The sequence below is a fragment of the Taudactylus pleione genome, unplaced genomic scaffold (genome assembly GCF_031769625.1).
Source record: "Taudactylus pleione unplaced genomic scaffold, aTauple2 ptg000203l, whole genome shotgun sequence".
NCBI classification, from domain to species: Eukaryota; Metazoa; Chordata; class Amphibia; order Anura; family Myobatrachidae; genus Taudactylus; species Taudactylus pleione.
In genome coordinates this window covers 1623416-1767594 of record NW_028284605.1, presented here as the reverse complement: position 1 = coordinate 1767594, position 144179 = coordinate 1623416, and the positions used below count along the sequence as shown (strand labels likewise).

The 144179-nt window shown below is 43.6% G+C and overlaps 1 protein-coding gene across 2 annotated transcripts; it reads right to left on the bottom strand.

The window, feature by feature from the left end:
* Positions 1–33796: 33796 nt before the first annotated feature.
* Positions 33797–119080, bottom strand: PIPOX (pipecolic acid and sarcosine oxidase). Of its 2 annotated transcripts, none has more exons than XM_088477793.1 (8): positions 119055–119080; positions 113642–113790; positions 90722–90935; positions 86960–87142; positions 38378–38530; positions 37160–37318; positions 34424–34499; positions 33797–34112 (listed from the first exon to the last, which is right to left on the bottom strand). In XM_088477793.1, the coding sequence occupies exons 2-8, from the start codon at positions 113704–113706 to the stop codon at positions 33982–33984; spliced, it is 981 nt and encodes a 326-aa protein (XP_088333919.1). In that variant the 5' UTR covers positions 113707–113790; positions 119055–119080; the 3' UTR covers positions 33797–33981. The 2 variants fall into 2 exon arrangements, with proteins under 2 accessions (XP_088333919.1, XP_088333918.1); XM_088477792.1 differs by lacking the exon at positions 119055–119080 and adding an exon at positions 118900–119040.
* Between the last annotated feature and the right edge of the window lie 25099 nt (positions 119081–144179).

Here is a 144179-nt window from a genome sequence, read left to right as displayed (position 1 = left end):
TGGTGGAGATTGCATGTGCTGGTCCAAACTGCTGGTAGCTGATACTGGACTGCTTGTTATTAATTTATAAATTATTATAATTTTGTTATACAAATGGCATGAACTCGCTGCAAATGACGTAACAGGGAGGAGGTGCCTAGATGGTTAACATCTCTTCCACTGCTAACTTTAGCTTTACAAATGGAACAGATGCCTTCACAACTGTTGTCAGAATTGAAATTAAAATAATTCCACACCCAAGATGCGGCTTTTCTGGTCCTCTTTTTATCATGAGCAAGAACTGCTGCCACTGGTGCTGATTTATGCATACATCCTCATCATCAACATCCTCATTAGCGTCAGATAGGACACAAATTTCCCCCTCATCCTCCTTTTGCACTTCCTCCACACTATCATCCTCATTTTCTATTATTTCACCATCTAATACTAGTACAGCCGTCATGGTGTCAGTGATCCGTTGTGAAACTTGGTGACAGTTGTTATACTTACTTCCTCTATCAAAGGACTGTTTAATAGTCAATTGTTTTTGAAATTACTACTAGTAGTAGACTTCTTGGTCCTTTTCTGGGATGAAGATCCACCCCCAGCAGCAGCAACAGACGTAGCACTCAAGGATCCTTCTAAGGAATCACAGATAGGAGAGGAGTCAGTCATGCTTTTGAAATTGGATGCAGGACTACTTCCGATCACGATTGAGGATGTTGATGAAGATGCAGGTGTTGGTGGTGGAGATTGCAGGCACTTGGATCCAGATAGAAGGGAGCAGCTAGGTGACACTGGACTGATTGTTGTTAGGTTTTTTGTCCCCAAAATTTTAGAATTTGAAATAACCTTTTCAATTTGATGAATGCGCTGCAAGTGACATAACAGGGAGGAGGTTCCTAGATGGTTAAGGTCATTACCTCTACTCACTGTTACTTGGCAACGGTTACAAATGGCTTGGAAAAGGTTGTCTGGATTTAGGTGGAAATATTTCTACACATGAGAAGTGGATTTTTTGGTCCTTTGCCCAGGTATGGTAACAATGGGCTTTTTCCCACCATGGGCAACAACTGTTTCCCGATTTACTGTTTTTACACAAACATCCTCGGCATCAACATCCTCATCATCATCAACATCCTCATCATCTTTGTTGTTCTCGCCAACTACATAAATATCCTCCTCATCCTCCTTGTGCAATTCCACAGAAGCATCCTTGATTTCTACGTCAGAAGAAGGCACACAAATGGTGGAAGGAGGATCCTCTTTAAGTACAGTATTACTAGAAAGGTCAGGCTCACACATGGCAACAGCAGACACACTTGGACTCTCCTCGGGGATTTGTGATTTTTCAGAGCACACAGTTGGTGTATTACTCGTCTTAATAATTTTTATTTTTTTTGTACCTCTCCTACAAGCAGAGGAGCTTAAATTATCATCACTAGAACCACCAGTCATAAATAATAAAGCCCAAGGCCTTATCCTTTCCTTGCCACTTTGTGTAGTGAATGGCATATTGCTAATTTTTTGTTTCTCTAAAGCTGACTTAGCTTTAATTTTTTTTTGCTTTAACAGGGTAAAAGTTGATTTTTTTAGCCTGACTTTTTGGCCCTGTTACAGTGGCCTTCATAGATGACGCTGACGGCCTCTACAAGACTGGTATGTGGATCTTGCTCTCTAGTCATGTGACTGTCCCCCACCTCCATACTCACTACACACACAACCACACACAAAAAAAATATATTTTTTTTTGAGCAGCAGCCCTTGACAGACAGCAGCACAGCACCCCTGCGCAGCTATGCCGATGACAGTGACAGGTGTGGCTAACACACACACAAAAAAAATTGTTGGTTTTTGTTTTTGGGCAGCAGTCCCAGCACAGCACCCCTGCGCACCTACACCAATGACAGTGACAGGTGTGGCTATCGTGCACACACAAAAATTGTTGGTTTTTACTTTATTTTATTTTTGGGGGGGCAGCAGCCCTTGACAGACAGCAGCACAACGCTCCTTTGCAGCTACGCCGCTGACAGTGACAGGTGTGGCTAACACGCACACAAATTTTTTTTTTTTTTTTGTGGGCAGCAGCCCCAGCACAGCACCCCTGCACACCTATGCCGATGACAGTGACAGGTGTGGCTAACATGCACACAAAAAAATTGTTGGTTTTTACTTTTTTATTTTTTGGGGGGCAGTAGCCCTTGACAGACAGCAGCACAGCACTCCTGCACACCTATGCCGATGACAGTGACAGGTGTGGCTAACATGCACAGAATTTTTTTTTATATTTTTGAAAAAAAATTTTGGGCAGCAGACCTTGACAGACAGCAGCACAGCACTCCTGCACAGCTACGCCGATGACAGTGACAGGTGTGGCTAACACGCACACAAAAATATTGTTGGTCTTATTATATTTTGGGCAACAGCCCCAGCACAGCACCCCTGCACACCTATGCCGATGACAGTGACAGGTGTGGCTAACATGCACACAAATTTTTTATATATTTTTGAAAAAAAATTTGGCCAGCAGCCCTTGACAGACAGCAGCACAGCATCTCTGCGCAGCTATACCAATGACAGTGACAGGTGTGGCTAACACGCACACCAAAAAAATTGTTGGTTTTATTTTTGGGGGGGCAGCAGTCCCAGCACAGCACCCCTGCACACCTACGCTGACGACATTGACAGGTGTGGCTAACATGCACACAAAAAAATTGTTTGTTTTATTTTTATTTTTTGGGCAGCAGCCCTTGACAAACAGCAGCACAGCACCCCTGCGCAGCTACGCCGATGACAGAAGTGGCTAACACACATACAAAAAAGATTGTTGGTTTTATTTTTATTTTTTGGGCAGCAGCCCTTGACAGACAGCAGCACAGCACCCCTGCGCAGCTATGCCGATGACAGGTGTGGCTAACACGCACACAGAAAAAAAATATATATTTTTTTTCACACTGGGGGTGGGTGAAGACTCAGAGCACCCCTGGACAACACAGCACTACAGCCAGCCAGCCCCTCTATAGACAACAACCCTTATGGACAGGATACCAGCCAGCCCAGCCAGCTCCTATATGGATGGACAACAGTAGCCAGCCCCTATGTGGACAACAGTAGCCAGCCCCTATGGTCAGTGTCAGCATCAGCAACAGCTCCCAGCTCCCTCCCTCTGCACGCTCCACAGCCGGAATGAAAATGGCGGCGATTGCGGGACCTTTTATAGAATCCAAAACCCGCGAGAATCCAACAGCTGGATGATGACGTTTTACCTCGTTTTCAGATCCGAGCCAGGCGGGAAAACCTGCGTCAACTGGGATCTGCCTCAGATTCCCTAAGTTCGGGTGGGTTTGGATCTCTGAGATCCGAACCCACTCATCCCTAGCGCTGAACCCCATATTTTGGTTTCGCAAAACCACCCTTAAGTGTTTTGGTTTTGCATTTAAAAAAAAAATAGACAAAAAGTTTTTAAAAACCACTAAAATCATGTAATTTATGCAATCCAAAATTCGGATTTAAAATCCTAATTACGAACCACAAAAACATCAGAACTGCTACTCGGATTTACCCGGATTCACAAAATTTGTGGAGAACTGAAGCGCACATCTAATTTATATTCATCTAATGCTTGTGTATCCTACAGTACATACACCCTGGTAGGCCTGAAGTATTACTCTATTTGAACTGTTCAGAGCATATAGTTACTTGTATCCAATTTTACATATGGATGATTTTTATTTTGCATGTCTCTTCCTTCCAGTGTTGGACTGAAGCATGAAGGGTCCACCGGGGGAATGCAGTGGTAGAGGCCCATACTTTGGGATGTGGTCAGTTACCACAGGGATGAGGCAAGCCCCCACAAAGGCTTGCACAGACATTAGAGACCATGTAGCTGACCTTCTAATAGAGTAACAATATATAATTCAAGTGCACAGTCTGAAGCCTTACATTAGAGCAAGTGGTGGGGCCCTCAGGCAGTGGGGCCCCCCGGGGATTCTCCCCTGTACCCCTATGGGCCAGTCCAACCCTGCTTCCTTCCTACGTATGTTCGGGCACAATTACGTCCAACAAGGGAGCCCCTGGTGGTTTGTTAATCTTGTTTTTTTATGGTTATTTTTATTTGTTATTGTTTTTTGCTGTTAATACAGAGATTTTTATGCTCCAGTTTCTTTTGATATTGTTGATTTGACAACATTTAAATGGATCAAACCCAAAACTTCCTAGTTATTGCTCATTGTTGGTCTGATTCTGATTTGCACGCTATGTTGATGTCAGATGCAGTTGAGCAATTAATTTTTACTGCGCATGCATCTAAGTCACATCGTGTATGTGTTCTAATTGTGTTCGTACAGAGTCGCCGTAGTTATTTTAGACGCACACATATCCAGAAGTGTATTTAAAATGTTCCTGTGAGATGACAGGGAGGTGACTATTCAGATGCATGGAGGTGTACCGTCTTATGGGCGTGTCAGTGGAGTGTTACTGAACTTGTTTCAGACACAGACGCTTAATTACTCAAATTGGAGGCCATATTCTGATGGAGAATCTGCACCTACCATGGGGTTCGTGCAGGTTTTGATGGTGTAACCGATGGTGGCATCTAAAGTCACACCAAGCAATATAACAGCGGCTTAAGACACTCAAAGTGGGTGCCTCAGTCCATGCACAGTCAGACTCTCATCAGGTGAAGGGCTGATACTACGTTTAGCAAATAGCGGCACCACAACTACGGCAAAAAATGCTTAAGCGGTCACAGCAGCGCGTGACTCAGAATCCGTCCCTGTATTTCTGAAATCAAATCATCACTTTAGAGAAATTTATTATGGGTTTTAAAGGGTTCAAGTTTTCTTCAGGCAAACTCGTTTCAATTACTGAATCCTGACAAGGTACATATGGCTTGTGAGACCAATTCACACAGGACAAAAATGGAGGAAGTCCCTGTACTATCTACATTATGAAATATATTATATATGTGAGTATGTGAGCCACCCTACTATTTGACAGAGGAACTGCACTCAAAAAAATCATAACATCATTTATGTATTTAGTTGCTCTTGTGGAAAGTTGAAAGGCTGCAATAAAGTGACCTTTTAAAAAAAGGAAATAAATACTAGTTTAGTCAAATGGCCGGACCCATCGTCCTTTCGTTTTTCACTGTGACATTTACCTGCACGCCACTTTTCTAATTGCTTGGTGTGACACACTCTAATACCCGTAAGGCATTGCAATGCAATTTCCTCCAAGTGCCTTCATTCCAATCACTTACTGTTACTGTGGCAGTGGATGTGTCTATAGCTCATGGGAAACCTTCATCTGTGACAGCCCAAATTGTAGGGCTTAGTAGTTGGCAGCTTGCCGATACAGGAAATGTACATTGAGTTATTGAGATTTTCTTTCTTTATTTTTCCCTACTGTTAATTGTTACTTACTAAAACAAATATTCAGATGTTCCAACCTTGAATGCATACTAAAAATAATACTAAATAGCGGAAAGTCATATTAACTTTAAAGTACACAGTAAAGCTGGTTACACACTGAGTCGATGTTGGCACTATATGCCGTGGGTACAAACTGAGACGATGTCGGAATGTTATGTCGTTTCTGGGCTAATCGGAATGACATATCAGCCACATCGCTCAGTGTGTATGGCCAATATGCGCGCTCCCGTGTTCACATGCGGTGTCGTCCAGTTGGCTGTGCTGCATGCCCAACCAAACGATATCGCATGCGGCTCCGTTGCAGGTAATGAAGGATGGAAGGATGGATCGTTCCAGCATTCATTACCTTGTTCTAATGTGTACCGGTACACATCGCTCAGTGTGTACCCGACAATTCTGAAATAGTTACATTGTTGTTTCTTACCTTACAGTAGTTCAGTTGTGTCGCGGGGATGCAGTCATAATGTTGACATTCATAATGTTGGCACCACAATCTCAACAGTTATGAAGTTGATATTGTTGAAATGTTCACATTTAACACATCAGATGTGTTAAATTTCGTCAAGTTTACGTCGCATGAAATGTTGTAATTCTGCTGGGAGTGGAGGGTTAGCATTTGACTGTGGAGGGTAAGGATTAGGCTAAGTGATGGGAGAGTGAGGGCACTGGGGAAGGGTAAGTGTTAGGCTATGGCAAGGGAGAGGAAGGTAGGAGCATTAGTGTTAGGCTCTGGCAGGGGAGGTTAGGGTTAGTCACTAGGGCAGAGCTTCTCAAACACGGTCCTCAAGGCTCCCCAACAGTTCAGGTTTTAGAGATATCCATGGTTGAGCACAGGTGGATAAATTTAAACTGACTGAAGTACTAATTAAGTCACCTGTGCTCAACCATGGATATCTATAAAACCTGATCTGTTAGAAGCCTTGTGGACTGCATTTGGGAACCTCTGCACTAGGGGGAGGGCTAGTGTTAGGCTTTAAGGAGGGTTAGTGTTATACTATTTCAGGGGAGGTTAGGGTTAGTCAATCAAGGGAGGGTTAGTGTTAGGCTATGGCAGGGGAGGTTAGGGTTAGTCACTAGGGGAGATGTAGTGTTAGGCTAAGTATGGGAAGTTAGGGTTGTCACTATGGGGGTGTGGGCTAGTGTTAGGCAAAGGTAGGGGAGGTTAGGGTTAGTCACTTTGGGAAGGATTAGTGTTAGGCTATGCCAGAGGAGGTTGGGGTAAGTCACTTGCAGTGTGTTAGCACCCTGTGCAGGTCCATATGAGGGCAGCAATTTGGTCTGTGCTGCACCGCCACCCCTTCCCTCCACCTCTCCCTCCCCCTGACCTCAAAATATCACTGCCAGGGGCAGGGTAGAGGGCAGGGATATAATGCAGCTCATCTTCACCATCTCCAGAGCCAGCCAAGTTGATGCCGCCTGTGCAGCCGCACTGCACAAAAATCCCTCGAGCTGGCCCTGGTAATTAGGGAGGGTTAGTGTTAGGCTAGAGCAGGAGAGGTTAGGGTTTGGTTAGTGTTAGGCTGCTTCTGAGGAGTCCTTTCCAGGACTCCTCAGGAGAGTAATTGAGCGCTAGGCCTGCTGCTGCTGGGGTGGATCTTCATCCCAGAAATGGACCAAGAAGACTACTAGTAATAGTTTAACAAAACAATTGACTGTTAAACAATCCTTTGCATGGGGTAGTAAGTATGACAGCTCTCACCCAGTCACACAGCAGATCACTGACGCCATGGTGGCTATGCTAGTATTAGATCTGCATCCAATATCCGAAATTAATGTAGTGGGTTTTATACAGTTAATTGAGGCCCTGTGTCCCCGGTACCAATTCCATCTCGGTTTCATTTTACCTGAAAAGCCATTCCTCGGCTGTACCAGGATGTAAAAAAACCCTACTTATTGGCCTACAAAATTACATTGTACCCATTATCCACTTAACTACAGATATGTGGAAAGCAGTAGTGGGCAAACTAAAGAGATGAGCGGTAGTGGGCAACTAAAGAGATGAGAGGTTCGGATTCTGTGGACTCTTGACAGCTCCGAACATCGGGAATCCGAGTCCACCCGAGCCATGGCTCAGATGTTCCCGCCTGATTTGGATCCCACTTTGAGGCCGAACGTCATCTTCTCGAAGTTGGATTCTCATGATAGTTGGCTTCTATATAAGGTGCCGCGACTGGGAGTCGGCGCCATTTCACTCGCACTCTGCTGAATGCTGCACACTGCTCTGCTGTGTTGGTTGTGCAGCTGCTATGTCCAGACTCACAACAAGTGGCTGGCTGTGCTGTTAAGTGACTCTGTATGGGGCATGCTGCTGTATGCTGCACTATACTCTGCTGTATTGGCTGGCTGTGCTGTGCCCAGAGTCACAAGTGGCTGGCTGTGCTGTTAAAGTGACTGTGTATAGGGGGCACACTACACACTGATGTAGTCTGCTGATTACAGTTACTTTTTCCAGACTCACAAGTGGCTGTGTGTACAAGGCATGCTGATGTATGCTGTGCTGTACTCCTGCTGTGCTGTACTCATCTGCTCCAGTGTAAAAAAAAAGTTAAATATTTTTTTAAAAAGTTTATAAAAGTAAAAAAAACTTTCAAGAAAGTCAAAAGTTTAAAAAGTAAAAAAACCCTGTTTTTTGGTGTTGTACCCCACTGTGTATACAAGCACCATGACTCATTGGGCAGTAGCCCACTGTGTATACAAGCACTGTAACTCATTGGGCCATACCCCACTAGGTAAACAAGTACTGTGACTCCTTGGGCTGTAGCCCACTGTGTATACAGGTACTGTCACTCCTTGGGCCATAGCCCACTGTGTATACAAGTACTGTGATTCTGCTGGCCGTAAACCACTGTGGGTCCATAACACACAAGTACTGTGACTCTACAGTGAGTGGTAATTAGTAAATACATAATTCTAGTAAGGAGCTTTTGTACAACTTGAGTGTATTCATCAATATGGATCATGACAACCAACCGAGAGGAGAGCAGAAGCAGCAAGCAAATGCTAGCACTGCAGCTGCTGCAACCAGTCATGATGACGATACTAGTCCTTCACTATCATCTAAAGCTGATGCTCACGGGCATAAAGGCTTTAAAAAATCAGGGTATCTGAAATAAAAAAAAATAGATTTTACAGGGGTAAAGACAAAAACACCTCTAAAGGTTAGTGCAGAAAAACAGAAAAATGGAAACATACCATTCACCACCCACAGTGGCAAAGCAAGGCTCAGGCCTTGGCCTTTATTTCTGAGTGGTGGTTCTGCAACTGTCAGTGAGGCATCTTCTGCCTCTCATGACAATGAAACGCCTTTTCACTCAGACTTTAGAAGAAGTGTAAAAAAACTGAAAACCACTAAGGTAGTAGATCAAACGGTGCATTCAGAAACACAAATGTCACATATCCCTGAGGAGAGTCTAAGTGTGTCCATGAGTGCTATCCGTGAGCTTGACCTTTCAGAATAGTTGTCTCCCACAGTTTCTGCTCCCTCTGTATTTGTGGGGATGAGCAGCATAAGTATTGCTGATGACATAGAAATTGAGGATGCCACCGTGGAATTGCAAGAGGATGAGGGGGGTATTTGTGTATTTGACACTGGCACTAATGAGGATGTTGAGGATGAGGATGTTGTTTGTGTAAGTCAGGCACCAGTGGAAGCAGCTCTTGGCTAGGATAAGAAGAAGGCCATTGTCATTCCTGGGCATAGGAGCAACAAATCCACCTCTTATGTGTGGAATAATTTTTACCCAAATCCTGACAACATTTGTCAAGCCATCATTGTGGACCACAGTAAGTAGAGGTAGGGACATTAAGCATCTAGGAACCTCCACGCTATTACATTGTCTGCAGCAAGCTCATGACAAGTATTTGATAACATCAGAAACTGGTGCTAAAAAATAACAAGCAGTCCAGCATCAACTAGCTCCCTTCTCTCTACTAGATCCCAGCACCTGCAATCTCCACCGCCAACACCTTCATCATCACTACACTCAGTAATAATCAGAGGATGTCTGACATCCGATTTGTTATTGCTAGGTGACTCATCCCCTTTCCAGGACTCCTCAGAAGAATCCTTGAGTGCTAGGCCTGCTGTTGTTGGGGGTGGATTTTCATCCCAGAAGTGGACCAAGAAGACTACTAGTAGTAGTTTAACAAAACAATTGACTGTTAAACAATCCTTTGCAAGGGGAAGCAAGTATGATAGCTCTCACCCAGTCGCACAGCGGATCACTGAAGCCATGATGGCTATGCTAGTATTAGATCTGTGTCCAAAATCCACAATTAATGCAGTGGGATTTAGACAGTTAATTGAGGTCCTGTGTCCCTGGTACCAAATTCCATCTCGGTTTCATTTTACCCAAAAAGCCATTGCTCGGCTGTACCAGGACATAAAAAAAAACTAATTATTAGCCTACAAAATGACATTGTACCAACTGTCCACTTAACTACAGATATGTGGACACGTGGTAGTGTGCAAACTAAAGATTACATGACTGTAACAGCCCACTGGGTGGGTGTGTCACCTTCAGCAGCAGCAAAAGCAGTATCTATCAAACAATGCCAGCTCATTCAGAAGAAAGCTACACTGTGTATCACCAGATTCAATAAAAGGCATACCGCTGACTACCTCTTAGAAAAAGTAAGAGATGTCATCCAAACATGGCTTACCCCACTTGGACTCTCCTCAGGAGTTGTGATTTCTGATCACGCCACAAATATTGTGAAAGCATTTCAGCTAGGTGAATTTCAGTACATCCCCTGTTTTGCTCACACGATCAAGTTAGTGGTGCAGGGTTTTTTAAAAAATGACAAGGGCGTGCAGGAGATGCTGTCTGTGGCCCAAAAATGTTGGGACATTTTTGGCATTCAGCAACAGCATTCAGGAGATTGCAGCACCTGCAAGAACAGTTTAAGTTGCCCTGCCATCAGCAGAAGCAAGAGGTGGTAACAAGGTGGAACTCCACCCTTTATATGCTTCAGGGGATGAAGGAACAGCAAAAAGCCATCCATAGCTATACAACAAGCCATAACATTGGGAGAGAAGGGGGAATGTACCTTAGCCCAGCACACTGGAGAGCACTTTCTGTCTTGTGCAAGGTGCTCAAACGATTTGAAGTAGTCACATGTGAAGTGAGTGCTGACACTGCCAACTTGAGTAAGAAATTCGCCCTAATTAAGCTTTTGGAAAATCAGCTGGAGAAATTGAAGGAGTAGATTAAACAAAGCTAATCTGCAAAGTATGCTGGACTTGTAGATCAAGTCCTTTATTCACTTTGCCACGATCCATGGGTGGCCAATATCTTGAAATCTGATCCCTACATTTTAGCAACCATGCTTGATCCTAGGTTTAAGTCATATGCTTTGTCTTTCTTTCCAACTCATTGAGCTCCTGGTGAGCAAGTTGGCAGCTCAACTGACACATGTCACTACAACGTTTCTTCAGCAGCAGCCAGAAAAAAAATTCAGCTTTCCCAAAAGACCCAATGTTGATGTAGATAAGTAAACCCAACATTTTGACATCTGGTCGGGTCTAAAAGGATTACCCAACATTAGTGACACCTCTACCATAATGCCATCTGATACGATCACCATCCAAAGAATGGTAGATGATTATTTTCATGACACCATACAAATAGACATGTCACAGAGTCCCTTCGGTTCTTGAAGGAAAAAAGGCAATTTCGAGGCCCTTGTACAAACTGGCTTTGCATTACTTAAGCTGCCCACCCTCCCTGTGTGTACTCGGAGAGAGTTTTCAGCACAGCCAGGAACCTTGTGAGCGAACGACGTAGGAGGCTACTTCCTCAAAATGTGGAAAAGATGATGTTTATCAAAATGAACTGGAAATTCCACAAGGAAGACCTTTCCTGGCAATTATGTTACAGTACAGAGACTTTTGTAATATTTCCAGTGGGGATGAATGAATATTCTGTGAGGATGATGTACACACTGATGAAGGTGAGGATGGCAATGACAGTGACATCTTGTCACTGTAGAGCCGTTTCAAGCCAATTGGTAGCTTGTTTTGTGGGGGGCTTAAACAAACCAAGCACTACAGCCACAAAAGTGGCAGTTCCTGTTGCTGAAGTGCTTGGTTTGTTAAAGTGTGCATATCCTTTTTAATATCCAACATAAGGGTGGATGGGAGGGCACAAGGACAATTCCATCTTGCTCTACCTTTAATTTCTGCCACTGCTAGGTGGCAGTGTTTCATAGATGTGCTTTACACTTTGAGGTCTGTGCTGCTGCTCTGTCGCTTAGTAACCAGTCAGCTCACTGCAGCCTTTAGCCAATAATGGTGAAAACAATATTGTAAGCTGTAAGGTGTTCTAAATTGACTGTAAATGACTGGAAATGAATGTTATTGAGGTTAATGATACTCTAGCAACAAAAAAATCCCAAATTATGTGATTTTAGCTTTTTTTGTTAATTTGTGTAAAAAAATCCAGATCCAAATCCAAAACCAGTCATGGCGGTTTGACAAATCCAAAGCCAGATGACAAATCAGATCCAAATCCAAATCCAGCAAAAATGGTCTGGCGCACATCTCTGGTTAAGGTTAGTCACTAGTGGGAAGTTTAGTATTTAGCAATAATCATCCCCAAAAGTGCCACAGGATAAGATGGAAGTCATCATGATGTCACCTCCAGACCTGAAAGACACCTCTGGAGCCCTGTATCCAGCCGTAGCAGGTCTATTCACAGCTAGTCCACAAATTTTTTTTTGTCAACATTATAATCATATCAACATTTCATCAGTGTCAAACTGGTCAATGTTGACATACAGATGGGTCCACATACATCTAGCTTCCTGGCGCGTTAAACAGCCCTTCTAGTTGCGCCATGCTGTGGCGTGTCTCTGAAGCGCCAAGCGTCTTTTCTTGCATCTTGTTACCTTCAAATACGTTTTATTCACATAATAATACAAATCGATAGCACAAGCAGTTTCTGCTGATTAAAATGATATTCCTGGCCTTGTTCCTCCCAGAAAACAGGACGACATGCCCCCATTTTGGGAATGCTGGCCAGCCACTCTCCCGCTCTGCCTCCCAAACACCACAGCATGTCAATCATGCTGCAGCCTTAGGGATCTGCAAGTGAGATCACTGGACCCATTCTGCACATCTTGCACATGCGCAGACCCCAAAATATCTGAGATGTACACACATTCCTGAATCAGGCCCTATACCTTACTCCTCTTATACTTACTGTCCTGTACAGTGAATGTGGCTTATTACTGATTATTCTAATGCCTTAGTCCTATTATACTTACTGCTGTCCTGTAATACTGAATGTGGCTTATTATAATGGCTATTTCGGTGCCTTACTTCTATTATACTTACTGCTGACCTGTATACTGAATGTGGCTTATTATAATGGCTATTTTGGTGCCTCACTTCTATTATACTTACTGCTGACCTGTATACTGAATGTGGCTTATTAATGATTATTCTAATGCCTTAGTCCTATTATACTTACTGCTGTCCTGTAATACTGAATGTGGCTTATTATAATGGCTATTTCGGTGCCTTACTTCTATTATACTTATTGCCAGGGGTGGATTGGCCATTACCTTAGTCTGGAAGATTCCCGGTGGGCCGATTGGTCTGTGGAGCCGCTTGTCATCTGTGGCACGTCCCCTGAATCGTGTCGCCTGTCACTGTTTTCTTGCTTGACAGGCAGCCTGCCAGCTGCCTGTCACAACTAGTAGAGCTGCCCATGGCCCGCCTCTATCGTGAGTAGAGGCTGGCTGCTGCATACACATGCAGTCATTGTACTATTATTGTGGTCTCAAATATGGTCCAAGTTTGTCTATTTTGTCATTTATGCTATAGCTATTGTATTATAATATTTTAATATATTAAATATATCATTGTTATATTCCATTGCGCTTTCTCCCATTTTTTGATTTTTTTGGTTTATTCCACTAGAGTGGTTAGTCACCACTCAGAGAGCAGCAGACGGATTATTTATCTATTACTGCTATAATCACAGCGCCCTTTATTGTTGTGTGTTTTTCCTGCTGCATACACATGCCTGGTAGCCGGGAGACGGAGGATGCTCACTGGCTGCTCCTTTTGTGTTACACAAACATAAATGGAGCAGCCAATCAGCAACTTCTGCCATTCTCCCAGCTGCAGCAGGCATGTTCATGCAGGTTCTACAGCCATCCTGCTTGCCTTGCGCTGCTAGTCTGCCTGCTACCGCAGTAGATTTAGGGGCGGGAGGGAGCAGTTATGTCATTTCCACAACTAGGTTTGAAAGGGGCGTTTTCAGCCACCAGTGCAAAACCTGGCAAAAATACCTGTGGTGAGAGCTGGCTGCCGTGCAGCTCTGCCTTCCAGACGATAAGCCCCGCCTCCCACCTAGAAGCTCCACCTCCTTCTCCAGTTCAGAAGCAATGGTGGCTTTGCAAATGTCATCATTTTGCCTCCTGCCTTCAGTGAAGAAGCTCAGATGCTGTCCCCCACAGAACCTGATTATCACAAAGAGGAGATGTGAATGGAGCATTGTGAATCCAAGCAGAGCCCACAGGAAAGCCTGTAAGTGCTGCTACAGACAGAGAATGAGAGGAAATGAGCTGGCTAGCACAACCCTCACTGTGCCCTGCCCACTATGTACATAATATGCCCTCATAGCTATCTAATATCCTCACTGTCCCCTGCCCACTATGTACATTATATGCATTCATAGATAGCTAATACCCCCACTGTCCCCTGCCCACTATGTACATTATATGCCTTCATAGCTAGCTAATACCCCCACTGTCCCCTGCCCACTATCTATATTCTGTGCTACTGTCCCATGACCACTAAGTACATTGTACACCCTCATAGCTATCTAATACCCTCACTGTTCTATGCCTGCAATACACATCCTGTGCCCTCTTAGCTAACTAATAATCTCACTGTCCCATGCCCACTATGTACATTATATGCCTTCATAGTAGGGGTGAGCGGGTTCGGATTTCTGAAATCCGAACCCCCCCGAGCCCCCCCGATCCGAGTCAGATCCGAGTCAGGCTCGACTTTTCCCGCCTGACTCGGATCTGAAATCGAGGCAAAACGTCATCATCCCGCCTTCCGGGTCTCGCGGGTTTTGGATCCTATATAAGGTACCCGCGTCGGCGCCATTTTCTCACTCGGCTGTGGACAGTGAAGAGGGAGGGTGGGAGTTAGGGCTGGCTGGGCTGTGTAGTGTAGTGTAGTGTAGTGCAGAGTAGTATTGTGCTGTGCTGTGCTGCTGTTGTCCACTACTTCAAAGTCCATAGGGGCTGGCTGTGTTGTTCTGTGCTGCTGTTGTTAATAGGGGCTGTGTCCACTACTTCAAAGTCCATAGGGGCTGGCTGGACTGTGTTGTGCAGTCAGTTCTCCATAGGGGCTGTGTCCACTCCAAAGTCCTGTGCAGTGTCCCAGTCCTAAAGGGGTGCTGTAGTGTTGTCCAGTGGTTGCTCTGTCCATCAGGGGTGCTCCCCCCAAGTGCTAAAAAAATAATATTTTTTATGTGTTTGTGAATTGTGTGCGCAGTAGCCGCACGTGCATCAACAAAGTAGTGCCAAGCGTGCGCCTGTGTCATAAGTAAAGGGCCAGCTGGCTTGACCGTTAAAGGGTGCTGTAACCCCCAAAGTACACTCCAGTCCAAACCAAAAAAAAAATTATTTTCTGTGTTTGTGAATTGTGTGCGCAGTAGCCGCACGTGCATCAACAAAGTAGTGCCAAGCGTGCGCCTGTGTCATAAGTAAAGGGCCAGCTGGCTTGACCGTTAAAGGGTGCTGTAACCCCCAAAGTACACTCCAGTCCAAACCAAAAAAAATTTTTTTTCTGTGTTTGTGAATTGTGTGCGCAGTAGCCACACGTGCATCAACAAAGTAGTGCCAAGCATGCGCCTGTGTCATAAGTAAAGGGCCGGCTGGCTTGACCGTTAAAGGGTGCTGTAACCCCCAAAGTACACTCCAGTCCAAACCAAAAAAAACAATATTTTCTGTGTTTGTGAATTGTGTGTGCAGTAGCCGCACGTGCATCAACTAAGTAGTGCCAAGCGTGCGCCTGTGTCATAAGTAAAGGGCCGGCTGGCTTGACCGTTAAAGGGTGCTGTAACCCCCAAAGTACACTCCAGTCCAAACCAAAAAAAAATTATTTTCTGTGTTTGTGAATTGTGTGCGCAGTAGCCGCACGTGCATCAACAAAGTAGTGCCAAGCGTGCGCCTGTGTCATAAGTAAAGGGACGGCTGGCTTGACTGTTAAAGGGTGCTGTAACCCCCAAAGTACACTCCAGTCCAAACCAAAAAAAATATATATTTTCTGTGTTTGTGAATTGTGTGCGCAGTAGCCACACGTGCATCAACAAAGTAGTGCCAAGCGTGCGCCTGTGTCATAAGTAAAGGGCCAGCTGGCTTGACCGTTAAAGGGTGCTGTAACCCCCAAAGTACACTCCAAACCAAATAACAAAATATTTTTTCTGTGTTTGTGAATTGTGTGCGCAGTAGCTGCACGTGCATCAACAAAGTAGTGCCAAGCGTGCGCCTGTGTCATAAGTAAAGGGCCGGCTGGCTTGACCGTTAATGGGTGCTGTAACCCCCAAAGTACACTCCAAACCAAATAACAAAATATTTTTTCTGTGTTTGTGAATTGTGTGCGCAGTAGCCGCACGTGCATCAACAAAGTAGTGCCAAGCGTGCGCCTGTGTCATAAGTAAAGGGCCGGCTGGCTTGACAATTAAAGGGTGCTGTAACCCCCAAAGTACACTCCAAACCAAATAAAAAAATATTTTCTGTGTTTGTGAATTGTGTGCGCAGTAGCCGCACGTGCATCAACAAAGGAGCAGCGCCAAGCGTGCGCCTGTGTCCCATAAGTAAAGAGCCGGCTGGCTCATTTCTTAAAGGGTGGTGTAACCCACAAAGTGCACTACTCTCCAGCAAAAATAAAAAAATATTTTCTGTGTTTGTGTGCGCCTTAGCCGCACGTACATATATCAAATCGATATAACATAAATGGAGGACCAAACTTTCTCCGATAAAAATAAAATAGAGAAAGATCAAGAACCACTTCCTCTTAGTGCTGAAGCTGCTGCCACTAGTCATGACATAGACGATAACATGCCATCAACGTCGTCTGCCAAGGCCGATGCCCAATGTCATAGTAGAAGCCACATACAATCCCAAATGACAAAGTTCAGGAAAATGACCTTAAAAAAAACATTTAAATCATCTGAAGAGAAACGTAAACTTGCCAATATGCCATTTATGACACGGAGTGGCAAGGAACGGCTAAGGTCTTTCCCTATGTTCATGACTAGTGGTTCAGCTTCACATGACGATGGAAGCCCTCCTCCCACTAAAAAAATCAAACGAGTTAAGCTGGCAAAAGCACAGCGAAGAACTGTGCGTTCTAAGAAGATATCACAAATCCCCAAGGAGAGTCCAAGTGTGGTGGCGGTTGCGATGCCTGACCTTCCCAGCACTGGACGGGAAGAGGTGGCTCTTTCCACCATTTGCACGCCCCCTGCAAGTGCTGAAAGGAGCACCCACAGTCCACTTGCTGATATGCAAATTGAAGATGTCACTGTTGAAGTACAACAGGATGAGGATACGGGTGTAGCTGGCGCTGAGGAGGAAGTTGGCGAGGAGGATTCTGATGGTGATGTGGTTTGTTTAACTCAGGCTCTGGGGGAGACAGTTGTTGTCCGTGGGATGAAAAAGCCCATCACAGTCATGCCTGGGCAGAAGACCAAACATTCCACCTCTTTGGTCTGGCAATATTTCTATCCAAATCCGGACAACAACTGTCTTGCCATATGTACCTTATGTAAAGGTGGAATAAGTAGGGGTAGGGACGTTAACCACCTAGGAACATCCTCCCTTATATGGCACCTGCAGCGCGTTCATAATAAGTTACTGTCAAGTTCAGAAACTTTGGCTAAGACCGTAAGCAGTCCAGGGACACCTAAATCCCGTTGTCCTGTTGTATCCAAGCGCCTGCAAACCACACCGTCAACTCCCTCCTCGTCAATTTCCTCCTTAGTCAGGATCGGAAGTAGTCCTGCAGGCCATGTCACTGGCATGACTGACTCTCCTATCCGGGATTCCTTCGGAGGATCCTGCATTGCTACGCCTCCTGCTGCCGCTGCTGCTGTTACTGCTGCTGGGAGTCGTTCATCATCCCAGAGAGGAAGTAGGAACACCACTACTTTTACTAAACAATTGACCCTCCAACAGTCCTTAGCGAGGAGGATGAAGTACGACAGCAGTCATCCTGAAGCAAAACGTATAACTGAGGCCTTGACTGCTATGTTGGTGTTAGACGTGCGTCCGGTATCCGCCATTAGTGCAGTGGGATTTAGACAATTGATGGAGGTAGTGTGTCCCCGGTTCCAAATCCCGTCTAGATTCCACTTCACTAGGCAGGCGATAACGAGACTGTACAGAAACGTCAGAAAAAGTGTCCTCAGTGTCCTGAAAAATGCCGTTGTACCCAATGTCCACTTAACCACGGACATGTGGACAAGTGGAACAGGGCAGACTAAGGACTATATGACTGTGACAGCCCACTGGGTAGATGTATCACCTTACGCAGCAACAGCAGCAGCGTCACCAGTCGCAGCATCTCAGAAACGCCAGCTCGTTCCAAGGCAGGCTACGCTGTGTATCACCGGTTTCAGTAAGAGGCACACCGCCGACAACCTCTTAGAGAAACTGAGGGAAATCATCGCCCAGTGGCTTACCCCACTTAGACTCTCCTGGGGATTTGTGATATCTGACAACACCACCAATATTGTGCGGGCATTACATCTGGGCAAATTCCAGCACGTCCCATGTTTTGCTCACACAATAAACTTGGTGGTGCAGAATTTTCTGAAAAGCGACAGGGGCGTGCAGGAGACGCTTTGGGTGGCCCGAAAAATTTCTGGCCACTTTTGCCATTCAGCGACTGTGTGCCGAAGACTGGAGCACCAGCAAACACTCTTGAACCTGCCCCGCCATCACCTGAAGCAAGAGGTTGTGACGCGGTGGAACTCAACCCTCTATATGCTTCAGAGGATGGAGGAGCAGCAAAAGGCCATTCAAGCCTATACATCCACCTATGACATAGGCAAAGGAGGGGGTATGCACCTGACTCAAGCGCAGTGGAGAATGATTTCCGTGTTGTGCAAGGTTCTCCAGCCCTTCGAACTTGCCACACGTGAAGTCAGTTCAGACACTGCCAGCTTCAGTCAGGTCATTCCCCACATCAGGCTTTTGCAGAAGCAGCTGGAGAAAGTGAAGGAGGAGCTAAGATGGAGCGATTCCGCTCGGCATGTGGGACTTGTGGATGAAGCCCTTCATTCGCTTTGCCAGGATTCCAGGGTGGTCAATCTGTTGAAATCAGACCACTACATTTTGGCCACCGTGCTCGATCCTAGGTTTAAAGCCTATGTGGTGTCTCTCTTTCCAGCCGACACAAGCATGCAGAGGTGCAAAGACCTGCTGGTGAACACACTGTCAGCTGAAGCGGAACGTGACACGTCAACAGCTCCTTCTTCATTTTCTCCCGCAACTGGGGCTGCCAGGAAGAAACTTAGGTATCCTAAGCAACCCGCTGGCGGTGATGCAGGGCAGGCAGGACCAAGTTTGGACATCTGGTCCGGACTGAAGGACCTGGCAACAATTTCTGACATGTCTACTGTCACTGCATATGATACTGTCACCATTGACAGAATGGTGGAGGATTACATCGGTGACAGCATCCAAATAGGCATGTCAGACAGTCCATACCTGTACTGGCAGGAAAAAGAGGCAATTTGGAGGCCCCTGTACAAACTGGCTCTATTTTACCTGAGTTGCCCCCCCTCCAGTGTGTACTCCGAAAGAGTGTTTAGTGCAGCCGAGAACCTTGTCAGCGAAAGGCGTAGGAGGTTGCTTCCACAGAATGTGGAGAAGATGATGTTGATCAAAATGAATTATCAGCTCTTCCAGGGAGACCAGCCTCCAGAACGTACAGAGGGACCTGTGGTGGTGGATTCAAGTGGGGACGAGTTAATACTTTGTGAGGATGAGGATGTACACACTGAAGAGGGTGAGGAATCGGTGGATGAGGATGACATCTTGCCTCCGTAGAGCCAGTTTGTGCAGGGACAGATTAATTGCCAGCTTGTTTTGTGGGGGCCCAAACGAACCAATCATTTCAGCCACAGTTGTGTGGCAGACCCTGGCGCTGAAATGATTGGTTTGTTAAAGTGTTCATGTCCTGTTTATACAACATAAGGGTGGGTGGGAGGGCCCAAGGACAATTCCATCTTGCACCTCTTTTTTTTCTTTGCATTATGTACAGTTTGGGGCCTAGTTTTTCAAACTGCCATCCTGTCTGCCACTGCAGTATCACGCCTAGATGGGTCACGTGTTTGTGCCGCCCACTCGTGTCGCTTAGCATAGTCATCCAGCTACCACGGTGCAACCTTTTGGACATAAAAACACTATTGTGAGGTGTGAGGTGTTCAGAATAGACTGGAAATGAGTGGAAATTAAGGTTATTGAGGTTAATAATAGCATAGGAGCAGAAAAACCTACAAATTCTGTGATTTTAGCTGTTTTTATGCTTTTTTTCAAAAAAATACAGATCCAAAACACAAAACCCAGACCCCAAAACACGGAAGGGTGGTTTTGGCAAAACCAATCCAGATCCAAAACACGAAGAAATATCCAGATCCAAAACCAAAACACAAAAAGTGGCCGGTGCACACCCCTACTTCATAGCTATCTAATACCCTCACTGTCCCCTGCCCACTATCTACTATCTGTGCCACTTTCCCATGACCACTAAGTACATTGTACACCCTCATAGCTATCTAATACCCTCACTGTTCTATGCCCGTTATACACATCCTGTGCCCTCTTAGCTAACTAATAATCTCACTGTCCAAACATCCTGTGCCCACTATCAGGGATGGCGCAGATGGGAAAATGCTGGAGAGATACATAAGGGGGGGGGGATGCGCTGGAGACACAACAAGGTGATGGTGCTGGAGACGTACATAGAGGATGGTAAGACCACTGGTGCTATTAGAGGAAAAGACTGGGGGACAGTAATCTAAAGTAAGACACCAATTCTAATGAAACCATATTACTGATGCAAATGGCACCAAATTAGTAAATATATTTTATTAATATAAGTTGCTTGATAAGGGAAACTCACATTTTGTCTTGCCCCAAAACTTCTGTCACTATGTATTATCTGTTTGAACCTCTGTTGCATGATGATACCATTGGCTTTCTTGCTACGCAAACAGGCGGCTTCCAGACCATGTGATTTCCTTCATGAATACCGACTCGGGACACTGCCTGTCCAGGAAGATCAAATTCTTCAGAGGTTCCCAGTTGCAGAGAGATTTTATAGGTAAGCAAATACTCATTCACATGCTTTCTGTGTTTATTCACTGGAGAGGGCGACTGTGGGCATGCCTAATTGGCTCCTTGAGTGGTGGGCATGCCCCCAGCATGACGAAAATGGGGAGAATGGCTTGTGGGCATGGCATGTCACGTGAAGCCACACCCCTTGTTACACCCACTTTTTCAGATGCGCGCCTTTGGCCCGCGCTCATAGGGCCAGTTTCATATTTTTTTTTTAATATGGGTGCATGGTGTGTGGTGCGGGCCCCCCCTGGACCCCATGTGCACCACACACCCTGCACCCATTATAAATACAACTCTGCATCTGCCATACTCCTAATATTTGTAGCTCACCTGGATACCAAACCCAGATTGTTTACTGACCACTCTTATTCCTCCATCTATATGATGCTGTTTTAGTCACAGGACTTCTGGAGGCCCATTTATTAATGATCGCGATATTAGCACCCATGAGCGCATTGCAGAATGTGATTATAATGCCTGAATGTACTAAAAGGCACCAGCAGGGAAACAACATTTGCATAATTCCACGTGATCCTTGTGCATTAAAATGATATGGCATTCTACTTCAAGGTTGCAGCATAAAAGATATGTTGTACCACGTTTCTCATTTCAAATCAGAGACAAATTAAAATAAAATTTTAAGGAACTAGAAGAATTAATTTCCAATTATGTATAAAAAGTATATTATATTTTATCTTCATATCTGATAATGGGAATTCTGTTCCTTTTAGTGTGGAACTGACCCTCTCCGGTCATAAGTGTAGATGCGACCACTGTGAATGATTCATGGCACGGTGGGGCACAGACTTGGCAGTGCCCTCCACTTTTGCTAGCTCTGCAAATCAGGTCCTCCTTAAGACAGGCCCAATCTCCAGCACAAGGGAAAGGGATTCCAAAGGAGTAAACCAACACTACATAGGAATACGGTATGACAAATTAATTTCCAAATTAATTATTTCCAAAAGAAGCAAGGTATTACGTGTATAATTAAATCCAGATTTTGTTCTGGAACAAACCCAAAACTTGCAGTATCCAGCGAAACACCATAATGAGGTGCAACAGCATAATAATAATAAGGCAAGAATGAAATAATTGACCATGACTTGTGTTTGTCCCAACAGACTAATTATAGTGAATATGCTATGCTGCTCCACACCTAATAAAACAGCATTTCCTCTTCTCTTCACACTGCACCCATATCCTTTGTATACTGTACATCCCATTTAACACGCACAACCTCCTTATGAAAGTGCTCTTTGCAATTGCATGCCAGTATTGTGATAGCATGTGTTATCCCCATCACTTGGGTGTTATGAGAAACTCTTTGTGGTTGTTTTATGGTAGACAATAAATTTAGCCTACCTTGTGGGTATCCTCTCCTTAGGTGTAATGTTGAATGGCGATTACGGATGCAGATTGAGCGATTGTTTTGCCATCGTGTATGCGTATAAGCCGGAGCGATCACATTGTGATTATGGACGCACAGTGGAATCCATTGCAAAGAGAGTGACAAGCAGTGAGCGTTGGGGGGTCATAAAAATGCAGTTGAAAGACATTTAATGGGCGTGCATAAATTAGCTACTGCAATTGCATACGCAGCATGAGAGCTCTCTGCATCACAGCTCAATGTACGTCGATGGTACTGATGTTTATGCAGTAGAGCGACATTGGACGGGTATGAGAAGGAAGCAGTGGGCGTCTTTTTGTCGGCTGTGCTTTGGCAAGCATAAGCATATTTTAGCAACTGCAATTTGCAGGCGATAGCAGTTGTGATTACATTTGCGTACGCTGCTGAATCAGGCCCATTGTAGGGAGTATCCTTGTTTTGGTGTGTACACAGCTCTTGTGGAGAATGCCTAAAGCAACTAACAAATTTTGTATCCAGCCCCTTAGCAGTTTATATCTTGTGTTTTATTTATAGCTTTTATTCTGATTTTGTTTTAGCCAGTCTATGCCTGTAGCTCTTTTGTGATAATAGCTCTTTATATTGTTGAGGTAACCCTCTAGTTGATAGGCTCTAATGCAGTGTATAGCGCTTTTCTTTTGTATATAGCAGGGGTGGCCAATGCACAGCTCTCGAGCCACATACTTAGTTGTGCTGCGGCTCTTAACAGCAGACCCCACGGTGGCAACTGTGAATGCTAGCCTCTGAAGCGATCAGGGGCTAAAGAAGCCTCTGATTGCTTCAGAGGCCAGTGTTCCCACTGATGAAGTGCGCGGATAATGTCACCCGTGATTGGCCTGTCCTGCACGTCTGCTGGATCCAGTTAGATCCAGCCAGAGGCAGCAGCAGCCAGCGTGGTCAGTTAAGTAGTGGGCTGGGGGCACTGCATAAGGGGCACTACTTTAGGGGGCACTGCATATGGGACAAACTACAGGGAGCACTGCATATGGGGCACAAATACAGGGGGCATTGCATATGGGGCACAACTAGAAGGGGCACTGTATGTGGGGCACAAATACAGGTGGCACTGCATAAGGGGCACAACTACAGGCAGGGCCGGATTAACAATGGGGCGGGTGGAGCTGCAGCTCCTGGCCACCCCATGAAAATAGGCCCACAGGACCTACTGCAGTGCTTGCTGTTTTGACAGGAGAAAAAACTTTTCCTGTCACCAGTCCACTACAGCGTTCCAAAGCCCCGTCCATTCTGCAGGATTATCTCCCATTCCTTCCACCCCCGGCCCCATTGCCCGAATCCCCGGTTATCCTCGGGCCTGCTCATAGCTCCGCCCCCAGACTGTCCGAAACTCCGCCTCCGGGAAGGCCGACAGTGCAATCTGAGTTGTGCTAAGCTCCGCCCCCGAATCTCGCTAAGCCCCGCCCCCAAATCGTGTTAAGCGCCGCCCCTTCATCTGTATATAGGGATGCTAAAAACTGTGCCCCGGGGTTTTCTAAAGCCCAGCCATTGACCCCTCACCCCTCCTTGGCAACTGAGCTGTTACACTGCAGCCGGACACTAAGTGAGAAAACTCAGAAAAGTGTACATAACCAGAGGTGGGTGTAATGTCTGTGTCTGTCTATCTATCTATCTATCTATCTATCTATCTATCTATCTATCTATCTATCTATCTATCTATCGATGTATATATATATATATATATATATACTGTGTATATATATATATATATATATATATAAGATAGATATATTGTAATGTGTATATAATATATATGTATGTAAATGTGTATATATGTAAGTGTAAATATGTGTTTATAGTATATATATATATATATATATATATATATGTGTGTGTATATATATGCATGTAGGTACAGTGTGTGTATATATATATATATATATATATATATATACACACACACACACACAGACACACATATATATATATACACATACATACACACACAGGACCTGTATGATATACCGCTGGACACAGGGGCGTATCTATAATGGGTGCAGTGTGTGCGGGGCACACGGGCCCCGTGTCCAGGGGGGCCCCGCACCGCACACACTGCACCCATATTTTTTTTAAACTTACCTGTCCGAGGTCTCGCGTCGGGTGTCACTGCTGCTCAGAACACCGGAAAAATGGCCGCCGCTGCCATTTTCCAGTGTTCTGCGCATGAGCAGTAGTTTCCGGGCACACTCTAGTGCCCAGAGTCTACTAAGGCTCCGGTGGCTGGCTAGCCGCGTCAGTCGGCTGCCAGCCACCAGGGAGAGAGGAGGGGCCCCCTCCTCTCTTACAACGCTCCTGGCTGGACAGGATGCCGCCGGTCAGAAGACCGACAGCAGCATCCCAATATAAGTACCGTACCCCTCCCCCTTTCTTCCTCTAACCCTACCCTGGCGGTGCCTAACCTCCCCCCGGTGGTGCCTAACCCTAACCCCCCTTCCCACACCCTAAACCAAACCCTCCCGGGTTGGTGCCTAACCGTAACCTCCCCCTGGTGGTACCTAACCCTAAACCCCCCTCCCCGCAGCCTAATCCTCCCTGGGAGGTCCCTATCCCCCCCAACACTGGGCTAACCCTTACCCGTATACTTACCTCCGGGATGCCGGTGTTCGGTATGCTGACGTTGGTATCTTGATCCCTTTGGGATCACAGCATCGGCTTCCTGACGGGAGTCAGGATTCCAGCTTTGGTATACATCCCGTCCACTGGCATCTTAACCGCAAGTGGTAAATTAAGAGGGTACAGGAGCTTGAGGTGCCCGATTCTTGACTTGGACCCAGAGCTGGGAGTGCAAGGAGCGGCGAGCGATTTGGAAGACTTCAGAAGCCCTCCTTGCGTTGTATAGAGTACCACCTCTGCACATGTGTGATGTCACACCCACCCCATCGTTCCCAAAGGGACAGTGTCAGCACAAACAGGAAGAGCGACAGGCCCTGGATTAAGGTGTATAGGGGCCCCAGAAAGTTGGTTAAGATTCCCCCCCCCCCCCTTGTGCTCACCATCCCATCCCCTCTGCTGGTCCGTCCAGTTTGCACTGTGCTGAGCAGTTCTGTCTCACAGCTCCTTCGACTCCCAGCTATACTGCACAGTCACTCTGTATATGTAGTGTTCACTCTAGCTCCGGCGCGAGGCAGGGCGCCGGAGCTAGAGAGGGCACGTTCGTGTCCGAGCAGGGGGCGTGGTCATCGACAAGGGGGCGTGTCTATAAGACGCGTCCCCTTTACGTCACTCTTGGGGGCGTGCCCGGCACTTACAGGGCACTTACTTACTGCAGAAAGGGAGAATAGATGCCGGGCGCATGCGCCCGGCGTCTATTCTCTGGCGGTGACCGGGTCACCGCACATTTCTTCACCTGCGGGACGCTGCGACCCGCGGGTGAAGACAGTTCCCGCAGGCTGTTAGGGCAGGGCGCTTTTTGCCCTCCTTCTGGAGGGCAGGGCGCTTTTTGCCTTCCAGAAAGAGGGCAGGGGGCCACGCCCCGCTAAAACAGCCTAGTGGGAACGCTAATATGTGTGCATCCGATCGGATCCCTCCCAAGGGGGAGCGTACCGATAAGAAGCCGATAGGCTTCTATTGGGTAACTCCACCTGAAGATGGCATTACCCATTGGTGCTTTGTACATATGGGGAATGCGGTAAAACCCCCAAAAACTGCATTTTCAGGGTTTTACCGCATTTTCCCCTTTAGTACATTCCGTCCTCGTCCTACCTGTTCTATTAGCACTATCTCAGGATGGCAATAACAGATTACATTTTAAAAAACAAACAAACAAAAAAGATATATTTTTTATATGTAAAGACTTCTGAGTTTTTTTTATCATTTTAAATATTTTTTTTTATTTTAAACTTTATTTTTTTTTAATTAACAAAAAAAACTTAATGCCCAAACAAACTCATGCATACACAGCTGTACAGTAAGGTAGCCCTTACTGCCCTAGTCCAGTATTACCATTGAAGATATTTATTTTTTAAAAAGGAACAGCTAAAGAAGGCCGTTCATTTATTAATTTACAGCAGTGACTAGGGATGTGGGATGAACACTTACAGAAATATGACAATGATCAGTGAACAATTTAGATTTTTTTTTTCTTTTATTTAAACTATTCTAGCACTTAATGAAAGACAGACAATAGAGGTCATACCATTTCACACAGAGCGCAACTTTTTCTTGTAATTGCTCCACTATAGCCACACCCATGGCACTGGCCACACCCCCTGTGCAGACCACACCTCGCAGCTCACGCCCTCACATCTCTAGTTACACCATCGCAGCGACTGTCACACCCCCTGCAGCGGCACACAATAGGCCAGTGGTTCCCAAACTGTGTGCTGTGGCACCCTGGGGTGCCTCGGGACACTTGCAGGGGTGCCTCAGGTTGGTGGTTCACACCAAATCAAATTATTTATGGTCAATGTAATGTAAATATGTGGACAAACAAAAGCTCAAACCTGTTCACAACCACATAACTGTGCCTAAGGACCGGTCAGCACAATTTACTTCACTTCACTACTTCACTACATTTTTCAGGATTTCTCAATAACAAATGTTTGGTTTAGGGGTGCCGTGAAAACAATGCTGATACTCTAGGGCGTCGTGATTCAAAAAAAGTTTGGGAACCTCTGCAATAGGCCCTTCATAAATATCAGCTCCAGGCCCATGTGGACATTAATCTGGCACTGACTACAGGGGGCACTGCATAAGGGGCACAACTACAGGGGACACTGCATATGGGCATAACTACAGGGGGCATTGAATAAGGGGCACTACTACAGGGAAGCACTGCATAAGGGGCACGACTACAGGAGGCACTGCATAATGGGCATTACTACAAGGGGCATTGAATAAGGGGCACTACTACAGGGAAGCACTGCATAATGGGCACTACTACAGGGGGCATTGCATAAGGGGTATTAAAAAATGATTGAAAACAAGGATTGTCAAAAGTCCCACTAATAAAAAATTATAGCAAAGTAAAAAGGTAAAAAGAAAAATTACTTTAGGAAAATTATGTAAATTGTGTATTTTCAATGTGCTGAGCTCGCCCCCAGTGTGACTACAAACGGGGGTGTCATGTTCCTGCAAATGTTATACCAAAGGTGTGTACGAAAATGGGGCATGGCCTTGGGCGTGGCACGGCTCTTTAACTTGGCTACAGATATTTTTTTGGCTCTTTGCCTCTGACTATTTGGCCACCCCTGGTCTATGATTCTAATGTTCTTTATTTAGTGCTTGAGAAATGTGTATATAGGGCCTGATTCAGAGATGTACGCTAATGCGACCGCAACTGCGTCTCCGTATGCAACGCTGTTGCAAAAATATGCTAATGTTAGCAAAGATCACCCGTGCATACAGACGCCCACTACTGCCTTCACACCTGCGTACAACTACGCATACCTACTTAAACATCGGTACCATCAAAGTTTATCGGCAGCCATTTTACCCTTGCGGAAGGTCTGACCTGACGGAGCTCTTCTGCCACGCAGAGCTGCGTATGCAATTGTATTGGCTAATTTATGCACGCCCACGTAACGGCGTTCATACGGCCAGGCACGCCTGCATTTCTCTAACCACCCCCTGTCAACATCCCAAAATGGTCACTTCCTGTCAATCAATCTGCAATGGGCCTCCGTGGTCTGCGTGAACGTACAGCGAACACACAGCTGCCTACGTGCACTGTGATGCATACGCATGCGCAATGGTAAATAATCGTTCGATCTGCGTGCGATTTGCAGTTGCGTTCATCTCTGAATCAGGCCCATAGTTACTGTTATGTAGCTTTTGATGAAATCAATGTTGTGAAATTAATTGGATTCCTCTGTAGTTAGGTGACACCTTGGGGTGAGGGTATATTTATTTGGGATGTGATAAGCTAGAGTAGTAGTGAAGGTGAAAATCAGTGTTGCAATTAATACTAGAGCTATTTAGAGGAGTGTTGGGAAAGTGTGTACTTGTATGTCCTAGGTTGCTGTTGTATGGAATAGTTATGTTGTGCGTGCTGGTGGTAGTGAATATGCTGAAATAAGCTCTATACAGAAGGTTTCTATGGGTAGTGCCATTGGAGGCCGATGTGCACTTATAAGAAAAGGCTTTTTTCATATTGCACCCCGCTGTCTTTCAGGTTGAGTGTGTGTTCTGGTGCCCAATGTACTTTGTCTGTCCAGTCACGTTGGGCGTTTCACATGTACATCCCCATGTCTCTCTCACATGAGAAAGACATGGGGATGATTTTCTTTGATGATTGGGAAGTCCATATGAATGGTATTGCTCATGGCTGGCCACGTAGGGCAACACCAAGCTCATAACAGTCCTGTTCTCTCTCTCTCTCTCTCTCTCCCGGTCTCTTTGTGCTTACTTTATAGATCATCGTCTGTTATTTATTTTTCCTGATAAATTTGGCAATGACTCTTTTTTTGTCTCCTGGATCTGACCAGATTCATAGTTGTGTGCTGTGCTGGTGTTTTCATAGTCAAGCCCTTATCAGCCATCTGTGCACGCGTCTGAGTCACACTTTGCATGCGCCAAGGTACATTACCGTAGTCGCTTGCAGAGAGTATTTATTCGCAGTGTGATTGACAGTTAGGGAGCATTTGGGAATGGTTAATGGGTGTGTCGGCTAAAAACACAGGCGTGTCGCGACTGTTTCGGGAGTGTATCACATCCTGCGTCTGCGATCCCGTACACAGTAAACATGGCTCCGGCGTCTCATTTCCCGCGCCCATTAAGTGCCACCATAGAGTTACTCAGGACTGAGGTGGCAATGGCGTACAACTCAGGCCCCATACCGATTGTCTTTCCTACTATTAATATGCATGCCAGCAATATTCCACTTATTTAGGATGAAATCATATAATGTAATATCTTTTTAGATTATTTCGTGACAGGATTAAGGTTTTATATACAATATCCTTGAGCCATCACTTACAAGCTTTACTTTTTAGTACGTGTGTAATTTTACATGATATGCCGTTTTGTCTGTTTCCAGACATTAGTCGCAGCAAATAACCTTCACAGGATAGCGAGGGGCCATACAAGAGAGTTTCCATTAGGAATTAGCTTCTTTTCATTTTGCTACAATGCGTGAAATCAGGATATTTTCAGTGTGACTAGGCCGTGAAATCTACCAGTGAAAGTCATGGTGTAGAGTGGGGCCATTAATGTGATCAATTCCCGATGCAGGATCCCTCCAGGAAAACACTAATAAGGAATTCAGGTTGGAATCAAATAAAGGATGGAAGGGAGGAGAGAAGATGAATCATGAAAGAGAGAAAGTTATAATGAAGAAACTGAGAGGAAAAAATGCCTGAATCAGGAATATAACCTCTCCTCGTAAACATGTATTTTGCTTTCATCGTTCCTACACAGCTGCTATGTATAATTAAAATGCTGCAAAGGGAATTCTTTACATGTAGTTTAAACACTATCTATTTTGCTAAGCTGAGAGATATAGGTTTATCCTCGTAGCTTTCTCTATGTCTTATAAATAAAATGCATGACTATGAGCTAGAAGATGTGGATTTAATATCCGCATTTGCTCTCAGTGGTACAAACAGTACGCACCGGGGAAACACTACAGAAAAGAACGCTCACTTACGGAAATCATCTAAGCGGCTTTATGCTAATGATGGAATCAATTGCTGGACTTATTCATTATCTGGGATTATAAATGACCAGAGCCCAGGACTGTAATTCTTAACTTCAGTCCTAATTACCCCCTAAACTGGTCAAGTGTGCAGGATACTCTTAATAAATCACAAGTAAATATATAAAATGACATGGAGTTGTCATTCCAGAGATTAATTAAAATTTTTACTGTGCTGCATACTGTATGTCCAATTACATGGACCATGTTGACACTGGGAAATGGATTCACATGGTCTATTACTGGTTATAAAGGAAACGTCAGCACTGTGGACAGGGACTAAGGGGCATATTTTTGTTGTTTATTTCTTTGTTATTCAAACCGCAGCTTTCCCTGGCAGGGAGGGTTAGGTTTGGGCACCCCCGGGGGACTTAGGGTTAGGCTGCGGGAGGGGGGAGGTCAGGGTTAGGCTCCAGACAGGGGGTTAGGTTCAGGCACCACCAGGGGGAGGTTAGAGTTAGGCACTAAGGAGAAGGGTTAGAGTTAGGCACTAAGGGGGAAGGGTTAGGTGTAGGCAGTTACTGGGTTAGGGTGCGAGGTAGGGAGGGTTAGTGTGAGGGTACGAAAAAGTAGGATTAGAGGGTAAATAGGACAGGGGAACAGTACTCACCGGACCTCTGTCGGGATTTGAACCATCGGGATGCCGCTGTCAGTGTCAACATGGTCCATTAGGGTTAGGCACTAAGGGGGGAGGGTTAGGTTTAGGCAGTTACTGGGTTAGGGTGCAAGGTAGGGAGGGTTAGTATGAGGGTACAAAAAAGGAGGATTAGAGGGTAAATAGGACAGGGGAACAGTACTCACCGGACCTCTGTCGGGATTCGAACCATCGGGATGCCGCTGTCAGTGTACTGACAGCTTGCATCTCCTCCGTCTGTATTTCATACCAATTCCGTTTGAACCATATCGGCATGACGAAGCTCCTGCTAAAGTGACATCTGCCCAGCCTGTCAAGCCAGGTTCAATATATTAGCAGAGTATAGGGGTGAGAGTAGGCTGGTTATGACCTGATGGCAGAGTGGACTGTTACTATAATGCGCAGGGCACTGAGGAGGAGTAGGCACTACTTACCTGGGGCCGTCAGTCAGAGGGGCCCGTGTCAGCAACCGATACCACTGCTCTGCCACTACCACTACTACTGGCTGCGCCTGTATAGTAGAGCAGCGGCACATCGGGCAGTGAGAAAGGGCAGTCTCTTTTCACTGCCCGATGTGCGGCTGCATTGCTATAGAGGTGTGGCCAGCGGTAGTGGGCAGAGCAGTTGGAGGTGTTACAGGTGGGGGAGATCGCACTGATTGGAGCCGACCCCCAGTGCTGAGCGCATAGTAGTTTGTTAAGGGTGGTTTGTTGATAGATCTTGGTGATTATAAACAGGAAGCTTTTATTTTCTATTTTATTTATCATGAATATTAAAGTTCACATGAAAAGAAATTTAATTCTAAAAGTCGCAGAATATATTTTTCATGATTTAGTTTCACAGACCGTTATAGGACATATGAAAAGACATATTTGATTAACCATATAATTGTCAAAAATGTAAATTAATAATCTCTAAAAGAATAACATTATATAACTAAAGAGATAGTAGGATAAATTATACTAAAACAGATTTTCATCATTGGATTGCTTTTTCTCACAGTAGGCAACCTCCAGCTGCCTCCATAGAACTACAAGTACCAGCAAGGCTGTCAAGACATCTACTTTAATACTTTTCCTACAAGGAAAGTGACACGGTGCTTAATGGCTTAAAATCATACTTGCTGACTTTCTGGATGCGGGAGGGGGCAGCCAGATTGGCACAGCAAAGGGCATGGTGCAGCATAGGTGGGTGGCGCAGATATTACCAACATTGTAAAGTGAGGGGCAAGCAGGGCAATCGCACGGGAAGCTGCGGCCTGAGGGCACGGACGCAGTCACCACTCCAGCGCTGTCTAACCTGACGGCACAACCCACTCTTTCCTGTCGGCAACAATATAGTTATATATTCAACGGCTCCAAATTTCCACACTGTGCCGTCCACGGTTGTTCTCTCCCACCTGAAGTCACAGTCTCCCAGAATACCTATGCCAGGCACATGGCATTCTGGGAGCGGCTGTGGTGAGAAGAGGACGGCCTTGGAGCAGCAGCAAGGCAAACTGCCTCCCCCCTAGAAAATGGCACCCCCCAAGGCAGTGCATGGAGCCGCTTTGAGGTCCCACAACTAATGTTTTCATTCTTTTTTTTGTGTGTGTCCATGGCCTCGCCCCCAATCAGGCCATGCCCCTCAGCTCAGGGTGCCAAAGGATACTTTTTTTTTTGTCTCCCGGTTTACATTAAACAATTATGGGTCTTAGGCTGGCCACACATCTAAAGATTTTCTGTCCAACCAGCCAACTAGTTGATTGGTTGGAAGGAAAATGTGGTAAGGTATGAAAGCAAATGACAATCAGCAATTTCCCAAATGCTGGAAAATGGACAAAAACTGTTGTTTGAACAAATTGTTTAGATCAAACATTTAAACTTGTCTGACGACCATTTTCATCTGTTTTCTGGCATTACCAGATTTTCATTCCAACCAATCAACTAGTTGGATGGTTTGACAGATAATCTTTAGATGTGTGGCCAGCTTAAGAATGATCTGAAGACAATACAACGAAGATAAGCTATTCCATATGCTATTCCTTTTTTTTTGTTTTATTTGTTTTTATTGTATTTATGCGTTTATGCATTTGTCACTTTAAAAAGCACTTTTTAAGTGCTGGTCTCTTTCAATTTTTTACAAACGCAGGCTAGTCTCTTGAACCACTGGATGGATTATGATGGGGTTTTCACTATTCTATACAGCATTGGTCAAGGAAGGTTTATGTGTATGAACCAATCATCTGTGACAAAAGGGAGTGAAGCAGTAACAATTTTAGTGAAGCAAGTGACAGAAAAAAATCTTGCACCAAGCTGCTGTCTAGGAGCTGGCCAGGGTGCTGAAACAGGAAGACATCATCTGACACTAAGGGGTCTATTTACTAAGCTGTGTTAGGAGATAAAGTGAACAGTGATAAGGTACCAGGCAATCAGCACCTAACTGCCATGTGACAGGCTGTGTTTGAAAAATGGCAGTTAGGAACTGATTGGCTGGTACCTTATCACCGTTCACTTTATCTCCTAACACAGCTTAGTAAATAGACCCCTAAGGCTTGGAATGAAGCAATTCACAGAAAACAGGAACTACAGGGTATATTGTGCAAAGAAGACATTGCTAATTGCCATGTTTGGCAGCTGGGGAAGGGTGCACATAGGGGTTGCAGAAATATGTACAGGTGCTCCAGCTCTGGAGACATGCTGCAGATAATGCTTACTGTAGCTGCAATACAAATATCTCATCCATGATCCTTCTGCCTTTCCCAGCGCATCCCAGTGGCTGGGCCCCAGCAAGCTGCAGGGCAGCAGCAGTATGGGGTTATGGGACTCTGGTGAGATGCAGGGGGCAGGAGTGAGAAGCAGGGTGTTGTGGTGAGATGCAGGGGACTGTGGTGACATGGTGTAGATTGTTATGAGATGCAGGGGCTGTGGCGAGATTAAATTGCTCCTGTGTGAAGCAAGGGTGGGTCGTTGAGAGTATATTTGAACCACTGGATGGATTTTTATGGGGTTTTCACTATTCTATACAGTGTTGGTCGAATAAGGTTTATGCATATTCTCCATTTATCTGTGACAAAAGGGAGCCGAGCAGTGATGACTTTAGTGAAGCAAATCAATGAAAAAATGGTCCCTGGTAGGCGTCTGTGTTTGTTCAGGCTAATCAGGAGAACCACTGGACGGATTTTGATGCAGTTTTCACTGCTCCATAGAGTGCTGTGGGTATATGAATCTGTGACTCTAAGGAAATGTGGATCCTTTTATTACAACAGTCACAATCAGACATGCTGTATGCAACCTATTTGTATTGATCATCCCTGGATCAGCACACATTACTAAAGATACTTATCTTATTGAAGTACATGTTTTATTTATCTATTGGTATACTGTAACCCAAACTTACTTTTAAAATGTAGGTGAACAGCCCATTTAAAACAGAGACTCCAAAAACTATAATGTATCATACATTCAATAACTGAAGATCATGATTTAACAAATACAGTATGTGCTCTTTTTCTGTTAATACTGTATCACAATGATGATTTCATTGGGGTTTTGAATCGAGTGATTTGGAAAGGCCTAAGATCATATGATGGCTGCTTCCCGATGGCGAGCTCACTCAAAATCTTCCCTACTAGTGGTGAGAGTTTGAAACCGTGACCTGTTACAAAAGAGCAAATGTTAGAGAGTGAAACAATTCTATTGTCAAATGAGTAGTTTGTCTAGGTCAGTGGTAGCCAACCCGGGTCCTCTAGAGCTACCAACGGTGCATGTTTTGTAGGTCTCCTCACAGAATCACAAGTGATATAATTAGCTCCAGCTGTGGATCTTTTCAAATGTGTTAGTTAGTAATGAATACACCTGTGCACCTGCTAGGTGGTCTGGAAAACGTGAACTGTTGGTAGCTCACGAGGACCGAGGTTGGCTACCCCTGGTCTAGGTTATATGAATGATTGCACATCTCCAACTCACCTGAAAATCCAGAACCTATGATGATGTTTTTGTGAAGTGGGTGATGGTCCAAAATAAAATTATGATCTGGAGTATTCTGCAGTGGAAATAAAAAGTACATTTAATTGACACATTATATACTTTGTATTACGTTGATAAAAATTCTCTATATCTCATTATATCATTTTTTTGATCATTATTGGCTTTGAATCAGTATTGCAAGGAATGGGATGTTTCCAGCAATGGAAAGGGAAAATAAAACAATAGAAAGAGAAAATAAGCAGTAAAGGACATTCTGTGTGTGAGTTCATCCTATGTTTGGTAGGAGCCATAACATGCCAATGTTTCTTTGGAATCGATGGCTATGGTTATGTTGGTATGAGGAGCAAGCATCAACATGTACATAACAGAGGGCCTGATTCAGACCCGCTCGCGAGCGCTCGCAAGCGGGTCGATGTTGGCCCAGTGCGTATCACGGAGCCGGCTCCGTTGTGTGCATGCACGAGACCCGGATAGCGACGGGCAAGCCGTCGCTCCGAGTCTCTTACCAAAGGGGGCATGCTGTCGATGGTGAGTGACAGCACGCCCCCTTTGGTGGGTGTGCCGGGGGCGTGGCTGACCAGATGGAGGCGTTCCCATGGGAACGCCTACCGTCTGGAGCCAGCCCCACTGACATCACAAGTGATGTCAGTGGGAGTGCTTTCTGCTCTCGGCCCACAAGGGTCTCGTCGCAAGCCCGATGGTCGCGATGGTCTTGACCATCGCGACCATCTTCCTTGCCGCTCGCTATAGCTGTGGGTGGTCACCCACAGATATACGAGCGGCCAAGAGGCCGCTCTAAAAATTAAGAAGGACGGTCCTGATTCAGAGCGAGCGCTCTGTCAGAGCGTCCGGCTCTGAATCAGGGCCAGAGTTCATTATTTCCCCCTCCTAGCATATAATAAGCCGAGATCTTGTCTTCCATCTGGCATTACTCCTACCAAGGAATTTATTACTGGTGCACTGTATTAACAACCACTGCTGCTCTATCAATGTTCAAGGGATAGATCAAAGGATTCTTAATATATTTTGGATACACATCGACTACTGTGATGCAAAGTGATTATAGAACATTGCAATGTGTACATTATTTTGTCTTTTTGAACCTGGTTGCAACAATGACTTTTAATGTCATGTTGTGTTTTTTTTTCTGTATTGTTTTGAATGTTTGTAACTGCACACTCTGGGCCTGATTCGGACACGGTCACAAGTGCTGAGCGCTCGGAACCGGGTTGATGGTGGCCCAGAGCGCATGCGCACGACGGAGCCGGCACCGTCGTGTGCATGCGCGAGACCCGGATAGCGACGGGAAAGCCGTCGCTCCTGGTCTCACACCAAAGGGGGCGTTCTGTAGATGTTGAGTGACAGCACGCCCCCTTTGGTGGGCGGGCCGGGGGGGTGGCTGCCCAGACGGAGGCGTTCCCTTGAGAACACCTACCGTCTGGGGGCGGCCCCACTGACATCACAAGTGATGTCAGTGGGAGAGCTTTCGGCTCTGTTTGAGCCGAAAGCTCTCTGGGGCTTGGTGCAACGAGACCCTACCAAAATGGTCTCGACGCTAGCCCGATGGTCGCGATGGTCTTGACCATCGCGACCATCTTCCTGGACGCTCGCACAGCTATACGAGCGGCCAGGAGGCCGTTCTAAAAAAAAAAAAGACCGTCCCTGATTCAGAGCGAGCGCTCTGTCAGAGCGACCGGCTCTGAATCAGGGCCTCAGTGTATTTATTAGCATGTACAGTGTGTTTGTTCTTTAAGTTCTGCCTTTTTGCCTTTTTTTTGTGTGTACCAGTTTGGAGGACACAGCCTCCTGGTGGCAGCATTTAGAATCAATACTCAAATTTATTAAAATAATTTTCACATCTGCTTAGTCCACTCAGTGCCATGGTACTAAATACCCTTGTTTGTTTTTAATAATGCAGCTGACCACTTTATCTCCCCATCACCTGCACCAGGCATTTGATACCTAACAGTGGGCCTTATTCACTATGGAACGCAATATTGCGTACGCACGCAGTTGAACTGCGATAGTATACTAATCCATTGCGATCACAATGCAAACTCAGCACTACATTAGGACACCCACTTTACATTGCACACATCTGTAATACTTAGCAGAATAGCATAGCCATCGGTACAATCGACTATCATCGTAGCCTCACGCACTCTTGCACAAGCTCTGACCTTCCTCAGGATTTGCTAACAACCACGCATGCTAAGAGATCTCAGACTGCGTATGGCATTGCAGTGGCTAATTTATGTACGCCCCTGCAACGGCGTCCAAACGCACTGGCACGCCTGCGTTCGGACGACCACCCCTCCCCGTCACCACCCACAAATGGAACTTCCTGTCAATCACTCTATGATGGGTCTGCATAGTCACTTCAATCGCAGCCCCCATTGAACCAGCAGATTCACGCACTGCAATGCGTACATATGCGATGTGCGAAACAATCGGTAGATTGCATGCGTATTCGCAATTGTGTATGGTAGTGAATCAAACCCAGTATGTATATGTATCCCTGCCCCACCTCCTTGCAGTAAGGTAAATCTACTTATATACTGTACTGTACTGTACTGTGGTGCTGTAGTCTCTGCTCTTTTGTGGTATTATAAGATGTCTTGTATTTTTTCAATATCAAATTGCACTTTTTGGCATTTTATCTCAAACTGATTTCTGCATAAACCTAGAAGAGCAAACAGAAAAGTTTATACACACCGTATACATGCACTGTTCTATCACAGCAGGCTCAGGGTGCAATCCAGGAAGGTATTCAGTGATGAATTTGCAAAGTATTTGTATATCTTGGATTTGGGTGTGTTTGGCTGGAAGCTCCCGTTGTTCAGGGTCTGCCTCATTTCCACCATGATAACAAATCTGTGTGTTAAGAAGACAAAATGAAGTGATATAAGACAGAAAGATACAATCTAGGGTCATATACTTGGCAAATCGCTACACAAAAGGAGCAATTATGATCTAACATGAACCTACTGTAGCTGATATGGATATATGAAGTCCCCTTGGATTTCTGTAGCCTATATTAAAGCACTCCTGTGTACTTTGCAAACTTTAGCCTGCTCTACAAGCACTTTGCATGAGTAACACAATGTGATGGTGCAAACAGTAACCTATGAGGAACTAGAGAGCACTATGTGATAAATGGGAGTAGGTGACAGTTTCTCTATAAAGGAAATATGAAACATAGGACATGGTTACAGCATTTATGAACACAAAGAGGGTTTTTTACCATTAAAAACAAGGTTCCAGGAAAATGTTATTCTAGAACACACAGACACTGTCTCAGCTTGATGGGTAGAAAGACCACAAGCGAAGTTAGATAATATCTTATTGAAAGAGTGGCAGATCTGGCTGGGGTAAATTAAAATGAGATGTTATACTGTTTGCATTAAAATATGATACAAATGTAAGTATTTGTGGTACACATTAGGGTTGCAATAAAGGGTTTTATTGTGACCCACCTTAAAGGGTATAAGGTCCCAATGGGTAGTCTAAGAAACCCAATTCCAGAAGCATAGTTAACAACTCTTAGCAGATGTAGAAAACCCCATTATATTAAACAGGAAAGGAAAGGTGTCTAATTGAACCATTTTAAACCATGGTAAACATTATAGCATCTGGCTGAGCATGTGCTGATTACAAGTACTTTATAGGCAGACTTAGGGCTGAATTCAATTAGCCTCAAAGGACTAATAGCCCAGGACTATTCTATTACAGCCCGTGGCAGCCACTTAACGCAGGATTCTGTTTACCTTATTGCGGCCGCTACGAATGTGTTAACCTATAGCTCCAGGTACTTATCCCGGAATCTATTGGATAACGCAAGTTAGCTGCAGATTTTCCGCGCGAGGAAAATGGCTTTTAATTTAATCTGCTTCTATGGTGACAATTGCACTTGGGTTTGCAATAATTCCCCACCTTAAAGAGCCCTGGATATTCCTGGGAGGGCAGCCCATAGACCTCATGCTCCTCTCCATTCAGATTTACTCCTAGGAATGCAGGGAAGTTCTGCAAGAGTCCAGATCTCCCAGGAATCTTCTCTTTCCAGTAGCACACATTAATTCTCAGAGTCTGGGAGACAAATACACTTATTGTGAAATACAGAAAACTAAACATCAGTATGCAATAACTGTACTGTCATGAAATATTATAACTAATACACAGTAAACATGATTTAATAAATAGAACTAAAAAACTGCATTATAACTATCAAATATACACTGTTGTCATGTAACTACATTACACTTTGCTCAATTGCTGCTTATTACAGAAAGATTACCATGCAACTAACACAAACAATTGTCATATGGTAATAAAAGAAGCTGGTACTTAATACCGTGTTTTATTATTGTCATTGTTAGTTGACTATACAAACATAAGAGAGCTATAAGACCATGATAATTCATCCGCAAATAGCCTAAATCATTGTTAGCTCTCTGTTCAACAGATATTACTACACAATGCAAATTAAACAAATACAGGTTTCAATATTTGCGAGTAATTATTGCCATTAGCAAGAACTACCTACTGTGTACTTAAAGTTAGCTTTGAATGAAGAGACAGTTTTTTTAGGCAACCATTGAGAAAGCCCCGAGAGGTGAAGCTTACGTCTGGCAGTCGGAGGGCTTGTGGGCGTCGCCATTACCCTCCACGGCAACCACCCGTCATACAGAAGCAGATAGGTATCTTTTTCTACTATTTGGGACACTGTACTAATACTGTACAGAATAGCCTGTACTGCATTTGTGCAACAGGCAACCTGGGGATCAGGAGTTCATACAAGTGCACCTTACTTTACCTCCTTCTGGATATAGGGGTTCTGACTGAGGTCACTTACACAACCCGGTGAATGCAAACCAGGTGAAAAATGCTGTCGGAATTGGGGAAATCAGCCGGACACCCCCTAAAAGATGCACTTATAGTGGGGATCAATGTACATGCCCCTGATTAGCCATAATAAAGCTATTTGGGGTACTTAAGGTGTGTCAATTTTTTCTAATTAGCGTATTTACACAAGTGGTGAAGAATAGCATTAAGGAGTTTTTTGGAGTGAAAATAAATAGTCCTGTCAAATTTGGGGTACTTGAAAATGGGTGCAAGCATGGTTTAAAGTCGCTAAATTAAAGTTTTTAATAACGTAAAAAAACACACCTGAAGCAAGCACCTGCAATAAAAAAAAAAAACAGCTCACCCCTACTTACAGAACCCCCAAAATTCTATTTCGCTAGTTTTAAGTTTGCACTATTTCTAAGTAATTTTTTGGGGTGTTCCTCTTTTTTTAAAATTTTTTTACGGTTATCCTTTGGGGGGCTGTCCCAAGGGTTTCCCCACCTTTGCACCCCTAAATAGTGATTTTGCACTTATTTTCTCCACCCATTCATAGGCGAATCTTTATCGCCTATTACATTGCATTGCGTTTTCGCGTATGCAAAGAGCTAATGCAATTGAATATGGCGATACTTTTCTGACAGTCGGTAATTCGCAATCAGTGATACTTTTTTGCGGATCTCGGCTTTTTGCTTCTAATTGAATATGGGCCAAAGTCTGATGTCTGTGGTGGTTGCCACCAATTTCAAATCAGGATTTACCTGTTTAATTTTGATTAATCATCACCTTATTTTCGCCTGGGGACAGTCAAAAATGTATTTTCTATTCCCCATTTTGTGGTTTTGTTATATATTTGTTGAATATCTATTTACTGTTCATTATTGTCACAATGTACATTTATATAAGCTTTGATTGTCTGCTTATTGTTCCTAAACATTGCAAGATTATTATTCTATGGATATAGGACACTGCAGATTCATTTTGTGTCATAATCCCATATTTTGGGGACATGTGCCCTGGGCCTAGGTAATTGTGTATTATTTCAGCTCCACTATGACCCAGAACAATGATCACTGAGATTTCAACATAAAGGTAATATCATACATGTAGTCATGTACCTGTATTTTAGTTGCATGTTGCCTTTTGTTCTATGTCTGAGACCTTCCTCAATTTTATACTGTTTTTATTAATAAATTAATAAATACTTTAAATATATATTTTCACTTGGTGGATAAGTGTCCCAACCAGGAGAGTAATGTTTCTTCTTCTACTACGTCACCTGCTTGTTTTTACTCTCATGGGAGCACCTCTGTGACTGGACTCAGGGTATCATGGAGTATATCCACCATACATACTGTACTTTCTGTTTGATTTCTTTTGAGTTTTGGTACCAGTGCTCAAGTCTCTTCCCACTTTCCCCTTTTCCCAAACATATCCAAGTTTTTTAAAGGGGTTAGAGGTGAATTCCCTGGGTATTTTCCTTGTAGGCCAGATGCTTTATGACATCATGGGGCTTCTTTTCTGTTTTTTCATTTAATAAAGGGACTTGGGGGCAAACTTGTCTGGGCTTAACAGGTCTGGCTCCGGCCCATAGAAAGCTGACTACGGCCTTGGAGAGCTTCCTTGTAATGGGCCTCTCTGTGTTCCCCTTTGTACACTTGAACAACGCTAGGCCTAGACCTCTGGTGCACAGGATGTTGCTTCCCAGTTCCCTGTCAGATAAGCATAGGCAGCCTCAACCCCTACCTAAAGTGTCTCTTTCCCACATCTTAGCCAGCTCCCATGGAAGAGAAAGCCTCTTTTGAAATACAAAATGGCAGGTGTGAAACTGCTGTATCGGAGTCAAATCACATCGGCCATCTTGGATTGAAAATCAGTCTGCCTCTTCCTTGGGAGTCGGCAACAGCAGGGAGGAGACAGCAGTGAGTGCCACCCAGGCAAGTGAGTAGAGCTACTGTATAGGCCCCCATACATCAGCAATCTGAAAACTACAATCAATCAATTTGAAGATTTATTGCCCGATTTTAGGATTTCCCAATCTAGCAATCTGCGCCCATACATTACAGATCTTTTTCAGTGATTTGCAGATCGATTGCAGCAAACACAGATCTGCCAATCTTGAAAGGTCCTTCATTTTACTGGTAACGGTCTGCAGATCTGCTGATCATGCCCATACACTAGCAATTTACAGCACCAATTGATATGTGAAATCTAACATGTTGGACAATCTAATTTAACTATTCCAATCACTTTTTGGTTGCAATCTGCGATCTGTGAAGCCCATATATTGCAGATTTTTACAAACAATCGATTGCAAATTGCTGAATTGCCACAATCAATTGCTGATGTATGGGGGCCTTTAGTAGGAGATGCACAGTTTAGTGGCATAAGCAGCACTGGGCAAGAAAATAAGATGGTACAAGCCAGGACTGCTTTGGTACCTTCCAATGGTCATGGTTTAGTTGGGACAGTAATGCAATGATAAGACCACCCATAGCTCAACAATTGGCATGTTTCTCACAACTGGCAAGTTGTGAGTGCACACAGCAATTACAGTGCGTTTTGAGTGGAAGGGAGCAGGTATAACATGACCTAATTGCTTTGCTAGACATTATTACAGTACATAGTAATAGAGAGGAGTCTCTGTGTTAAATGTTTGGCTAATAATGTAATGTGATAATGTAATGTCAGTGATGGTTAAGGGAAATACAGTAGGTCTATTTAATAAATGTGAATGATATGAATTTAAGAAGTATACCTAGCATTATTGCTTTACAGCATTGACAGTGTGTTTTATGAAGTCTTGTTGTCAAGCAAGAAACCTGAGAGGCTGTGTCAGGGTTGGACTGGCCCACAGGGGTACAGGGGAAATCCCCGGTGGGCCCCACTGCCAGTGGGCCCACCCCATCCTCTAGGTGTCAGGTTTCAGACCCCAAATTATAAATTGTTACACTATTAGACAGTCAGTTACCTGGTGGAGCAGGACCACCTGATTAACAAGGGGGCTTGGTTCACTTCTATAAATCTACACCAAGATTTGCCTATTGGTTAGCCAACTGTCTGTGGTGGCAGGCCACACCCCCTCTGGTGGATGACCACTCCCCTTAAGCATGGGGCCTTACCACTAATTATCCGGGTGGGCCCCTTATGCTCCAGTCCGACACTGGGCTGTGTCAGCTATTGTGTAAGAAACAAAGGGACATGATAACGATGACACAGAAGAGATCTAGATCTTAATAAAACCGTTGCACATAATTTATAAAAACACAAGAAAAGTATACAAAAGAAAGAAGGAGGAAAGTGGTTTATTTTATTCTTTAATATAAGGTGGTGGTTTACATCTCATTGATCAAATCAATTTTCCAAGATTATTAGTTTCTACTAGGGGTGTGCACCGGCCACTTTTCGTGTTTTGTGTTTTGGTTTTGGATCTGGATCTTTCTTCGTGTTTTGGATCTGGATTGGTTTTGCCAAAATCACCCTTCCGTGTTTTGGGTTCTGGGTTCTGGATCTGGATTTTTTCTTAAAAAATAAAAAAAACCGCTAAAATCACATAAAATGGGCCTTTTTTTGTTCCTACGCTATTAATAACCCCAATAACATTAATTTCCACTAATTTCCACTCTATTCTGAACACCTCACACCTCACAATATTGTTTTTAGGCCAAAAGGTTGCACCGAGGTAGCTGGATGACTATGCTAAGCAACAAAAGTGGGCGGCACAAACACGTGGCCCATCTAGGAGTGGCACTGCAGTGGCAGACAGGAAGCCAATCAGCGTTATGGTGCCCATTTGCATGTAGCACGAACCCGGGAGATCCGTGCTACATGCATCTGTGTGATTGGCACAGAGCAATGACAGGTCCGTGAGACCCGTCTGTGCTGCTGTGGTAAAAAAAAAAAAACCTGTGTAAAAAAAGAAAAAAATGGCGTGCACCCCCCCAAAAAAGAGCAACCAGCCCCGGGCATTAGTAACCCAGTGCTGGGTGTGCTTAAGTACAGGGGACAAACGACGTAGGGGTCCCCTGTACTTAAGCACAACCAGCACCGGGCTAGTCAGAACCAGCGCTGGTTGCCAAAATACGGGGGACAAACGACGTAGGGGTCCCCCGTATTCTGCGCAACCAGCTCTGGGCTCTGATCCGGTCCTGGTTCTGGAAATACAGGGGAAAAAAATTAGTAGGGTTCCCCTGTATGTTCCAGAACCAGCACTGGACTTTTTCTAGCGGGGGGCTGATGCCACAGCCAGGGGAGCCCTTTCACCGGGCCCCCCAGCCGCAGCATCAGCCCTGACCGCTAGTCAGCCCAGGCCGGGGATCCCTGGAGAGCTGGGGACCCCCCCAATAAAGGGGTCACCCTCTCCAGGGCACCCCAGGCCCAGGCTGATAGCCCGGGGCTATCCCCGCCACCCCTGGTGGCGGTGGGTGGCGGGTTGATTGTGTGGTGTGGTGTAAATAAAGAATATTAAACATTGTCTTTACAAGTAGAACTGCAAGTCCCAGCTAGCCTGCCCCGCATGCTGGTACTTGGAGAACCACAAGTACCAGCATGCAGGGCATTAAGGGCCCACTAGTACCTGTAGTTCACCTGTAAAAAAAATGTTTAAAAAAACACAGGACACACACACCGTGACAGTATAAGTTTATTAAACATACATACACACACACACACACGTACACATACTCACCTATGTAACCTGTAGCATCGGTCCACTTGTCCGGTAAAGTATCCATAGGGGACCTGTGAAAAAAAACATACTCACCATCTCCTATGCGAGGTTCTGTCCTCTTCGTTCCAAAGTAGGCATCCCCGGACTTGGCAAAAAAAAAAAAACGAAAACGCGATCCACGAACTTAGTACCGTTCTATAGAACGGTATTTCCCGAATGAGAGCTTAGCGGCGGGGTATCACCATGGAAACCCCGCTGCTAAGCGTTCATTGGCTGAGAGAGGTCATCTCCCGTCTCTCAGCCAATGAACGGCTCCCTCCATTGTAGTCAATGGTGGGAGCCGCAGGGTAAACTTTAATAACCTTGCGGCTCCCACCATTGACTACAATGGAGGGAGCCATTCATTGGCTGAGAGACGGGAGATGACCTCTCTCAGCCAATGAACGCTTAGCAGCAGGGTTTCCATGGTGATACCCCGCCGCTAAGCTCTCATTCGGGAAGTACCGTTCTATAGAACGGTACTAAGTTCGTGGATCGCGTTTTCGTTTTTTTTTTTGCCAAGTCCGGGGATGCCTACTTTGGAACGAAGAGGACAGAACCTCGCATAGGAGATGGTGAGTATGTTTTTTTTCACAGGTCCCCTATGGATACTTTACCGGACAAGTGGACCGATGCTACAGGTTACATAGGTGAGTATGTGTACATGTGTGTGTGTGTGTGTATGTATGTTTAATAAACTTATACTGTCACGGTGTGTGTGTCCTGTGTTTTTTTAAACATTTTTTTTACAGGTGAACTACAGGTACTAGTGGGCCCTTAATGCCCTGTCCCCCGTATTTTGGCAACCAGCGCTGGTTCTGACTAGCCCGGTGCTGGTTGTGCTTAAGTACAGGGGACCCCTACGTCATTTGTCCCCTGTATTTAAGCACACCCAGCACTGGGTCACTAATGCCCGGAGCTGGTTGCTCTTTTTGGGGGGGGGGGGCACGCCATTTTTTTCTTTTTTTACACAGGTTTTTTTTTTTTTTTTTACCACAGCAGCACAGACGGGTCTCACGGACCCGTCAGTGCTCTGTGTCAATGACACAGATGCAAGTAGCACGGATCTCCTGGTCCGTGCGTGCATCTGTGTCATTGAAATACACAGCAGCACAGACGGGTCTCACTGACCCATCTGTGCTCTGTGTCACTGTCAGTCACACAGATGCATGTAGCACGGATCTCACGAGTCCGTGCTACATGCAAATGAGCACCATAATGCTGATTGGCTGAGAGCCGTGACAGACGGCTCTGTCAGCCAATCAGAACTTTGCCCATTAAAGGCAAAGGCATTTTTTTTAAAATGGCCGCTCGAGGCAAAACCTCGAGATCCGACAGCAGATCTCGAGGTTTTGCCTCGGGAGAGGGATCCGGGGCAGACAGGGAGATCCGAGCTTGGGCTCGGATCGCCCCGGATCCCCGAAGTTCGGGTGGGTTCGGTTCTCAGGGAACCGAACCCGCTCATCCCTAGTTTCTACAGTAATAAATTGCACATTTACTGGGGCGACATTCACTGGAACTTTAGGACTGACAACCTGACAGTTAATAAAAATGTTAACTTCGCATTGCAATCGCAGCCTGACAGAAGGACGCCCACTTCCCCTTCTGTATACTTGGCCAACATAGAGCAACAATCGGTAACATCAAGTAACATCTGAGCCATACGCACAGTTAACGCAGGTCAGACCTCACTCAGGGATTGCTTACTTCAGTGCACGCTATGAGGCCTCAGGCTGCGTATGGTATTGCAGTGGCTAATTTATGCATGCGAATTCAATGTCGTTGAAACGTACTGGCATGCCTGTGTTCGCCCGACCACCCCCCATCACCACTCACAAAAAGCACTTTCTGTCAATCACTCTGCCATGGGTCTGCGTAGCCTCTGCAATCGTAGCCTTGGTCGCAGTATCTGATTTGCGCACGCACACTGCGATGCATACGCATGCGCAGTGTGAATTAATCGGCCATTTGCGTGCATATAAGCAACTGCGTTCCTTGCTGAATCAGGCCCTGAAACTGTATAATGTGTACGGCGTAGGCCTGCAATGTATGTCTGTATTAAACACTACAGAGCAAGGTGAAATGTCTATAATAGATATTAACCCCTTCACCAAAGCAATGTTTTGTGTAGTGTTAGGTGTCATTGTCTAGTGACAATATCTGACCACCAGACAATAACTAGTAAGTGGACACATAGGGGGAGATGTAAGAAATGGCGTTACCTGTATTTTCTGTAACTGCGCACGTTATGTTATATGTAGTTACCGCTGTACTGCATGTAATAATGCAGAGAAGTGATCAGAATAACAGGGCTGCTATGTACCTCTGTCATTATCAGCACCGCTATACTTAGATAGGGTGACGATCTGGTGTGGCAATGTAAGACCGCTCAGTGGAGAAAATGACTGGTGCACGCACAGAATGACAAGCAAGTTCACACAACCGAAAGAGGAGAGTGTGATTCGCTGGGCGGGGGAATTTACACTTATGGGTAATGGATAAAGCAGGTCCAGACAATTACCAATCGATACCATAGTGTTGAAGAGAGGACTCCATCCATTCTTTCAAATAAGGGTGCTCCCATATGTGCAGGTACCAGCATGGGGGAGATATAGCACATTATGACACATTTAGTGCCCTCACCCCCTACTATGGAAAACAATGTTTTCCATAATGCAGGGTAATGTTGTGTGGTGATCTCAGGTAATCACCAGACAATGACTACTACTACTGTACTGCTAAAAGGCCACATCCTTTGAAAAAGGGACTCCCCTTTTTCAAATATGGCTGCCCCTAAATTAATGGAAACTAGGATGAGAAAGATCTTCCCCTATCCCGGCACTTACTTAGTTTTCTGCAGTGTAGGCACTTAGGGGGTCATTCAGACCCGGTCGTTAGCGCCGATGCGCTCAGTCCGGGTCGATGGACCCCCACAGAGCATGTGCACGACGGCGCTGGCGTTCACATGCGTGAGACCCGCTACGACCGACAGCGCCGGTCGTAGCGGGTCTCGATCCAAAGGGGGCGAGCTGTCGATGTTGATTGACAGCTTGCCCTGTTTGGAAGGCGGGCCGGGGGGGGTGGCAGCCCAAATGAGGGCGTTCCAATGGGAACGCCTACCGTTTGGGGGCGGCCCCACTGACATCACTAGTGATGTCAGTGGAGAGCTTCCAGCTCAGACAGAGCCCAAAGCTCTCCGGGGCTTACGACAAGGGAGACCCTACCCTAGGGTCTCGTCGTAAGCTCCGATGGTCGCGATGGTCTTGACCATCGCGACCATCACCTTAGGCGGTCATAAGGCTGTGGGTGTTAACCCACAGCCTTACCACCGCAAAGGAGGACGTCTTGAAAATTCAAGACGTCCTCCCCTCATTCAGACCGACCGCACGCTCTGTGCGACCGGCTCTGAATGAGGTCCTTAGTGTCTGGTAATCGCACTGAATATACAAAAAGACCTGGCGCTGATAGTATAATAATTCACAATTATAATAATTTTAAATATTATCAATCAAGCAGCAAAGAGCCAATGTGCTTCTGGTTGCACATATAGATACAACTAGATACCAGGTGTTGACTGGTCAATGAATTATATTATATGTGTGATAAAAAATATGTTTAGAATTTTTTATTTGTGACTTCCTCTGTACCAATTTTCATCTATAGTACCAGGGCGAGGGTGTTTTAATGTTTTTCAGGCACACTGAATACAAAACATTTATGAGGATATAAAGGTGCCCTCATGTTTCTAGCATACAGTAGTTACCAATAATCTAGCTGCACTGTGGTGATGACAATCCCATAACCATGGCCAGGGGCGGATTGGGATGGAAAACCAGCCCGGGAAAATTCTGGAAGCAGCCCAAATGAAGGCGTGGTCTGTTGAGGGGGTGGAGTCTGTTGAGGAGGGCGGCATTACTCCTCATCGAACCTAATTCTGAGTTGGACACAGTTGCGGACTTCCTTCCGTCTTTTGTTTCAGCTGCGTCTGCAACCTTTTTGCTAATGCTGCTACAAAGCCCTTCCCTCATGCGTAAGAATGTGCAAGGACTGAGACGCCCACTGTCAGTGTCTACAGATGCTGCAATCAAGCTTTGTGCGTCCTTAGACGTCACCATAGGTTGCATCATTGAAACTTTTACCAGCCCTACGCTAGGTGCAGAACATTCGTCTGAGTAAGGCCTCCAATGTGAGCAATCTAGCATCTCTGTACATAACTACTTTCAGCAACACTCTGCTGTCACTCCAATAACACACCCATACTACATTACATCTACGTCTGATTAGCCAACCACCTGTAACTACCCAGGAACGCCCAACACTTTTCTAATACACTTCTTCACTGAGACTCTGTAAGAACACCATCGGGATGTATGCGCAGTATAAATCAGATGAAAAACATCGCTCCACCACATCCACCGCCATAACTAGGGTTGTGTGACCAGTGCCATGGCACAGGGTACCGCAGGGCAGGGGGCGCTGTTGGGAATGTCAACTTTCCTGTTCATTATTATTCTCACTTGTAGCTTCCTCTTCTTTTATCCCCAGCATTCCTGGTCTCCCCTATCTCTTCCCTGGCCCTTCCCCATGAGGCCATGGCCCTTTTTACAGGTGCGCTATCTTATGTTCCTAGTTAAAAAATGGGGGGGGGGGCGCCAATGCTCTCTCTGGCACAGGGCACCAAAATGTCTAGTTACGGCTCTGCTCTGTAAAGTGCTGCGGAATATGTCTGCGCTATGTAATTAACTGGTAATAATAAATAATAAATGTGGCACCCCAGCTGTGACTATATATTTATATAAGAAAGTGCATAATAATGCACCCATGATGTTTAAATTAACACTGCACATAATAAAAATAGTAGTGATAATAGTAATAACTAGGGGTGAGCGGGTTCGGATTTCTGAAATCCGAACCCCCCCGAGCCCCCCCGATCCGAGTCCGATCCGAATCAGGCTCGACTTTTCCCGCCTGACTCGGATCTGAAATCGAGGCAAAACGTCATCATCCCGCCTTCCGAGTCTCGCGGGTTTTGGATCCTATATAAGGTACCCGCGTCGGCGCCATTTTCTCACTCGGCTGTGGACAGTGAAGAGGGAGGGTGGGAGTTAGGGCTGTGTAGTGTAGTGTAGTGTAGTGCTGCTGTTGTCCACTACTTCAAAGTCCATAGGGGCTGGCTGTGTTGTGCTGTGCTGCTGTTGTTAATAGGGGCTGTGTCCACTACTTCAAAGTCCATAGGGGCTGGCTGGACTGTGTTGTGCAGTCAGTTCTCCATAGGGGCTGTGTCCACTCCAAAGTCCTGTGCAGTGTCCCAGTCCTAAAGGGGTGCTGTACTGTTGTCCAGGGGGTGCTCTGTCCATCAGGGGTGCTCCCCCCAAGTGCTAAAAAAATAATATATTTTCTGTGTTTGTGAATTGTGTGCGCAGTAGCCGCACGTGCATCAACAAAGTAGTGCCAAGCGTGCGCCTGTGTCATAAGTAAAGGGCCGGCTGGCTTGACCGTTAAAGGGTGCTGTAACCCCCAAAGTACACTCCAGTCCAAACCAAAAAAAAAATTATTTTCTGTGTTTGTGAATTGTGTGCGCAGTAGCCGCACGTGCATCACCAAAGTAGTGCCAAGCGTGCGCCTGTGTCATAAGTAAAGGGCCGGCTGGCTTGACCGTTAAAGGGTGCTGTAACCCCCAAAGTACACTCCAGTCCAAACCAAAAAAAAAGTTATTTTCTGTGTTTGTGAATTGTGTGCGCAGTAGCCGCACGTGCATCAACAAAGTAGTGCCAAGCGTGCGCCTGTGTCATAAGTAAAGGGCCGGCTGGCTTGACCGTTAATGGGTGCTGTAACCCCCGAAAGTACACTCCAGTCCAAACCAAAAAAAAATTATTTTCTGTGTTTGTGAATTGTGTGCGCAGTAGCCGCACGTGCATCAACAAAGTAGTGCCAAGCGTGCGCCTGTGTCATAAGTAAAGGGCCGGTTGGCTAGATCGTTAAAGGGTGCTGTAACCCCCGAAAGTACACTCCAGTCCAAACCAAAAAAAAAATTATTTTCTGTGTTTGTGAATTGTGTGCGCAGTAGCCGCACGTGCATCAACAAAGTAGTGCCAAGCGTGCGCCTGTGTCATAAGTAAAGGGCCGGCTGGCTTGACCGTTAAAGGGTTCTGTAACCCCCAAAGTACACTCCAAACCAAAAAAATATATATTTTCTGTGTTTGTGACTTGTGTGCACTGTGGCTGCACGTGCATCAACAAAGGAGCAGCGCCAAGCGTGCGCCTGTGTCCCATAAGTAAAGAGCCGGCTGGCTCATTTCTTAAAGGGTGGTGTAACCCACAAAGGGCCTGATTCAGACCCACTCGCGAGCGGCTGTCCGCTCGCAAGTGGGTCGATGGTCTGCACTGAGCATGCGCACGACGGAGGGAGCTCCGTCGTGCGCATGCGCCAGACACGACGAGCGAAGGATTTTCCTTCGCTCGTTGTGTCCGATCAAAGGGGGCGTGCTGTCAATGTTGATTGACAGCACGCCCCCTTTGGTGGGCGTGCCGGGGGCGTGCCTCCCTGACGGGGGCGTTCCCACGGGAACGCCTCCCGTCAGAAGCCGGCCCACTGACATCACTAGTGATGTCAGTGGGAGTGATTTTGGCTCTGATAGAGCCAAAATCACTCCGGAGCTTGCGGTTGAAAACCTCAACCGCAGGCTCCGGCTCGCAATTTCGATGGTCGCGATGGTCACGACCATCGCGGCCATCAAAATGCACGCTCGTATAGCCTGTGGGTGGTGACCCACAGCTATACGAGCGTCCAGGAGGACGCTCCATGAAAATGGAGCCCGGCCCTCATGCAGAGCGTGCGCTCTGCTCAGAGCGTACGGCTCTGAATGAGGGCCAAAGTGCACTACTCTCCAGCAAAAATAAAAAAATATTTTCTGTGTTTGTGTGCGCTTTAGCCGCACGTATATATATCAATATAACATAAATGGAGGACCAAACTTTCTCCAATAAAAATAAAATAGGGAAAGATCAAGAACCACTTCCTCCTAGTGCTGTTGCTGCTGCTGGGAGTTGTTCATCATCCCAGAGAGGAAGTAGGAACATCACTACTTTTACTAAACAATTGACCCTCCAACAGTCCCTAGCGATGAGGATGAAGTACGACAGCAGTCATCCTGAAGCAAAACGTATAACTGAGGCCTTGACTGCTATGTTGGTGTTAGACGTGCGTCCGGTATCCGACATTAGTGCAGTGGGATTTAGACAATTGATGGAGGTAGTGTGTCCTCGGTTCCAAATCCCATCTAGATTCCACCTGCATCCTCAAAGCAGCAGCGACAAGCGTGCGTCTGTCTGTTAAAGGGTGGTGACACCCTCAAAGTGTGCTACACAAACAATTAAAATATTGTTCTTTTTTTTTCTGTCTTTGTGAATTGTGTGGGCTGTAGCCGCACCTGCATCCTTAAAGCAGCAGCGACAAGTGTGCGTCTGTCTGTTAAAGGGTGGTGACACCCTCACAGTGTGCTACACAAACAATTAAAATATTGTTCTTTTTTTTTCGGTCTTTGTGAAATGTGTGGGCTGTAGCCGCACCTGCATCCTTAAAGCAGCAGCGACAAGCGTGCGTCTGTCTGTTAAAGGGTGGTGACACCCTCAAAGTGTGCTACACAAACAATAAAAATATTCTTCTTCTTTTTTCTGTCTATGTGAATTGTGTGGGCTGTAGCCGCACCTGCATCCTTAAAGCAGCAGCGACTAGCGTGCGTCTGTCTGTTAAAGGGTGGTGACACCCTCAAAGTGTTCTACACAAACAATTAAAATATTGTTCTTTTTTTTTCGGTCTTTGTGAAATGTGTGGGCTGTAGCCGCACCTGCATCCTTAAAGCAGCAGCGACAAGCGTGCGTCTGTCTGTTAAAGGGTGGTGTAACTCTCAAAGTGCTCCAAAAAATAAAAAACTATTTTTTTAATGTGTTTGTGACTTGTGTGCGATGTAGCCGCACTTGCATCCTCAAAGCAGCAGCGACAAGCGTGCGTCTGTCTGTTAAAGGGTGGTGACACCCTCAAAGTGTGCTACACAAACAATAAAAATATTCTTCTTCTTTTTTCTGTCTTTGTGAATTGTGTAGGCTGTAGCCGCACCTGCATCCTTAAAGCAGCAGCGACAAGCGTGCGTCTGTCTGTTAAAGGGTGGTGACACCCTCAAAGTGTGCTACACAAACAATTAAAATATTGTTCTTTTTTCTGTCTTTGTGAATTGTGTGGGCTGTAGCCGCACCTGCATCCTTAAAGCAGCAGCGACAAGCGTGCGTCTGTCTGTTAAAGGGTGGTGACACCCTCAAAGTGTGCTACACAAACAATTAAAATATTGTTCTTTTTTTTTCGGTCTTTGTGAAATGTGTGGGCTGTAGCCGCACCTGCATCCTTAAAGCAGCAGCGACAAGCATGCGTCTGTCTGTTAAAGGGTGGTGACACCCTCAAAGTGTGCTACACAAACAATAAAAATATTCTTCTTCTTTTTTCTGTCTATGTGAATTGTGTGGGCTGTAGCCGCACCTGCATCCTTAAAGCAGCAGCGACAAGCGTGCGTCTGTCTGTTAAAGGGTGGTGACACCCTCAAAGTGTTCTACACAAACAATTAAAATATTGTTCTTTTTTTTTCGGTCTTTGTGAAATGTGTGGGCTGTAGCCGCACCTGCATCCTTAAAGCAGCAGCGACAAGCGTGCGTCTGTCTGTTAAAGGGTGGTGTAACCCTCAAAGTGTGCTCCACAAACAATAAAAATATTCTTTTTTTTTCTGTCTTTGTGAATTGTGTGGGCTGTAGCCGCACTTGAATCCTCAAAGCAGCAGCGACAAGCGTGCGTCTGTCTGTTAAAGGATTACATCGGTGACAGCATCCAAGTAGGCATGTCAGACAGTCCGTACCTGTACTGGCAGGAAAAAGAAGCAATTTGGAGGTCCCTGTACAAACTGGCTCTATTTTACCTGAGTTGCCCCCCCTCCAGTGTGTACTCCGAAAGAGTGTTTAGTGCAGCCGGGAACCTTGTCAGCGAAAGGCGTAGGAGGTTGCTTCCACAAAATGTGGAGAAGATGATGTTCATAAAATGAATTATCAACTCTTCCACGGAGATCAGCCTCCAGAACATACAGAGGGACCTGTGGTTCCAGCAGGGACGAATTAATACTCTGTGAGGATGAGGATGTACACACTGAAGAGGGTGAGGAATCGGTGGATGAGGAGGATGAGGATGACATCTTGCCTCCGTAGAGCCAGTTTGTGCAGGGACAGATAAATTGCCAGCTTGTTTTGTGGGGGCCCAAACGAACCAATCATTTCAGCCACAGTTGTGTGGCAGACCCTGGCGCTGAAATGATTGGTTTGTTAAAGTGTGCATGTCCTGTTTATACAACATAAGGGTGGGTGGGAGGGCTCAAGGACAATTCCATCTTGCACCTCTTTTTTTTCTTTGCATTATGTACAGTTTGGGGCCTAGTTTTTCAATGCCATCCTGTCTGCCACTGCAGTTTCACGCCTAGATGGGTCACGTGTTTGTGCCGCCCACTCGTGTCGCTTAGCATAGTCATCCAGCTACCTCGGTGCAACCTTTTGGACATAAAAATACTATTGTGAGGTGTGAGGTATTCAGAATAGACTGGAAATGAGTGGAAATTAAGGTTATTGAGGTTAATAATAGCATAGGAGCAGAAAAACCTACAAATTCTGTGATTTTAGCTGTTTTTATGCTTTTTTTCAAAAAAATACAGATCCAAAACACAAAACCCACAACCCAAAACACGGAAGGGTGGTTTTGGCAAAACCAATCCAGATCCAAAACACGAAGAAAGATCCAGATCCAAAACCAAAACACAAAACACGAAAAGTGGCCGGTGCACACCCCTAGTAATAACCTCTTCACTGCCAAAAGGCATGAGAGTAAATAGCAGTCCACACTATACAGGAAGCAGCCAGACCACATTAGCATCATTACACTGGTCTTCATAGCCAGGAGCCCTGTAAATATACATTATGTCAGACTCCTACACCAGGCAATACACAGTTAAGCACACAGGCACCAGACATTAAACCGGATGCGCAAAAGCTTATTGCTGCTGCCTGATTGGAGCTAAACTCTGATTGCGAAAGCAACTGTCAAGTCTAGCAAGCAGTGTGAGCCGGCCTGGCAGAGGGGAGCATGAGACTGACCCAGCAGGAACTTTCTCGCTTTTTCGATGGTTCAATCCGCCCCTGCATATATTTAATAAAATTTTTATTTCAAATATTCAATTAAATATTGAAACCAAGCTCAGATTTCTTTTGCATCTTTTGCAGTCTCTTGTGGGATTACAACTCTCAGCATGGCAGGGCTTGTAGTACATAGTAAGCTAGAATTTTTTTTTTAATGTATACTGTATTATTTTTTTCATCTTATACACACTTCCCCAGCTGATTCAGAGATAGATGCTAATACGAGGGATACCCTGATGACGGGCATGTGCCCGAAACGGTCGTTGGAGTAAAGCCTGTTTATATCTGACAAAGACATAGAGTGCCGCCATTTGTGATACTATATATGTTCAATGGGATGTGATTGTGTATATATATAATATATATATATATATATATTAGTCTTACGTGGAAAGCAGCACTCCTGGCACATATGAGACTTGAGTCAGCGTTTAGAAGGTCAACGTTTCAAAGCTCTTTAATATCGCTTTTTCATCAGGAAAAAACGATATTAAAGAACTTTGAAACGTTGACCTTCTAAACGCTGACTCAAGTCTCATATGTGCCAGGAGTGCTGCTTTCCACGTAAGACTGTTCACATATATTTGCGGGCACCCGGCCAAGTTCTCTCTATTGCAGGGAGTGCCAGACCTTGCTGTGTTCTATATATAATATATATATATATATATATAATGTATATATATATATACACACACACACACACATCTATAAGTGCATATATATATATATATATATACATAGATGTTTCTAGATGTGTGTGTATATATATATATAATATGACACATAGGAATATATATATATATATATAGTGTGATTGTATAATATATATATATATATATATATATATATATACACACACATCACACTATATATATATATATATATATATTCCTATGTGTCATATTATATATATATATATATATATATATATATATTTAAAGGAGTCCTATGTAGTTACGTTTATTTTTTTTAAATTAAGTCATTGCTATCATGGACCCATACCCCCTGCATTATATAATACACACACTGTATTACATAAGTTACGATAGCACAGCAAGTTAAATTTGAACAAGTGGTGCACCTCACTTGTGAATTAAGTGCCAGCCAGTCAGCCGCGGATGCTGCCACTCTGCTACCACCATTCCTGGCTCCTGCCTTCACATGTGACTGCAGGAGGCGGAGCCATGAGCTGTCACTCACTAGCTCCGCAATGGCTGATGGGAGGAGCTGCTGCTGCTGGGCATGCGCAGCAGCCCTCCCGCAGCCATTTTACAAGTATCTTCTAGGTGAGCGTCTGAGCGTCTGCGCATACGCGCAAAAGCTTATTGCCGCTGCCCGATCAGGAGCTCAGCTCCGATCGCGGTAGTGGCCGTCAGTCAGTGTGAAGCAGCCCTTCAGAGGGGAGAGGGGACCGGCCCAGCGGGAAATCTACCAACTTCCCGGCGGCCCAATCCGCCCCTGACCATGGCCTTTGTAAAGTTGGGAACAAGGCAAAGGATGACATGATTTACTGCATCTGGTAGGCTGGCCTACTCTCCCCAGAGTCCGGGAGAACCACTTGAAATTCAGGAGTCTCCCAGACATTTCTGGAAAGTAGGTAGAAAATGTTATCCTGTATAGCAGGATAACCAGGGAAACTCCTTTGTGGGGGCACTCTTATCTGTTAAACTGTATCTGTATACATAAAATATAGTTTTAATTAAATATGCACCTAAAACAAAGGGGAATTTTTAAACTTTTTTTTTAAATATACATATTCAATACATGCATTGTGGTATTCCTGAGCAAATAATTCTACCACAAAGAAAATTGTAGGTAATTGGGATTTGGCCTAATCAGACCACTTTGTAATTTATAATAATTATCCCATTACGGTTGCTCCCTTAGCAATTAGATGGGAAAGAAAAGGCGAGATATAGGATATGCTTGTTACACAAAATATCATTCATTGATATTCTACAACACCTTGGCTATATTTTTGTAATTTTACAAGCATTATCTGATAATGCTTGTAAAATTACAAAAATATAGCCAAGGTGTTGGCTATAGGTGCATATTTAATAAAAGCTATATTTTATGAATTCAAATAAAGTTTAACAGATAAGAGTGCCCCCACAAAGGAGTGTCCCTGGTTATCCTGCTATACAGGATAACATTTTCTATATACTTTGTTATTACTCCTGGGGAGCACCACCAACCAGGCAACAGTAAAGGAGTCTCTTCGTCTCCATAATATGTAAAATGTTGTTTTTTCTTGAATTTGGGTTAGTTCTCTTATCCTGTGCAGAGTCTCTCTTAGTTTATGTGCATATTTCTGGAAAGTAGGTAAGTATGGTTTCTAGGTGCCAAGATTGGAAGGATAGAGGGCTTTCAGTGTCACTCCCCAATTTTATTTTGTCTCTTCTGTAGTGAAGAGCATGCCCCACCTTTCAAGATTCCCCCACAGTGATCTGTAGTATCCCCCCAGATTCTCATCAGTACTGATTACTGATAGAGGTAAGGTATGGATTTTTTTATCTGCTGTATTGCAATGCTTGAGTGCAGATTACGTGCAGGACTCGGTCTCTGCATTTTTATTGTACAATGTATGAGCCAAAAGTCCACACTCAAGGGGTTAAATATCCTGGAATATGATATTGTAGAAACAGGCCTTAATATATATCTGCATGTAATGGATTTCTACATAGAACATTGCAGAAACATTCAATATACTGTATTTCCTGCAGAAGAGTGTTGAATCAATACTAAGTGGCCTAGTTATCAAAATTGGGTGTTGAGAAGGATTCTTCTATAGGTGATAATCACATTTATATAATATATTTTTCAAATTTGCCAATACAAGTTTAATGGTGCAGATGAGCGATGCCCAGCTCACCAGGGATACTGGCTGCCAGTGGTAACTAGTAATGTGGGTGGACCTCAGTGTTTTGGTTTTGGATTTTTTTTAAATTGATAAAAACAGCTAAAATCATGTTTTTTGGGCCTGTTTTTGCTACAATATTATTAACCTCAATAACATAAATTTTCAGTCATTTCCAGACAATTTTGACCACCTCACAACTAACAATATTGTTCACCAATATTGGCCAAAGGCTGCAGTGAGCTGGCTTGCTAAACTAAGTGGCAGAGCAGCTGCACAACACATTGCAGGTTAAAATTGGCACAACTATGGAACATTGCGACACAGCAGTGGAAGACAGGATATCAGTTTAATAAACGATACAACCCTATAGAATGTTTTCATTAATCAAAAAATAGATCAGAGGCTGGATGGCAGCACAGGGAACAGAAGTGGAATATGTATGACCATGCAGTGGAAGAGAGGTTATCAATTGATTTTTTTTTCCTCACACCCCATTTCATTATTTTTTTATTTATTTTTGTGTGTGCTCGGTCATCTTTGCTTTTGGTTCTTTCCGCTGTTTTTAAGTTCATTATTTTCCTAAATCCAAACTATTGTATGGCATATGGGGCCCCAATGCTCTTGGCTACTGGTGGATGCTAAGGGGTACTAGACCCTGTGTGGTTGAACATAGCAGTCTAGCTTTTTGTTTTTTTTTCCCACTTTTTTTTCTGGAATGGAAAAATGGACAGTTTTCACCGTTAAAGTGTACAAGTTACTTTGTTGCAATAAAACTAAATGTGTACACAAAAAAACTATAAAGTACTATATGGTCTTGCAAGCTACAGAACAACAACACCCCAGTAAAGTACTAGTGTATAATATGCTGCCTGTCAAACACACACAATCTCGGCAAAGCCCATAATGAAATGTGGTGCACAACGGAATGGCCCTTGGGTCCACCCACTCACCCTTATGCGTTGTATAGTAAAAAGGACATACACAGTTTAACAAACCAATCACTTCAGCAACAGGGACTGCCAATTTCGTGCCTGAAGTGCTTGGTTTATTTGGGACACCAAAAACAAGTTACCAATAGGCTTAAGGTGGCTAACAGCATTGTTAATCATCTCTATACTGGGAAGTCATTATCGTGTTCATCTTCCTCACCCTCATCACTGTTAGCATCATCATCATACAATATTAGCTCATCTCCACTGGAATCCACCATTACAGAAGTGTCTGTACTTTGTTGCATTTGGCGGCAAAGGTCTTCCTCGTAGAATTTGTAGTTCATTTTTATGAACATGAGTTTTAAGGAAGTACCTTCACAAGGTTCCCGGCTATGCTAAATACTCTTCAAAGTATACACTGGAAGGTGGGCAGCTTAAGTACACTAAAGCTAGTTTGTACTCCAAATTGCCTTTTTCTTCCTCTCAGTAATCAAAAGGACTGTGTGGCATGCTAATTTGTACATTATCATTAAAATAATCCTCTGTCACTCTATTCATGCTTAGTGTTTCAGATTGAGTCACAATATAGAGGTGTCAATGTTAGCAATTTTACCTTTTTGTGCAGTAAATTTTCCCTTTATTATTAAAGGTGATTTTTTTTAACATTGTGAAATATTGTTTCGATTTCAGGTGCCCTTTCTTAAACTTTATTTCCCCATGACCACCTTTAATAGATGTTGAAGTACTACCATGACTACTGTCAGCTCTAGTACTGTGTTGCTGCTCCTGCTCTTCTACTGACTGATCCATATCGACTCACAGAGCTCCCAGTATAAGGGTGGCACCCTACTGATGTTACATTTTTGAACACACAAGTTTTCTATTCAAATATGTAACAGTGCCTGAAGGCCCTAAACACAACATACTGCGACCACCCCTATTATAAACTGGGTGGCACCCTAATAATGATGTTATATTTTTTAACACACAAGTTTTCTATTACATTTTTTTAACTGTGCCTGAACACAAAATAAACTGCCTCACAGCACTCCTAGTATAAAGGTGGCACCCCAATGATGTTATAATAATTTTTTGTTTTATAAAAAAAGTGCCCCAGTAGGCTTTTTTATTTTAGCAACAAACACAGTGCTGCCGCCCACTATGGCGATTGTTGTGCATCAACAATCGCTCGGATCGCCCCGGCTCCCAGAAATTCGGGTGGGTTCGGATCTCTGAGATCCGAACCTGCTCATCTCTAGTTTAGATGAAGAGTGACGTGAGGCCACACCCTGATATGCATGGCAAACCCCCCTTTTTAGCAACGTGCATGGACAAAATGCAAGGGCCTATTTTAAGCCCCAGTCCATCGCTGCTGCTACAATACTCTGTTATAAAGAGGATCTCATGCGTGGAGTACAGTTCATCCACTCCCTCCACTATGGAGCTTGGCAGCTGGTACGAGGTTCTTGTGCTGATGGACTGTGTTTAGTTTTCAGCAAACATGAGTTGTGCATTAATACCAAACAACTTCACTTACATCTCCTGTGTAGAGGACATTGGGCGGGTTGCATGAATGCTAAAAATGCAGTCAAACCTCTGAAAATGCAGTTTTTGTGGGTTTGACCTCACTTTCCATATGCCCCAAGCTCCAGAAATATAGTCAAAGCCATCTATCGATGACGTTGTATAACAAAATCCTATGGGCTTCTTTTTGGGAGACTTCCCTGACAGGGATCCAATAGGATGCAAAGAGGGACTCCCAGGTCATAAACCCTGGAAGTCCCCACACCACCAAGGACAGTTATTATCGGGAGAGGTATCCTTTGCTTAAATTATCATGTATATGGTGTTACTTAACGCCAGTATGCATGCGATGATTGGTGGGATGCTTGATGCTTCCCATCCATTGTATAAAAGTTAAGTGTTTCATTCAGATGCAACTTTGTTAACCCAAACCATACTGCAGTGATTTATTTGAAGAGACGGGGGGGTTTCTCCTGCCTATGCTTCTTTACATGCCATATTTGTTCAGGCTTTTTCTGGTGGTGCTTAGCAACTGTCTTCAACGTTCTCCGATTGTAAATAACCTTTCTCACTGTAGAATGACGATGTACTTCAAATTGTTTGGAAATTGCTTTATAAACCTTTCCAGACTGATGAGCAGCAACAATTGCTTCTATGAGATCATTGCAAATTTATTTTCTCCTTGGCAAGATATTAACAAAAGCATGAATTCTTCATGCACAACTAGCAAAGGCTCTGCTTTTACATAAAGGAGATATCACTTATTGATCATCAAATAATGAAGTACACATGATTATCGACAGCTGTCAAATAATAATATATATTTTTTTTTAATAATGTAGAGGCAACATGGGCGTAGTTTCTTTTTCACACATGGCTACTTCAAATGAGATTATTACCTGCTGAATAAATAATTATAAAGTAAGATCTATTACCAGTTATTTGTCACATGAGCTTAACTGTATCATTTTTTGAGACTTGGACAAATTTAATGCTATCCTATTATGTTTGGACCAGACATTGAGTCGAGATTCTGTCAACTTTCCAATCACAGTCGCCACATGTAATAGAAGGCAATTTTAAGGCAAATCATGAAAATCGACAGCGAGTTTCAGCGATTTTTGGCAGGTAAGAAACGACCAGATCACCAGAGACTTGCTGAAGACGCGCCAGTAACTCACCAGAAAATGGCGCTGGCCAGAGAGATTGATCAAAATACTGTACATGCATCTTGTGCTATCTGTCTGGACAGAACATAATGAAGAACTACATTAAACACATGTATTAAATACATGCCTCAAATAACAAAGATATTGTCTGCATAATTTAAACATTATTGCCCTAATAATAAATAAATGAAATAATTATGGCCCATCAATATATTTAGGGCCTGATTCTGAGTAGGACGCATTCGCGGCAATCCTTTGGTCTATTGCTGCAGTTGTGGCTGCAACTGTATCCCAATGTTGTTACAAACCCTTCCCTGGTGTACATCCGTGTATCCAATTGTGCAAGGACTGAGATGACTACTGTCAGCGTCTATAGATCCTCCATTATTTCTGCTTTAGATATACCATTGGTCACATCTCAGTGCATTTTTTTTTTAAACATCCCCGTTACCTTCCAGTCACCATCCAGGAATGCCCCTATTATTTCTTCTACTGTGCATCTAAGTTTGTCTCTGTATGTACAAAATCGGGACATATACGCAGTGCGACTCAAGACACATGCACAGATGAAAAACATTGCTCCTCTGCGTCCAACTCAGAACCAGGCCCCTATTCTTTTTTGGATCACCTTAATGGGTGTTAAGTAGTGGCTAAGTAGGACATTAATTGTGGCTCTTTGTTATATTCTGCGCAGACAGATAGCATCAAATTTATGTAATTAGAGCAATCTCACCGTCCAGAGACACCATTTTTATCCTGCCGACTTTCCTCCGAGTTTAAAAGTTGCATGCTATTACATCTGGCAATTTGTATATTTCACATTTTAAAAATGAAAGCGGTGACTTGTATGCAGTGGAGAGTGAGTCTGGCAGACTTCTGGAGAGTTGCAGCGACTTGAACCTTACTGGAAACTTGCCATAAAATCACTAGTTTTTAAACATCGAAGGCTATTACATTCCTTCCCTTTGTGAGGATTAGATTATTATTAATTATGTTTTGATATGTATTCATGGTGATCCGAGGCTTGTCTGCAGCTGCTTGACCATGGACACTAGTTCATGAAGCTCCCGATGAACAGTTATGTGCTGAGGTTGCTTTCAGAGTCAATTGGAACTTGGTAGTGAGTGCTGCAACTAAGAACAGGTGATTTTTATGTGATGCGTGTTTCAGCATTCTGCTGTCCCAGTCTGTGAGCTTGTGTGGTCTTCTGCATCACAGCTAATCTGTTGCTGCTCCTAGACATTTCCACTTCACAATAACAGGTTGCACCCTATGACACTGCCATTTTGAAGGTTACTAAGGTGTTAAGTATGACTCATTCTACAGCTAATGTTAAACTATGCAGATTCCATTGCTGTATGCTTCATTTTATGCACCGGTCAGCAATATGTGTCGCTGATAGGTTCAAACACAGTAATTAGGAGGGGTATCACAGGTTTGCGAGCTCCTGAAGTGACCAGTCTGGTTTGATGCTGCTTAGCCCAAGGACAGAGTCTAACAGGGGTCAGGTATTCACCAGGGATCTCCGCAAGGAGTTAAAGTCTTCGCTGCTGACACCCCATAGGTCACGGCCCCTGGGTAAGTACCAGACATGCATGGCTGAAATGAGCAACACTGGTAAGAGTGCATAAGATGATGAACAGTTTAACTAGGGTCATGCTAAGGCAAAATGTGTGGCCAATAAAGTAGTCAGGGAAGACAGCAAACAGACTAATCATCTACAGTCCAAGTTTGGGCCAAGTGGCAGACATGGGCAATCCAGGAAACAGGCTGATGTCAGGGAAACAGGCAATCCTGGTAGGCAACAATAATAACTTACCTTCCTGTCTTATATATCCACAGCCTACAGGAAGTTGTCTGTTACCAGAAAGTGGAAGGGGAGTAGGGATAGCTTAGAAGGTTCAAGTAAATCAAAACAGAATCCTGAACAATCTGCCACTGCTGTGGCTCAAGCAGCAAGAACACAGCTTTCAGTGCCCCGGATTCAAATTCTGCCAAACACTAGTGTTTTTTTTTTGCAGAACCTGTGACACCATGGGGTTTATTTACTAAAGGTCGATTTTAATCGATTTCAAATTGATCAAAATCGATTAACATTGATGTTGTTTCTGGGGCTAAATCATACATGTACTAATACTTAAAAAACAAACTGAAAAATGTCTGTTAGTAATTGTGTGATTTAGGCCCAGAAACACAACATCGATTTGGATCAATTTTCCTCAAATTTAAAATCAATCAAAATTGATTAAAATTGACCTTTAGTAATTCCACCTCATGATTCTAACAGGATGTAGTTAGTGCGGCTGCCGGTCTAAATGCCGACGCTGATATCCTGATAAGGGAGTTAGGCGTTGAAATACCGATGCCCATCTTAATCCTGACGCCGGAAAGCAGACGGACGGATGCCCGAACGAGGTAAGTCCGGGGCGCCCGTCCTCTTAGCCAGGGCCGTAGAGAGCCTGGCTGGGCCTGGGTAAACGAGGAAACGTGGCCACGCCCCCTTGAAAAAAAAAAGAAAAAAATATCACTTGCAGTAAACCCCCCAGCCCGGCGCTAAGCAGGGGGGGGAGGCGTTAGGAGGGTTAGGGATAGGCTACCAGAAGGGAAAGTTAAGGTTAGGGGGGGAGGGTAAGTATACTTACCAGACCCCTGTCGGGATACCAACCATCGGGATGCTGCTGTCTGTATTCTGAAGTCGGTAGCCGGCACATCATACCGATTCCGATTCTAACATCTACATGTTTTTGGCAATGTAGTGTATTAATTACATACTGACTTGGGCTTGCAGTTCCATTTGTTAAAAATCTAAAATAAAGAAATTATTTGTTGCCATTTTAATTAGTAACAATACTTTAAATATTTAAGTTTTTATATGCTACTGCCATCCTGAGATGGTGATACTGAAAGGAGTACTTCAGCAATTCTTATAAAGTCACAGTACTGTACTTGCTAAATAACAAGAATAGCAAGCATGGGAACCTTTCACCAGAAGAACCTAGCCAAAATTGTCTCCAGTGGGGGTCTTCTACCACAATAGCTGGTGATAACACTTTGATAAATTGGGAGTAACCTTTAGTAAACAGACACACTATCGAGAAAGTGCTTGAAGTCCTGCTGTGCTCTACTAATGTGGATAACACTTTCTGCTAGATAGTGCAAAATAAATCAGTATTAAGCAACATGCGGCTCTCCAGTTAGCGTGTAACAACAAGTCTCAGCAAGCCTCTATAGTTCAGTAACAGCAGGTGAGCCACAAGATGCCAGCACCTAATATACAGTAATAACATATTGCTGTCTCTCATGGTGTAATGAAAAATGTTACCTCCAATACCAGACATTTTGCTTCTGGAACAGTAAACAGTGCCAGTCTCTTACAAACCATTCAATATTTTATTCTTAACGCACATCACAATTTGTAGGGTTTGATTTAGAAAAAAGAAGAAGAAAGAACGTTTTTTAATCTTCCTACAGTAAATGATTTCATCCCTTACTACACTGCCAATAGTTCTCTGTTAAAGTACCCTCCTGTCCTTTTGTCGTGGTTTAAAATGAACTAAATCAATATAATATTTTAGTATTCTCCAATCACCACACATCATTCTGTGTGCTGTAATTGTTTTATTATCATAGAACAATTGAATCCTATGGATATTCTGTGATGTTCTCAGTAATAATCAGACAATTTGTTCACATTAATATGAAGAAAAGGGACAGGAGAAGATGAGAAAAATTACGGAACCTTTCAAATATATTCCTGATTCATGTAAATTATAATGTAAAGTCATGAAAGTGCAGTACAATGAAACAGTTATTGTCAAACTCTATTGCAATATGATGCATAATTATACCATTACCTCTCGGATTTCTCTACCTGAGGCATTGTAGCCAACATGAATGTCATATGTATAGCTTGGAGGACAAGAAGAGGAATATGAAAGGAATTAAAAGCAAATAAAAAAAGACTAAAAAGCAGAAGATGGGGACTTATTTCATATTTCCAGTAGTTGGCAAGCAAGGTTGTGTGCATTCAGTGTCTCTAGGAAAAGAGAAACATTATTGTATAGCTGAGAGATTCTAGCAAAATACATGCTCAGCCCACATTAAATTATCAGTCCAAAAAAACTTTGTTTCTTTCGAGTTAGAAATATATTTGGGGCGCATCACAGTCTGCTTTTAGCACAATAAACCTTACAAATAAAAAATTTCAAGAGTCATATAATGAATCTAATGTGTAAACTCCCCAAATAAATCTGCCCTATTTATATACCATCCTCCCTACATCAGTTCCCACACTTGAATATGTAAACATGGAATATATAAAAGTCACTCCCCCCAATGTACACAAGCTCCTGCCATGATCTGCCAAAAAAATGCCCACATTTATCAGAAGACATGCCCCTCAAACTGCTTGCCCACAACATTTTATATGGTACATTACAGCTGAGACCTTCTTCTGTTACAACTCCACAAGCTTATCCACCTCAGGCTGTAGCAGAGAGGCTAGTCCCATACACAGAGTAAAATGACATATTGTGACAGCCTTGATACATAGAATAATCAAGTACATCTATTAGGGGGGGGAGAGGACATGAGTTTAGGACAGGTCACTGCATGATGAAAGTAATATATATCTTCTATATATCTAGTGAACCCAGTGCTAGACCATCATGTGTATTAAGGGGTGTGAATACATAATTACAAGGATGGAAAAGCACTAACCAAAATAATTTAGTGGGCTCATTTATTTCACCTTATACACTGTAAATGTGATTCTGACAGCAATGATGGGATGAAAGAAGGCCCTGTAGCCTAGCATCTAAAATAAGGCTTTTATTTATTGGTTAAAATTATATCAGGATTCCCTAATAGTTACACGAATAGTTAATGTGCACTATGGGTAGAATCAATCAATTCAGTCAATTAGACTGAATACAGATTATTGCAATGTAATGGAAAAAGCATGCCCCGGTGCATGATAACCGAGAGCTTGCACGGCGAGGATGTGGTAAGTGCCGACGGGTCACACGGCTCCATACAGTGCTGTTAGCGTGGGGAGTGGCAGCATTGTATTTATTTGGCTTCCTGCATTTGTGTGAAAGAGGTGTGTGTGTGTCTGTGTAGGCTCTGTCAGTGTGTATGTGTCATTGTGTGTGTGTGTCTATCTGTCAGTGTGTATCTGCATCAGTGAATGTCTGTGTCCATCAAATACACATGTGGAAATTTTACAAGCCCATAAAAATGTAAAAATTCAGTCACAGATTCCGTTATTAGCGTGATACATATATGGAATTACATTTTCTCTTTGTACTATGCCCAGAAGCCTACATGCATTAACAATTCTCCCAATTAGTGAACTGAACTGTAAAAAAGAATAAAAGAATTAAAATTGTGGGGCTCTTTTTGCAAGAACAGGGTTGCATATTCAATGGTCAAATAGAATGTAAGCAAAGATACTTAGCTATTAACGACTGGAGCTACTGGTGTTGGTGCTAGAATTTGGCTGTATAGTACTTTTGGTTTAAAAGGTGCTCTAACCAATATATCTGTGTATTATAAATCTTAAGGCATGAAGGTATAAAAATAATCTTGATATACTGTAGGACCTAGATTCTATGATGAATGATGGTTTATTTATATAGTGCTATTATATTACACAGCGCAGTACAGATAATATTTCATCAGTCATATTATATTTGCTGACTTTTAATTGCTTCTTCTCTGGGAGAATCCTGGAGAGGAGATGGCGATGACCACTCTGGGGGCGGGGCAAAGCTCTGCATCATATTGGCCCCGGCCCCTCGCTACGGACTCACAATTCCCAGTATTAATCTCACCATCCTGGGACCTGCAATTCCCCATATTATCTCCCAATCCAATCGGGAGTTACCTGGACCTTCTGGGAGAGTAGGTACGTATGAGGCAGATCAGTCCCTGTCCCACAGGAGCTTACAGTTTAAATTATCTACCACTCACAAAGTACACACTGGGGGTGGGGGGGCTATGTAATAGGGTCTGGGTTTTCAAAAGCAGCCACTTTAAATCTGCAGCTGAGATCGCTGGAATAATGTGGCTTCTGAAAACTTGGGCCCTATTACATGACTCCCTAGATTCCAATTAACCTATCTGTATGGCAGAAAACCATGAAAGCATGGATAGAACATATAAACCTATGACTACAACATTGTACGAGAGCTGATTGAAAAGTAATGAAACTGCCTCTGTTTTTCTGTCCCATAGGTAGACGTGGCATCGCTATGCTGGTTGTGAAGCTCATACATCGATGTGTCTAAACCTGCGGTTGGACTGCCATAGTCTTCTTTATTTGATCACAGTGAGTGGAAGATCTTCGTACGTTCCGTCATGGTGGATTAGGAAGACATCTCTGTGAGATTACATCAGAGATATGCGATTGAATTTTGTGATAAACTTGGAAAAAGCGGAAATGAAACTCATGAAATGTTACGGCAAACATATGGTGGAGAAACAATTAGCAGTACTGCAGTATTTCGGTAGTGGAAGCACTTTGAAGAGGATACTACGCGAGTGAATGATGAAACGCGTTCTGGGACACCATCCACTGTGGTTACAGATGTCAACATTGCCAGAGCTGCTGAGATGTTGCAAAATGACAGAAGGTTAACTTTACGCAAGCTTTCGGCTTCACTTGGCATCTCATTTGAATGGGTTCAGCATATTGTGACAAAGAAACTGAAAATGCATCGCATGTGTGCCAGGTGGGTACCCACAAATCTCAAAGAAGAGCAGATGTGGCGACGAGTTGAATCATGCAAGGACACTGTTTGCATGTCGGCGAGGATACCAGATTTCCTGACATATATTGTGACGTGTGACGAATAGTGGATTTGTCATTATAATCCGGAATCCACAGCCAGTGTATTGGAAACACGCAAATTTGCCTCTGCCAAAAAACTTCAGTGTGATTCCTTCAGCGGGTAAAGTCATGCTTCTGCTGTTCTTTGACTTACACTGTATGATCCTACAGCACTGGGTTCTCAGTGGACAGACAATTAATGGTTGCTACTATGCAAATGTCCTGAAAACTCATTTGCATGGAGCCATGAGGAAGAAAAGACCACATTTGCTGAAGAAACAGTGGTTTTTGCTCCTAGACAATGCCCGACCACATGTTGCTGTTGTTGCATTGGCAGCTCTGACAGAAATTAATGGGATATAACTGGAACACCCTTCATATAACCCGGACTTAGCGCCCTGTGATTTCTGGGCATTCCCAACCCTGAAAAAACAACTGCATGGAAAGAAGTTCTTAACAGATGATGAAGTGAAAAATGCCACAGCTGACAACACTAAGGGCTCTATTTATTATCATTATTTTTACTAAAATAAAGTGAAAAAGAGTGTTTTCACACCCTTTTCACATTATATTAGTATCACCTAAAGTTACTAAAGGGCAATTGGAGTAGAATTCGTAAAATTCTACTCCAAGCCCTAATTATCACATATTTTTAGTAATCAGATTGCATTTCCCATAATTGTAATGAGAAATGCGATCTGTCTGGTAGTTACTAAAAAAAATGGTGAAAAAATACCGGGGGAAGCCCTGAGATAATGCCACAGGCAGAGCAGAGCCCGGAGCCAGCCCCAGTGATCAGCTGTGTGGTCTAAACAGACCACACGCTGATCACTGCTAAAAAAAATAAAAATATAGTGAATTCCCCCCGCCGACAAAAAAACAAACAAAACTTACCCGAGTCCATGGACCGATGATCGGGGCTCCAGTGATGTCCTCCCTCCGTTCAGCTGGTCTCCCATCCTGCACTGGGACCCGGTCAGCTGACCGAGTCCCAGTGCAGGATGGGAGATCAGCTGACCAGAGCCACGGAGGACATCACCGGAGCCCCAATCACCGGAGGGAAGTGTAATTAAGGGAGGGGGGGTCATGTTGCGATCACGGCCAGTGGGGCTTAGCAGTGGGGGGTGGGGCTTAGCTACGGCCAGTCGGTGCATGCTCGGGCATTTGTCCTGGTATTTTTTGTGAAACTACCATGATAAGTGTGCGGAGGGGATTCGCAGGGACAGAGCTTTATTGCAAGCTGTCTCTGCAAGGGATTTTTAGTAAATCCCTGTGATATTGGCTGAATTCACAATGCAAATTCAGTATGTAATATCACACTACAATCTGCATTCCAAATGCGGATTGTAGTAAATAGAGCCCTAAAAGTGATGTAAAAAAACAGTCTACTGCACATCTTTGAATCGTTGTTAAAACGCTGTAAAAATGTATTGAGTGTGAAGGACGCTACTTTGAAAAATAAAAATGTTCAGATCCTGTGGAGTCATCTGATTCTGAATAAAAAAATCAGTGTCGTTACTTTTCAATCAGTCCTCGTAAGTCTGCTTGCAGAGCTTACCATTCATTAGAGTTATTGTTATTTGGCAAGATAATGTATACGAGTCCTTTGAAATGACCTGGATTTCAGCATAAATTAGTCATAAAATGTAATATGATCTTCGTTTAAATAAAAAAAAATACACAAAGCACAGCCTGTTCAAATTAATAACACACAATACTACATTTTGATGTCTTTATTGAATGCACAGATTAAAAACACTAACAGTGTAGGGTGGAAAAGTATGTGAACCATTGGATTTAATAATAGGTTGACCCTCCTTTGGCAGCAATAACCGCAAATGTTTCCTGTAGCTGCGGTCTGGAGAAATTTGGCAGCATTTATCCTTACAAAACTGGTTCAGATCAGCAATATTCTTAGGATATCTAGTGTGAACCAGTTGGGTTCAGTTCAGGACTCTGGGTCACGCTTTGCGAGTAGCACTGTGGAATAATCAGATGATCTTCAGTGAACTTCAGACGTGGAACAATATTTATTTTGGATAGCAGTGGCTTCAGCCCTGGTGTCCTACTATGAAAACCATTCTTTTTCAGTGTTTTACATACAGTATGGTAGACTCGTGAACAGATATGTTTGAAAGTTCTAGAGATTTCTATTATTTTGACCTGACACTCTAGGATTATTTTCAACCTCTTTGAGGATGCTCTTGTAATCATCTTTGATGGTCACTCCTACAGAGGCAACAGTGCTGAACCTTCTCATTTATAAATCATTAAGACTCTTAGAGTTATCTTTATAACCCTTTCAGGCTTTATGCAAGACAACAATTCTTAATATTAAATCTGTTGAGATCTCATTTGTTTGAGACATAATTCAGATTAGTCAATGCTGTCTGTGAAAAGCAAAATTTTAAAATTGGTTTTACAGAGGAGAGAAACTGTAACCAACACTTGCCAGTTAAATCCAAAGGGTTCACATACTTTTTCTTCTTGGTACATAGTGGCCCTTACAAACTTTTGCTATGGGGCCTGCAAATTCCTAGTTACACCCCTGCTGTAGGGGGTTGATAACACTTCCCCTTACAGTACCACACACACTTTTCCCCCCAGCATCCACAATTGTTATCCCACTACCTTATGTCAGTTTTGTACCACACCTCTAGACTGTCAGGCTGTTTGGGCCAGGTCACCTTAACCTTTTGTTTAATTTAGTTATATGTTATTTATTTGGATCATGACCTCAGTTATAGGAGAATTCCCCAAAAATGTCTCCTGTCAACTTCCCCCTCTAGCTCTCCCCTCTCTTTTCTCTGTAATAAGTACATCATCATAATCCACCTTCTTTGATCAGATGTACATACACACACTAAAATGGTGACATATACATAATATACATATGTCAGGTTATCTGTTAAGAACAGGTAACTGTCATAAGGGGGACTTGTTATAGGAGAATTCCCCAAAGATGTCTCCTGTCTTGCAAGTTCCCCCTCTATCTCTCCCCCCTCATTTATCTGCTCTGCCAACTGCAGACCCAGTAAAGACCAGTTCTCTCACACACACATGCAGAGCTTACAACCCCCGTTTCCTGTGTCAGGTTACACTATATATATGTGAATGGACTGAGGCTGGACACATGTGTTGAAGACTGCTGAATGGAGAGGTTCAAGCCAGGCCTGTAATCTCAAGGACAATAAGTATCATTATTATTACATTGAACCATTAGGATATATATATGTAAACTGTATTTTATATGTGTAATTGTGTAGTTATTTGTATTTCGTACTGTGTAAATGGTATTTTCATAAACTAATATTATACAAAGAACTCTGTGGGTGTTTTATGTTACTCATGTGGTGAAAGCACTAAATGGGGAAAGATTTATAGAACAAAGAACAGTATAAGGAAATAAAGGGGATATATACAATCCTTTATTATTGGCAAGCCAAGGCCCTACTGTTTTAATTGTAATTTTATACTAGGATACAGTGGTGAATCAGGGTTAATCTGTAGGCCAAAGATTTGGTAGAAAAGCTAGGGACAGGTAACAAGTACACAAAAGGAAGTGTTACTAGTGTGTTACTACTGCAAGTCTTTCCTAGAAATTTGGACAGATAACAAGCTTTCGCCTGAATACCAGACAAAAAAATACAACTAATTACAGCGAACCTAGAAAAAATGTAAAGTTCCTTGGATACTTGTTTCTTTGTCTTCCCACATTTGAAGAGATATCAATGAGCAGATTGTCGCATGCTAAGGACTGGAACGCAGTTTCGCTTTGTGAAGTTATGCTGCATTGAAGTTAGGGATGTGCAGGCTCGGATAGGTTCGAGTTTGCACGTGGAGTTCGGATTTTTCCCTCCAAAAAAACGGAACTCAGAAAGAGGCAAAACGTCATCTTGCATGGACGAACATCATCATTCCTGGACAAAAGTCCAGGAATGATGATGTTCGTCCGTGCAAGATGACGTTTTGCCTCTTTCTGAGTTCCGTTTTTTTGGTGGGAAAAATCCGAACTCCACGTGCAAACTCGAACCTATCCGAGCCTGCACATCCCTAATTGATGTAGAGTCTTGCTGGATGGAGATAAATTAAAGAGGATTTCTGGATATCTTGGTGACTTAAGGGGGTCAGATTTACCACGGTGAGAAATAACACAGACAATTAGTACTACAAAGGAACAGGTGAGTATGAAGTTTTTCACTATTGGGAAATTGTGCAAAAACAGTACATTTAACCCTGTCATTCCCAACAAATACACCTCAGCTGAGATATTATGGGCCTTCTACTAGATCAGGCTTTTACACATTATACTTTATGTATAAATAAGCGCTGTGTATTAAATAAAAAACACAAACTTCTTCAAATGTTAACTAAACTGCTACATGCATTTGAGGATACAATTTGGAGACCAGAACATGCTGAGATGTTGGCTAATAACAAAAAGATAAATTATGCAAATTCTCATTGCCAGTGCTGTGTTGAAAAAGTGAAAAAGGTGTGTACCCTAGAATCACAATTAGAAGAGAGAGATTTGAGCAATATTCATAGAGAGACAAATTTGTATGCTCGAGTCTCAATTGTTAGAAAAAGAGTGATATTATGCAGATGTTGATAAAGAGTTAGCAGTATTATATACAGAGATTAATGAATTCAAGGATAAAGCAGCATCCAATGAAGCTTTAATTGCATTGTTAAAGAATAATTTAACCAACAAACCCCAAATGATAACAAATATGCACAAAACTATAAATGATTTATCTAACATGGTGTCTTGAAAATAAGTCTGTGTAACTGAATATAGAGGTGGTGAGATGGGAAGCATGGGATATACTATGCCCATACTTACCCCTGAGGGTGTAACACTCCCAGTGGGTGACCTCAGTTACCCTGTAGCACGTACATTAAATTCCCCATCACCCATTGGAAGTAGATCTAATGTTCATGCCCATGTTGATGACCCTGTTTTTGGATTTAGCAATGGATGGGAAACAGTACAATCTGCTCTGCCACAGTAATGGAACTGGATTACACACTCCCTATAGAAATTATAGCCTGGAGAAGATGCAATTCCTGTTAAAATTGTCGTAAGGAAATCTCAAAGTATGACCTTTTGTGATATTTTTGAGGGACATTGCGAAATATTTAATGTTGCCCCAGAATATCACATGTAGTTGTTTAAATGATGGTTACCCACTCACCTTAACCAGAGGTATGCCACAACTGGGAAGATTACTCCCAAAAATTTAAGATTTCATGATAAAGAAGAGAGACTTTCTGCTCTCATGAAATTGGTAACAAGTCATTGGAAAGTAACCCCAGATATTCTATCTAACTTTAAACCCACCATACATGATGATCCTTTGTCTCTATGTGGTAGGTTTGAAGCCATGTATAGGAGGGTGACAAAAGATCACAGTACGGAAGTCCCACAAGGCATGATACGCATGTTTGTGGAAAGATTTATGCACATTGACACAGCAATTCGCTTAAGTGCGGCAAAAGAATTAATGTTTGCAGATGCAGCGATAGTTATAGAAGAATACAGGCAAGATTTATTGAAAAACAAAAGATCACTGAAAATCAGGGACCATGTTGTGGTAAATGGCAGATCACAAAATGGCCGATACACAACTTATGGTAACACATACAGGGAAACACTTCTTACTCCTACAGCTCCACAGGAGAAATGTGGTAAGGTTCGTTGCCATGCATGTTTAAAGTATGGAGATATACAACATAATTGTCCACAAGGGACACATAGAGAGTATGTAAACAACCTGGGCTATAATAATGGATTCAAAAAGAAGCCTTATTATAACAGACAGGTAGAAAAGCCAACTTATGTTAACTCACATATTCAAACACAGATGCCACCCATAGACCAGATGCAAAAATGCATTGCACTGGTGGGTACACACACAGGACAAGGAGAAGAACCGACCCATGTGCAGCAACATACATCAGGACCTCTACAAAAACACAGAAATGCCTAGAGCATGTGAACAACTGCACAGTACAAAAGGCAGTGATTGCAGTTCGCACAACAGATGTCCCTACTGGAAGTCTTTATGCAACTAGATTGATGGTTAGGGGTCCCTAAGGATCTGACTCCAATATGTGATCTCATATTGGATTCCTCTGGGAGACCCCATATAATGGCCAGAATAAAAAACAAATTATTGAAATTCATGCTTGACACTGGAGCAGAAATTTCAATCACCAATGTTGAACATGATTTACAGCCAGACAGACCTCAATGTGTGGTGATTGGATTTGATCACCAAGGGAGGGTGAGAGCCCACAGAACTCACAAAATACCTTTACAAATCAGCAATGACTTCACATTAAAAATCCCAATGTGGTATTACTCTGGTTCTAATAACATCATTGGAACTGATGTAATGACACAGAATGGGTGGATCTTAGATTTAGTATATTGCATGTTGTGGAGAGGCCCAAGAAACTCAAAAGTCTAGGATGAACCAAAAATGCAATTGATGGTAGTACGCAAATGGCCAGAGATCTCTCACAATAGAGACCTTGAACCAATTGTGTACCAATACCCAGAACTATGGGCCCAAGGAAAAAATTACTGTGGAAAGATCCATCACCTCAACATCAATATTGTTTTCCCCCTGAAGCCATGGAATCAGTTATAGAAGCTGTGACTGATTTAGAGTCAAGGGGAGTGGTCATAAAGGGGAATTCCAAGTGCAATAATCCTCTATGGCCTGTTAAAAAGAAAGAGACAAATACCTGGAGACTTACCATTGATCTCAGTGTTTTGAATATGTACACCTCAATGTCGGCACAAGTGGTTGCAGAAACACCAGACATAATGACAATAATAAATTGCAAAAGTCATTTATTCTCTACCATTGATGTGGCCAATGGTTTCCTCTCAAAATCATTGACAGAAACCTGCCGTTACAAATTTGCATTCACTGTGCAAGATAGACAATACATGTTTTTTGCATTCCTCAAGGATTACACAGCAGCCCCACATATTTTCATCAGGCACTAGCAAAAGTGTTGACTATGTTTTCATGGCCAGATTGCCTGTTGCAATATGTGGATGATTTACTCCTCCATATAGAAACTGGAGGAGCACTTAACTCTTCTACAGGAATTGTTATAGGCCTGCTTTTTAATGCAGGGCTCAAATTGAGTCCTCATAAGGCAAACATGGCTATTGAAGCAATGGTCAAGTTTCCCAGGCCTGGCACTCTACAAGACTTACGTAAGTTCTTCATGAGGGAGTTCATGGATGATTTTGCAACAAAAGCGAAGCCCCTTTATGAAATGCTAAGAGGTGAGGAACCTTCATTAAAAGCATGGGCAGAAGCACAGGAAGTGGCATTTTCTACCCTGAAAAGAAATCTTTCCTTTGTCCCAGTGCTAGCCACTCCACACCCAGAAGGTAAAATGGCCATTCAGGCCCATGCTTGCCCAGAGTCTATATCAGTGGTCCTGCTACAACAAGTAGGATCTGTGAGTAGACCATCAGGGTGTTTATCAAGGCTTCTTTCTCCAGTAGAAAGAGGTTTTTATGAATGTGCTAAACAACTGGCTGCAATCCATTACGCTGTCAAAGTGACGGAACGTATTGTAGGTTTCAGACCACTGGTGGTGCAGACTCCTCACTCTCCATTGGCCCTTCTACTTCGGGGCATGCTCCCTGGAGTCTCCCAGCAGAGGTTTTAGATATGGATAATGGAACTGAGTGGACTTAACCTCAACGTAAGCCACAAAGCCAGATATGTTTTGTCTCAACTGCTAAACAGCAGGAACAGAACATGACTGTGGACAAATTCCATTCACTGAACCTACCCACTTTTTCAGACATACCACACATCCAGATGTTAGAGTCATCTATGTTGATGGATCCCGGTCACACACTGATGGGTCATATGTGACAGGTTATGCAGTCTTGAATGAGACTACAGGATTTCAGAGTCTTGTTAGACTACTAGGCCACCTGTCAGCACAAAGGGCTGAATTGGAGGCAGTAAAGGAAGCACTACTTCTTCAACCTCCAGGACCACGTACTATATATAGCGACAGTGCATATATAATTCAGGTCCCTTACTCTGCACCTGGAGACACAGCAGAGGCATGGATTGTAGACAGCCAGGATAAACCTCTGGCACATGTTTCAGTTCTAAAAAAACTTTGGGAATGGGGTAAGATACATCCTGATGATGCAGCAATTATCAAAGTGCCTGCACACCAAAAAGGGAGCAATCCCCTGATCTAGGGTAACAATGCAGCAGATGAAGGGGCAAGAATTGGCAGCAATATCTGGGATCTTTTGGGATCCAGATGCTGAAAATTTGCCCTCAGTCCAGGTGGCAGTACGTAGAAAAATTCTTGAAGAAGGGCTGGTGTCATTTACTCCTTGGACATCCTGGCCGGAATAAACTTCTGGTCAGGTATGTTCAAAACAGTAGAAAATGTCACCCAGTAGTGTATGGTGTATTCCCAAATCAACCCTCAGGCACCAGCTCTTAAGCCAGTGTTACAGAATGTGCTTCCTGTAGAGGGGCCCTGGTCAACCTTACAAATAGACTTCATAAGACCACTACCAACTGGTAGCCAAAATTGTCGCTATGCCTTGGTAGTAGTTAACATGTTCTCGAAGTGGATAGAAGCCATTCCTACAGTGAATGACTCAGTGGGCACTTTAGCACGGCTTCTATGGGAACAGATTTTGTCACACTGGGGTAGCCCTAGGATCATAGAATCTGATCGAGAGACCCATTTCACTGGCAAGGTCATGATAGCCCTTTGTGAACTTCTTCCATGTTCCTTATCATCCCCAATCAGCAGGGATTGTGGAACGAATGAATCGGACCATCAAGGCACAGTTAACCAAGGCACTGTTACAGAAGGGTTCTTCTTGGGTAGCAGCCTTACCCACAATAATCATTGGTATTACGGCTACGGAAGCATCCACCACAGGGATCACTACATTTGAGCTCATGATAGGTCGCAAAATACCACTTTGTATCCCTGAGACACAATTGTCAAATCTCATTAAAGATGCTGTCACGAGAGATATGTTCCTGCAACAGGTGCAAGATAATCTCAAGGGACTGTTACCTTATGCGGCTGCATAAACCCCATCTACAGGGGAAGACCCTCTGGTATGCCCTCTGTAGGTGATTTAGTGATGGTTAAAGTTTTCCATAAAGTAGGTCCTTGGGATGCAAACAAACATCCTTTGGTGGCACTGTGGGGATTCCAGCCCAGATGGAGGATACTTTATCTGCAAAGAATTTTGCAAATTCATTGCATCTGGACTGGGAGAGGGTTTCATCAAGCTGCAGGCATACTGGTTTGCAAGCATCTCCACTGTATGGAAAAGCTGAGCTGGCCTATTGTTTGCTGCCTTGATCTCATTTGAAAGGAACTCTGTTTTCTTACGGGTGATTGTTGATTGATATTCTCTAATATGTTTGATTAGTGTTAACTTATCTTTTACCAGGTTAGTCTTCCTCCATCATCTTTCAAGTCTATGCCCCCTTTTCTTGAGTTTACTAACACTATTGTCAAACCAAGGGGCTTGACGGTGTGGTATGCAGGGTCGTATACGCACAGGGGCGATAATATCCATTGCAGCTGTCACATCTCTGTTATAGTAATGGACTAGAGAACAAGGATCTTCACAGGCCCCCATTACCGCAGAAAGATCCAGGTTTGCTGCAAGAGCCTGGGGGGTCATGCCCCTCCTTGGACAATACCTTGTCAACTCCATGGGTAAAGTTCTATTTTGAGGGGTTGCAACTGAGAAGCGAATGGAGTATAAATATATATATAGATAGATAGACAGACAGATGTTACATTGCACACAGAGATTATTATGAATTTGTAACTATTGAGACAGTTCAGAAATAATGTTTGATATTTTTGTGGTGGGTTTATATAAGCTTTGTATATTCCTGCAAACAGTAATTTGCACAAACAATTTAGTATCAGTGTTGTTCATATAGTGATTATCTAATTACCATGACAAGCATTATGTCTATGCCTTATGCCTCCTATTTAGAAAGCAAACACTGACCTCTGTTCAAGGATGTTAAATGTCAAGCAACTTGATGATCAATGGTAATTGTTCGTAATTTTACGCAATGTGATTATGATACAACCCACACACTGTAGCTGAGCAGGTTAGATATATTACACTAGAGTCAATGGGGTTGTTTATGACAGAGTACATTGGTAATGCGGGCTTAAAATAATTTTTTGCTTCATATAACTGCATGGTTCTTTTATGCTTGGTGCTATGAAGATTTCTGTAGCTGTGCTAAATAAGATGATGCCTTTTTCAAAAGGGGCAAAATTGGGTGACTTACTCCATATATAACCATATATTTGCATATGAGGTCTGGCCTGACATGTCATAATCTCAAACATTATACTTTATTTTGTTAATTGCACTAGGAGTTACAGGGATTTTTGTTTACTGTATAGAAAGGATGTTTACACTCTGATTTAGAGACCCGCAAGCCTGGGATCTATCCATCATAACATGAAACAACATACTATCGAAATGGAAAGCACAGGGTACAAATCCCTAGGAGATTTGAGCCCACAAGAAAGTGCAGACCATTGTTTAGAATAAACAAGCCTTATAATGTATAGTACTTGGGCTCTTCCTAGCAACACTTGGCCAGTAGGTTCCAGGAAAATAAAGTAAAAAGTTTGGTTTTGGAACAAGTTACAGCAAGTGATGGCAGCCATTAATTGCTTGTCAAGTTGCACTTGGCAGCCAGGAAGCTGAGAGACATGCATTTCCACAAAATTGTCTAATGATAAAAAAATACTGAATGTTTTAATATTTTACTTTAAATAAATATTCCCCAAAGTCTGTTTGTCACACTGTCTCCTATATCTATAATATCATCTTACCCTACAATGTGATCGCTCAAATCTATTCCCTCCCAGCTGTATGTCAACTTCTACTGTAGGTCAGCTCCCCAATAGCACATTCCCATTCTCCTTTATACATGTGCTCATCTCACCAATCCTAAACAAATCATCTCTCAACAAAGCCTCTCTCTACAAATGCCACAAATACCATGCTATTTCACACCTCACCTTTGCTACCAAACTACTTGAGAGATGTGATACAACAACCTGTCTCAGTTTCTCTAAGGGGTTTATTTACTAATGTGCAGGTTTTTAGAAGTGGAGATGTTGCCCATAGCAACCAATCAGATTCTAGCTGTCATCTTCTAGACGGTGCTAGATCAATGTTAACTAGAATCTGATTGGTTGTTATAGGCAACATCTCCACTTCTAAAAACCCACACTTTAGTAAATATACACACACATACATACAACACATATATATATATATATATATATATCCACCAAATACACCTTTATCCTGCACCACTAAGTCCTAATGAGCTGCTCCTCTCTATGAGACTCCTGTTAGTGGGGGCCTAGCCAAGACATATCAACAAATCCATAAGCTAAAACTGGTAAACCTTGTTATTTTGTAAATTTATTAAAATATTGAAAATATTCCTGATTATTAATAAACGATTGATATTACCAAAGGGCAACCAGTGCTAGGTTGTAACACACCTATACCCTGACATGCAGTAAAGTCAACAGTGCTACACTCATATTTCCAATGTGTGTATATATATATATATATATATATATATATATATACACACACACACATACATATATATATATAGCAATAAGAATGCACTCACCAGGACTTCTCTTCAGGTTTCAAAAAAAGTTTTAAAAACCTACTTTAATATTCACAACATGGTTAAAATGTTTCAGTCTATCTGGATGGTGGCTAGTGGCCAATAAAGTCTTCTGTACAAAGTGTAAGCCAAACAACCCTGTTTCTTAAAAATCAAAACATCAAGGAAGCTCAGCATCAATGGCACCTGTGAAGCATACTGGACTGTCAATTGAATTTAAAGTCTCCAACATGTCATTAAAGGACTCAGTGCTCCCTCGCCATAGCACAAACACATCATCGATGTAACGTCGATAGTAAATAATATTATCTTTATAGTTGGAAAGAATATGGCAATGCTCATATTGATCCATGTAAACATTTGCGTATGCTATGGCCATATTCGAGCCCATGGCTGTCCCAGACTTTTGTATAAAGAAAGTATCATTATACATAAAATGATTACATTCCAAAACCGTCCTCAATAATGTGAGTAAAAACTCAATTGCCGGTCCTATATAGGGACCTTCTACCAAATGCTGACGAACCGCCTCTGCACCACCATCATGTGGGATGATGGTGTAGAGGGAGCATACGTCCATGGTAACTAAATGACAATTGTCCGGTAAATCAGACAGTTCACTAATTCCCTTCAAAAAATGGCCCGTATCCCTGGTACAAGTCTCAGATCTAACCACACATTGCTGTAAATAATGATCTAGCAATTCTGCCAGGGGCTGCAGCACTGAACCACGGGCGGTGATAATTGGCCTGCCAGGCAGGCTGGAACGCACAACTTCTGGCATCAGTGAAACGCATCCTGGAAGTGTGTGCATGAGACTGCAATTGTAGCTGTTCGCGGCTTCTGACAAGGTGCGCTGGCACTAATAGGAGTCTTATTACACTAAGCATTAGCCCAGTGTTGTTTAAAGAGATGTTGTTAGTCTTTACATGCTAAATTTATCCCATGAGTATCACTTCCGGTCCCGGAGGGATGTTGGGGGTGGAGTTATGGCTAGTGTTAATTGATATGGGTATAGTGTGGCTATGGTGAAGGGTGTTTGTATGTCCTGTGTCTCACTTGTGATATACTGAAGAAGACAGCATTTATGCTGTCGAAACGTTGACTTCGTGACATTTTAACCATGTTGTGAATATTAAAGTAGGTTTTTAAAACTTTTTTTGAAACCTGAAGAGAAGTCCTGGTGAGTGCATTCTTTTTGCTTTATATTGTATTGTGGTACCTCCCATGTACCATTGGATGGCCACCCCATGCAGTACTAATTTGAAGACTAAAAGAGAGTTCTGACTGCTTTGGATATATATATATATATATATATACACTTCTAAATACCACAGCAGCAGCACTCCAAGGGACTTTTCAACCCATGCAATAAGCCATAAGTTTATTCCTCCAATGTTTCAGATAATTACATCTTTCTTCAAGGATAAACATTGATGCAAGCTTACATACCTTATATACGTCTATCACCATGTGTGCAATCTGTCCCACGGCCACCCGATTTCCGGAGACCTGCATGATGATGTCACGCTATGTCCAGACATCAGGTGGTTCAGCTAAGGGATCAATCACTAATGTGCATTCCCATCACCATAGTGTTGATACAAAAAGCTTTATAAAAAATTCCCAAAAACTGTAAGCTCCCTAAGCAGGATAAGTACAGAAAGAAGCTGCATGCATCGGTGGCCAGACAACTACAAGGCACAGTTATGGGGTCTAATCTGGCCCCTAGCTATGCTAATTTGTACATGTACGACTATGAATGTGCTCACATTTTGCACAATAGATCATTATCTCAATTTATTGCTCTATACACCAGATTCATTGACAATGATTTTTTGTCTAGGCGGGCAGTCTGGAGGCCCTGAATGATTTTGTTGTATGGTTGAATATCATCACCAGCACCATACAGTTTACATGCTCCAGCAGCCCTTATAATTTACATTTCTTAGATGTGATGATCTCTATAGTGGACAATAACTTTGAAACAAACATTTTCAAAAAACCTACAGACTTGAATACTGTTTTGATGGCTGAAAGTTTTCCTCCCAAACTCTTGAAAAGGGGCCTATCATTTTCTCAGTTGATCAGAGTGGTGAGAATTACATCAGACTCTGACAAATTACCAGTGGCACTTAAGAAAATGGGAGCGGATTTTGTCCAGCATGGATATAACAGCAAATAAATCAATGATTCTATTCAATGCTGTTTGACCTTGGACAGGGAATCATTACTTAGACCAAAGTCTGCAGAATCTAAGCTTAGTCGTGTAGTGTTCCCCACTGCTTATTCAATATCCTCACATAAAATGAGGGAGTCTATTCTTGGACACTGGCAGATTATAAGGACAGACAGTATTCTCAAGGAATTTTGTTAAAATAATCCATTATTTGCATATAAGAGAAGTAGCAACTTGATAGACCTGGAGACAAATGCAGATGCGAGTCCAAGAGTGTCTAATGAGAACTGTCTCGCACCAAAAAATGGTGCCTTTCGTTGTAGTGGCTGCGTCAACTGCTGATATCTTTTGACAAGAGACACATTTGTACATCCAACTAATGGACTTCAACATCGTTTACAACATCGAATGACCTGCGAGAGCAGATTGTGGTCTATCTTATTATTTGTCCCTGCCAAATGTTGTACATTGGGAAGATTACACGAATGATAAAAGAGCGTATTGCTATGCATCACTCATTGATGAATAAAATATCTACTAAAGTTGGTCAAAATACACCACCAGTTGCACAACATTTCCATGAGTTGGGACATACTATAAAGGACTTTTGCTTCATGCCATTGGACCAGATTAAGAAGGGGTGGAGATAAAGGGAAACAATTACTTCAGAGGGAATGTGAATTGATTTATGTTTGAATCATTATGTCCTAGGGGTTTGAATGAAGAGATTTCCTTGGTGTGATCCAATATTGGATCCACGATGATATTGATGATATAAGGGCTGCTTGAGCAAATTCATTTATGGTTGCTGATATATGCTGATTTATATTAATAGTAGTTCAATTGGGTTGCTGCAGATTATTTTTGCATTTTTGGTGATAGTAGATATAAAGAGTGTTTTTTCTTTTGGGTAATTCTTATTCATATTTTTTATGTTGATTTTTTTTTGCATTACACAGGTGTTTTTTCTTTTTCTTATTTTTGCCATTGTGTATTTTTTGTGCATTGAATTGGTGGGCACCGACCAGACGTTTTAGCTATGGTGTATTTACACCTTATAAAACACCAGTATGATCAAAAATATATGGGAATACAAACAGTGCACCACTTGATTAGTATTTACTACAATTCAACCTATTCTACTAGTGGGCATTGGATTGTGACAGTTACTAGTTGTTAATAATTCTGACGATTTAAGTACATCTTTATGTTTATACTGGTTGCCCTGGTTATTGTGACGTCATCTAATGCGCCCGATAACCTCAGCCAGTGCTGGTCCCAGCGCCGCAACGGTCTCAGGGGCATCATGCCTGTCCTCATTTGGCGTCAAGTGAGACGCTTCCGGGACGTGGCATGATGCGCATGAATTGTCTGTTACAGGTGAGTACTATTGCTCTAATTCAGTATGGCACCCACATCTACTTAAATATGGCTCATTGGTATGCTTTGTCTGTGCCCATGATGAAGGAGTGGGAACACCACAACAGCCATTGGGCAATTGAACTTTAGTGCATAATTGTCACCAGGCTGTTGCTAAGTATACACGATGCCATTTCTACACTTACTGTATGTGATGCATATTCGCCTATTTTTGCAAATGTTTAATTGGTTGTTTAAGTATACATATGCCTCAATATGTTTGTGACATGCATTTCCTGATGGACTTTTATATGGCTGTATTTCTAATACAACGATTTGACTAGTTTTTTGCAGTAAGGTGGTGTGCTGGTCTTTTATTTTTTCATTTCTCTGGAACTGAAAATTGATATATTGTTCTATTATGGGATTACAGCACCCGTATTTTGAAATACCTACAAAGTGTATGCAGTTCCCCATTGGATATTATATTTTTATTATATATATGAAGAGGTGTAAGAAGCCAAAAGGTAAGAGGGGGCTGGAGAGAACCAAGGGGATAAGGTTAGAAAGATACTGGGGAGTGGTGTTAGAGAGCCAAAGGGGCAATGACTGGAGAAACACAAGGGGGCATGAACTGGAAAAACATTTTGTGACCATATACTCTATAGTTATTTGAGATGTAGTTTTTCAATACACAAATTATATATAGGTATTCTTTGCCACTACATTGGTTGGAGAAACAATATAGAAAACAAAATAGTTAAGAAGATGAATAATACATTACTACAGGTGCTTAGATTCAATCAATAGTAGATTGTTGTTTAATGGTGCAGATGCCAATCTAAAAGACAGTGTGCCCACTTTCACCAAGGTTGCTGAATAAAAAATGTTGGCTGAGGTTGCAGAAGAAAAAATATTGGCTGCACACACTCCTTCCAAATAATTACCAGAAGACTGAGAGACACTGATAGTTTGCAAATCACCACCAAATATCTGCAGCTATAACTCCATCTGCAGCAGGCAGGCGACTGATGCACCATCTCCCCACATGGATCCTACTTGGTAGAGTTGTCCAGAGCGCTCCCTGATCGCCAACAGATAAGATCTGCAGATATTGAAGCAACAAGCTGCCTTACAGAGCTCCTCTACTTTTACATCTCCCAATATGGATCCAGGAGGTGCAGTGGTGAGTATATTAGGTGCCAGCTTTCACATAAACTATTTAACACCATTAAGTGATCTTTCCAGCAGATACTACATATACCGAAACTTATGCTGTTGCCAGTCCACAGAGATTTACAAATATATGGAGCGGCTAGCTAACTCTCTCCATGGTTGACGCTAATCTTTGGGTGGCATAAATGACAGTATTTTAAGCTTCACATGGAATTGATAAAAACATAAGTACAGTACTGAGAAAAACCCTGTATTTTAATGCTAAACTAAATTTTTTAGTCATCTTTTTGTTTATATTTATGCAGAGCCGGCCCTAGGCATAGACAAACTAAGCAAATGTCTAGGGCATTTGGAAAGTCTAGGGGCATCCAAGCCCACCTAGGGCCGGCGGAGGTTTGGATCAGGCACGGTTGGGGCCCCTGCTGAAGGCTGGGCAGAGAATCTGGCAGCTGCCACTGCCATGGTGTAGTATCCATGATCGGAGCTTAGCTGACAGCTCTGATCAAGCCTGGCAGCAGCAAAAGGTGAGCAGGCAGCAAAGAAACAGCAGGCGGCAATTTGCAGGGGCGGGGCACCTGGATGTTGGCTAGTGGTTAGTGCCAGGCCTGCTCTGGGCCGGCACACACCAGGACGGTGGCCGCTACAATGATCAGATGATCAGAATAAGCTGCACATAGGAAGACTCATTCGGCTGCACCCGCAACAGCTCTTACCATGGGCCTTTGCGGAATTTGGAGTAGCAAATCGCACCTCAAGTGCTGTTCTGGAATAGGGTGTGCTGTGCTGGGTAAGAACTGGGGTTCTGGGTGAGGGGTGTTGTGCTGCGCAGGAGAGGGGTGCTGACACCGTGTTGTGCTGGGAGAGGGGGTGCTGTGCTGGGTGAGGGCTGGGGTGATGGGTGCTGTGATCTGTGCTGGGCTGGGAGAGGGGTGATGGGTAGTGTACTATGTTGGGTGATAAGTGCTGTGACCTGTGCATTGCTGGGAGAGGGGTGAAGGCTGCTGTGCCGGGTTAAGGAAACTGTGCTGGGAAAGGGGTGATGGGTGATCTATGCTGTGCTGGGAAAGATGTGCTAGGTGATGGGTGTTGTGATCTGTGCTGTGCTGGGTGAGGGGTGCTGTGATCTGTGTTGGAAGAGGGGTGAGGGGAGCTGTACTGGGTCTGATCTGTGCTGGGAGTACAGTGAGACCACACCCCTTCCGTGAGGCCACACCCCTTTTCAGGACTCCACGGAGGGGGCACCTACCAAAATCTTGCCTAGGGCACTAATTTGGCTAGGGCCGGCTCTGTATTTATGTAATTATTTCTATATATAATTTCCCTTTGTATGGGATTATTGTTCATATGGTTTTAAATATTATATAACTTATATATAAAATTATTTGGTCTAGTTGTTGGTCTGTCCAGTTATGCATTTGGTACATCCCTGCACCAATTGGAATGAAATCAACGCGAGGTGGTCCAGTTGGATTCTGGCCAGGTTTTAGGGGGGGATAGGGTTCTGGTTGGACCTCTCGTTGGTGTACGCTGGGCAGAACTTTGACCTGGGAAGCCTGTTCTGGATGGACTTTGATGTAAACTTTACAGAGGGGTGGCATTTGATCTGGGGTGCCTAATGGAGTAGTTGGAGCCTTGGTCGGACCGCACGATAGAATGCATTGGGCAGAACTTTCCTTATGGGTGTGTTGGAGGAGTAGCTAAGCTGCTAATTATTTTTAAAATGTTGACAGTTACATCCAACTCATTGATAACTTAATATCTTCAAGATTTAAACCCAGGCAACGCCGGGTACTTCAGCTAATAGTCTATATATTCTAAGATATTCGCCATTAAATTTATGGGTGGGATGCATGACGCATTCTGCTGGTCTTCGCATGCATGTCGGTGTTGGTAACGATCCCCACAAAGGACCGCTTTGTTGTAAGAGCCGCCCTTTGCGATTGAGGGACTTCCGGGTCTGTGACCCAGAAGCCCCTCTGGCATCCTTCTGCGCCTGCGCAGTAGGACGCACACGCCGTGGGGGCTGCTGGGAGGGATTTGATTGGATCCATCTATCAGCACTCAGCGGAGAGAAGCCCATAGGCTTCTATGGGTAAAGTCATCAGGAAGATGGCGTTACCCACCGCAACCAAGCCCTGCAGTGAATCGCATATGAGAAATGCAGTCAAACTTGCATTTTCAGGGTTTGACTGCATTTTTCCCCTTGATGCATCCCGCCCTATACTGTATATAAAAAAGCCTTGAGAGATAGCGTTTTTTTTTTTCTCTTTGGGCTTATTTGTTGTGCAGCCAACATTTTTCCTTCTATAAATCAAAATAACCATAAGAAATATAGCTTATTTTAAAGGAAATTAAGGTAATCAAGCCCATCTTCTTTTGTTATTATTCAGACTATTTACCAAATCTCTGTAGCACAGTCAGAATAAATCATGTATTCCAATGCAGTTATCTGCCTACATGGCACAAATGCTGAAAATGCATTTAAAGTGCTGTTAGACCGATCTGTAATAATGAACCTCTGCAGCAGCTTCATAGATTTGGAGCACAACTACATCTCACTCTTTTAGCGTCGGCCAGCACTGCTTAAGATAAATGACCCTGTTATTTCTCTATCTAGAACGTTCATATAAAAGGAAAAGTAATCCCTAAAGGTAGGAGGAAATTGACAGGCGCACAACACATGGGCTCTGTGCTGTTAGTTAGAGAGAATCTCAAGGCTGTTGAAAAATAAGCTGGCTGGCCATAAGCGCGGTGTGCTGGTAGAGGAGTTGATAACACTTTGCAATGATATATATTGCCCCAGGGAGAATGACAGTCCCAGAAACCTTTTAGCTGCAGTTCTGTTACAAAGAATCATACTGTAAATCATATGGAAAGGTATGAATTAATGTTGCTACTTTCTTATTTGCAGATAGTGGTTTTATGATAGATACCAGAATGTTTTAATTGTACAGTTTTCTGGAAATGGAAATGTTTACCTTTAGGGGTAGTTCAAGGCCGAGAGGGCTAAGTACCCTTTTGGCCCACGGGCCTGCTGTGATCACCAATTTGTTGGCCTCATAGGCACTGAAGGTGGTTGTCACGGTAACTACCGGTCCTGGCTGTATATGCTTTACCTTTTGCCCATCTTTGATGATTCCACCCATTCGTTGGAATTGTTCCTGTAAGACATAGCAGAGACATTCATAGTAGATATATTTCATGTGACAATACATCAAATGCATTCTTGCTATGACAAGCTATAGAGATACACAGAATGAAGTTGCCTAATCAATTTAATGGCCCATATTAGGTGCGTGTGAGGGAGAGGTTCTTCTAGACAAGAAAAACAATACACAAATTCCCCCAGCACACTGCAATATGTCAGCAAAAGACACCTGCATCCTATCTGATTCAGCAAGGATCGCTATTCTGCTAATACTCATGCAATGCAGTTGCTAATATCAGAGGTGATATGTAAATGTTTGCATTCACATTGCAATCGCAGCCTAACATAAGTTCGCCCACTTCCCCTGACTCACATCCGTATACTTTGGCAACATAGCAAAATGATTGGTAACATCGACTAACATCGGAGCCATACGCACAGTTAAGGCAGGTCAGACCTCACTCAGGAACTGCTAACTTCAGCGCACGCTGTGAGGCCTCAGGCTGCATATGGTATCGCAGTGGCTAATTTATGCACGCCCCTGCAACGCAGTTGAAACGCACTGGCACACCTGCGTTTGGTCGACCACCCCCCCGTTACCACCCACAAGCGGCAATTCCTGTTAATCACTCTGTGATGGGTCTGCGTCGCCACTGCGATCGCATTTCCGATCGGCCGATTGTGTGCGTATTAGGAACTGCGATCCTTGCTGAATCAGGCCCTCAGTTACATACCTTTGCAAATACATGATAAGCCACTAGCCATGTCAAGGCTCCTCTGCTCTGGTGGTTCTACACTACATAATAATAGCCCCACTTTTGTTTCTAAACTGAGCCAACTCACCTGGAGGCAGCCCAGGATCCACCAGGTGAGTTGGTACTCAATTTAGAAACGCATGAATGAATATATGACCCACTAATTGATCAAATAATTGCCCTAGATTCCCGTTCTAGGGAAATCATTTGTATCTGCATACACTGTTTGCGCATGCTCAGTCCGACAGCCTTGTGTGGCGCGCACGCCAATCAGCGGCGGTTTCAGTAAGTGTAGTGCGGACCACAGTGAGTTCGATCCGCACTACACAGTAACAACACACTGCCGCTGGCAGAGACAGACTCCTATTGGCTGCTGCATCCAGGGAGGGAGTCGGGCTGGAGCTCACTCAGTGGGTGATGTTAGAGACACGTCATGACATCTCTCCCAGAGTGCAGAGTGGGCCAGGAGGTGTTTTTATTTTTTTTGTGTGTGTGTCTTTGTCCTATTTATGTAAAGGGCACTGCATAGGGGGCATTTCTGGGGGCACTGCATATGGGGGACTAATACTATGGGCACTATTTAAGTGACACTTCTGGGGGCACTGTATAGGGGGGACTACTACTGGGGGCACTGCATAGGCAGATCACTACTGGGGCACTGTATAAGCGGCACTGCTTAAGAGGCACTACTGGGGGTACTGCATAGTGGGAGCACTGCTGGGGGCACTATATAAGGGGCACTACTGAGGTCACTGCATAGGGGGACCACTACTGGGGGCACTACATAAGGGGGACCACTACTGGGGCATGACTTAAGGGCCCTGTATGTGAGGCACTACTGGGGGCACTGTAGAAGGGGCACTACTGGGGGCACTGTAGAAGGGGGACTACATTGGGGGACCACTACTGGTGGCACTGTATAAGGGGCACTGCATATGGGGACCACTACTGGGGGCACTGTATAAGGGGCACTACTAGGGGTAGGGGGGTCTTTAATAAATCATGCTGGCTTAATTGATTTGCCTGCTGCATTCATGTTTTTAGTGATAGAGGCGTGTCTGTATCAGTCAGTATGTGTGTACCCCATCATAGGCTGAGTGGTATATTTTACTATAGTGGTCCTAAATCCTGTGTAAGCTGTTTTGATCTATCTATCTATCTATCTATCTATCTATCTGTGTCTAAATGTTTTTGTTTCTATGTTGTTTATTCGTTCAGTAACCAAGAATTTGGAAACCCCCTATCAAAATCCTGCGTTTGCCACTGGTGCACAAACTCAACTAGATAAACACCCCCGAAAATGCATTCCAAATAGCGTGACATGAATTGATAAAGGAATGGTAATTTTCAGGGTTTTGTACAGAATAATAAATAAACTCCTTAGTAACAGCACTTCCTTAGGGACCTTTCAGAGCTATGTTTTCCACATTTGGAGTACGACGTATCAAGGAAAAAGAAATAATTTATTTTATAATGTTTTATAATAAATAAAGTAGTGAGCAAATGTGTGTGGAGTCTTTGGGCCTGATTTTGAGTTTGGCGTTGGAGCGTCTGTGTCTGCATCTTTTGGCGGTATTGCCTCTGCGACTTTATGCAAATACAGCTACAAGTCCTTCCCTGGGGTACTGCTATGCATCTGCATGCGCAAGGATTGAGACGACCACTTTGAGGTATTGAGATACTCAAATACCGCTTGGTGAGTTTTTAGATGCGACCATCGTTTGCACCATTTCTGAGATCGTGCTTCTCCTGTGCGCCTCAATTGCAACTACGACTCTGTACATGAGGAATCTGGATGCACACGCAATGCAACTTAGACACATGCACAGAAGAAAAAAATCGCTTCACTGTGTCCAACATTGCTGCCGTGCCCAACTCAGAATAACGCCCTTTCACTCAGTATCTTTCTATTAATATTCTGTAGATGTACTTTTTTTAATGTACTGGTATATTGGGTAGAGATTGTAGGGACCCTTGTCCATTAAACTGGCGCCCAGTATTGGCAAATTTGTGGTCCCAATGTTGCTGATTCCCTCTCCATCCATTTCAGTCTGGGACAGAGTGGTAATAGCAGGGCTCAGCAGCCTGTAGTAACTTTACACTATGGTAGGGTGATGCCCTATATGCGGTCTTCCTATTACAATGGAAACTAGCAAGGTTATTTTGTGTTGGGACTGGCCGAGGATTTGGGCAGGGAGCACACTGCTCATTTTGTAATCATATACTATTGGGAAGGAGACCACATTGTGTTTTTGTTTTATTTTTATTCCAATTTAAATTTGCCAAAATTTGTGACTTCTGAGCCGCATTTTGTGTGAATCGCAGCAATCTGAATTTCTGAGGCTTAATACAACCCTAATTGTGACAGATCCAACTATTTTGCCTGGATGTTTAATTATGTATAAATTAAATATAATGTTAGTAAAAATGATTAAACTGATCCATAATGTATTTTAGAGGTGAACTCATAGCAAGTAAAACAGAGCTACACTGCCGTCTGCTGTAGTCCCTAAAGAGTTTCAGTGCTCTTTCCACCGTAAAACAAAGAACTATTTATAAACAAAGCAATTTCACACTTTGGATACATGCTCTCTGTAGAATGAAGACGTCTGTGTGTAAACTTTGATTTTTTTCCTTCTTATGAAATATATTTTAATCATTAGCTAATCTAATTACAGTGAACTTTCAAATCTGTATCCAGCTGGGGGACATGAAATGTTTTGTTGAAAATGACTTAATATAAAACGTTGTATAATGATGTGTACATTCCACAGCTTTGCAGGCAGCTAATAACTATTTCTCTGTTGGATACAACAGTATGGGAAGAGATACTGTACCTGCACGGCCAGCAGTGCCTTATCTGCTCTTAGAACTCCACCGCCATGATCACAGCAAACAACTTCTCCAGGTTTCAGGAATAGTCCTGGATGTTTCAGTTTTAACTGTTCTTGAGTCAGTTGCTCCCATGGCGTCTGGTTGTTGGTCATATTTGTACATACTGACTCAAACTCTTCATTCCCAGCTGGAGCTATCATGAGAAGTCCTGTTTTCCTGTGGACACAATGAAAGAAGCACTAAAACCACAATAACAATGCACACCTAGTAATACAATGATATCCGAGTGTTCTGTAATAACGGGGATTCTTCAACTAATATTGGCACATTTCTTGTAGTTTAAGCAAGGCAGCTGCTTTGGATTTCACCTCTATACTGGAATCCTCTTCCATTAGCTTTCTTGCTAAAAGAGCCTATATGTGACTAGAGGTCAGGCTTAAGGCTATCAAAGGGCTATACAATCGGGAAGCCAGCTGCCATATTCCCGACAGCCGGCTTCCCGACTGCTTTATCCCGGCGTGGAACAAATGACCGGCGTCTATATCTAGACGCATGTCATTTCCCCGACACCGGGAAACAGTCGCCCGGCATCCCGATCGAAGGGATGCTGGGCGCCGCAAGCAGACAGCCGTGGGGGGGGGGGGAGGGTTAGGTATAGGGCACCCGGGGGGGGACTTAGGGTTAGGCACCCCCCCTGGAGGGTTTGGGTTAGGCTAGGGGGAGGGAGGGTTAGGGTTAGGCACCCCCGGGGGGGACTTAGGGTTAGCCCCCCCGGGGACTTAGGTTTAGGCAACGGGGAAGGGGGGGTTAGGGTTAGGCACTTAGAGGGGGGATTAGGGTTAGGCACAGGGGGGAGGTTAGGGTTAGGTGCCCCTAAGGAGGGTTAGGGTTAGGGGGGGTTAGGTTAGATTAGTTGATACTTACCTTACCACGATCGGGATTTCCAGCGATGTCAGGCTTCCGCTGCCGGGCTCTGCTGTTTTGTCAGGCTGCCGTTGCCGGGATTCCAACTCCCGGCCATGCGGCAGCAAGGATATCATACCGATTCCATCAAAGGACCTCATTTACTAGCAAACAGGATGTGCCCCACAAAACACCATAGTTTCAGACCAGTGCTAGTGGATGGTCACACAGTATTGTCCATGGTGCATGAACACTATTTTCCCCAAACTAGAAGTGTGTTTTCTTGTGATAGGAGGTAGAGCAATCTCAGGAAGTGCAATGTACCAATGTCTAAACTTTACATCAAAGTCCAACCTTATGTCACTTAAATCCACCCCTTTCATTAATTAAAAGCAAGTATTTTACTCTGTGCCTTAAATTCATAGATGAAAGCCAATGTGTGTTGTGAGCTATTCCCATTGTACTAAATTGTATGAAAACGTCACATCTAAGCATTGGGTAAGGCTATCTTAAAAAGGAACTGGCTAAGACTGTCATCACAGGCGAGATGCACCAACGTCAGAAATGCGGTCAAGCCCCCGAAAAAGATGTTTTAGGGGTTTCTCCTATGCGCCAAGCTTCAGTATGCGATACATTCTGGATCTTGGACTCAGTGGGTAATGCCATCTTTACATGGCATTACCCTATAGAAGCTTATGGGCTTCTACTTGCAATGTGATGTGAGAGGGATCCATCGTGTCATTCTGCGCATGCTTAGACCTGAAGGAAATATATTTAGTAAAAAAGACGCCCACTGCCAGCTTCTGTGCTCAGTTGCTGCATCTGCAGAATTGGATTAACTCTCAGGTTAACCATGATGTCTGGTAAAATCACACTGTTGTGGCCAATGATGCTAAGTCTTAGGATGCAGCCTCAGAAAATAGAGTAAAGACGCCTGCGTTTTCTGGAATGCTGCCTGTCACTACCCCCCAAATGCCAGCAGCATGTCAATCATGCTTTGGCTTTTGGGGCACTGCGAGCAACATCGCAACTCCAGATCTGCGCAGATACACAACCATCAGCAAAAATAATAGAAATAGCGTCCACCACTGAAACAGCCCGAGCCTGGAATCACGGATAAGTGTGCTTCAAAGAATTTTTCTTTTGATGTACGTGCTTTATTCTTTATTAAAAAATCTTCTTGTGAAAAGTACTTCATGATTGCTGAGAATTGTGTATGATCCTTTTAGGAAGGGGTTAATGAAGGGGGAGCTGCACTTTCAGCAAAGTGACTAAAGTGCTGCAATAAATTGACTGCTACTGCATGCTATAACAGAAAGAAGGAAATGTGCACATAACCATAATATATATATATATATATATGTATATATATACACGCACACACACACATACATATATACTGGACCTGATTCAGACTCGCTCGCTAGATGCAGCCGCTCGCTCCCAGCGTATGGTAATTCAGCTAAGTGATGTCAAGGCATTCGCTCACACGGCAAGGGATAAGCACGCCCACAATGTCTTGGCGAGCGATCACTTTGCGTTTTTAGACGCCCACTAGCCTGTCTTTAGCCGCCCACTAGCGTACGTCATCTCCAGGAAGTATATACAACCATCGGTACATCGGGAACCATCGGAACAGACCACAATGCTTGCGGTTGACAGTACCCTACCGCAAGCACTGCTAGCAGCTCAGAGTAAAAATCAACCAAGTGACGTGTACTATGCCTGATAATTATGCACGCCTCTGAAACGGCGTTGAAATACTCTGGCACGCCTGCGTCCGCAACTCCACTCTCCCCGTTATTACTGCCCTGCCCCTGTAACCAATTTATCAAGAGATATAACCCAAGCGCCAGTGGTGGTTTGTTGTCAACTCCCCTCCTTGTGTGAATTGCAGCACACCCACAGGAAGTATTGCCACACTTCCAACAAAAGCAGAAATATACACAAAAATTGTAGGCAGTGTCTAAAAACACATATCAGGGAGTATAGATTTAAATCACATTTAATAAAATCTCATATATCGGAGTTTAAGTGAACAATCAGAAGCATCAATAAAACTTCCGGGAGTATATAAAAGATATATACAACATGTGTTTAAATAAAGCACAGAATCACAATTCAATATTATGATATCAAACAAACAGATACAATAAAAAATCTCTAATACTTATCATCTGATGAATATGCATCTAAGCTCCAATGCATCTGTAAAAACAAATGTTTTAAGCAAAGTTCAAAGAGGCCCAGTTGATAACAATGTATCTGGTAGCTGAGAAAAAGCTACTTGTGTAGCAATAGGTTGAGAGCAAGCACCTTCCGATCGTTCGTACTAGTTTGCACACATGCACTGTGAACTACATGCATGCGCACATTAGCGAACATCGTCTACAACGAGCGGCCGCTTGCTAGCGAGTGGGTCTGAATCAGGTCCACAGCTTGACAAACCTGATCTGAAACGTTGCTATTTATGTGAAAATAAACTAGTATAGTTTATGCAAATTTTCCTGATTGGAATGCAAATTAGAGCAGTGGGAGTGGAACATAAAGAGAAATGTCAATTTGTGGAAAGTGTAAAATCAGCAGATTAAAAATAGGGGGTTCACTGTTTATTTCCCACTACTCCAAGGGGTTAGATTGAATGTAGAACTGTTTTTGCACCTGGCACCAGTGGGATCTGGCTTATAGCTTCTAGTACTGGGCTGTTGGTAATATATTATTTATCTAACCATCAACACTGTAGATGGAGCAAGTAGGATGAGCTCCCAGTCCTCCTCTGCATTAGGGCAGCTATGCTGGAATGAGTACTGGATGTCAAGCCTATGACAAACTAATTTGTTTATTTATTTTTTTGTCTAAAGCTACCGTAACTCATAAATCATTAATATTGTTTTCATTTTTATTCCTGTATGGACATTCCCTCTTCCATGATGTCTGCTTTGACCTTTAAATCATTTGAAGGACATTGCAGACACATTGTGGACCAGTCTAGACCTGCACTGAGCAGTTGATAAACTTTTCTAAGGAGCCTTTTCCACCCAACGAGGTAAGGTTCACATGATTCTTTTTAGGGGGTACCATATTCTTTTTCCATAGACAGCTTAATAAAACATAGTAAATTATCCTGTGAATGCAAAAGGATTAAAAATGTGTCTTTCCTGGGAATTGTTCAGTGTGGTCTCTAGAGACATTCGGTTGCTTTCTGTAATATCCCTGAGGTGGCTTAAAATAGATGTATTGTTAGATGAAACACAGCGGAAGATGCAGAGTATTGGCCTGTTTAGTGGGGGGTAAGGGGGGCTTACAATATTGTATATAGAGCTCTGTGAGTGGCAGCCTGGAAATGAAATATGTAAGGTGGGGTTTGGGGAAAAAAAATCCAAACAATTTTATCACAGAGGTGAAATTGCCCTTGACGGGAAGTCTCGGCTAGAAATAGCAATTTGCACACAAGAGACATAGAACGTGCAAAGAACATAGTGATTTTCATTTTAACAGTGGAATACAGCTGTAGAAACCAGAAAGCTGTATTATGAGAACAGTGAAAGAGCCTATGCCATAATAAAAATAATATCAATGTATGGAACATACAAGAATTGCACAATGCAGTACTGGACAATTAGCAGAACATACAGGCAATGTCAAGGTCACACAACGTTACTGGGTCAGAACTTTCCCAAATTTTTAAGCAGAATATATAAAAAATTATATTTTAATTTCTGATTGGACAAGTAAAATGTGATCATTACTCTACAGGAATTAATTATATCCATACAACAGCTACACACATATAGTCTTGCCCTATTCTGTTTCTGTTCTGCATTCACCAAGGTCCCTCGCTGGTGCTGCAAAAGATATGCGCTCCATTCAAATTATTGGATTTAAAATCTTTCCTGCTGCACAGCTATGCTTCCTTACAGTACACAAAACACAATGCTTAGAGTGTGTTCTGCTCATGTGGAAGGAAATATTTATAATCTGGGTTTTTCTTTCTGTGTTTATTGAGAAGAATATATTTATGCAATTATAGGAAAAGGGATATAATATATAAGATAGTAGGGGAAAAAGACAAAGAAATTGGAAAACAAATGCACTACTTAGCTTTAATGCAGTTAAATTATTTATCAGCGTAAGTGTGTGCTGCATACAGAATGAAAGGTTTACAACTCACGACTGTATATCTATATTTATATCATTATTATGATATTTTAGATGTAGTATAGGAGGTCTACGCTATCAGCTTTGCTGTAGTCATGATTTTCGCCAAGAAATATAAGGATAATTTTAGGATTAAGGAAAATAAATCAATTTATTCAACATAATTTATGTTCTCTGGGTCTCAGTGGTTTGTGCCTCAGTAAATATATTCTTTAGACTTGGGTTAAATGCAAGAAAAAACATTTCTTGGTTCTCCTGATTATCCAATGTGCCTCTGCAGGGTTGAAGCAGGCAGCCTCACAGAGGGGAACTAAATGAATGATGTAAGTGTATAAGATACAGCAAATGCTGTATAAAGTGTAAACTGTAGCCGCTACTGTACAACATAACTCATATAGTACATCTCAATGTTCCCAGTGACAGGAAAAGAAAATTTTAGATTAGTGCCAACGAATGCTCTTAACAAGCAACATTATGTTTAGCCAAATAGAATGTGAGAGCCAATACATAAATATATGTTTAAAGAGAGACAATGTTAAAAGCTTAGCTAACCAATGTGTACAATACATCCAACATTTGCTAGCAAAGACCCTGCTTTACTTTAATGTAATGACATGCCCAGAAAGGAAATCAGAGCTCTGCCCGACAAGGAAGGATTATAGTAAAAATAGATTGCACATATAGAGTACTGATCAATTTCATTCGGATAGGCAGTCTCTGATCCATGGGCCCGATTCAGAATAGTGTGCAAATCTAATGCTTTTGTACTACTCCGATTGTGGGAAACCTGTGCGCATGTCACATGATCACTCGCAGTTCCCCCAAGCCGCAGCCTGATTGACAGGCTGCAGCAGTTTAGGGCCGAGGAGTGGGTGGGGTCAGCCTCTGTTCCTAGAAATGGAGGCATGTTGCCCCATTTTCTGGGAGTGCCAAGGCCAGGGACTGCGTCTTCCGATGCAGATTTACCGTCCTCTGCACTGGAGCTGCGAGGTGCAATCTGTAACCTCAGGGTTACTCCGATTGCCGATGGTATTTCAGATCCGATGCTGTGTCTGACTGTGATGCAGTCAGGACTAGACGCCTTCTGCAGCATTTGCATATGAGTTGTATGGTACTGCACAGCCGCTTCCCTGCAGCTGTGCAATACTGTACTACTCTGAATCAGGACCCATGTTCCATTCCCTTTTGGAAGGTTTATGTGAACTTTTTTACGTCTCCTAGGATGCACGACCTGAAAGATGTTCCTATAGATACTCATTGTTCTGGTATGACAATGTTTCTGCATCATCATACTGCTGGACAGGACAGAATACCCTACACTGATAAGGGACTCACACCTTAACACTTTGGTAAATGACCCCCAAATACCCCTGCATTGAGTGCACACAACTAAATATGGATAATTACCCATATGCCAAGTTGTATGCATCAATGCAATTGCACCGCCCCTATCTATACATTTGGTTTTATAGCGGTCACCATTATCACTGCGGACCTGTGCCAGCCCCATCCTGGTGCAAGAATGTGAGCACAACTTTGCATAGACGCTCTCTGACTGAACCTAGCCTATGTGTAAATTCCCTGTTGCCATCCATTTGTACCCATTCTACTGCAAGTGAAGATGTGTGCGAATGACAAACAGAAAATGATAGGTGGCGCCATGCAGCGCCCCTTGCCTTGCGGAGCTTTGTGCCATGCACCACCCTAGTTACAGCCCTATAAATATGTACAACTGCCGTACCAAGAGCTAGCTACTTGTACTTACCGACTGTGCAAAAAGTAGCCAGACCTACCCTGGCTCGAGTACTAAGAACACTTCTAAAAACCAGTTATATAAGGTAAAGTCTTCGGCTGTTCTTGCTTTATTGCACATAATTCATGTTCTTAAGGTGCTTGAACTGAAGAAGGTCCTTAAGGGAATGAAAACTTCAGCGTCTGTTTAAAGTGAAACACAAAATAATCCATATATTTTTCACACCACTGTGAGGCGATTGTCTCTTGGGGACGACCAGGCTTGTAACAAATAACCTTATATTTTTAATAATGGAATAGTTCTACAGCTCTATGGAAACTGTGCATTAAATATTAATTTCATTGCTGGGAGTGGAGACTGGCCATATGTCTTACGTTAATGTGACTGTTTCTTCATACAGGTATTTTTTATCCATGGACTTTACAGTTTACACGTCCTGTTTAAAGTGCAGGAAACAGAGGCGTATAACCTGTTAATCATAAACACACTGCAACTGCCAGAGCCAAAAGCTATTTTAGCTGCAATACTTGGTGCCCGTTGAGAAACGCACATTGTAATGAAAATATGGAAATTGACCATGCTGCATAGTTGAGCCTCAAGGCTTCTATCTTACACCACAAGAGTTTGTTTAATGTAAGCAGAAAACATGGCAATATTTCACTTAGAGAAGCCTCTAGATTTTAAAAGGGGAGATATAACCTACTTAGCATATTTTATATACCAAAGGCCATTTCAGAAAAATTGAGTAAAAATGCAGTTTGAATCTATTTTATTATAGTTTGTGTCTTCTACCTCTTGTGTCCATTCATATTCCCTTGAGAATGTAAGCTCTTACGAGCAGGGCCCTATAAAATTTTCTTTACATAATTACAGTATGTCATCTTCATATTATAATTATGTATATATGTAAATTTGTGAACTTGTTTGTATCAGTTTGTACATAGGCAATTTGTTATTTGCGTTATTCCCCTATGTACAGCAGTATGGAACCTTTATAAATAAAAGATAATATTTTTTGCATAACTGCACAAGGCTTTTGTAATTAAATGCTGGCTACTGTAGGCATTGTAGCATACTTTCTGCAACACTGATAACACTATAGGCCAGTGGTCGCCAACCCGTAGCTAGTGGTCTTAATTTTGGTAGTTCACCTAGCTGCAGTACTGCCAAGTAAACTAGGAAGAAGTGACCACTGATGTGTGTAACCCCGTGGTGTCAACGCCATGGATGGAGCCATAGGGAAGCACGTCAGGTGATTGCCACAACCTCTACAGCAATCACCTGATGTGCTTCCCTGTGGTTCCACTCACGGCATCTACGCTACGGCGGAGCGAGTGACTCCCGCACAGCCCTGCCGGAAAATCACACAGCAGCCCTGCCTATACAATATCTTTCACTCCTCTACTGCACGCACCTCTTTGGAGCCGGTAATGAACAGTGAAATGTGCCTGTGATAACATTTTATTTACAAACTACAACAATATCACTATAATAATTAAATGCATTGTTGTTTTCTTTGAAACATTTTCTTTAATTTTCATTAAATTAATTTCAATTGTTCGATTATTAGCCAGATAACTTGTCCACATCTGCAGCCAAATTTTGTGCTCAGAAATACATGTTAATATCCACCTGTATTTACAGTTGACTTCATCAATGCAGCAGCTCCTCCCCAACACGTCTGGCTAGTGAAATCTACTGTCATCACTATAGGCATGCAGCTTCACCAGGCTAGTGGCAAACGCAGGATTTTGAAAGGGGGGTTTCCAAATCTTTGGTTACCGAACCAATGACAAAACATCTAGCCACAAATATAAATATATATATAGCTATAGATAGATAGAAACAGCTTACACAGGATTTAGGACCACTACAGTGAAATATACCACTCAGCCTATGACGGGGTACAGACACACTGACACACACACACACACACTGACACACACACACACACACACACACACACACACACACACACACACACACACACACACACACACACACACACACACACACACACACACACACACACACACACCACTAAAAAACATGAATGCATTAGGCAAATAAATAAATACAGTCAGCATGATTTATTAAAGACCCAACTACCCCCCAGTGGTGCCCCTTGCACAGTGCCCCCAGTAGTGGTCCCCCCATGCAGTGCCCCATATACAGTGCCCCCCTATGTAGTGTCCCCAGTAGTGGTCCCCCCTATGCAGTGCTCCCAGTAGTGCCCATTATACAGTGCCCCCAGTAGTGGTCCCCTGTATGCAGTGCCCCTTATACAGTGCCCCCACTAGTGGTCCACCCTATGCAGTGCTCCCAGTAGTGGTCCCCCCTATGCAGTACCCCCAGTAGTGGTCCGCCCTATGCAGTGCCCCTTATACAGTGCCCCCATTAATGGCCCCCCCTATGCAGTGTTCCCTGTAGTGCCCCTTATACAGTTCCCCCAGTAGTGGTGCCCCTTATATAGTGCCCGCAGTAGTGGTTGTCCTTACACAATGCCCCTTATACAGTGCCCCTAGTAGTGGTCCCCCCTATGCAGTGCCCGTTACGCAGTGTAAATGTATATAGTGGTGTAATGCGTTACTTGGGAGTAGGATATGGAAAATTGATTGGGTTTATGCTGCAGCTATAGACACTGGTGATTTCCCCATTGTCACCAAGAGTAAAATATAAGGTAAAAGAGGTTGTGTGTCGATTTGTTAGCGCAACATATGATTAATAATTGGTATGCAGTGGTGTGTATTTTCTTAATGTTTAATAAGTATGCAATGCAAAATAAGATACAATAAAATATTAACAGTGTCATGCACAAGTAAATTGATACTAAAATATGGATGAACAATATAAAGGTCTTAGTATAAATTAAAGGTATATATGTGTAAAAAAGGTAAAACAGACATAGAAATACAATATGGGTAAAACTAAATAAATGCAATGAAAATACAGTTATTAAGCCAATATAGTCAATTTGAGTCATTATAATTCGTGGGGCGGTCTAGGAGAACTTTGTATAGTAGATAAAGGTATGATCCTACGAAGTATCTTTTGTCACAGTTAAAGTATGTCAGCTCGGCAATGCTGCTGTATTGGATACAAAGTTGCAGGTTTCCGTGTTTGTTGCGCACACCTCCTACCTCATCATGCTGTATTGTTGCTGTCCTTAGTGTATGTGCGGCACATCCGTGTGTCTTTGCTTGTGTGGGGCCTCCCGATCCTTGCTTGTTATCCAGTCCGCTGCTGGTGCTTGGGTTGCTGCCTGCATACCAATTATTAATCATATGTTGCGCTAACAAATAGACACACAACCTCTTTTACCCCTTACACCGTGTCCCCAATAGTGGTCCCCCCTATGCAGTGCCCTTTATACAGTGTCCCTAGTAGTGGTCCCCCCGCTGCAGTGCCCCCAGTAGTGGTCCTTCCTATGCAGTGCCCCCAGTAATTCCCCTTATAGAGTTCCCACAGTAATTCCCCTATGCAGTGCCCCCAGTAATGGTCCATCCTATGCAGTGCCCATTACATATATAACACAACCTGAATCCCCGCTCCTATGCCCACCACCGTCTGCTCCTCTGTCCTCCCGCTCTGCACTATGGGAAAAGACGTCATGACATCTCTCCCATCACCCACAGCGGGAGCTGGAAGGTCAGAGCTCATGAGTGAGCTCCAGCCCGGCTCCCTCCATGGATACAGCAGCCAATAAGAGTCTGTCTGACTCTCATTGGCTGCTAAAACAAACGCACAGCCGCTGGGTAACCGGGTACTCAGAAACCCCCCATGCATGCGTGTATGCAGCCCTATCCTTGGTGCAAGACATCTGCCTAAAATCAGCAAGGTCACTTCATATGCTGTAGCCCACAATTCTCTTGACATGCCAGTGGAATACACACATTTGTTGCCCAGCTATACCCATTTAGCTAGCTGAGATGTCTACGACTCTGAATCACTTGTATTTGATCAAAGTTGTGTATGTACAGTAGGCTCCAACGCAGAGCCGGCCCTAGGCATAGACAAACTAAGCAAATGCCTAGGGCATTTGGAATGCCTAAGGACACCCAAGGCCGCCTAAGGCTGCAGAGCTTTGGGGCAGGCACGGCCAGCACCTGCTTCCTGGTGGGCAGAGACTATGGAAGCTACTAATGTCAATGTTCAGCGCCATGATCGGAGCTCAGCTGACAGATCCGATCGTCCCTGGCAGCAGCAAACAGTGAGCGGGCAGCGGCAGAATAGCCAGCGGCGGTTTGCGGGGATGGGGCACCTGGACGACGGCTAGTGGTTAGCACAGTTACTGTGCTGGGACAGGGGTGAAGGGTGCTGTGACCTGTGCTGGGAGAAGAGTGCTGTGATGGGTGCTGTGCTGGGTGTGGTGTGCTGGGAGTGCAGCACAATGGGAAGAGGGGCGACAGCACAGTGAGACCACGCCCCTTCTGTGAGGCTAAACGCTTTTTCAGGATCCCAGGGGGGGCACCACCCAAAATCTTGCCTACGGCACTAATTTGGCTCTGCTCCAACACATGCACAGTTGCTAAAAATTTTGAAATTTTCCTACAAAGCGGACTTACGTGCAATAATGATTCAGCCCCTTTGAGTCCATTTCAAAAAAAGAAAAAAGACAGGAGGAAAAAAATTATCACTTTTCACCTGGTAAAACCATGTAGCACTGCAGCTGGGAGTGACAGATTTAAAATGTGCAGAGAGATTTAGCAGCAGATTTACCAAGGTGCAGCAGAACAACATCAGCCTCCAACAAATAGATGTTTTGGTCAGGGAAAATAGACATTATCGATAAATGGTGTAAGACTGAGAAGAACTTAAAGAAAAGAATTAATGGTAAGGCCATTGCATAGTTGCAGCTTATGGGGCTTATTCAGAGTTGGGACCAAATATAAAAAAGATCAACTTTACACTTTGGCAAAACCATTTTCACTGCAGGAGGGGGAGATTTTAAACATGCAGATAGATTTAGATTTGGGAGGGGTGTGTCCTAGTTCAAAACTAAATTGTAGTGTAATAATAAAGCTGTCTAATATTTACCCGGCATGAAAATCAAAATACTGTATGTACAGTATCTGCAAGTGCATGTTAACATGCTTTGCTCCCAAATCAGAATCAGGCCAATGTTTGCTTGTTGTGCCCACTGCTCAGTTCATATACCAATGGTAGGGAACAATTGAGTGTCTTCTTATGAGTTATTCAATATATAGCAAAGTTGTTTGTCGAGAGTGTGGCAGAAGAAGCAAGTATTGAAAGAGTTTATCACTAAGAAGAAAGTGTAATTTTGTAGGAAATTACTAGTGATAGCCTGGTGGGTATTACATTTAGGGATAAGGTGGCATGTTTGCACTCCTACAGTAAGTAGCTGATCAACGAGTAGATCAGAGAAGGCACTGACAACTTTAGGTTATAGATAGTCATGATCCTATATTGGAGCAGAAGCCAAATGGGTTGGTGGGTCTCAACCACCCTTGTTTGCAAATATACAGTATAATGTATATAAAAAAACTATGTATTAAAAAAAATAAAAAGGAGGGAAGCTAGTGTGCAAAGCTGCATTTAATCCAGTATGCAGCAGGGAAAATAAGGTTTGGGGTGAAAATATAGGCCCTCATTCAGAGCCGTACGCTCTGAGCAGAGCGCACGCTCTGAATGAGGGCCGGCCTCCATAACTATGGAGCGTCCTCCTGGACGCTCGTATAGCTGTGGGTCACCACCCACAGCCTATACGAGCATGCAGTTTGATGGCCGCGATGGTCTTGACCATCACGACCATCGAAACTGCGAGCCGGAGCCTGTGGTTGAGGTTTTCAACCGCAAGGCCCGGAGTGATTTTGGCTCTATCAGAGCCAAAATCACTCCCACTGACATCACTAGTGATGTCAGTGGGCCGGCTTCTGACGGGAGGCGTTCCCTTAGGAACGCCCCCGTCAGGGAGGCACGCCCCTGGCACGCCCACCAAAGGGGGCATGCTGTCAATCAACATCGACAGCACGCCCCCTTTGATCAGACACAACGAGCGACGGAAAGTCCTTCGCTCGTCGCGTCTGGTGCATGCGCACGACGGAGCTCCCTCCGTCGTGCGCATGCTCAGTGCAGAACATCGACCCACTTGCGAGCGGACAGCCGCTCGCGAGTGGGTCTGAATCAGGGCCATAGACTGGTCGGCAAAATAAGGTGAGCTAGCCTCAGCCTGCACCGAGGCACTGTGTAATACGGCGGTGAAAGATGAACACCATCCATTCATCAGACATCTTTAACATGCGTATACAGGAAGCAGTGGAGAGAGCAGAGACTAATTTAGTAGCAGAGACTAATTTAAGTTGTGAAATGGACTTTTGAAAACTTCAGTAACTGGCTGGGCATCAGTTCTTTATTATACTCTAGTTTACAGTACTCATCAGGACAGGAGATCAGGTGGATGGGCTGGGAATACAGTGATGTGCAGTCAGGTGAGGCAGAGCCTTTCCTGTCAAACTTAGGTATACTCCAGAGTTTAGACAATAAAAATGATGAGAATATTTTAAAGAAAATATTATAAATATCTTCTTTGTGTTATTCTAATAATTTTTATAGTCAAAACTCTGAAGTAAAAAGTGTATGGCAGGTGAGGCACTGCCTCCCCTGCCTACCCTTTCTGCGCATTCCTGATCAAAACACACCAACTTTCCAGTACTACAGTATATACTGCTGCACCTTTGTATAATGCCCGCATGCACCCTCGGGTTCATATAGGTACAGATGTATCAGTATTCTGGCTCTGATACTAGCCAGTGCCTCCCCTGCCATTTACCCCACCACATGTCACCGTACAGTATATGGCTCTTTTTCTGGATAATGGACTTTAGGGTAGATGTATGAAGCAGTGTAGAGAGTGATAAGTGTGTCCGTGGAGATGTTACCCATGACAACCAATCAGCTTCTACCCATCAGTTTATATAATGTACTTGATGGATGCAACTTCAAAGCTGATTGGTTGCCATAAATGACTTCTCCACTGTCACACTTCTCCACTCTTTTCACTGCTTCATACAACTACCCCATAGTTTTGTGGCCCCTGCTTGCCTAAATAAATAGAGGACTGTGGCCATATTCTCCTTCATATTCGACTGCTCAGTGTTGTTTCATACATATATATCATTAAAATAAATGTTATTATATGGTGAATGTATGGGACAGATGGCTTCCCTGTCAAAATTCATGCTCTCCAGCCAAAACTTCCAGCCACCTTTTTACAATTTAGGGATGGACATCGATGGTTGATGTTTGCCGGCCATCGATCTTTTTCTTACAATGGTAGTGATTTTACACTACCATTGTAGTGGCGGCTTTCTGATATTTGACGCCATCAAATGGTAATGTTCTGATGGTTAATTTTTTTTTTAAATGCTGAGAGCTGCGCGGTTCCTGGCTGCAGTTCTCGGCATTGGGCATAGCAGTAAACAGTTACTGCTACGGGCCTTGACTCCACCCCATCTCACCCCCGATCCCGTCCTAAGTTCCGTCCTCTGACAGCCAGGCGCTATAGGGGTATTGCGCATGCGCAGACAGGGTGTTTTGCGCATACGCAAATCATTTGACTATTTTTTTTTCATAGAATACTTTTGATGTGATAGTTACTTACCATTGCATCAAAAGTTTCAATGGTGGAAGCTCAGCCATCATTTGGTGGTGGACTTGCGATGTCCATCCCTATTACAATCACTGTAAATTTACCTTAAAAAAACCATATATCATGGGAGAACATTTGGGACAAGGTACAGGAAATTCTTACTCCCACCCCAACAAACATTGATGTAGCCAGAGCAATGATAAAACAAAATATGCATCCCACGGGAATGGTATCGAAATACCGATGGCTCTTTGGCCACTGGTTCAAATGCCAACCCGGGAAGCCCGACAGAATGAGATCCCAACAAGTCGAGGTAAGCAATCTAACTCTCTCCTGTCCCCCACCTAAACCTAACCCACCCATAGTGGTGCCTAACCCTAACCCCCCTGGGGGGGGGCTAATTCTAACCCCCCTCCTGGAACGCTAAACCCAAGTCTCCCGGAGGGTGCCTAAACCTAACCTCTCCCCCGGGGGTGCCTAACCCTAACCCCCCCTCCCTGCACGCTAACACTAACATTCCTGGGGGGGTTGCTTAACCCATAAATCCCCCCGGGAGTGCCTAATCCTAATCACCCCTATCCCTGCTAACAGCGCATACTTACACGCCGTCCGGATGTTCGGGATTCCGGCGGTCGAGATGCCGACGCTGGTATCCTGATGTCCATCGGGATATCGCTGACAGCATTATGGCTGCGTGGCAGGATTGCAGCATCAGTATTTTGACTGCCGGCATCCCATCCGTCGGCATTAGAACTGCATCCCATCCCAGGCACATCCAGACTATGATATTAATGAAGGTACATTCATCCCAAGGCCAGCCCTGCTATTACGTCATGTACTGTATGTGGCTGCTTAGAGCTCCACACTGAGGAGGGTGCCAATGTGCAGCTCCAGGGTTGGCAGCCATGTAGAGAGACAGCCCCAGCATTTTGATTCGGTGCTGGATGCTGGATTTTTCAAACACAGCCTGTGAGATGGCAGTTGGGAGCTGATTGGCTGGCACTCCCACTGCCACTCCCACTGACATCAGCAATGATGTCAGTGGGGCCGGCCCGAAACGGCAAGCATTCTGGCGGGAATGCCTCCGTTTGGGCAGGCATGCCCCCTGCCCGCCTCCCAAACGGGGCGAGCTGTCACTCACCATCGACAGCTTGCCCCATCTGCTGCGAGACCCCTAGTGACGGAGCGTCCGTCACTAGCTGGGTCTCACGCATGCGCACGACGGAGCCGCCTCCTTCGTGCACATACCCAGTGGGGCAACATAGAGTCGGTTGCGAGCGCTCAACGCTTGTGACCGACTCTGAATGACCCCCTCTGTGCTGAGTACCGCAAACTATACTCCCCAGATTTCTTATGCATGTTCTGATTTAAATATTTTCCAGTGGCAATCTAAACTTTTGTCACTAGTATTTTAATTACATGATGTTTTAAAAATACTCTGAATTTGGGTCTTTCTTATTTACAAATTAGGGTAAAAAATATGGAAGGAAAAAAACTAATAAACTAAATTGAATTAACTCTGCAGAGCTCAACGTGACACTACTAGTTTGTTGCTAGAAAAAACAAGAGAACCAAGTGCAAATCTGTTATAAAAAGTAATTGAATCTAAATGAGGCACAAATATATCACACTGACAATATCAGAAAATGTCAGTTACAATGTAACATTGATCATAGCACATCTTATTATTACCCATTTAAAATGCCTTGTGGTAAAATCATCAATAATTTATCAGAGCCAAGGAGCAACAGGAGAGTTTCAGGAATCAAATGTGTAATTGGAACGAGCAAGAGAAATTAAACTCAATTTGCACAATAACTTTTCAAGGACAGATAAATGGAATAGAGCAATGGGTAATTTTTTTTATCAGCTCTGAGGCAGGTGAGTGACAATTCTGCAAACCATGCCATTGTCAGTGATTGTACAGACTGCTGTGGGTACGGAGGGCGGTGGAAGGTCAGTGTAGCGCAGAAATCATTGGCACAGTAGGATTGCTTTGTGCCCCCTTTGTGTACTATAATACAGAGATATGATAAATCTGCTATGAGGCAGCCTGAGCAAGACAGAGATCCATATTGATGGGAGGATCACGTGCCATCGAAACAAAAGGGTATGTACTGTCTGAGAGCTGTTGAAACCTACTGGGATAATTAATAAAAAAGAAGTTAATTTGGATGTGAGAGTATGGCAGCATTAGAATAATTAATACCTAATGATAGACTTCTGGAGTCCTCTTTCTTTTATGTGAAATCCTTAGCGGCTAGAAATAATTATCTTGCAGATTACTACTATGTAATTCAGCTGTGGTACTCTGCCACATTTTATGGCGAAAAAGGGCACAGAATGCTTAGAACATAGAGGGATATTGGTTTATAATCTTGTAGGAGAAGTGTTGTGCAATTTTATCTTACAATACCTCTGGGGGTTATGTAAAAATAAGTGATGTTATTCTCTAAAATCTTTGAATCAAAGTGTAACAATTATGTGAAGTGTAGGCAGCCATTTTTGGGGACTAACCAATATTTCAGTCAATTCAGTCTATTAATTCTCTAGGGCCTAGCGATATCACTGAGACGTGAGGCACAAACTACCGTAATTCCTAGTGAATTTATAGGCTACTTCCCCATGGATATTGTTCATACTACACAATTACGGAATGTCGACATCAGAATGTCAACACTGTCTGAATGCCAGTATTCAGGATGTCAACATGGTCGCAATGTCAACATTTGACATGTTGATATTGTCAGTGTTGACATTGTAAGTGTCAACATGTTCAGAATGTTGACATTATGCATACCGACAATGAGGTTGTCGACCTTACTATGGGGTCTACTTACTAAGCCTTGGATGGAAATAAAATGGATGGAGATAAAGTGCCAGCCAACCAGGTCCTAACTCATTTTTCAAACACAGCCTGTGACATGGAAGTTAGAAGCTGATTGGCTGGGACTTCATCTCTGTTCCCTTTATCTCCATGCAAGGCTTAGTAAACTGTCCCCTTTATTACTGATTATAGTACTATCTACAACCTCAGCCTTAACTAGAACCTCGGCCTAACCCTAACACTGATATTTTTATAGTGTAGATATGCATAATTTCGACATTTTGAACATGTCGACATTCTGACTGAATAGGCTGACATTCTGACTTGTCAACATAGTACCTTGTACAGGGTGCATTATCCAATTATATGCTGTACAGAATCTTTAGCTAATGAGATGAGAAGAAAGCCAATCCAGTTAGGATAGTGAGAGACTAATGCACTTTGCCTGCCAGTATTTTGAAAGACAAATACTATACCAATGCATGTTTCTACTGGCCAAAATCATTAAATCCAAATATATAAGTATTGTTGTATAAGTTAGTAAACTCTAACAACAATACACAACGTAACGTGCCTTAGCGTTGTATTAATGTTTATTTATTATAAACATCAGGAATTGATTTAACTATTTAACTTAATGTGGCAGGAATTGAGAGCACCAGGATCAATATTATACTGTAGGTGAAGTTGATTAAGAATTCCCACAGGGACCACACAAAATACACACACAGAAACAATGGTGCCAAACTGCTAGAAAGATACACTGATTATAAAGTAGTGTTACTACAGTACTCGCCGTGAAAGTGAGGGACACTTGGTTTATAATGACAATGTATACATATGCTGACTAGGCATAAAACTTACTATTAAAATGCATAGGCAACATTAACAACAGCCATAATAAATGGTTATAGTGATTGCTATAAACCTGTACCCATTAAGTTACATGGCCCTCACATCCAACTTAGTTCAACTGCATATAAAAAACTTAAAATCTTTACATTACATTACAGACCAACATGATCATTATATGTTAACTATGAGTTGACGATATTAGGGTATACATATGGCACAGATGGTAGCCGCTATCATAATAGACGTGGTCACAGTATACATGTGTACATAGCCACTAGCCGCTAATATACTAGATGAAGTCATGGGCATAGACATTAGCCGCTATTATAACAGAGGCAGCTTCAACTACTACTGTCCTTCCTATTAAACTGTATGCCTGCTTGATTATATATATATATTATTTAGATAAAGGGCACCTACAGTATAAATACCATACCCACATATACATCTGTGATACAATTTATAATTACTGTGGGTTTGCATTATTCTCGGCAAAGAAAAATACTGATCTTATTGAAGCTGCATTATTTATTTAGCATTGTTTAGCATTTTGACTGCTAACACTGCACTCAGGCACAGTAAGCTAACTCACTTATATTTAGATTATAACAACATATGCCAAGAGAGAATGTTATTATTATAATCAGTATTGGAAATGGTGTATACCATATAGAGTTACCTCAATGAGAAATATTTACTAATCTAATATTAATTTACCGATATCTTTACAAACTATCCCTTTATAAATAATAGCAACATTCTTCAAATTGATACTGTACATTGTGCAGCTAGGATGAGGGATGTGTTATAAGGTAACATTTGTATGAAATCATAATTCATTGCATTATACTAGAAGTTGCATTTGCAACAATTTTTCTGGAATTTATAAACATTGTTACTATCCCCTAAACTAGCAACATTATATAAGTGATCAAGTATATCCAACCTGACTAACATCAACAATAACACTGCACAACAATGAAAATGTTTCCGGTGTGAAAATAGTTACTTCTAATTGATTTCAGCATGCAAAGAATGAATGACATTTAAAACTCTCAGTTAGCTCTGAGTTCCGAGATATAGCCCATTTATGACGATGTAGGGGTATTCCTAGTGAAGTGGGCAGAATGGAGAGAATTTTACCAGCAATCTGCATTCTGCGCAGAGGGGGCGGGGCCTAATGACCCAATTAAATTAATCAGTCATTTGTCCCCTCCCCTATTCAAATATATGCGATTCACGGGAATACCCACACAAGATAACTGTGGTGCACTGAGTGACAAGCATAGTGAGCGATTCCACCAAGACATTTCAGCAATGGAACAAAGATATCAGGGTAGGTGATCACTACTGTTGGACAGTGACAAGAGATGCCCCAGATGAGGAGTACAAGCGACAAGCAAAGAGAGAGCACCCCCATGAATAGGCCACTATATTAGATAGTACTTTCGTATGCTGTATGTTTGTTTCGTATGCTGTATGTTTGTTTCGTATGCTGTATGTTTGTTTCGTTTTGTGTTCTCATTTGTGATTGATTGAATTAAAACAACTGTTATTTATTTTCTATCAAGAAAATATCAGATTATTTTAAAATAGCTTTTCACTATGACTATATTACTAATGTACATACAGTATAGTGCAAGAAGTGTAGCTCAAAAAATAGAGCTAGTAAAAACATTCTGAAATCATTTTAGTTTTTCTTGACCTCAAATTAGTAATGTTTGACTATTTTTAGAAAGGAAACAAATTAAAAGTATTAATTTGTTGTACAGTGTAATTATATGTATAAACAGAAGGCAAGGTTTTTTAAATCACGTATTTTTTCTTTACTTTCTATTGTGGTTTTAATACTTTTTGCTGCTTGTACTATACATGTATGTACATTTTAAATAACTTTTGATTAATAATCAAGTTTTACTTGTGGATAATTATTGCAAAATTGTATGTGCACTCCACTATGACCTACTATTTTTTCCTCTGTTTTCTGTACTTTGTACCAATGTGCCTAGATGATCCTGGCAGTGGATAGCATATTGACTGTTGTTATATCCAGGTTACACTGAATCTACCAATGCTGTCAATAAGGAAGGCTGAGAACAGCAGGGGAAGTGATGCAGTCTGAGGAAGATATTTCAAGCACCAATATTTCTGGGACAGCAAAATATAGAGAATCACTTGATACAAATTAGTGGAGTTTTCCTTGTTGATAGATTTACTGTAACAAATTACTATATTTGTATTTAAAGTGTGCTCTACTAATATACTAATGGTAATGACAGTTTAGGTAAGTGATGACAGAGGCACAATTTAATTTACCACTGATAACAGAGGAAAGGTTAAACCCCTTAAAAGAGATTCTCTTGATTAAAGTAAAAATAATAATAATAAAAAAAAGTACAAAAAAATTGAACTGTTTTCTTTGAGGCCTTATTACTGTGCTCACACCAAATTAAATAAAAAACGCTTGATTTCCATATACTCTGAAGAAAACAGGTGATTTAAGTATGGTGTAACTTTTTATGGTTACATTAATGGGATTTAAGTAATTCATATATAAATTATGGAACATATATCTTTTTACTGCCTGCTTTCTCTATATTATGCACCTTACATAAAAAATATATACATTTATTTTAATATGCTACCAAACAAAGCACTGTATCCTGGAAAAAATAGAGTAGCCAAAGTATTCAAAAAATGTTCTTGGATTAACTGACTTATGAGAAAAACTATTAAATTTGTCTTCATAGAGGTATAAAATTCCCTTTAGTCGTTAATATTTAGACTCGGAATCAGGAGAGTAGTGAAATTTCATTTTAAAGTACTGGTCATTTGATGTAGAGGTAGACTAATAAGATATTAATGTAAATATACAGCAAAAGAGATAGAAATTTGCATACGTGCTGTGCACTGATGAGAGGGACGAGCAACATCATCCGTGCCTGTTGGTGTGTATTGGGCAAACATTTTCAAGGGTGTAAATGGACATTTGGAGATTGGAGATTTATACCTCAAATTTCTCTGACTGTAACTCAGGGTTTTTCAACTTTCTTTTTGCTGTGCACTCAATTATGATGGCAAATAAGTATACACCATGCATTGTGTAAATGTATATCCGGTACACCCTATTTTGCATAACTTTATTCCAAGTACACCTTTCCATGTAGAAAGTATGACAATTACACACTACTGTATATTAGAGCGGTTCAGTTTTACTTGGTTATGTTCGGATCTCTAAAACAGCATCTTATTGGCTATCCAGCTCTCACGTGCTTTGAGTAGCATCTTATTAACTATCCGGTTCTCACATGCTTTGGATAGCATCTTATTGGCTATCCGGCTCTCACGTGCTTTGGATAGCATCTTATTGGCTATCCGGCTCTCACATGCTTTGGATAGCATCTTTTTGGCTATCCGGTTCTCATATGCTTTGGATAGCATCTTATTGGCTATCCGGTTCTCATATGCTTTGGATAGCATCTTATTGGCTATCCGGCTCTCATGTACTTTGGATAGCATCTTATTAGCTATCCGGCTCTTACGTGCTTTGGATAGCATCTTATTGGCTATCCAGCTCTCACATGCTTCGAGTAGCATCTTATTAGCTATCCGGTTCTCACATGCTTTGGATAGCATCTTATTGGCTATCCGGCTCTCACGTGCTTTGGATAGCATCTTATTGGCTATCCGGCTCTCACATGCTTTGGATAGCATCTTATTGGCTATCCGGTTCTCATGTGCTTTGGATAGCATCTTATTAGCTATCCGGTTCTCATGTGCTTTGGATAGCATCTTATTGGCTATCCGGCTCTCACGTGCTTTGGATAGCATCTTATTGGCTATCCGGCTCTCACGTGCTTTGGATAGCATCTTATTAGCTATCCGGTTTTCATGTGCTTTGGATAGCATCTTATTAGCTATCTGGCTCTCAAATGCTTTAGATAGCATCTTATTAGCTATCCGGCTCTCACGTGCTTTGGATAGCATCTTATTGGCTATCCGGCTCTCACGTGCTTTGGATAACATCTTATAGGCTATCTGGCTCTTTGGATAGCCAACAACATAAATCTGAACCTGCTCTAATTTGGAGAAGTGAGTCAAAACTGAAGCACTCATCTCTACTGTGTATGTATTTCAATCAATGATAGCAATAAATGTTTAAAAGTACATCTTAGCTGTTCTAAGCAGTCTATGTATCATTTATCAAGTAGAATTTATTTATCGCTGCATTTTGTAGTAATAAGAGATGACTATGCGCAGTCATTTATTAAAAACACTAGCTCCAATAAGAGCCCATTTTAACGAAGTGTGCCTAGGTAAGTGATGGTGAAAGCTATCCACAATTTAACCAGGTTTAACTACTCCGTGTGCGCCCAGTGGGACACGCATGTGCATCAACTAGGATGCAGGGTTGATATACAAAGATCTATGGTCAGATTGTTTTCTATAGGTAACAGGTCCAAATGCCATCTAAACTAATAGCTATCGGGGATAAGCTTTTGGAGCTTGATAATTAGGTCCAGACTGCAGTCCCCATTGAGAATTATGCAGACTGTGGTCTTCAGTGTTAGCTTGGCTAACACAGGCCCAGATATATATATGTACTGAAAAAACATCTGTAGTGTTGAGAAGTAGGTTGCCAATTTTTTTTTTTTTTTTACTAATACTTTAGACCTTTCTACATTACTCCTCGGGGTACAAAACATGTTAGGAAACTCTGCCTTAGCTGATCACTGAAACCAAACTATAAGCAAATATATACCCCATTTTCATGAGCTGTTCCCCACCCATCCATTGTCATTTTTATGTTGCGTCACCTATATAACTTGATGCCAGACTCTCTCTCCAACTCTGCCCACAGCTGGTAACTTTCATCCATCATGTTGGTGTAGAAGTCTTCTGCATAAGCTCTGCGGATAATCCTCGTCTGTCCATGGGAGCTGCCTCTGGAGTGGGGGAGGGGAAACTAAAGCAAATGAGAAAGGTCATACAGATTTAGTTCCACCAGAAGCACAATATACAGATGTCTGTTCTATAAAAGCAATGCAACTTTCCTTTCCTGCACATTCACTCCTATCAAACTTAGTGCATAAATGCCGGGTGACCAGATGCCCTCACACCTCAAAAGAGATTCTACAATTGGCTAAAGACAAGTCAAGTATATCCCATTATACTTTCAATCACAGTATGGCTCAGTGTTGCTGGATAAAATATATTAGAATATTAATTGGATAACATCCAGTCCTATTTTCCTTTAGAAGCATCAATTTCCATCCGTGTATAACTCCCTAGTGAGCAAAGGTCAAGGTCAAATACACATTAAAGTTAAATAACTATCCCTTTACCATATAACTTCTATTCTCTATGGGCTTCTAGAATTCTAACAATGATAGACATACTCCCCAGTTGTAGAATCAAAATAAAGTATTTAAATAGCAGAGACACCACTGTCATAACTCAGTCACAGTCCCTGTACAACTCACCAATCAGATTGCAATTCTGACACATTGTGCAGACATAAAATGTAATCTCCTCTAGCCATGCATAATTCCAGCCATTCCACATTGTCTCTAAAAACATATATCCATTCCTCTGGTAAACCCTTGATAACAATGAGTGAACATCCGGAATGATTAACAGGTATGTGACCAGTGGAGGAAGTGAAAAAAAAAATAACAAAAAATAATATATAAACAGTAGGCAATATGGCATAAAATATACTTGCTAGCTCTAAAATAAAATATTATGGTTAAGCCACTTTTTTATAATCAACCAGCCTGTACATGATTCCTGTTCCTTAGGAGATTGTAGGCCTGTTACATGTAGATCTAGGGTTCTGCAAACCAAACAGCTCTCTATGATAAATTCCCTTCTTCTCTATATTGCTATTTACATATTTGCTTAAACTAAATAATGCACACCTATTATCTTTTATTTGTAAAGTGCCAACATATTACACAGTGCTGCACTTGTGAGGTGAATTTAAGCTATGATACAATTTTTACTGAACATCCCAGTGAAGTCGAGTGCGCTACTGCACAATCTCTAGCAACAAAGCTGCTCCTCAAGGGATATTTTTATTCCATTTCCAAGATGGGCACCAACACCCTAGCTGTGCATGCGCCATCTTCTTTTCATTGTGACTGCTGTTCCAGCGCCTGCACCGCTACTGCAGCATATGAGACATTCACCAGCTGGTGAGCTGCCCAACCCTGCTTTGCTACAGGCTCCGCTTCATTCTTGGACGTAACCAATGCAACAGTGAGTACAGCTGTACAAAAATAAACTACACACCCTGGTTAAGTTCCACTGGACTGGCTGCTTGGATTCTTTATGCAAATCCGCTGCATTGTAAATGACTCTGACAGAACACCAAGGGCCTGATTCAGACCTGCTCGCTAAATGCATATTCTCGCTGCTATCGATGGTTTGCATTGTGTATGCATTGTGCGCATGCATCGCAGTGCGCATGTGCATACCTTAGCGAAAGTTCACAATGCACTTGTGCATAGACAGCCCATCAGAGTGAGTGACAGGGGACGCTGTTTGTAGGTGGTAACAGGGGCTGGACATTAAAAACAGGGGAGTTGAGGTGCAAACACAGGCGTGCCTGAGCATCTCAACGGTGTTTTAGAGGTATGCATAATTATAAGACAGCATCATAGTACACGTCACCTGGCTTGTTTCTACACTGAAGTGCTCGCAGTGCTTACGGTAGGGTATATTCAACCTAAAGCGCTGCGATAGCATCCGATATACCGGTGGTTGCATACACTTTCTGGACATGACGTGCACAATTGGGCATCTCAAAACAGGCTGGTGGGTGTCTACATACACTATGTGATCGCTCTCTAAGAAATACTGGGCGTGCTAATGTATTGCTGTGAGGTAGCACTCCCTATGCAATTTGCATACACATCGTGCGAGCGATCGCATCTAGTGAGTGGCTCTGAATCAGGCCCCAAGTTGTACACACATTTCCAACACTCCCAAATTGTGGAAGTGAAATGGTCTTGTGCAGGAATTGCTGCAATTTCTAGCATAAACTTGGATGGTCAGAGCTATGGCTATGTCCAGTCTATGGGCGCAATTCAATTACATACAATGTTTGCAATGTGCTGCTGGAAAGTCCAGCAACATCAAAGGTGTGCAGGAAAACATGCGATGCTGCAGCTATCTTATTTGGCAAATATGTGCGCAGTAGATCATTGTATGATGGTTGTCGACGCATCACCCATACTGTTTGTAAAAGTGTTAGAAAGTGACACAAAGCTAGCTGAACCTGTATATTGGTCACTGGGAGCAGAACCATTGCAGCGCTGACATTTTTTGGTCACCCAGAAAATTGTGCAGGTATCTAGTATGGAAGGCTAAGGGTTCTACAGTTTGGGTGGAAGGGGAGCTAATCACTGTATAATTTAGGTTAGAAATATCATGTAAAGGGGATCATTTTGCAAGCAAATTACATGTGACCTTAAAACAGATAGTAAAGATTGCCCAGCCAAAATGAGTTATATCAGGAAAGTCATACTCAGAAATGCATAGACTTTAATACATCTCTAATACTTGTTAAGGACCATTACACTTTTCTTATTAACTATGAAAATACAGTACACTTGGAGAATTATTCCTCACTTTGCTCTTGGAGCTCAATTGTAATTAATCTTTTGAAAATTGGAATCTAAAAATATCTGATCCCTTCTTCACATCAAAAAATCTACTGAATATATAAAAATGGAAAAGAATGAAAGCACACATGTATCTGGGTATAAAAACACATCATTCGTTCTCGTTAATGGGATAATTTTATTACAAGTGATACTGTACATAAGTAATTTCAGTTTAGAGGGGCACAGGGCAATACTCTGAATTAAGGACTAGTATATAACACAGGATATAAATATCGGAAGTGTTGATCACATGGTGTGAGCACATGTTTGTATTCTCTGCGTCCAGGACAGTTCACTTTCACTTGTAGAGCTATTTATAGCAAATGAACATATCTTTCATTATGGGTTTAATTTGGTGTTACTGTGAGAAGCCCGATTTTATCACAATTTACCAGTGAGGATGGTGGCAATGTGTATACAGTCTACAGAGGCTAAAAATGTTGGCTCACCTATACTTCAGGACATATGCTATACTTCTTAAAGGGTTCCAGCCACCTATACTGTTTGGGCAGCCATTTTGCACCTATTATGAAAATGGATCATTACAATTCATTAGGAACAAGTGACACCAATCAGGGGTGTAGAATGTTCACTAGAAGAGGACTACAGTAATGGCACTTATTTATAAATAATTGATAGGCTGCATGGAATTACAATAACTATTGCCCCACGCACAAGGCGTTCTGTCTGCTCTGTATATACTGTACAGTAGGTGATGATTACATTTAAACATTTAATTTGTTGTTACTTTAAACTAGAAATACCCCATTACAGACTTGCCAAGCACTACAGTGTTCTAATGTTTTGGGTACTAGAGGTTCACATTGGCTGACAACACTGGCACTGACTTTATGACTTGGGTAACCCTGCAACTACCAGGCTGGCTCATTCTTACAACCCATCCCAGTATTTATTTATTTTTTTAATACAAGTATTATGGTCCAGATGTACTAAGCTCTGAAAAGTGATAAAGTGGAGAGTGATAAACCACCAACCAATCAGCTCCCAACTGTCATTTTTCAAACACAGTCTGTAACAAGACAGTTGGGAGCTGAGTGGCTAGTCATTTATCACTCTCCACTTTATCACTTCTCAGAGCTTAGTACATCTCCACCTATGCATCCCACTCCTAAGCTCTGGAATGCCCTCCCTCACTCCATTAGACTGTATCTAGCATCCCAGCATTCAAGTGTTCCCTTCCCTAATTCTAGCTTACCACCACTTCTCTAGACTTTGCAGTCTCTGGACCTGATTCAGCAGAGGACGGAATTGCAAAACTTGCACACAAGTGACTTTTTGCAATTCTGTCCTGCTAAAATACAAATGCAGCAGGAAGTGTCTGACACCTTCTTGCTGCATCTGCGATCCTAGCAATGTGACCGAGGTTGCAGTCTGGGATCACCATCACAACAGATGGTCGTGATGGTTGCTTCTTTGAGCAGGCTGTGGAGGCTGAAGCCTACCGCAGCATGCCTGTGTCCTGGCAGCCTGAGAGGCCAGGAATTCTGCGTCACCCTGGCCTCACCACTCCTGGAAAATGTGTGGGACATGCCATCCCTTTCCCGGCTACGCAGGCTGTTCCAGCCCCGCACCGCCTCACAAACGCCTCATTCTGTCAATCTGGCAGAGGCATTGCGGGGTCTGAGTGTAATCTCACGGAACGGGTCCTGCGCATATGCAAATTCCCGAAATTCGGGAGTCTGCATAAGAAGAAAGATCTGCGTCCTCTGCTGAATCTGGCTCTCTGCCCTCTTAACACTACTGTGTAAACACAGATCCCCTATATATTGTTTGTAAGCTTGTATGAGATGGCCTTTTGTCTTCTCACTTTAAGCATGTATCTATGTGAATTTATATACCATCTGTATTTGGCTGCACCTATGTTCCTTGTAGTCAGTTTCATCCCTTGTACAGTGCTAAAAACCCTTGTGACGTCTTATAAATAAAAGAAAAATAACAACAAACCTCCATTTAATTTTGTATAGAATACTTAATGGAAAATACATATAACTATAAATATATAATACACAGATAGTAGCAGCCAGTCACTATAGCTTAATGATAATACATTGTATTATTATATAAATGCAGTGTTTTATCTTGTGACTCGGGCAGATCAGTGCTGTTTGATGAACTGTACAAACTTCCAAAGTTCAAGATTCTGAGTAAACATGAAAAGCACTGAGAAAAGGTCACAGTTTCTACTTGTTACTCTATAATAAATCAATCCACAGTTACTGTATAAGACCTGTACAATCTCAGTAATACACTACTGTATCTCTCTTTTCTGTATATGTGTCAGTAAAGTGTTATTGTATCAATCACCCACACCACAGCACCCTACATTGCCACTGCATATGATGTAGTGGGAAATGACTGCTGACTATTCTTTCTCCCCCATGTACCTGTTCCAGCAGTAAGGTCTTCTTTTGTTTTTTAGCTAGGTGATAGGCAGTGAAGGAGCCCTGGATTCCAGCACCTATTACAATGCAGTCAAACACTGTGCTGCTGCTGCTAACAGCCATGTTTGCAAGCTTCTTCACTATGAACATGTACTTACAAGGGGAGTAGGAGGCCCCTAATCCACAGACTGGCCCCACCAGTAGGATGGGCCTCACTACATGTTCCTAATAGTAATCATTACCTTAAAGCTGCAGTGACCAGGCAGTGACAGTGTTGAAGTATGGCATGGTATGACAAAATATCTTCCTGCTGTTTATCAGCTGACTGAGTGGTTAACCCTGTAATGTTCATTCAATGCCTAAGTATTCAGTCTTTGTTACTGCACCTCTTGCATGATTTTTTGTGCAATTATCACTATTGGTTCATATTCTGTATGCAATGTCATTTGAAATGGATTACAATTAATCTATCTATCTATTGCTATTAATTATGTTGCAGTAAAGTTCAGCAGTTAGCAAAAGGTCTTGTTGGGACTTGTAGTGCAGTTTGTTGATGTAGATAATACCAAGATTGTAGTGTACTTGTCCTGCAGCGATGTGCCCTGTGGAAGTTCCACTAAAACTTTTGCAAGAATATCTTTTGGATGGTGCTCTGCCTGATTTTTTGTCCATTTAACATTCCACTGTTTTATTGAAACCAGAAAGAGAATGAAAGTATAACACACATGCTGTATAACACATGCTCGTATAACACACATGCTGGTATAACACACATGCTGCGGATCCCATGGCTGAAATCTGCCCTATGCTCCCAGAATTTCTTGTTTTCATCTAACAACTGTCCAGTTATGTGAAATTTACCGACTGCACTTTTTTATGTAAATCATAATACATGCAAAGCCTTCAACCACAAAAGGCTTCTATACATTTGCTCTTTAGCACTGAAAGAGATAGGAGATCTGGGTGAAGAATTCAGTGAGACAGATTGAAGCTGCTTTGGAGATGGATGTAAAAGATGTCCTCTTGTGTAGTTTGTACCCCAAAGATGTGTATTGCATTTTGCATGTCTGTATTTTGAGTAACACACACCTTAGGGTAGGTGCAACCTTAAATATGGCACATGGATGAATGTGGCACAAAGCTTCACAGTATTGGAAGGAACAATGGGCCTCATTCAGCAAGGAACGCAGTTGCTATTAGACGTGCAATCGGCCGATTTATGGCGTACTGCGCATGCATATGCATCGCAGTGGACGGGTGTGAACTAGCCATTACGATTGGGACTGCAATCGCAGGGAATACGCAGACCCATTGCAGAGTGGAAGCACCATATGGGGGGGGTGACGGGGGGTGGTTGGAGAAACGCAGGCATGTCAGTGCCTTTGAACGCTATTACAGGGGCATGCATAAAATAAACCACTGTGATGGCATACACAGCATGAGCTCTCACTGCCTGCAGGAAAGTTAGCAATTTAGCGGTAGGGTCAGACCTGCCTTAGATGTGCGAGTGGCTCCGATGTACAGTATTTCGATGTTACTGATGTTTTGGGCAGATTTCAAGGTATTGCGGATGTGCGAGAGGGGAAGTTGGTGTCTGCATGTTGTCCATGCGACTGCTTTGTGATTGCAAATATTAGCATACTTTCGGAGCAAAACTACGTGCGTGCAGCCGCGATCGCATCATCAATCCTTGCTGAATCAGGCCCAATATTTTATTAACCAACTGACACATGCAGGGTTAACAGGCAATACAGATATGTATGCAGAGTCTGTGTAGCTGCAGAATTTAATGAGCATACACAGGCTGTAGCAGAAGCAAACACATACATCCCGAATGGCGATAATAATCTCACGAATGCGCAGTAGTAGAGAATTCCAGCTGGCACAGATCATGTCAGTGATGCTCCGGTACCCATGTACGGAAAGCAAAGAAGACAGTGGGCCTGATTCTGAGTCACATACACTGCCAGAGTCGGACTCAGCGGAGCGTTTTTTCTCCCTGCACCAACTCCCTTGGGAGTTTTGAGATGCTGACTATTTGCTTTGGTTGTGGACAACTACTATGTCAGCTCTGTAATCCCCAATCATTGTATGGTACCCCGCCACAGCACTGTGGCTTTGTCCACTGGCTTTTGCACCTAACCGCTTGACCATGCCTTCTGCAGGGATGTACAGCCTTCCACAACACAGGGCCTAATTCAGTCCCACTCGCGAGCGCTGAGCGCTCGCAAGCGGGTCGATGGTGCCCTAATGCGCATGCGCACGACGGAGGGAGCTCCGTCGTGCGCATGCGCGAGACCCGAATAGCGACAGCGTTCTCATGGGAACGCCTCAGTTTGGGCAGCCATCCCCCCGGCCCCCCACCAAAGGGGGTGAGCTGTCACTCAACATCGACAGCTCGCCCCCTTTGGTGCGAGACCCGGAGCGACGTAGTGCCCATCGCTAGCCGGGTCTCACGCATGCGCACGACGGAGCCGGCTCCATCGTGTGCATGCGCTGTGGGCCACCATCGACCCGGTTGCGAGCGCTCAGCGCTTGCGACCGGGTCTGAATCAGGCCCACAATTCACAGCACTATTTCAAAACCAAAGGAAAGCAAAGGCCATTTTAATAAGAATGCAATTCAGATGCTGATATCCTGTAGTAACTCACAAACACAGAAAAATTTAATTCTGTAGCCACACAAAATTCACAGCCTGTTCTGGTGATCTGTATAAAATGCAGAGCCCATATTGGTAACTAATCTATACTACTATTATAGCAATGTTGTGTCTGTCTGTTTGTTCCAAGTTCGCGCAACAACGACTGAACCGATTTTCATGAAACTATATCATTTTGTAGTGGAAATTCCTAGAAATAACCTGCACTTTGTTTCATCTCGATCTGTCAAGTTAAAGCTCAACAATAACAAAAACAACATTTATTGACATCATCAATTGAAGAGATATTTGTGGCACCATCCTCGTGGGTGGTAAGTGGTGGGGGGAGGGGCTTTGGGCCGGTGTTCATTTGAATAGGATAGGCTACATAGCAGTCTGTGCACAGGGCACACAGTGACATTGGTGTGAGTGGTGGGCCAAGCTGTCGCTATGGGTCTCGCACCAAAATGGGCGTGCTGTCGATGGTGAGTGACAGCACGCCCCCTTTGGTGGGTGTGCTGGGGGCGTTGCTGCCCAGACGGAGGCGTTCCCATAGGAACGCCTACCATCTGGGTCCGGCCCCACTGACATCACTAGTGATGTCAGTGGGAGTGCTTTTGGCTCTGATAGAGCTAAAAGCACTCCTGGGCTTGCGACAGCGAGACCCTACTGCAGGGTCTCGTCGCAAGCCCGATGGTCACGATAGTCTTGACCATCACGACCATCTTTTTGGCCGCTCGCATAAGCTGTGGATGGTCACCCACAGCTATGCGAGCGGCCAGGAGGCCGCTCCATTTTTAGGTAGAAGGGCCCTGATTCAGAGCGAGCGCTCTGGTCAGAGCGTCCGGCTCTGAATCAGGCCCACTGTTCGGATATGCTAATAGTAAGAAGTAGAGAGAATTGCGGACTTCCATTATGAGGTGTTACATAAAAAAGCTGCAATGTAAAAAACTATAATAAATTACAATGTAGCCCAATCTGATAAGTAGACAATGCTGCACTCCATGTAGTGACCCCTATACATTGTAGAGCCCACTGTAGCAACTAGAACACTGGGCCTGATTCAGAGCCACTTGCTCTGACAGAGCGCTCGCTGTGAATCAGGGCTGGGCTTTTTTTTCTTTTGGAGCGGCCTCTTGGCCGCTCGCATAGCTGTGTGTGACCACCCACAGCTATAGCGAGCGGCCATGATGATGGTCAAGACCATTCGGACGATTGGGCTTGCGACGAGACCCTTGTGGTAGGGTCTCGCCCATCGCAAGCCCCAGAGAGCTTTCGGCTCTAACAGAGCCGGAAGCTCTCCACTGACATCACTTGTGATGTCAGTGGGGCCGCCCCCAAACGGCAGGCGTTCTCATGGGAACGCCTCAGTTTGGGCAGCCATCCCCCCGGCCCCCCACCAAAGGGGGTGAGCTGTCACTCAACATCGACAGCTCGCCCCCTTTGGTGCGAGACCCGGAGCGACGTAGTGCCCATCGCTAGCCGGGTCTCACGCATGCGCACGACGGAGCCAGCTCCATCGTGTGCATGCGCTGTGGGCCACCATCGACCCGGTTGCGAGCGCTCAGCGCTTGCGACCGGGTCTGAATCAGGCCCACAATTCACAGCACTATTTCAAAACCAAAGGAAAGCAAAGGCCATTTTAATAAGAATGCAATTCAGATGCTGATATCCTGTAGTAACTCACAAACACAGAAAAATTTAATTCTGTAGCCACACAAAATTCACAGCCTGTTCTGGTGATCTGTATAAAATGCAGAGCCCATATTGGTAACTAATCTATACTACTATTATAGCAATGTTGTGTCTGTCTGTTTGTTCCAAGTTCGCGCAACAACGACTGAACCGATTTTCATGAAACTATATCATTTTGTAGTGGAAATTCCTAGAAATAACCTGCACTTTGTTTCATCTCGATCTGTCAAGTTAAAGCTCAACAATAACAAAAACAACATTTATTGACATCATCAATTGAAGAGATATTTGTGGCACCATCCTCGTGGGTGGTAAGTGGTGGGGGGAGGGGCTTTGGGCCGGTGTTCATTTGAATAGGATAGGCTACATAGCAGTCTGTGCACAGGGCACACAGTGACATTGGTGTGAGTGGTGGGTGAAGGTGCTGCTGCCACCAGGGCTGCCAAGAGAAATCCTGGGCCCCGGTACAGTAACTTCCCAGGGACCCACCCATGGAGGGGGTGTGGTCATATAATTATATATATATATATATATATATATATATATAGTAGGGGTGTGCACCGGACACTTTTCGTGTTTTGTGTTTTGGTTTTGGATCTGGATCTTTCTTCGTGTTTTGGATCTGGATTGGTTTTGCCAAAACCACCCTTCCGTGTTTTGGGTTCTGGGTTTTGTGTTTTGGATCTGGATTTTTTCTTAAAAAATAAAAAAAACCCGCTAAAATCACATAAATGGGCCTTTTTTTGTTCCTACGCTATTAATAACCCCAATAACATTAATTTCCACTCATTTCCACTCTATTCTGAACACCTCACACCTCACAATATTGTTTTTAGGCCAAAAGGTTGTACCGAGGAAGCTGGATGACTATGCTAAGTGACACAAGGGGGCGGCACAAACACGTGGCCCATCTAGGAGTGGCACTGCAGTGGCAGACAGGAAGCCAATCAGCGTTATGGTGCCCATTTGCATGTAGCACGAACCCGGGAGATCCGTGCTACATGCATCTGTGTGATTGGCACAGAGCAATGACAGGTCCGTGAGACCCGTCTGTGCTGCTGTGGTAAAAAAAAAAAAAAAAACCTGTGTAAAAAAAGAAAAAAATGGCGTGCACCCCCCCAAAAAAGAGCAACCAGCCCCGGGCATTAGTAACCCAGTGCTGGGTGTGCTTAAATACAGGGGACAAACGACGTAGGGGTCCCCTGTACTTAAGCACAACCAGCACCGGGCTAGTCAGAACCAGCGCTGGTTGCCAAAATACGGGGGACAAACGACGTAGGGGTCCCCTGTATTCTGCGCAACCAGCTCTGGGCTCTGATCCGGTCCTGGTTCTGGAAATATAGGGGACAAAAAATGAGTAGGGTTCCCCTGTATGTTCCAGAACCAGCACTGGACTTTTTCTAGCGGGGGGCTGATGCCACAGCCAGGGGAGCCCTTTCACCGGGCCCCCCAGCCGCAGCATCAACCCTGACCGCTAGTCAGCCCAGGCCGGGGATCCCTGGAGAGCTGGGGACCCCCCCAATAAAGGGGTCACCCTCTCCAGGGCACCCCAGGCCCAGGCTGATAGCCCGGGGCTATCCCCGCCACCCCTGGTGGCGGTGGGTGGCGGGTTGATTGTGTGGTGTGGTGTAAATAAAGAATATCAAACATTGTCTTTACAAGTAGAACTGCAAGTCCCAGCTAGCCTGCCCCGCATGCTGGTACTTGGAGAACCACAAGTACCAGCATGCAGGGCATTAAGGGCCCACTAGTACCTGTAGTTCACCTGTAAAAAAAATGTTTAAAAAAACACAGGACACACACACCGTGACAGTATAAGTTTATTAAACATACATACACACACACACACACACACACACATGTACACATACTCACCTATGTAACCTGTAGCATCGGTCCACTTGTCCGGTAAAGTATCCCTAGGGGACCTGTGAAAAAAAACATACTCACCATCTCCTATGCGAGGTTCTGTCCTCTTCGTTCCAAAGTAGGCATCCCCGGACTTGGCAAAAAAAAAAAAACGAAAACGCGATCCACGAACTTAGTACCGTTCTATAGAACGGTACTTCCCGAATGAGAGCTTAGCGGCGGGGTATCACCATGGAAACCCCGCTGCTAAGCGTTCATTGGCTGAGAGAGGTCATCTCCCGTCTCTCAGCCAATGAACGGCTCCCTCCATTGTAGTCAATGGTGGGAACCGCAGGGTAAACTTTAATAACCTTGCGGCTCCCAGCATTGACTACAATGGAGGGAGCCGTTCATTGGCTGAGAGAGACGGGAGATGGCCTCTCTCAGCCAATGAACGCTTAGCAGCGGGGTTTCCATGGTGATACCCCGCCGCTAAGCTCTCATTCGGGAAGTACCGTTCTATAGAACGGTACTAAGTTCGTGGATCGCGTTTTCGTTTTTTTTTTTTTGCCAAGTCCGGGGATGCCTACTTTGGAACGAAGAGGACAGAACCTCGCATAGGAGATGGTGAGTATGTTTTTTTTCACAGGTCCCCTATGGATACTTTACCGGACAAGTGGACCGATGCTACAGGGTTACATAGGTGAGTATGTGTACATGTGTGTGTGTGTGTGTGTGTGTATGTATGTTTAATAAACTTATACTGTCACGGTGTGTGTGTCCTGTGTTTTTTTTAAACATTTTTTTACAGGTGAACTACAGGTACTAGTGGGCCCTTAATGCCCTGCATGCTGGTACTTGTGGTTCTCCAAGTACCAGCATGCGGGGCAGGCTTGCTGGGACTTGCAGTTCTACTTGTAAAGACAATGTTTGATATTCTTTATTTACACCACACCACACAATCAACCCGCCACCCACCGCCACCAGGGGTGGCGGGGATAGCCCCGGGCTATCAGCCTGGGCCTGGGGTGCCCTGGAGAGGGTGACCCCTTTATTGGGGGGGTCCCCAGCTCTCCAGGGATCCCCGGCCTGGGCTGACTAGCGGTCAGGGCTGATGCTGTGGCTGGGGGGCCCGGTGAAAGGGCTCCCCTGGCTGTGGCATCAGCCCCCCGCTAGAAAAAGTCCAGTGCTGGTTCTGGAACATACAGGGGAACCCTACTCATTTTTTTCCCCTGTATTTCCAGAACCAGGACCGGATCAGAGCCCAGAGCTGGTTGCGCAGAATACGGGGGACCCCTACGTCGTTTGTCCCCCGTATTTTGGCAACCAGCTCTGGTTCTGACTAGCCCGGTGCTGGTTGTGTTTAAGTACAGGGGACCCCTATGTCGTTTGTCCCCTGTATTTAAGCACACCCAGCACTGGGTCACTAATGCCCGGGGCTGGTTGCTCTTTTTTTGGGGGGGAGGACGCCATTTTTTTCTCTTTTTACACAGGTTTTTTTTTTTTTATTTACCACAGCAGCACAGACGGGTCTCACGGACCCGTTAGTGCTCTGTGTCAATGACACAGATGCAAGTAGCACGGATCTCCTGGTCCGTGCGTGCATCTGTGTCATTGAAATACACAGCAGCACAGACGGGTCTCACTGACCCATCTGTGCTCTGTGTCACTGTCAATCACACAGATGCATGTAGCACGGATCTCACGAGTCCGTGCTACATGCAAATGAGCACCATAATGCTGATTGGCTGAGAGCCGTGACAGACGGCTCTGTCAGCCAATCAGCACTTTGCCCATTAAAGGCAAAGGCATTTTTTTTTAAATGGCCGCTCGAGGCAAAACCTCGAGATCCGACAGCAGATCTCGAGGTTTTGCCTCGGGAGAGGGATCCGGGGCAGACAGGGAGATCCGAGCTTGGGCTCGGATCGCCCCGGATCCCCGAAGTTCGGGTGGGTTCGGTTCTCAGGGAACCGAACCCGCTCATCCCTAATATATAGCAAAATAGGCGGCTAAGTGCTTATTCTTATTCGTGTGTCCATCCCTCCATAGGGCTGGTAATTCAGGAGAGCACCGGCGCACGTTTTCAAGGAGCATATGAGTGGCAGCTATTTCTTTTCTTATATATCTCAATACAGTAGGATGGCGGCACTACAGATTATAAATAGACTCGTTGCAGCATTACAAGATATGTTTCAGGCCTTTATTGTGCCTTTATGAGAAACAGCATTACTAATCTGTGCCGCCATCCCACTGTATTTAACTATTTCAGCAGCATGCACAGGACCTTACATATATATATATATATATATATATAAAAGTGTGTGTGTGTAATATATATTATACACATATTTTACGCACGTTTAGATAAATACTTGTCATATAAAAGTGATATATTCTAGATATGTATTGTGATATATCATTTATACTTATTATATAAATATACTCGTATGTCTCATATTTATATAAGTATATATGTAATATGTGTGTAAAATATATATATTAAATTTATATATATATATATACACACACACATACACATATATATATATATATATATTTATACACACACACATTATGTATATATATATATATATATTTATACACACACATATATGTATATATATATATATATATACACATATGCAAACATATATATATACACATATACACACACACACACACACACATATATATACCGCACCCCATGCTCACCTCTTCTATCTGTGTAAACCCCTCAGGCCCCGCCCGCTGCTGCCGCATGGAGCCGCGCTGCCTTTTGGTGATGAGAGCCTCGGGAGATGATGACATCATCTTGCAAGTGCTCCGCAGCGGCGCAGCTGGAGTGTGTAAGCAGTGACACACTGTCTGTGTACAGTTGACACAGACAGTGTGCGATCATGGCCGTGACAACCATCGCTGTCACGGTCCCCCACCGCCGCTCGGTGCCCTCTGACATCGATGATTGGTTGGAGAAGGGACTATTTAAAAAAAATTGAAAAAAAACCCGGCAGCTTGCTTCCCTGCCACGCCCGGGGCCCGGGTAATCTGTACCCGCCCCCCCCCCCCTCTCGGCGCCCCTGGCTGCCACCAGTCTGTATAGCGCTGCTGGTCAAGTGGGTCACTCCTGAAACAGGGTCCCTATGCAAAGCAATACAACTACAGTATAACACCTACAACAAAAAAATGTTGGCAGAAGTGATTTTATCGTGGGCGAAGCTGCAGACAACAGCTAGTATATAATAAAAAAACAAATCTGGTGATGGGTATATAATGAAAAGCCCATATTGAATACTTGTACATGATGTAAAGTCTCATCTACTAACTATTATACAATGCAGAAAACCATCAAAATGATCAGTCTTCATCACTACCATTAATTGTACTTTCCTATCTGTCTGTGCTTCACATGTATACATTTGACTGTTCAACACATTTGCATGTTCACTTAGAATATGTAAGCTCACAGGAACCCAGTTGCCACAAGAACTTACAGTCAGGGTTAGCAATTTACTACTATTTTATCACATGATTAGCAAGAGGCAGACAGAGTTAAAGCTGGAATAGAAAATATCACAACGTCAAAATCATAGAATAAACAAAAATGATAGCAGGGTAGAATCACTGTCAAGTACATGCAAGTCCACCGACATGTAATCAACCAACAGTCCAGCTGGAAACAGTGCAAGACACAATGGGGTAATTAATAATCCTAGATAGAATAGTTAGAATAGTTAACAATAGTTAACAAGAATTCTTCTGGTTGTCAGCAGAGTCGGTATATGGGGATCATAACCTATCAACTTAACACTGCTGGGCTGCAGAGTAGCCTAGCAATATGGAGTGCAATGGAGTGATGCTAGATATATTTATTATCTAGATAGATTGCCAACTAGGATGCATATGTGGCACACGATTAGTGCACACTAGGGGTGAGCGGGTTCGGATTTCTGAAATCCGAACCCCCCCGAGCCCCCCCGATCCGAGTCCGATCCGAGTCAGGCTCGACTTTTCCCGCCTAACTCGGATCTGAAATCGAGGCAAAACGTCATCATCCCGCCTTCCGAGTCTCGCGGGTTTTGGATCCTATATAAGGTACCCGCGTCGGCGCCATTTTCTCACTCGGCTGTGGACAGTGAAGAGGGAGGGTGGGAGTTAGGGCTGTATAGTGTAGTGTAGTGTAGTGTAGTGCTGCTGTTGTCCACTACTTCAAAGTCCATAGCGGCTGGCTGTGTTGTGCTGTGCTGCTGTTGTTAATAGGGGCTGTGTCCACTACTTCAAAGTCCATAGGGGCTGGCTGGACTGTGTTGTGCAGTCAGTTCTCCATAGGGGCTGTGTCCACTCCAAAGTCCTGTGCAGTGTCCCAGTCCTAAAGGGGTGCTGTAGTGTTGTCCAGGGGGTGCTCTGTCCATCAGGGGTGCTCCCCTCAAGTGCTAAAAAAAGAATATATTTTCTGTGTTTGTGAATTGTGTGCGCAGTAGCCGCACGTGCATCAACAAAGTAGTGCCAAGCGTGCGCCTGTGTCATAAGTAAAGGGCCGGCTGGCTTGACCGTTAAAGGGTGCTGTAACCCCCGAAAGTACACTCCAGTCCAAACCAAAAAAAAATTATTTTCTGTGTTTGTGAATTGTGTGCGCAGTAGCCGCACGTGCATCAACAAAGTAGTGCCAAGCGTGCGCCTGTGTCATAAGTAAAGGGCCGGCTGGCTTGACCGTTAAGGGTGCTGTAACCCCCGAAAGTACACTCCAGTCCAAACCAAAAAAAAAATTATTTTCTGTGTTTGTGAATTGTGTGCGCAGTAGCCGCACGTGCATCAACAAAGTAGTGCCAAGCGTGCGCCTGTGTCATAAGTAAAGGGCCGGCTGGCTTGACCGTTAAGGGTGCTGTAACCCCCGAAAGTACACTCCAGTCCAAACCAAAAAAAAAATTATTTTCTGTGTTTGTGAATTGTGTGCGCAGTAGCCGCACGTGCATCAACAAAGTAGTGCCAAGCGTGCACCTGTGTCATAAGTAAAGGGCCGGCTGGCTTGACCGTTAAGGGTGCTGTAACCCCCGAAAGTACACTCCAGTCCAAACCAAAAAAAAAATTATTTTCTGTGTTTGTGAATTGTGTGCGCAGTAGCCGCACGTGCATCAACAAAGTAGTGCCAAGCGTGCGCCTGTGTCATAAGTAAAGGGCCAGCTGGCTTGACCGTTAAAGGGTGCTGTAACCCCCGAAAGTACACTCCAGTCCAAACCAAAAAAAAATTATTTTCTGTGTTTGTGAATTGTGTGCGCAGTAGCCGCACGTGCATCAACAAAGTAGTGCCAAGCGTGCGCCTGTGTCATAAGTAAAGGGCCGGCTGGCTTGACCGTTAAAGGGTGCTGTAACCCCCAAAGTACACTCCAGTCCAAACCCAAAAAAAAATTATTTTCTGTGTTTGTGAATTGTGTGCGCAGTAGCCGCACGTGCATCAACAAAGTAGTGCCAAGCGTGCGCCTGTGTCATAAGTAAAGGGCCGGCTGGCTTGACCGTTAAAGGGTGCTGTAACCCCCGAAAGTACACTCCAGTCCAAACCAAAAAAAAATTATTTTCTGTGTTTGTGAATTGTGTGCGCAGTAGCCGCACGTGCATCAACAAAGTAGTGCCAAGCGTGCGCCTGTGTCATAAGTAAAGGGCCGGCTGGCTTGACCGTTAAGGGTGCTGTAACCCCCGAAAGTACACTCCAGTCCAAACCAAAAAAAAAATTATTTTCTGTGTTTGTGAATTGTGTGCGCAGTAGCCGCACGTGCATCAACAAAGTAGTGCCAAGCGTGCGCCTGTGTCATAAGTAAAGGGCCGGCTGGCTTGACCGTTAAAGGGTGCTGTAACCCCCAAAGTACACTCCAGTCCAAACCAAAAAAAAAATTATTTTCTGTGTTTGTGAATTGTGTGCGCAGTAGCCGCACGTGCATCAACAAAGTAGTGCCAAGCGTGCGCCTGTGTCATAAGTAAAGGGCCGGCTGGCTTGACCGTTAAAGGGTGCTGTAACCCCCAAAGTACACTCCAGTCCAAACCAAAAAAAAAATTATTTTCTGTGTTTGTGAATTGTGTGCGCAGTAGCCGCACGTGCATCAACAAAGTAGTGCCAAGCGTGCGCCTGTGTCATAAGTAAAGGGCCGGCTGGCTTGACCGTTAAAGGGTGCTGTAACCCCCGAAAGTACACTCCAGTCCAAACCAAAAAAAAATTATTTTCTGTGTTTGTGAATTGTGTGCGCAGTAGCCGCACGTGCATCAACAAAGTAGTGCCAAGAGTGCGCCTGTGTCATAAGGGCCGGCTGGCTTGACCGTTAAAGGGTGCTGTAACCCCCAAAGTACACTCCAGTCCAAACCAAAAAAAAATTATTTTCTGTGTTTAGCCGCACGTATATATCAAATCGATATAACATAAATGGAGGACCAAACTTTCTCCGATAAAAATAAAATAGAGAAAGATCAAGAACCACTTCCTCCTAGTGCTGAAGCTGCTGCCACTAGTCATGACATAGACGATAACATGCCATCAACGTCGTCTGCCAAGGCCGATGCCCAATGTCATAGTAGAGGGCACATACAATCCCAAATGGCAAAGTTCAGGAAAATGACCTTGAAAAAGACATTTAAATCAGCTGAAGAGAAACGTAAACTTGCCAATATGCCATTTACGACACGGAGTGGCAAGGAACGGCTAAGGTCGATCCCTAGTATGTTCATGACTAGTGGTTCAGCTTCACATGATGATGGAAGCCCTCCTCCCACTAAAAAAATCAAAAGAGTTAAGCTGGCAAAAGCACAGCGAAGAACTGTGCTTTCTAAGAAGATATCACAAATCCCCAAGGAGAGTCCAAGTGTGGTGGTGGTTGCGATGCCTGACCTTCCCAGCACTGGACGGGAAGAGGTGGCTCTTTCCACCATTTGCACGCCCCCTGCAAGTGCTGAAAGGAGCACCCACAGTCCACTTGCTGATATGCAAATTGAAGATGTCACTGTTGAAGTACAACAGGATGAGGATACTGGTGTAGCTGGCGCTGAGGAGGAAGTTGGCGAGGAGGATTCTGATGGTGATGTGGTTTGTTTAAATCAGGCTTCGGGGGAGACAGTTGTTGTCCGTGGGATGAAAAAGCCCATCACGGTCATGCCTGGGCAGAAGACCAAACATTCCACCTCTTTGGTCTGGCAATATTTCTATCCAAATCCGGACAACAACTGTCTTGCCATATGTACCATATGTAAAGGTGAAATAAGTAGGGGTAGGGACGTCAACCACCTAGGAACATCCACCCTTATACGGCACCTGCAGCGCGTTCATAAAAAGTTACTGTCAAGTTCAGAAACTTTGGCTAAGACCGTAAGCAGTCCAGGGACACCTAAATCCCGTTGTCCTGTTGTATCCAAGCGCCTGCAAACCACACCGTCAACTCCCTCCTCGTCAATTTCCTCCTTAGTCAGGATCGGAAGTAGTCCTGCAGGCCATGTCACTGGCATGACTGACTCTCCTATCCGGGATTCCTCTGGAGGATCCTGCATTGCTACGCCTACTGCTGCCGCTGCTGCTGTTGCTGCTGCTGGGAGTCGTTCATCATCCCAGAGAGGAAGTAGGAACACCACTACTTTTACTAAACAATTGACCCTCCAACAGTCCTTAGCGAGGAGGATGAAGTACGACAGCAGTCATCCTGAAGCAAAACGTATAACTGAGGCCTTGACTGCTATGTTGGTGTTAGACGTGCGTCCGGTATCCGCCATTAGTGCAGTGGGATTTAGACAATTGATGGAGGTAGTGTGTCCCCGGTTCCAAATCCCGTCTAGATTCCACTTCACTAGGCAGGCGATACCGAGACTGTACAGAAACGTCAGAAAAAGTGTCCTCAGTGTCCTGAAAAATGCCGTTGTACACAATGTCCACTTAACCACGGACATGTGGACAAGTGGAACAGGGCAGACTAAGGACTATATGACTGTGACAGCCCACTGGGTAGATGTATCACCTTACGCAGCAACAGCAGCAGCGTCACCAGTAGCAGCATCTCAGAAACGCCAGCTCGTTACAAGGCAGGCTACGCTGTGTATCACCGGTTTCAGTAAGAGGCACACCGCCGACAACCTCTTAGAGAAACTGAGGGAAATCATCGCCCAGTGGCTTACCCCACTTAGACTCTCCTGGGGATTTGTGATATCTGACAACGCCACCAATATTGTGCGGGCATTACATCTGGGCAAATTCCAGCACGTCCCATGTTTTGCTCACACAATAAACTTGGTGGTGCAGAATTTTCTGAAAAGCGACAGGGGCGTGCAGGAGACGCTTTGGGTGGCCCGAAAAATTTCTGGCCACTTTCGCCATTCAGCGACTGCGTGCCGAAGACTGGAGCGCCAGCAAACACTCTTGAACCTGCCCCGCCATCACCTGAAGCAAGAGGTTGTGACGCGGTGGAACTCAACCCTCTATATGCTTCAGAGGATGGAGGAGCAGCAAAAGGCCATACAAGCCTATACATCCACCTATGACATAGGCAAAGGAGGGGGTATGCACCTGACTCAAGCGCAGTGGAGAATGATTTCCGTGTTGTGCAAGGTTCTCCAGCCCTTCGAACTTGCCACACGTGAAGTCAGTTCAGACACAGCCAGCTTGAGTCAGGTCATTCCCCTCATCAGGCTTTTGCAGAAGCAGCTGGAGAAAGTGAAGGAGGAGCTAAGACGGAGCGATTCCGCTCGGCATGTGGGACTTGTGGATGAAGCCCTTCATTCGCTTTGCCAGGATTCCAGGGTGGTCAATCTGTTGAAATCAGACCACTACATTTTGGCCACCGTGCTTGATCCTAGGTTTAAAGCCTATGTGGTGTCTCTCTTTCCGGCCGACACAAGCCTGCAGAGGTGCAAAGACCTGCTGGTGAACACACTGTCAGCTGAAGCGGAACGTGACACGTCAACGGCTCCTTCTTCATTTTCTCCCGCAACTGGGGCTGCCAGGAAAAAACTTAGGTATCCTAAGCAACCCGCTGGCGGTGATGCAGGGCAGGCAGGACCAAGTTTGGACATCTGGTCCGGACTGAAGGACCTGGCAACAATTTCTGACATGTCTACTGTCACTGCATATGATACTGTCACCATTGACAGAATGGTGGAGGATTACATCGGTGACAGCATCCAAGTAGGCATGTCAGACAGTCCATACCTGTACTGGCAGGAAAAAGAGGCAATTTGGAGGCCCCTGTACAAGCTGGCTCTATTTTACCTGAGTTGCCCCCCCTCCAGTGTGTACTCCGAAAGAGTGTTTAGTGCAGCCGGGAACCTTGTCAGCGAAAGGCGTAGGAGGTTGCTTCCACAGAATGTGGAGAAGATGATGTTCATCAAAATGAATTATCAGCTCTTCCAGGGAGACCAGCCTCCAGAAGGTACAGAGGGACCTGTGGTGGTGGATTCAAGTGGGGACGAGTTAATACTTTGTGAGGATGAGGATGTACACACTGAAGAGGGTGAGGAATCGGTGGATGAGGAGGATGAGGATGACATCTTGCCTCCGTAGAGCCAGTTTGTGCAGGGACACATTAATTGCCAGCTTGTTTTGTGGGGGCCCAAACGAACCAATCATTTCAGCCACAGTTGTGTGGCAGACCCTGGCGCTGAAATGATTGATTTGTTAAAGTGTGCATGTCCTGTTTATACAACATAAGGGTGGGTGGGAGGGCCCAAGGACAATTCCATCTTGCACTTCTTTTTTTTCTTTGCATTATGTACAGTTTGGGGCCTAGTTTTTCTAACTGCCATCCTGTCTGCCACTGCAGTGTCACTCCTAGATGGGTCACGTGTTTGTGCCGCCCACTCGTGTCGCTTAGCATAGTCATCCAGCTACCTCGGTGCAACCTTTTGGACATGAAAACACTATTGTGAGGTGTGAGGTGTTCAGAATAGACTGGAAATGAGTGGAAATTAAGGTTATTGAGGTTAATAATAGCATAGGAGCAGAGAAACCAACAAATTCTGTGATTTTAGCTGTTTTTATGCTTTTTAAAAAAAAAATACAGATCCAAAACACAAAACCCAGAACCCAAAACACGGAAGGGTGGTTTTGGCAAAACCAATCCAGATCCAAAACACGAAGAAAGATCCAGATCCAAAACCAAAACACAAAACACGAAAAGTGGCCGGTGCACACCCCTAGTGCACACATGGCACAGCTTACCCAGTTTATAGGTTTATTGAACCAGTTAGAACAACTAGTATATAACAGGTATAACAGCAGTAAAGAAGCAACATGAAGCTTATAAGTATCACTGGGCGTTGTAGTGAACTTCCCCCCCTATTACTATAGCAGTGGTGGTGTAATATACTTGTGGCAACTTTACAAGCTCTGCACACAGCAAACAGATAGAGAGTCTCAGGGTTGCATCTGTCCATGAGCAATGCCAGGGAGAAAGACATGTGGACACTCGTGTGTGCATAGTAGCGCATGTTAGAGGTTGGACTTCTGTTTGAAACATGGATGGAGGCAGTGCCAGGGCGCTCCTCATCCAACACTGGGGAGACATCGATTAAACATCGTATTGCAGAGGTTTTCTGTGTTTTTTTATGGAAAAAGGAGGTGGAGACAAAGCTTGAGAAGGAGACATTAGTCACTGGGGAGCTATTAATCATGAACAGTGTTAAGGTGGGTACACACTATACAGATATATCTGCAGATGATGGTCATTCATACACACTGAATGGCCATCATCCCGGTGACCAGGGGGCATGTCGGGGCGTGTCCCGTCGGGGGGGGGGGAGACAGACCGCCCGTACACACCTGCCGATGGACAGATATGTTTGCAGACATATCTGTCCATCGGCTGTGCAGCACAGCCAATGTGATATGTCGGTGAACACCGATGTTCACCGACATATCGCGGTACACACTGGTGACTGCAATCATAAATTAAGACGGAAGTCCAGTGGCAGAGCATTTTGTACCTAATGGAATGGGTCATGTTGGAGGGTCTGCTACAGTATGTGAATACTTGTGTCATGCAATTGAGAACTGTTTAAATAAGTTATACTTTTAAGACTTCAAGCTCTTTTTATTCATATTATTATACCTATACTAGGATTGATGCATTGTTGAGAGGAATTAAAAACCCAAATGTAAACTGCAACAGTGTTTCAACTAGTTCACCAAGAGTTCTACCCAGAGAGTAGATTACACTTGCTTGTGCTAAGAGCAGGGCTGCTTTGCATTCCTAAAAAGGCTGAAAGCACCACAGTTATTGGGACATTACACTTATTTCACACCTCCATCAATAAATGTGGGGATCCCACTACTTATATTACTTCTTTGAACCAAATATATCAGGGCTCGAATATAACAGCAAATGGGAATACATGTGTGATTAAAGGGTCTATTCATGAAACAGTGAAGTGTCCTGTTTATCTAAAAACTTCTCTGCTTTGTGGCATTCATAGAGCAACGTGCTATTGAAGAAGCTTATTACTTCTCCAGCAGGACAACAGCTCATGTGTGTATAATATCACCATACAATTGTATGGTGAGTGCGATTCACAAAGAAATGGAAAGCTCAGCTTTCCATTCCTCTGCTAGTACCACATTTTCCATTTCAGGATGGCGTACACAACGTTGTTAGGGGAAAAGAGCAGCGAAGACTTTTGTCTTCCTGTTCTCTCTGCCTCCTTCTGTGCCAGCAGCCAATCAGAGGAGCCCAGGGTATATGCATATCACTGGTCACCTCCTGCTGACTGCTGGCTGCCCCACTGACCCAGTCTCCCCTTTCCCACTCTGTTTCTACCCCTGCCTCTGTAAGGTGACCCTACATATGCCGGGTCACCTCCATCCTGACTGCCCATAGACCCTTAACTCCATTACCACATGATGTGAAGAGGAGGGTTGTAAGGAGCATGAAAGTGTTTAGACCTCACCAACTGGTGCGACTGATTCAGGGGCAGGTCTGGCACATGGTGCCCTGCAGCCCTGTTACACAGCTGACTATGATTACTGTAGTTGCACACTTATTTGTAAATGAATATGAGGTTCTATATAAGATATGACTTTACAGATTGTAATTTGGTAAACATTTAACTATTTATTGGCGTTATATCTCTGCATTTATAATACAGTCAGTTTCCTATGCAGGGGAACAGGTTGTTCTTTTTTTATTGTACATGTGCTTACCTAAATCATTTACAGACCCTCCAACATGACCCATTCCATTAGGCACAAAATGCTCTGCTCCTGGACTTACTTCTTAATTTATGATTGCAGCCACCTTACCTGATGGAAGGGGTCATGTTGGAGGGTAGGAATCAAAGTTAATATAATTTCTTGTTTTTGTTTCTTGCTCGCTTCTGCCTCAAAATGTCTTGGTACTCAATAGCTATGTCTATGGGACTCGGAGCCTGCTATTACTAACCAGCTTCCCATGGAATGGCTTGGGCCTATGTGGTGTGACATATATTCGTTTTACAGGTCTCTAGTATATGCAGTGCTGCAATAGGACATGATCTACCCAACTGAACTGATGCCCATTCAAGGCATTTAATAGGGGCCTGATACAGGGGCACATGACACTCTGTACCACAGCTGAGAGTGAACTTGCTCAGAAGATATCAGATTAAGGGGCTTATGTTCAAAGTGTGATGAGAGATAACATTGTGTGATATAAATCACCAACCAATCAGCTTCTAACTTACATTTTATAGGCTGTGTTTGAAAAATTACAGGAGCGGATTGGTTAATATTTTTTTCTCTCAGAATTTTATCTCTCATCAAGCTTTGATACTTAGACCCTGAATAAGTGAAAATAAGTACGTGAAATGTTATTTTGGAAAGATATCTACACCAATTGGGATACAATTCAACCTTTTTTTTGTGGCTTTATGTAAAGTAGAGGTTCCACAGTTGTGTCAGACTGAAAATCAAGCTTTCACTCTTAGCAAGAGCTTATTAAAATGCAAGTCGATTAATTCAAAGTCATGCTTGATCTATACAGTCTCCACAATGATCTAAATTTCATAAATTGAGAATTCTTTTGATTTAATCGCAGGGCAAGCCTATACATTCCTGTGTGTGTTAGTGTTGGTGGTATAAAGAGTACATGAGAGATTGGGATGCTTGCAGTACGGATGGTTGCAGGGCATTCTGGGAATTAGAAAACACTTTTTAAAAAGAATAGAAAATGCATCTCAGAAGTCCAGAAAGCAGAGTCCGACTAAGATTAAACAGCTGCAGCTGCAATCAGGGAAAACAGAGTTGGCCTTTGAAAATCTCTTACAGCCTTCAACTCACCTACTGAGCAGCCATGTCATGTATATTTCTATGTTAAGTAGTTCCAATATCTCCCCTTAGATGTTACCCCTCCTGGGTGATCTAGCTCCTTTTTATTTCTCCCTCCATGTCCCTCATGTATCTCTTCTTTACTCTAGCTTTCCCACAGCACAGACAGAGCAGGGTTTCTTGTATCACTCATCCGACCAATGCATGACACATAATATAGTTCATTCAGTGTACACAGACTTCCCGCATTCATGAAGTGAGCTACAGTATTTTTACTAGGTTCTGCAGCTGGGCAGGAAAATTTAAGGAAAGACACTACATCATATTGCACACAAACATAAAAATCTCTGTAATGTACACTCTGGATGATGTGCGAAAATGGGAAATAAGCAATAGCAAAACTGTGGCTAACATTTGCGCTGCTTAAGGCCATTGTGAATACATGCTCCATAAATTAATTCTACGTATGTCCCAAATACGCCTGTGCTGCTGTTATTCCGGATTTTGATTGGCTAAAGCCATTTCAGTATTACAAGATGCCTTTCCTTAGAGAGGTGACCAGCATCTATGGCATGATTAGGCACAGAGGGCCTGATTCAGAGCCACTCGCTCTGACAGAGCGCTCGCTCTGAATCAGGGCCGGGTTTTTTTTTTTGGTTCGGCCTCTTGGCTGCTCGCATAGCTATGGTTGACCACCCACAGCTATTGCGAGCGGCCATGATGATGGTCGCGATGGACAAGACCATCGCGACCATCGGGCTTGAGACGAGACCCTTGTGGTAGGGTCTCATGGCCGCAAGCCCCAGAGAGATTTCGGCTCTAACAGAGCCGGAATCTCTCCACTGACATCACTCGTGATGTCAGTGGGGCCACCCCCAAATGGCAGGCGTAGTTGTGCCCCTTCTGGAATGCCCCCTGTAGTTGTGCCCCTTCTGCAATTCCCCCAGTATTTGTGTCCCCTCCAATGCCCCCAGTATTTGTGTCCCCTCCAATGCCCCCAGTATTTGTGCCCCCTGCACTGCCCCCAGTATTTGTGCCCCCTGCAATACCCCCAGTATTTGTGCCCTCTGCAATGCTCCCAGTATTTGTGTCCCCTGCAATGCCCCCAGTAGTTGTGCCTCTTCTTAAATGCCCCCTGTAGATGTGCCCCGTAAAATAGTGTCCCCAGTAGCTCTCCCTACCCGCCCACACCCCTTTTAAAAAAAACTTACCTATCTTTGCTCCACGCTGTCACAGCTCCCAAGTCCCGCCGTCACTGCTACTGCTGCTGCCGCTGTCTGCTGGATCTGGCTCCTTTCCTCTGCAGTGTGCAGGTGACATCATGACGTCACCCGTGCAATGCATCACTGGGAACGCTGGCCTCTGAAGTGATCAGTATTCAGAGGCCAACGTTCCCACTTACCGTAAGTTGATCTACAGGCGGGAGCTCCGTGAGCTTCAAGAAGATCGCGATCAACCTTTTCGCCGGGCATGTGGGCAGGGGTCGGGGACAGTGTGTGGGGGCCCCCTATGTGTGGGGGCCCCAGGACGACCGCCCCTGGTTGCCAGAAGAGCCTGTGTGCTTAGAAAAGGAGTGAACTTGTCTGAGCTCCCAAACATTTGTAAAGATGACTGCTCAACTTCATTTAACATGTTGTCACAACTTTTAATAAATAGTTCCTGTCACTACAGGCCCCACGTACTTTACTATTTATTTGCCTAGTTAGCTGAGCCAAATAATCTGTGTCATTGTTAACATTTTTGGGGGTCTATTTACTAAGCAGTGTTAGAAGACAGAGTGAAAAGTGATAAGAAAGTGATATGGTGCCAGCCAATCAGCTCCCAACTGTCATCTCACATGCTGTGTTTGAAAAAATTACAGTTGGGAGCTGATTGGCTGGCACCTTATCACTTTCTTATTACTTTCACTCTGTCTCTTAACACTGCTTAGTAAATAGACCCTTTGGTCTGATATAGAGTAGGAGCAATTTTGTAAGCATAAAACTCCGAATATACAGATCATGGATGCACCTGCTTAAAGATTCCTTCTAAGTATATCTTCATACGGATGCAATACATAAATTAATACAAATAACTACTGTATTAATAGTATACTAAATTTAAATATTGTCCCCTACAATAAATAGCTGGCACCAGTACTACAGCCCAGTCTAAAGGAGATATAATCAAACTAATGATATTTTCAAAAAATTCTAAGGGGCAAATATACTAAGAAATGTGAGAAAAACCACCCTGGGCATCGCAGAGATTTGCATGAGATTTATTTTCACCACAGATTATGGATTTAGGGGCATATGTATCAAAGCTTGATGTGAGATAAAATTGTGAGATATATATCACCAACCAATCAGCTTCTTACTTACATTTTGCAGACTGTGTCTAAGAAATGATAGTTTGGAGCTGATTGGTTGTAGATATATATTTCACAAATTTGTCTCACATCCATCTTTTATACATATGCTCCTTAGTAACTATCATTCGTGTTTGTCTGTCTATTTTTTTGATGGTCTAACTCATCGTGTTTGTTGATGTCGCCAACTCTGTTGGAGTGTGTTTTTATGATAAACTCTGCACTGAAATGCAAACAAGATCAGACACGACTGAACTCGGATACATTCTATTTCCGATTTCTCATTGGTCAAAGTCAGCACATGCTACTCTCTCATCCACAAACCCATAGAAATATACCCCAAACTGATCAGAACATGTGCATTGTAGTGGGTTATTGTGTTTGGAGGTTGCACTGGTGGAGTTTGAAGAGTTTGTTCACATTTTGCTGTAGGAGTGTGGGGTTGGCGTTTGGAGGTGTTGATTTGTGAGTATAGTCTTGTGTTCGTCATTGTCTTTTTAAAGTGTATTTTTCTATCTGCATTGTTTATTTAATTTTGTCTTGTTACCGTGTGTTGGTGTTTGCGTGTATGTGTGGTGAGTGTCATTTTTCTGTTGTATTTTTTTTCTGTGTTGTGTGTTTATTTATTATAGAGAGAAAAGAAGAATTGACCAAGGGTTCAGGAGGTACAGTCACAGGCTGATGTGGAGGAGGAGGTGGCACAGGAGCCTGTTTTAGAGTCAGATGCTGATAGGGATGATGGCTACACCCAGAAGAGTAAGCCCAAAACTGTGTGTAATGTTACATTTATTTATCAGGAGAGTGTAACATGAGTCACAGGTCATGAAGTCATAGGACCTCTTGTTTGGCCCATTTGGGATGGGGTTGTGCGGGCTGTTAGTGCTGTGAACCATGTTATTGTCAGCACTGAATCTTGGGAAAAAAGATTCAGCGATATTAAAAGGTGGGTGAAAGACAAAATGGCCAAGGAGCAAAGCCAGCACGGCAGATGGGTGGCGGATCCCCTCGCCATGCAGACTTTTTGGAATATGAGAAACTGTTGCTGGCAATCATTCCACCTGAGGTGGTTCAGCAGGCCCATATGAGAGGCACGGACACCCCCACCAGGCAGGTGAGTGCAAATGTTTTGATGAATATTGTTTTTTTCTTAAATAAAAAAACTTGTGTTTCAATAATCATCCACATAGTCTACTTTAAATGTGTCTTGTACTGCTATCTCTTACTGTACGTGATGTTTTATTGTTTTTTCTTAATTTCAATACATTTTTTGTTTAACTTGTTTCTTTGCCCACTTTGCCAATTTAATGTTGCAACATTAAATAAACCTTTAGGTCTTATGCATACATGCATAAGAATTTTATGAATACATGTAAGTGGCATGTTGATGTCAATAAAAACTAGGGGTGTGCACCGGCCACTTTTCGTGTTTTGTGTTTTGGTTTTGGATCTGGATCTTTCTTCGTGTTTTGGATCTGAATTGGTTTTGCCAAAACCACCCTTCTGTGTTTTGGGTTCTGGGTTTTGTGTTTTGGATCTGTATTTTTTTTTTTAAAAAAGCATAAAAACAGCTAAAATCACAGAATTTGTGGGTTTTTCTGCTCCTATGCTATTATTAACCTCAATAACCTTAATTTCCACTAATTTCCAGTCCATTCTGAACACCTCACAATAGTGTTTTTATGTCCAAAAGGTTGCACCGAGGTAGCTGGATGACTATACTAAGCGACACGAGTGGGCGGCACAAACACGTGGCCCATCTAGGAGTGACACTGCAGTGGCAGACAGGATGTCAGTTTGAAAAACTAGGCCGCAAACAGTACATAATGCAAAGAAAAAAAAGAGGTGCAAGATGGAATTGTCCTTGGGCCGTCCCACCCTTATGTTGTATAAACAGGACATGCACATTTTAACAAGCCAATCATTTCAGCGCCAGGGTCTGCCACAAGTCTGTGGCTGAAATGATTGGTTCGTTTGGGCCCCCACAAAACAAGCTGGCAATTAATCTGTCCCTGCACAAACTGGCTCTACGGAGGCAAGATGTCGTCCTCATCCTCCTCATCCACTGATTCCTCACCCTCTTCAGTGTTGTGTACATCCTCATCCTCACAGAGTATTAATTCGTCCCCGCTGGAATCCACCACCACAGGTCCCTCTGTACGTTGTGGAGGCTGGTCTCCCTGGAAGAGTTGATAATTCATTTTTATGAACATCATCTTCTCCACATTTTGTGGAAGCAACCTCCTACGCCTTTCTCTGACAAGGTTCCCAGCTGCACTAAACACTCTTTCGGAGTACACACTGGAGGGGGGGCGACTTAGGTAAAATAGAGCCAGTTTGCACAGGGGCCTCCAAATTGCCTCTTTTCCTGCCAGTACAGATACGGACTGTCTGACATGCCTACTTGGATGCTGTCACCGATGTAATCCTCCACCATTCTGTCAATGGTGACAGTATCATATGTAGTGACAGTAGACAAGTCAGAAATTGTTGCTAGGTCCTTCAGTCCGGACCAGATATCCAAACTTGGTCCTGCCTGCCCTGCATCACCGCCAGCGGATTGCTTAGGATGTTTCCAGTGAGTTTATGACCAAGAAAAGAATAATAAAAATTAATATGTCACCAAGATCAACTATCTCAAACACTTCCACATTTACTAGATTTTTTCTTTCTAATTTTTTTCTTTTTGTAGGGGCCACACATGCTATGATTTTTTTTTTACATTTAAAAAAAAAACTATTGGGATTAATGTGTCAATATCCTCAATATAGAGGATGCAAACTTGAAACTAATGGAAGTTGTCATGTATACTTAGTCCACAGTAATGTTTCTACAATTATTGCAATTGTAATGGCTGTCTTTCTGTGTTTAGTTAAAGGCCACAAATTTCAGGATGCCAGATTTATTATTTAAATGAATTTTATAGAAATAAACTTACCCACTTCTTTCCTAGATTATGAAGATGGTGGTCCCCATTCTCCAGGTCCTGTGGCAGATGGCCAGCCTATTGGAGGAGAAGAAGATATGATTACTCTAAATTTATTACCCCTCACCCTAACAATACAAAACACCCCTCGACGACCCACTCCTGAAGCAGAAACAAACACTCCCACTCCCACTGCACCAGCACCCTATGTGTTTATGGATGCTATGTCAAGCTTTCAAAACCAGCAGTTGGGTCTCCTAGCAACCCAAATACAACAGCTGGGATATCTGACCAAAAATGAAATGAACACATGTGCAATCGTAGCTCATCAGGGATACACAATTCTATAAACAGTGTGACCAACAGCATTGATAATATAAATATTTCTAACAACCGGTTCCACAAAACATTCCTTAGAATGTTAGAATCTCAGTCCAATGATCTCCGTGACCTCAACAGGAGCATTTTAGAGCATAGACAACCAAATTTTAAGTCGCTTAGAACTTCATATTTAGTACAATATACCTTGTACTGTCAAGTCACATTTTTTAATTTAGAATAAAACTATTTTATA

Coding starts and splice junctions, on each gene's coding strand:
- PIPOX (XM_088477792.1), bottom strand. CDS start 119,019: ATGGCTGTTAGCAGCAGCAGCACAGTGTTTGACTGCATTGTAATAGGT. Junction 113,791..118,899: donor AGACCTTACTGCTGGAACAG/GTACATGGGGGA, acceptor CATTTGCTTTAG/TTTCCCCTCCCCCACTCCAG. Junction 38,531..86,959: donor GCCTTGAACTACCCCTAAAG/GTAAACATTTCC, acceptor TTTGTCTCCCAG/ACTCTGAGAATTAATGTGTG.